This window comes from Fundulus heteroclitus, chromosome 22, assembly GCF_011125445.2.
Source record: "Fundulus heteroclitus isolate FHET01 chromosome 22, MU-UCD_Fhet_4.1, whole genome shotgun sequence".
Classification (NCBI taxonomy): domain Eukaryota; kingdom Metazoa; phylum Chordata; class Actinopteri; order Cyprinodontiformes; family Fundulidae; genus Fundulus; species Fundulus heteroclitus.
The window spans coordinates 565,985-710,163 of NC_046382.1; the positions used below are offsets into that span (position 1 = coordinate 565,985).

Consider the following 144,179-nt stretch of genomic DNA (forward strand, 5'->3'; position numbering starts at 1 on the left):
TGAAGGACCTGGCGGAGGAGCGGCGGGGGAAGCTGGACGAGCGGTTCCGCCTCTTCCAGCTCAACAGGGAGGTGGACGACTTGGAGCAGTGGATCGCAGAGCGGGAGGTGGTGGCCGGCTCCCATGAGCTGGGTCAGGACTACGAGCACGTCACGGTGGGTTCTGGTTGGTCTAGTTCTGCACGCATCATAAAGGAAATATGCTGCCAAAGCAAAAACTAAAGTCTGAAAACAGAGATATGAACAAGCTGAACATGTATAATGTTTAGATTCTATTAATTGAGAAAATGTTTGGAAATGATTAATTTACCACAATAATGAACAAAAACATGAAGAGTTTTCACTCAGAAATCATTTCCTGCCTTTTTAGCTGAACTACGATATCCTGAACAGTTAAACATGTTTTAACACGTCTTGGTGCAGTTTTTCATCTGTTGGATGTTTTGGGGGATTTCATGCAGGCAGAACCTGTTTTCCTCACAATGTTTAGGATTTTTTACATTTTATTTATTTAAGGTTAAGAAAGTTTCTAATTATTTGTGTTTGGAAACTGAACCAGAACCAAAACCCTCCACCAGATTTTTACCATTTCAGAGACTAGTTTCCCCAAAGCTCCAAACCACCGTGCCTTAAAGCTGGTTTTAGTTTTATTTTACTCCATAGTTCCAGCTTTCTTTGTTGTAGTTTATCTTTTAAACTCCAGTCTTTTCCTGGTGGGGTTTTAGAGACATAGAAAAAACTATTTACTGTTATAACTACTTTTATAATTTCGAGGCTCTTCCACAGTCAGTCTACTTAAATCCTCCCATCAGGTTGGTCCAGAGTTTCTCTCTAAGCAAACTCAGCAGCTTTCATGCAGACATTGTAGCATTACAATGCTGTTCAAATCAGACTCGGAGAAAGAGAGGGACTGCACGAGCGGAAAAAACATGAACAGGGAAAGAAGCGCCATTTGGCTAAAATGTAATACCGTAAATGAAATCGGGCTGTATGGTTTGTAAAAAGCCGGTTAAATTCAGTGTTAACATAACAAATTTATATAAGCACGGGAAAAACCGTGAGCAAGAAAACGTTGAGCAACGAACGGAGAGAGGAGACGAATCTTCTCTCATTGCCCCGACAGTCCCACAGACTGACGTCACTGACTGAGGCGTTTCAGTCCTCCAGAGAACATCCAGGTAGATCAGAGTGGTCATCTTCAGCAGCAGTTCATGTTAACTTTCAAAGTAGATATTATCTATCATATGTTACTGGAGCCCACACAGAAAATGTAATTAAGACCTTGAAAGAACCCAGTACATATATCCCATTAAAAAGTGTTATTTAAGATAAAATAACATTTACTAATCCTTTATTTATCCCAGCACTTGGAAATTTATGGGATTAAAGCAACAGGCAGGTGCACACAACACAGACAAAATTGAATAAGGTTGAAAGATATAAGAGGAAGATTATTATTATTATTATTTAATTGTAATAGTAAAATAAAAATCACAAAACCCGGAAGGTCAACAGTTTCATGATACATCAAGCTTAGGGACTGGCTGATATACAGCAGGTCAAAAAAGGCCATATTTTGGCTGCAGTGCTTGCTGTTCTCTGATGAAGAAAAGATCAACTAGTGCACTAAATTCAATAGATGGGTTGAAAATATCCAATATAAAATACAAAGATTTCCAGGACATGAAGTACACAGTTAAGTTGACTTTGTGTGTGTGTGTGTGTGTGTGTGTGTGTGTGTGTGTGTGTGTGTGTGTGTGTGGTGGCGGCGGCAGGTGTAGAGTGGGGGGCCCAAAAAGACTGCGTTGTCCCGGGCCCTAGCAAAGCTGTCAGCTGGCCTGATCCCTCATACCGAGTATGCATTAAATAAATCCAGTTGTTTCCTCTTCAGTTTTCTGGAGGTCCTGTGAGGAAGTTTTATGACCATTAAAGACTTCTTTAGACCCCTGATGGTCTCCTGATGTCCTGATTGGCTGAATCACGGTCCTCATAACTTCACAGCATGTTTTTATGTCTTACTGGACGTAGCCAGGACCGGCTCTTCCTCCACGTGACCTTTAACCTTCTCCTCCTCCTACCAGATGCTGCAGGAGCGTTTCCGGGAATTCGCCCGCGACACCGGCACCATCGGGCAGGAGCGCGTGGACGGCGTGAACAAGCTGGCGGACGAGCTGATCAACGCGGGCCACACGGACGCCGCCACCATCGCCGAGTGGAAGGACGGGCTGAACGAGGCCTGGGCCGACCTGATGGAGCTCATCGACACGCGCACGCAGATCCTCGCCGCCTCCTACGAGCTGCACAAGTTCTACCACGACGCCAAGGAGATCCTCAACCGCATCCTGGACAAGCACAAGAAGCTGCCCGAGGAGCTGGGCCGGGACCAGAACACCGTGGAGACCCTGCAGAGGATGCACACCACCTTCGAGCACGACATCCAGGCCCTGGGCACGCAGGTACGGCCCGGCAGGAAGCTGACAGGAAGCTGACAGCGGGACACTTTCGCTGAGAAAAGGATGAATTTAAAGGAATATTCTCAGCTTCTGTGAACCCAGAGCTGCTTCTGGCTCAGTGTAGACCAACCTGAACCGTTCTCCCCCCCCCCCCCCCCCTGCAGGTCCGGCAGCTCCAGGAGGACGCCGTCCGTCTGCAGTCGGCGTACGCCGGAGACAAAGCTGACGACATCCAGAAGAGGGAAGGAGAGGTGAGGAATGATCAGAGCTTCCTCCGTGTTGTACTGAGCTGAAGCGGCGCCGCTGCTGCTGATGTTGCTCAGCGTGACGCATGCTGCACGGCTGCTGCACCCACATACTGACGTCTGAGCAGCGGGACAAACGGGCGGGACCAGGTTACATCTGAGCCCAGGTCAGTTTCACATGCTGACGTCATACAGGGCATGGTCAAAATACCAGAGGAGGCTCGCTGTCAGGGCTCTGACTGCAGGTCAAAGGTCATCCACCTGCTCCTCACTGGAGGTCAAAGGTCATCCAGCTGCTCCTCACTGCAGGTCAAAGGTCCATGTCTTTTATTTAAACACATAAACCTAAAGCTGGGTCTTTATATCAGCTAAAGTCATGGAGATGAACTAGAAACGGCACATTTCTTCAATCATCAGGCCAAAAATAATCTCAGATGGTTTTAAGTTAAATTTGACTTAAAATAAGCATAAAAATGGCATCAATTGGGCGCGTTGGTGACGCAGCGGGTAGCATGACCCATGAGCAGAGGCCTTGGTCCTCAGCGAGGTCCGACCCGAGGTCCGTGTCTCTCTTCCTCTTCCTGTCAGCCTACTGTGGTAAAAAGCCTCTAGAGCCGCAAAAAAATCTCCCAAAAAAATTAAAAAAAATGGCATCAGGTATCATCTGAGACTCTGCATGAACACACGGCGCCCTGGCAGAGCCGACCCACCGGTGGGTTCTGGTTCTGCTCAGTTACTGAGGGATGAAGTCCTATTAATCTGATTATTGGTCCATTAAACCTAGATTTGATTCTAAACTGCTTTAAAGTCACAGGAGATAAAGATCCATCCAGAGTTAAGGTCCACCATGAGGGATCAGAACCTGGTACCGGCTGCAGACCCGTCACTCAGGCGGCTTCATTCACACCTGCTGCTGTTAAATCACTCAGATCTTCAGTTAAAGCTCAGAGACCAGAGAGGTGAAGGAACACTAAACACCTTCAGGGGTTCACACATCAATGCTCCAATTGAATTTCAGTTCAACAACCAAATGTAACAAACATTCACCACTGAAGGGAAAATGCACCAGCATAAAGGGACTAGTTCAGAATCAGAATCAAATTTAGAAATACTTTAATATCCCAGAGGAATTATTTTCCTTACACGCTCCAGATATACAAACATGTGCAAACGAGGGAAAAAGAATGAATAAATAGATAAATAGTTCATCCCAGTTGATCCATCAGAGCCTCCAGACCCAGGAGCGGCTCTTCCACCTCCCGGTAGATTCTCACTCTGAAGAATCCAGCCTTTAATTAGAGAACAACCACATCTATACACTGTCTCTCTATGCTCCAGAGTCCTGGTTCTGTCTGGTGCTCTCAGTTCTTCAGCCAAAGGTTTTTCTGTGAAGGTTTTTCATTGAAGGTTCTGTGTTGACTGGTCCAGATGTTTCTGATCATTATTCTGCTCAAAGACCCGATAATGACCCATTTCCAGAAGAAACCACTAGAGTTTTATTCCATATGTCCTGATGTCTCAGGGTTTATGATGCCATGAACAGTAGTAAGGTACCAGAACCAGGCCCACAGCATCACAGATCCTCCACCTTACCCAACAGGAGGGTTCTACCACACATTCCTTCCTGGTTCCACCGCTGACCAGCAGCCTAAGCCTATCACAGCACAACTATAGAGATAGCTCAGGGTAACATGAGCCACTCTGACTAGAAGCTTTGTCACAAAGGAAAGTTTTAAGATTAGTCTTAAAAGTAGACGGGGTGTCTGCCTCACGGACCAAAACTGGGAGTTGGTTCCACAGGAGAGGAGCCTGATAGCTAAAGGATCTGCCTCCCATTCTACTTTTAGAGACTCTAGGAACCACCAGCAGACCTGCAGTCTGAGAGTGAAGTGCTCTGTTAGGAACATACGGGGTAATCAGAGCTCTGATTTATGATGGAGCTTGATTATTAAGGGCTTTATACGTTAGAAGGAGAATTTTAAATTCTATTCTTGATTTAACAGGAAGCCAATGAAGGGAAGCTAAAACAGGAGAAATATGATCCCTCTTGTTGATTTTCATCAGAACTCTTGCTGCAGCATTTTGGATCAGCTGAAGACTTTGAACTGCATTTTGTGGAATTCCTGATAGTAAAGAATTACAATAGTCCAGCCTTGAAGTAACAAATGCATGGACCAGTTTTTCAGCATCACTCCTGGACAGAATGTTTCTAATTTTGGCGATATTCCGGAGGTGAAAAAAAGGAAACTCTGGAAACCTGTTTAATATGGGATTTAAATGACATGTCTTGGTCAAAAATAACACCAAGATTTTTTACTTTATTACCAGGGGCCAGGTTAATGCCATCCAGATTAAGTGATTGATTAAGAACTTTATTTTTTTGAAGACTCTGGTCCAAAGATTACAATTTCTGTCTTGTCAGAATTTAAATGCAGGAAATTTAAAGTCCTCCAGCTTTTGATGTCATCAAGACATGACTGCAGTCGAAGTAACTGATTGGATTCATCAGGATTTATGGATAAATATAGCTGAGTGTCATCAGCATAACAGTGGAAATTAATCCCGTGCTGTCTGATAATTTTGCCAATCATGTTTTACCTGTTCAGTGCAAACCTCAACTTCCTCCAGCAGAGGCGCCATTGGCTGACAGTGGAAGGCCTCAGTGTCACATTAAATACATCCCCCAGGAAACGTGACAGTATAGATCCAGTTCTTCAAAAATGTTCAATAGAAAACAATTGTATTTGTTTTAAAGTGATTTTCCTGGTTCTGAATGAGGTCATTTGCTTTTAAACCAATAGATGCTTAATTTTTGTTCTCAAATTAAAGGTTGGATTTTCTAAATCTCTGGAGAGATCAAGCTTTAACCTGATTTCCAGGAGTCTAACACACATTGACCAGAGGTCGTTATATTCACCTCCCTCTGTATATCAGGATGCTGGTGATTCCTCAGATCTCTGGTTGGTCCGGTAAAGCCCACATGTCAGGAAGTGTTGCAGCGTGTTGTTGATGCTGTTGTGTTTTGACCATCCCTGTATGTTTCCCTGCATCTCCTCCCTGTGAGCCAGAAGAGAAAGGGAGAGGTGAGACTCCGCTTCGCTCCAGCGTCAGCTTTGCATCAGCGTTCGTTTTGGCTGCTCCTCCAGGCTTTCTGTTTCTGTGGCGACTAAAATGATCTCCAGCAGCATTTTAGTCCTCTTTCATGCAGCTCTCACCGAGCCTTAGCCTCCGGCCTGCTGGAACGTTTGTCTTAACCTTCTCACAGCCGGGCGGAGCTGGTAGCAGCCGCTCAGCTCCGCCCGGCTGGGCTGCTGAGAACGTTAAAACAAACATTCCAGGCGGTCAGCCCCGGTTCTGCTCCATGCAGACGTAGTTACTGACCCAAAGCTTCCTCAGCCTCCTGTGCTTCATGCTTTCATCAGTACGGGTCAGGAATAGAACCGGCTGTTCTGGTTCTGCTCCTGAGCGGAACCACTGGGTTCTGCTTCAGCAGAACCTTTAAAGGTGGTGCTGCTGACAGGACAGACTGATGAGAACGTTTGTAGACAGAACCTGGTACCGTCAGGTCCACATGTGCTCAGCTGAAGCTCAGCGGGCTCAGGACCATCTGCCGGTTCTGTTAGGAGCTGGATCCTCTGGACATGGAGACGGATCTTTGTTAGTGGCGATAAAACAGCATCATGTAGCAACAGTTAAAAACCCGAGGCTTTGTTTCTGCTGCTGCTGCTGGCGGAGCTTCTGCAACCTTCTGCACGATGAAATGTTCTGATTGTTTGCCTGGACCTCTTTGGTTTAGTTCCCTGAGCTGATAGAGCAGCAGCTTCATGACAGACGGACCTTAAAGAACCTCCCTCTGCTGCTGACAGGGGACGTGTTCCTCCTCAGAGACCGTCCTGCTGTCTGTCCACAGCTGGATGCCTGATGATTCCCTCATGTTCCCTGCAGGTCCTGGAGGCCTGGAAGAACCTGCTGGAGGCGGCGGAGGGCCGGCGGGCCAAGCTGGTCGACACGGCCGACAAGTTCCGCTTCTTCAGCCTGGTGCGGGACCTGATGCTGTGGATGGAGGACGTGATCCGGCTGATCGAGGCGCAGGAGAAGCCCAGGTAGGAGGCTCACCTTCGTTCCCCTGGAGGAGTCTGAGCAGATCCTCTGGGTTCCTGATGACCTGCCACCATCTAAGGAGTTCTTTTAAAACCATGGCTCCTTCTCGGCTGGTTGGAGGTTTTATCATAGACATCATCTACGTAGATAAACTTCTATGGGTTTTATCCCCAGCAAACCCAAACCTAGGGTGTGTGGTGTGTTCTCTAGCAGGATTAGCTTTAGCAGGATTAGCTTTAGCATCATAGACCACGTTTTCTGTTTTTCTTCAGCAGGTGAAGCTGAAATGTTTAGTTTGATTCACTAAAACCACTTTAGAGTCCATTTCCTCCAGTTAACCTAGAAACTGAAGGATTCATCCTGTCTCTCTTGCTGATGCTCTCCTCTCTGTTCATGAAGGTGTTTTCTGTTGTCTGTGGGTGTGTGGGTCCCTGTCTCTGTGGGTCTGTCTCTGTGGGTCTCTGTCTCTGTGGGTCTGTGGGTCTCTGTCTCTGTGGGTCTCTGTGGGGTCTCTGTGGGTGTGTGGGTCTCTGTGGGTGTGTGACGTGTGTCTCTGTGTCTTTGTGGGTCTGTGGGTGTGTGACGTGGGTCTCTGTGGGTCTTTGGGTCTGTCTCTGTGGGTCTCTGTCTCTGTGGGTCTCTGTGGGTCTCTGTCTCTGTGTCTCTGTGTGTCTCTGTGGGTGTGTGACGTGGGTCTCTGTGGGTCTGTGGGTCTCTGTGGGTGTGTGGGTCTCTGTGTCTCTGTGGGTCTGTGTCTCTGTGGGTCTGTGGGTCTCTGTGGGTGTGTGGGTCTCTGTCTATGTGGGTCTCTGTGTCTCTGTGGGTGTGTGGGTATGTGGGTCTGTGGGTCTCTGTGGGTATGTGGGTCTGTGGGTCTGTGGGTCTGTGGGTCTCTGTCTCTGTGGGTCTCTGTCTCTGTGGGTCTCTGTCTCTGTGGGTCTCTGTCTCTGTGGGTCTGTGTCTCTGTGGGTCTCTGTCTCTGTGGGTCTGTGTCTCTGTGGGTCTCTGTGGGTGTGTGACGTGTGTCTCTGTGTCTCTGTGGGTCTCTGTGGGTCTCTCTGTGTCTCTGTGGGTCTCTGTGGGTGTGTGACGTGTGTCTCTGTGTGTCTCTGTGTCTCTGTGGGTGTGTGACGTGGGTCTCTGTGTCTTTCAGGGACGTGTCGTCGGTGGAGCTGCTGATGAACAACCATCAGGGCATCAAGGCGGAGATCGACGCTCGTAACGACAGCTTCACCGCCTGCATCGAGCTGGGCAAGGCGCTGCTGGCCCGCAAACACTACGCTTCAGAGGAGGTGGGGACAGCGCCGCCTGCTGGCCGCCATGTGTCGCTGCTCAGGAGGACTTTACTGACAGAATAAAAATATATTTTATATCCCCACAGTTACCGGCAGCTAACAGCTAATTTACTGCAGGGGAAAAACTGCTGTTATAGTAAAACCTGTAGTCAGGAACTGAGAGGGATGAGTTTTAAAGAATCTGCTAAATGGATCAAAGTTCTTAAAAGCTGCTCTTTTAAACCAGCTGCTCATCTTCAGACACTGATTTAAACTGAAACAATATTCTATCTGCTTTCATTTCAGAGGAATCAATAAGAGGGAAATAATGTTTTCTGAGCTTTAAAGCTGGACTTTAATGGACAGAAAATAAAGTCAGTTCTTTGAACAGATAAGCTTCTGTTTATCTGTTGAATCCCACATACACTAGATTGAATTCCAGAAAGTTATTTAATTTAGATCCAGATTCTGTTTACTGTAGAAAAGCGATTTAAGAAGTTTAATTCAGTTTAGTTCAGTTTAATTCAGCAGAAGTGAAGCAAAGAATGCAGCCAGTGGGAGAGGAAATACAAACTGATGTTAAGTAGCGTTCTGGTTGACGTGCTTCTGCTCTGCTGTCCATTAATACTTTATTAATACTTCACATTAATACTTTATTAATACTTGAGTATTTACTGCAGCTGGCCTCAGAGTGCTCTGATCAACAGGCTCCACTGAGAAGGATTCAGCTGTCAGGGCAGGAGATAGAAGCACTTTGTCCTCCGTATAACTCCATGTCAACATCTTCATTTTTAATGTGGAACCTGTTTTCTGCGCCAGATTAAAGAGAAGTTGCTGCAGCTGACGGACAAGAGGAAAGAGATGATTGATAAGTGGGAGGACCGATGGGAGTGGCTCAGACTGGGTGAGAGGATTGTCCTGGTTCATCTGGTCCAGAGGCCACTGAGTCCCGTCTGACCTGTGAATGTGTCTCCAGTGCTGGAGGTGCACCAGTTCTCCAGGGACGCGGGCGTGGCCGAGGCCTGGCTGCTGGGCCAGGAGCCCTACCTGTCCAGCAGGGAGATGGGCCAGAGCGTGGACGAGGTGGAGAAGCTCATCAAACGCCACGAGGCCTTCGAGAAGTCCGCCGCCACCTGGGAGGAGCGCTTTTCTGCGCTGGAGAGGCTGACCACGGTGAGGAGAGCAGGGACAGACCGGTCCGGACCGGTCCAGACCTCCCAGCATCAGAACTAGACTCTCACTGTGATTCTGTGTCCAGATGGAGTTACTGGAAGTGAGAAGAAGGCAGGAGGAAGAGGAGAAGAAGAGGCAACCAGCCGAGGCCCAAGCTGCTGAAGCTGCAGCTCAGAGCAGGTGAGGACAGATATACTGGGTGAAATGGGAGGGTTAAATGGGAGTTTTAATGGGAAGGTTAAATGGGAGGGTTAACTGGAACGTTTAAGTGGGAGGGTGAAATGGGAGGGTTAACTGGGAGGGTCAAATGAGATGATAACTGGGAGGGTTAACTGGAACGTTTAACTGGGAGGGTTTAATGGGAGGGTGAAATGGGAGGTTTAAATGGGAGTTTTAACTGGGAATTTAACTATGAGGTTTAAGGGGGAGTGTTGAATGGGAGGTTTAACTTTCCAGTTAAACCTCCCATTCAACAAAGTTATACTTGCAGCATTTTACTCTTGTGTGAAATCACAGAAAAAAAGTTACTCATTATGTTTTAATTTTGTCATTAAATGAAATCAGGGATAAGCTGTTGATTTAGATTGAAGAAAACAGGAGTTAACATTTTTCTTAAGGTGTATTAAGTTAAGTCCATCTCAAAAATCTTAGATTTTTATTAAACGTATCTGAAACATTGCATAAAAAGCATTTTCCAGGTTTCTAGAGCTTTTTATTTCACTTGTGTGAAGAAAACATTTTCAGTTATTGTTCACAAATGAGTATTTGGTCCTTATTGTCTGTTTTGTTGCTTTTGTGTTTAATATATTGTTTAAGGTTTTCTCTTCAGTTTGAAAATAGCCTAATAGCTCATATTAATTGGTTTAGCTTCAGTTTGTTTTAGCAGATGTTGTTCTGACCTCTGTATAGAAAGGATCCCAGAGTCAGTGGGACAGGGATCCTTTTGGCAGCAGAGCGCTGATGTCTGGACGTATTTGTGTGTTTCTGCAGAGAGGGCGAGCCGGCGTCCCAGAACGGGCTGCCGTCCGAGCAGGAGTCCCCCAGGGTTAGTTACCACCCACCTGCCTACCAGACATACAGCAGCACCCTGCAGAGCCGCAGGGCCATCGCTGCAGCCGCCGCCGCTGCAGCAGTGGGCCGAGGTCTCCCAAAGACATGATGTCCAAACATCCACAACACACTGCCTGTAGAAAACCCTCCGTTCTCCCCACCAAGTCACAACATTCCCCTCCATTACTTTGTTCCCAAGATGTTTTATTTTAATCAGATTTTAATTTACACGGTTATAGATCATAGATGCTGGTAAAATCAGCTGGATCCATCTTCTAAGAGCTCATTGTAGGACAGACTTTATCATCTTACCCTCAGACTATAAAACAACTCAGCTGTAGCTCTGACTGGAGCTCATCAGGACCAGCTTTAGTTTTATTTAGTGAACGAACGATGAATGAAGTGCAACCGCAGCTAAAAGCACGTTTTACCTCTCCAGGATCATTCCTTCATCCACATTTACTTTAATTAAATGGTTCCTTCATGGATCCAGTCAGGAAGTAGTTGCTCCTCTGAATTAATCGAGGGAGGAGGTTCAGGTGGAAGTTCAGGTTTGTTTTTAATGACTTAAAGCTGCAGGAGAATTTCTAGGCTGAAACTGTCTGTACTGAAAGGATTGCTGCATTTTTTTCCTCCAAACACAACATTCCTGTTTTTACCTGTTCAAATTAAGGCTACACCAGAGAACACATGTTATAGGTGCTATAGACTACAGGTAACATGACCCATGTGATCAGGAAGTGATGTGTGGTGTGAGTGTGGCTGTAAATGTTGGGACCAGAAATATTAGACAAACTGGTTTATTCCCAGAAAAGCAGTTTTCATCCCTCCTCCGTTCTCTCCTCTGTCTCCTTCAGCTGGACGCGCCCGTCCTCCTCTCCCCGCAGCTGCTAATCTTTCTGCTCATTTACGTCATCATTTACAAACTCACCCTGTGGAACATGAACACCTGAACGCCACATAAAGCCACACAGGCAGAGCTCAGTTAAAGCCGTTTGTTAGATTTATCCTCTGATGTAAATCATCGCATCATCAGCATATCAAGAAAAACAGCATAAAAAAACAGCAAAACATAGAAAATCAACTAATCGTTGTGTTTATTTTAAGATAAATGTCTTAAACTTGCTGTCTTAAATAAAATATATTAAATGATGTTTTATTATTTACGTTATAAATGGTCAATATAATTACAAGTATTTTTATGGTTTTAAGTTGTTAACTTTTGAAATAATCATAGTTTGAAGCTGTTTGTCACAGATGGACATTTAAAAGCTACAATAATTATATATATTACACTTTATGCCTTTATTCTGAAAGTAAGTTTTAGTTTGAAAAAGCAGAACACGTTTCCTCCTGAAGCTCTCATCTTCATCGCGTGTTAACCAGCGTGTTCACATCTTCATTTCCTCTCATTGAGTCACGCATTGAGTCAGTAACACGCTGCACTGTAACATTACAGCTGCTGAAACATAGATCACTGTTTCTAAAACACGTTAGAGAGAACAGAGACGTTTTTTTCTTAACACTCTTTAAAGTTTCATAGCTGCACTTTGACAGAATCTGTTCTGGCTGGATTAGCAGCCAAAGACCGAACAGGTTCTGGTTCTGGTTCTGGTTCTGGTTCTGGTTCTGTTTCAGACGGTTTCACTGCTGCTAAAGACTTCCTGTTCACCTAGCAGCCACATTATCTGATTAAAAAAACATAGAAAAGGACCATAAATCTGTTTAATATGATCTAATCTTAAATGTGGGAGTATTTAACAGAACCAGCTCCTCTTAACGCAGTTTTAATTGGACATGAGGAGCGTCTAGTGTTCAATTAGTAATGATGAGCAGAAACAGCTCAACTAATTGTTCTCTGCAGTGTTTCTACTCAACGCTGCTGAACTCGCTTTCTGCCTCCGTCTAATAGTTTTTATTATTATTATTATTATTATTGTTATTATTTTAAATGCTGAACAGTTTCATTTTGTCAGATTTAGACGTTTTAATGTTTAACCAAAATCGAAAACATTTCATCACACGTCCATCATTATACTGATCATTTAAAGGACTCATCTTTCATTTCACACCACTCAGTGTCCCCCCACTAGTGTCCCCTGGTGTCCCCTGGTGTCCCCCGGTGTGAGTGGATGAGTGCTTGTTCCTCCTCCCGGGTTTTTTGGTTGTTTTCATCGTTGACTGTAATCATTTCTCTTTTTGTTGTCCTCATGTTTTCTGTTGCATGTCCATCCTTCCCTCAGTTGTTCCCAGACTAACACACATTCCCAATAAACCCGTCAGAACCAGTGTCCCCTCTGAGCCGTCCTGGTGTGTCTCCTGATGTCTCGTCCATGTTTCTGTGTCTCCCGCTGGGCGCCGCCTCCATCAGCAGCGTTTCCTCCTCCTGGTGTTCAGTTAGTTTCTCTGCTTGGATCTAAAGCAGCATTAACTCTCAGCCTGGGGGAGGAAAATGGAGGAAATGATGGGAATCAGACCATCAGCTGTAGCTTTCAGGTCAATTTTAAACTAATTTAGTCCTAAATGAAAGAAAATGATCAACAGATTAAACTCTGGACGGATGCTTTTTAGACATCCTGCTAAAAGCATTTATTTAACGTTGGAACCACAGAGTTTTATGTTATTTTGACTTTGTTCTAAACAGCAAGCTGCAATATTTAAAATAAAGAGAAATAAGACACTTAAAAGTTCAAAACTAGATAATCTCAGTGATCTGTTCATCCTGCTGATCGATCCTAAATAAAACTTTTTTTTTCTTTAAAAAAATTTGATTAAAAATATGTGCAAATATATACAATAAGCAACAAAAAAGAATATCAACACAAAACATCCTTGCAACGCAGAAGAAAAAAAAACATACTATAAGACTTAGTTTCAAAAATGTAAATTTCCAATTGTATAAAACAAAAGAAAAAAAATCCACTAATTATTTATAAACTCAGTCTATCTAGTAAATAGCATTTATATTGTCCAGCTTTATATTAAATATTATGTTTACATTGAACAAATAATTGCTGTAACTTTTTAGTAGTGGGCCCGGTACCACGCTGGAATGGGTTCTTATTCCCGGTAACATCGTTTAATTTCACTGTGGTTCCAGCTGAAAATGACTGCATTCAGCAGATGTTAGCTCAGTTATTCTGCAGTTATAGAGAAGCTTAAATAGCCACAAAAAGAAAAAAATGCTGCTGGAAAACGTTAGTAAAAATACCTGATAATTTTAATGCATAATTAGATATTGGGCCTTTTTGTTTTCCTCAGAATTATGACGTCAGACAAAAGTAGAGGAACCTTGTTCTTAAATTAAACATATTCTCAGATATGAGCAGATATATATCAGATGTATCATATCTGGACATTACTCTGAGCTGCATCCGTCCAGCTTCACCAATATTATTAATAAATTATTAATAAAAATGAAGTAAAAACCAAAAACATCATGATTCTCATTGGCTGTTAAACTCTCTAAATGATAAAAAATGACTGTTAATGTTTTTTGGTGAGCTGCATTGATATAATTGATTAATATGTTCTATTAATGATAAATAATATAAGATAATAGAAAATAAAGATATTTTGTTCATTAAACTTGTAGCTTTTGAACCCAGAAAGTTGAATTTGTGTGAAGAGTCTGCAGAACCTGGTTCTGCAGAACCTTGGTGGTTCTGCAGAACCTGGGTCAGGTAGGCTGGTCGCCTGTTCAGAGGAACCTTCTCGTCGTTTTTAATCCCTTCGTCGTGAGCAGAAGCCAAAGCTTCAGGCCTCCTGCGCTGGGAGTCCCAGGTTCTGTCCGGTTCTGTCCGGTTCTACGGGTCACAGATAGGAACCGGCCTCCTGTTGGGGAAACAGAACCAGGCTCAGGGTTTGTTGAGGGTCAGAGACGCCATCGGTTCTCCAGGTCCAGGCTGCCAGGATGGGTCCAGACCTTCGCTCAGGATCTCTCCTCTGATTGGTCAGCCAGCGTCCAGCCGCCCTGAGGAGCTGTGACAGGGTAACAGCGTGGCTGTGGAGTGGCGTGGAAAACAAATCACTTTCCCCCCTCACCGTTAACTCAGACTGATTCTTCCAAGCAATCTGCTGGATAATTGTTTGATTGTGTGGCGTCTGCTTCCTCTGCTTGGCTCTAACTGTGTGATCTGCGGTGGTGGTGTGACTGCATGAAGCCAGAGATCAGTGCATGATGAGTGACCGGCAGAACCAGAGCTCAGGACGAGCTGCCGGACCTGCTGGGGTTCTGGACAAGTCCAGAACCAGAACCGCTCCGGGTTTCACGGTGACGATGAAGAGTTATGGCTCCGGCTCAGGATGATGCCAGATGATCTCAGTCTGTTCTCACAGCAAACCATAGAACCTGAAATGTTCTGTTTGGGTCAGAACTTTAACCTCAGTGGGCCAAAGCTGGGTGGAAACAGTCTAGATTAGTTCTAACAGCTGAATTTGTCTGTTTTATTCTTTAAAAAGTGGAATTATTAGAGCGCCTCCTGGTGGTGGAAATGCATTAAGACCCAGAGTTCTGCTACCAGCAGAAAGTCCATTAAACCTGGATAAAAAGTTTAGATTTAGTCAGACTAAATGTTTGGAGAATTTATTTCCCTGTTAGGAAGCGCTTCCTTTGTCTCTAGAAACAAGTTTGTCTTTTGGATCCTTTTTTTTTTTTTTACTTTTCATTGTTTTGTTTTTTTCTGGTTCTCCAGTGAAACCTCCCTCTGGTTGCATTTAGGTTTTGATTTTCCTGATTTGAAAAACATGTTTTTCATAATAGCTTTTAGCAAGTAACACACAGACTTTTCTCTTGTTTAAAGTAAAAAAGTAAAAGAAACATAATTTTTAGCATATTTTATAGTGGCTCACAGACTAAAGTTTGAAGCTAAGACGATGATTTCATAAATGTTACCAGGGGTCTGTGGCAGACACCATCTTTAGTGGGTTTGGTGCCGGCTGAGACCCTCAGGTCCACAGCTACCCATCAGGAACGTCCCTTCAGACGAGCCGCAGCGTCTTCCCAGCATCTGATTGTTTTCTGCTCTGCATGTCGCAGCTCTGACTGATTTACCGCTTCTGAAACATCTGCCCCGCCTCCATCTCCAGCCGTCTGACTCTGCCTCCCTCTGATCGCAGGAGAACGTGGACGGGGGCGAGGTGGTGAACGGCGTCCAGGAGCCCAGCCCCTCGGCCTCCCCCGGGGGTTCCCGTAAAGGCAAAGCCAGCCAGGCGGCGACGCTGCCGGCTAAAAGCCAGCAGGACGCGCCCGCGCCGCAGATGGAGGGCTTCCTGCATCGCAAACACGAGTGGGAGGGCCACAACAAGAAGGCCTCCAACAGGTAGGACTCCTCCACAGGCTGCAGAAAATCTGTTTAACAAACTTCCAACAGATTAAAAGATGAATTATTAAAAAAAACCAAACACTGACTGAACCATGAAAGCTGTTTGTGATATAGCTCTACTGGTTTAGGCAGATAGATCAGAATATCATCAGCTAAATGATGGACAGGACGGGTTGAGACCTGGAAAAGTTCCTGATTAAACTGAAAACACTAAGATGTTGAGAGCTTGGCTGCTTCCAGGAGCAGAAATGGGTCTCCTACCACTGCAGCTAAACGTTTAACCGTACACCAGCTCGGCCTACAGAGGGAAACTAAAGGTTTTCTGCTGCTGATTGTCTCTGTGAGGCCAGAGGAAGGCCGGCCACTGATGTCCATGTGGGACTCCTGCTGCGTCTCTGCAGGTCGTGGCACAACGTCTACTGCGTGATCAACCAGCAGGAGATGGGCTTCTACAAGGACCAGAAGAGCGCCAGTCAGGGCATCCCCTACCACAGCGAGATCCCCGTCAGCCTGAAGGAGGCGCTGTGTGAGGTGGCCGTGGACTACAAGAAGAAGAAGCACGTCTTCAAGCTCAAGTGAGTGTGAGGAGGAAGGAGCCGTCAGCTTACCTGCAGGATGTTCCTCTGATGGACCCGCTCCCTCAGCTTTATTACTTTATTACTCAGAATTAAAGTTTTAGTTTAAGGATAGTTTATTTCTCTGTAGCAGCCTATAAATGGTTAAAATCTGCATCACAAATAGCTTTTTGTTTCAGCAGCACATCATATAAACATTCTAATATCTTTGGTTTAAAACCAAAACAGGCCAGAAAATGTGGCCTAAAATCAATATACCGTATTTTTCAGATTATAAGGTGCATTAAATATTATGAGTGTTTAATATCTCTCCTCCACATCCACAGCAAAATAAACTTTTATATTGAATTAACTTACTAGGTTTATTGTTGCTAGCACGTACTCCAGGCTGCCTTACATGACTGCACTTCTAGTTTAGACATTACAGTCAGGCAGTCTGGTAGACAGCTCAGGGGTCCTCAGGTAGGGACACAGTGTACCGTAATGCTCCTAATATCTACTGAGTGGAGCGGCTTCATTGCTAACCAGAGTCGTATTTACACATTTTAACAGATTTATGAGCTCATTGTACCACATAAAATCAGTCAGTCAGCACAACTTTAATCATATATAAGGCGCACCATCAATTTTTGATCAACATAAATGATTAACGTCTAAAAATGCTCCCAAACAAACCCAGACGGCGACCATCAGCTGGAGGATCAGGTTGATCTGACTGGATCCCAGCAGCTGAAATAAACCTCAGATAGCAGCTGAGCGTCGCTCAGAGCAGCTCATCAACACAATGATTGCTGCAGAAAGCAGGACTGTGTAGCTTTAAATGGATACTGTACATGTGAGAGGAAACTGTAATAAATGATCTATATTAAAGTAACATGAGTCACATTAAGGCAGCAGTGAGAGATCAGAATAAAACAGCTGGACAGAGGATTTCTGACCAGTTTACTCACCTTTAGATGAAGCCAGTGATTATAAAGCTCCTCAGTTGATCAGCTTCCCTTAAATCCAGAAAGCTTTAGTGATGATCCAGAGCAGATTTCCTTCTCTAACGTCTTCACTCCATTGATCCAACATCTCTGAAACTGCTGATGTTCTCTTTATATTTCTTTATTTTTCTAACACCTGGTATCAAGCTGCACTGGGTTTTCCTGGAGGAGCCTCTGCTGTCATTTTAGACCTGCTGTGTGGCATAAAGCAGGAATATATTAATAACATCACTGATAAACCTGATTAATGACATGTATGAACTTCCACAGGATCACTGATGGGAACGAGTATCTCTTCCAAGCCAAAGATGACGTAAGTAACAACAACTACACTCCATCTGATATGACTCCAGACAAAGTTGTTGATAATTCTGATGTTTTGGCTCTGAACGGTTCCAGCTGATTTGACTCAGTAGATGAGAAACTGTCGGTTCCGTTAAATCAGGATCAGTCTGACAGACTCAGACGTCGCTGTTGGGTAAAACGTTTATTTTTATGAGATGGACCCTGACTGCATTCCTCCTTCTGCCCTCTAGGAGGAGATGAACTCCTGGATGGTGAAGATCTCTGAGGCGGTGGTGGGCGGCAGGTCAGAGGTCACGCCCAGCAGCCACAGCACGCCGGCCCCCGCCGCACGCGCTCAGACGCTGCCGGCCACCGTGGCGGCCACCACCGCCGAGTCGAGTCCGGGCAAACGAGAGAAAGACAAGGAGAAACGCTTCAGTCTGTTCAGCAAGAAGAAATAGACGCTCCTCTTTCTTTCTTCCCTCTCTTCCCTCCCTCCTCCTCTCCTCTCCTCTGGTGCTGTCTGGGATCCTCCTCATCGCTCCACCTGTGGTCACAGCTCCTCATCTGTCGGCCAAGTCATCCATTCAGGTTCTGCTGATGGCGGCGGTGATGACGGCCTCCGCTCTGGTTTAACCCGTCCTGACGGCGTCACATTAAAGAATAACTAACCTTAGCCTGCTCCTCCAGCTTCCTGCTCCGTCACCTGATCCCAGACAGCCCCTCTTCCTCCTCCTCTTCCTCTCAAAGCGTGACTCCAGCATGCCAGCTCCGAGCCAAAACTCTCCACTCTGTGCCTCTCAACCGTCCGGTGGGCTCAGAGCTCCAGTTTAGCCGTAAAGGCCCCGCCGGCGTCCCGGAGCCGGGACACAACCACCGCTGGACGCTTCAGGCAGCTGCTGTCCCACAGATACAATCACCGCGTGGAGGAACCCCCGCTCTGCTCTCCTTACCGCTGTTTCTCGTCGCTCCAGCTTGGTTCCGTTGAGTTCTGCCTGTCGTGGGTCGTGTTGCGCTCCCCGGTCGTTCCCTGGAAGTGTCCGCGCCTGTCTGGGTCCATCCTCAGCCTTTTTGCGAGGCCTTGTCTTTGCAAGATGCCGTGTATCCCTGTGTAGAGGGGAAACTGAGAGCAGGGCCGGGTCTCCCTCTGGATTCCCTCTCTGACCCGGTCTGGGTGCTGCTGCTGCTCGGGTGCAGTCTAATTCCTGCAGCAGCCCAGAGTCTGTGGGATCCGGAGCGCTGCCCTGCCCTGCTTCCAACTGTATGTATAACTTGTGTATAACAAACTGTTTAAGATAAACCTGTGTTTAATGCTTCACTTATTAGTACTAATAATATGACCAAGCGTGATAAGCTTCAGTGATCTAAACTTTTGTTATGTGGAAACATAAACCCTGAATGAAGGAGCCGTGGATTCAGCTCCATGGAGGAATCTATGAGACCCCAAGGAGTGTTTGATCCTTTTCCAACAACCAATCAGGTTTCTTTTCTCTTTTAACTATGTTTCTAAAACATTAACCTCTGGCCTTTATTTCCTGATGTTTAGTTTAGTGTTCCCCGGTTAAGATGTCTCTGAGGTTTATTTAGTCTGAAGTAAGAAGGCGTAGATGTTACCTTTAAGCATTGCTGTTAAGTGGATTGATAAAAAGTACATTTCTGGAAGTGAATATCGGTCGCTTGCTTGTTGGCTTCAGCTCTGTTGTTAAAAGATTTCAGACTTTTTGCCGCTGATGAGCTTTGCAGTGAAATCTGTTTGAGCTATATGTGTGGACGCTCTGTATGGAAGGTCCTTCATGACAAAATTCACTGAAATAAACCTGAGCTGTAACGTTTCTCCTCAATCAAACGGTAAAAAGTCTCAGATGATTGAGGATGATGAGAAAACTGCATCACTTAAACCTGTTAAATGTTTAATGACCCAGTTAACACGTTTTTTTTTGTTTGGCAAATGACTTATTATCCACATTTTGTGCCTTCACTATGATGCAGTGTAGAAGAAAACTGTTTATTTACTACAAATCATAAAATATTTGCAGTTCACTAAATAGAAATCACCAGAGCTTTTAATGATTGTCAATGATCTAACTTTTTTTCCCCAAAAAATAAGCAGAGTAATCTTGCACCTTTTCATATAAAAACACATTTCTGCATTTAAAACTATTTTTCTGGGCAGATGGTGGAAATATATTTTTTCTGTGAAAAAAAGACGGATTTGAAGATTGTGATAACGAAGCAGCTCTGGATTCTGTGTTTTAGGCTAAATTTAACACCAGGACCAAATAACGATTTGTTTCTGGAATTTTGTCATTAATGGCCTTCCATAGAGCAGCAGGAATGAGCCCAAACATGTGAAAGCTGAATCATAAAATGTTGGAGTTTTTTTCTCTCTCCCCGCAGCTGATGGAGGAAATCCGACTCTTTCATCTCAGATAACTGACTCTTCACTGGGGGGTGGTCCCTGCGGCGGCCTTGTGGCCCTGCGGCGGCCCTGCGGCGGCCTTGTGGCCCTGCGGCGGCCCTGGGGCCCCGCTTCATTTCTTTTCTTAATATAATTTTGTGCTAAAATCTCTGGCAGTTTGATAAGTATAGTGTGCATTCCTCTGTCACTGTAAGCATAGTAACAAGATATTTCTTCATTCTGCACAATCAGTAACGCCACGGTGGGGGTAGGTGGGGTGGGCGTCAGGCCTGGGGGGGGTTCTAGGTTAGGTGGTCGGTGTGATGCGGACCGGGGGTCACTGCTAGTTGGATCTGCACCCGTAGACTTCTCCCCATCTCTGTTACATATGTGCAAAAAGCCATTAAAAAGCTTTTAAGACAAAACGACTCGACTCTGTTTGCTTCGTGTTAAACGCAGGGAACGCACCCAGGAAAGTAAGCACACCTTCTGAGGTTTCCTGTCAGGTTAGACCGCCCGGTGCTCACAGAACCAAAGAATAAGACTGGACCTTTCAGGCTGACAACGCTGGAGTTGAATGAAGCTCAAGATCCCAGGAGCTCTGGACGTAACAAAGAGAACGTGTTCACAGGAAGCCAAACAGCAAATATTTCAATCAAGTTTTCTCTCGATTCATTTGCATTCAGATAATTAAAGGAAAAAATGAGCAGCACTAAGTATGAAAAACTACAATTACCAAAAAAGGAATTAAATCAGAGTTTGGTTTGAAAACAATTGGGCAGAAGAAAACTTTTGGATTCCTGTTCCTGTCACTTTGTCCATATTCAGGGTCTAATCATTTGTTATTTAACAACATAATCTACAGCTATTTAAACATTAGATGAGATTTAAGACAAATTTAACTACACCACAAACGTTGAGTTTATGCATCCTAAATGTCGCATTCTTTATTATTCTTTATTTTGCAGTAAGCAAAAGGACTGGAAGCTGCTTTTGTAGGCTTTAACCCTCAGTAACTAATCTCAAATGCATCATACCAGCTGTCAGGCACAGAGAGGAACGTCTGATGGTTTTCTCTTCACCTGCAGTCGCTGAGTGGACCATACATGAGGTTCTCTGTAGATCAAGCTGAGTCTGAGTCCAGCTGGTCGGCAGCTAAAGCTTGGACCAAATCAGCAGAACCATGATCCCAAACACAGCAGAATGAAAAAGGAAAAGAAAGAACATGTTGCAATGGCCTAGTCAAAGTCCAAACCTCATGCTGATTGAAATGCTTGTTGGTACCTTCAGAGTGATGAGCAGAGCTGAGCAGAACCTCTGACTGAACCGAAGCAGTGCTGGAAGGTAGAGTGGACCAGACATCCTCCTTTCAGAGTCACTTACCACATTCATTTTTTACTTTTTTTCATTGTTCTAAACTTTAAGCCAGCGGTGTTCAGCTGCAGACCTCGAGGTCCGGTGCTACCTGTGTGGCCCAGGTCCAACACACCTGAGCCAATAATCAGGTCATCAGCAGGACTCTGGAGAACCTGACTGCCCTGGTTTAAACCAACCCATGTAAACTGGTTAATCTGTGGTCAAGTCTGTAGATGTTTCAATTAAACACTTTCTCCTTTGACTGTATACGTTTCACTGTGTACAAAGTGTGGCTCAGGGACCATTTGCAGCTTAAAATCGTCTTGCAATTAAAATGTTAGGTACAAGTATTAGTCTTTGAATAATAAGTTTTTAGCCGCTCTTTAATTTATGCGTAAACGGGACAACATCTGTTCCAGGACTAAGATGCAGACTTTCAATCATCTGTTCTGAATTCGTTAGAATCAGGTTCAGCACCGAGGACAGCTCCTCTTAATGAACCAATGGGATTTGTAGTTCTTACAGCTTCTCTGATCGAAAATGTTCTGGAAGGAACACAGACTCCCATGGTGCTTTGCGCCTGCGTGTCCTGCTGGGGTGTTTTCTCTGCGTGCGCAGGTGTTGCATTCAGAGTCTGAGCTGTCAGCAGAGTCCTCCTCTGAGCCTTCAAAATAAAAGCTTGCAGCATTCACACCCCATTTAATGCAAAGCAGCATTCAGTCAGAACCGAGGAAGGTTCGGTCAGTTCGGATCTGTTTCACTCAGCCATCATGTAAACTTGAGTTAGGTTGGTTTTAATGGGTTTAATTCTAAATAAATACTAAAATTATACGGAATCGGCCATCAAGAACAACAATCTGGCTGAAACAGAGGCAGAAAAACTCAGGATGAAAATAACAGCTACCCTATCTAGTGCCAAACCACCTCCTTCCAATCTCACACCACAGGAAAGGAAAGCCATAACATCGCTTAGCCAGGACCAAAGCATCACCATATTACCAGCAGACAAAGGAAGATGCACCGTGGTCCTAAACACTTCAGACTACCAGGACAAAATTCACACTCTACTGAGTGACACCAACACATATGAGTCTTTGAAAAGGGATCCTACCAACTCCTACAAAAAGAAAATCACTGACTACCTACAACAACTAGAAAAAGACAAGGTAATCAATCGCTCATGTTATTATAGATTATATCCAGGGGAAGACATTCCATGCTTATATGGACTCCCAAAAATTCACAAAGAAGGAACACCACTCAGACCCATTGTCAGCAGCATTAACTCAGTAACATATAACATTGCTAAACAGCTTGCTAGTATTTTAGCCCCCCTGGTGGGGAACACACCACACCACATAGAAAACTCCAAGGACTTTGCTAACAAAGTCAAACATTTAAAGATGGCACCAGGGGAAACTCTGGTGTCTTTCGATGTCACTTCACTTTTCACTTGCATACCTACATCAGAGGCAGTAGAAACAGTCAGGAAACGTCTTCAACAAGATAGTGACCTTAATAACAGAACTAATTTCACTCCGGACCAGATCTGTACCCTACTGGACCTTTGTCTTTCTACTACTTATTTCAAGTTCAGCGATCAATTTTACAGACAGAAGCATGGCTGTGCCATGGGATCTCCAGTGTCACCTATTGTAGCCAATCTTTACATGGAAGAAATGGAAAAGAGAGCTTTGGGAACTTTCAGAGGAACACCACCAAGCCACTGGTTTAGATATGTGGATGACACCTTTGTCAAAATCCAGTTAAAAGAGGTGGAAGCTTTCACAAGACACATCAACTCGGTGGACAACAACATCAAGTTTACTCGAGAGGATGCCAACGACAACAAGCTACCTTTTCTCGACTGTTTGGTGAATTTGGAAGGAGATGGAAACCTCAACATTGAAGTGTATAGGAAACCCACCCACACAGACCAATATCTTCTTTTTGACTCACACCACCCACTGGAGCACAAACTTTCCGTCATCAGAACCTTACAGCACCGGGCCGAGCATGTCCCGACTAAAACAGAAGGGAAGCACAAGGAACATAAACACATCAGAGATACCCTCCAAACCTGTGGGTACCCTAACTGGGCTTTTGTCAAATCAGCAAGAAAATCCAAAAGACCCGCTGCAGAACATAATGGTGAGAAGAATAAACGAAAAAACATCGTCATCCCATATGTTGCTGGAGTCTCTGAAAAACTCAAGAGGATTTTCTCCAAACATAAAATCCCAGTACATTTCAAACCAAACAGGACCCTCGGACAGAAGCTGGTGCATCCCAAGGACAAAACCCCCAAACCTAAGATGAGTGGAGTGGTGTCTGCAGTTCAGTCAGTGAGGAATGTTCTGATCTTTATATTGGAGAAACCAAACAACCTCTCCACAGACGCATGGCTCAACACAGGAGAGCTACCTCCTCAGATTCTGCTGTCCACTTACACCTAAAGGACAAAGGACACTCTTTTGAGGACCAAAATGTTCACATTTTGGACAAAGAAGACAGATGGTTTGAAAGGGGTGTGAAGGAAGCCATCTACGTTAAGAGAGAAATAACAACTTTAAACAGAGGAGGAGGCCTTAGGTTCCAACTCTCAAAAACTTACAACACAGCTATAGGATTAATTCCAGCCAATCGTCAATTTAACTCTCACCCTCATTCAGGTGATTAAAACATTGTTCCTTTAAGCCAAGCCAATAACAACTCTAACGACTCCTCGTTACAGAGGAGTGGACCAGTTTCGGTCCATTCCGCTGGCTTAATGGTTTTTACGACCGCCCATTACTAAGGGGTGGACCTGTTTCTGCTGAATCTGCATGTTATCTAAGCCGTTACAGGCCTTTGTTTGGAATGGTATAAAGCTTGTTACTCATCATTACTCCAGACTTTTTGAATTGAGAAAGCTTCCGGGAGAGGAAGCGAAACGTCTTCAACTACGGAAAACAAGTCCAGTTGTTTTGTTTTTTACCTTTTTTTTTTTTTGGAATGACCATGACCTGGATGACTGAGAATCTTCACCAGCATTCTGGATAATGGTTCTGCCTGTCGTTCAACATCCTTGAAACTCTTCCCAGGTTGATGCACATGCGTTTTACACCAGTTCTTGAATTTATTTAAAATGGGAGTAGATGTTCTGCTTTCTGAACCTCCTTCATGTTACCAGACAGGTTCGAATTGATGTTTTCATTTTCCTTAGGCAGAAATCATCCTTACATAGAACTAAGTTTGATTTGACAGCTTTTTATCTAAATAAATTAAATCATTTGAAAATATTTCTCTCCTGTTTCATATTAAAATGATCTTGATCACATAAAACATAGATGTAACACAAAGGGGCTGAATATTTTTTTTTTTATCGCAATGCTCAAATAACCCTTGAAGGTAAAAACAATCTGATCAGATGAAAGACTTTAAAATCACAAAATTAGTTATTTTTCTTGTCTTGCTCAATTATATTGTGTTCTTCTTTTTTCTGTTCTTTTTAGAAGGTAAATACTATATATATATATATATATATATATATATATATATATATATATATATACATATATATATATATATATATATATATATATATATATATATATATATATATATATATATATATATATATATATATATATGGGTGGAAAAAACTATTTAAATGTATAAAAGTACATTTAAATAGCTTATTTTTGAATTTCTAAAACCTTTTTTATTATTAAAGTCTTTATTGACTCAGGCTCCTCCTCGTCGGCATTTTCAAAGCTTTTATTTTTAATAACCGGATGTGCGCGCGGGCGTGCCTCTGGATGCGCGCGCCCGTCCGCTGAGCCATCGGGTCTTCAGCAGTCTGCTCCCAGGGAGGCTCTCCTCACACCAGAACCTCCGGTCCGGATCCCGGAGCTCCAGCTCCGGTTCTCTCTGCCCGTCTGAGGGGCGCGGCTGCAGCCGGACGATGCTCTCCTCCTGCGGGGAACCCGCGCTCTCCTCCGGCGTCCTGCGCCCAGGATGCTGCTCCGTGGAGCCGGGGCTGCTCCCCTCCTCTGCCCGCTGAACTTGGACCATCTGCGGGGATTAAACATTTGTCGGTGCCGCTCCCTGCCGCCCCGGCTCCTCGGCTCCTCGGCTCCTCGGCTCTCTCCGGAGCGGCCCGACCCTCCCCGGTGGGAACCAGCCGCCTCCGTTATTCGGTGGATAATTGCTCTCCCCGCTGCGGCTCCTTCTCCAGCTCCTGCGCTCTGGTGGAGATGATGTGAGGAGGGACCACCGCCGGGGGAGAGGATGGGAGGATTATCCTGCAGTGGGATTATATTTCCAGGATCAGGGATGGAGCCGTGCCCCGCTGGCTGAGCCCGGCTGAGTGGGTTTGGACCGGCCAGGAACTTTCCACTCCAGATTTACCCACGTCTGCCTCCAGAATTCATCCGGGAAGGGGAAACGCCCCTCCTCAGGTCCAGACCGGAGCCCTCCTGGTTCAGAACCAGAGAAAAGTTGATGAAACAGGAGGATCCGACAGGGTGGTGGCCGGTTCTGGTTCTGGTTCTGGTTCTGAGCCTGCAGAGATTCAGCCCTGACCAATAAGAAAAGCCACCAGCTGTCAGAACCTTCTCTGTGTTCTCCACAGGTTTAAAGATCTTAGAGGTTTCATCGTGGAGGAGTCAGAACCGGGCCTCTGTTCTGGTTCTGAAGAGGTCCAGTCCAGCCTCGCCTCTTCTTCTCTGAACCTTTGTCTGATTTAAATAAAAACATTATCCAGTAAAAAATAAGAATCAGAGGAAATCTGTTGCCTTGAACCGGAATGACCGGATTTTTGTAGTGACAGAACCAGAACCAGAACCACCCACACTGTTAAAGAGCTCCATCCTTCTGTTCTGGAGGATCCTGAACAATATCCAGAACCAGAGCACCAGAAGGAGGAAGAGGAGGAGGAGGAGGAGGAGGACAGCGGGTCCCGTCAGATGAGGGAGCATGTCGGACCGGACCGCCCCGGGCTGCCGCCTCAGACTGGACTGGGTCTACGGGTACCGGGGCCACCAGTGCCGCAACAACCTCTTCTACACCGCCGGCAAGGAGCTGGTGTACTTCGTGGCCGGGGTGGGCGTGGTCTACAACACCAGGGAGCACAGCCAGAGGTTCTACCTGGGTCACAACGATGACATCATCAGGTAAGACACCTGGAACCGGACGACCCGGCGCACCAGAACCAGGACAGGACCTGCGCTGTTAATGGTCGCTAAGTTCATTTAGTTTTACTCCCACTGACCACTTCCTCGTTGGCAAACATTAAAGCAGCCAATCACAGGGCAGCTAGATGACCTGGTGCAGGTGGAGGTGAGAACCCGGGTGGAGAAGAGGTCCAATTGGTGCCGAGCGGCCAGAAGAAGAGCAGAAACACCCGTTAAGGCAGATTAATTATGAACAAAGCTCTGATGAAGATGATTAAAATGTTCTTCTATGAAGCAGACAGGGACCTTCTCCCTTAAACTGGTCCTGGTTCTGACGGTTCTGGTTCTGATTTTGGATAGAAAACAGAACCGAGGCACGAAGCAGACGGTGAAGATGGTTGTTCTTAGTCGTGGAGGTGATGGAGACGAGTTAATGTCCCTCAGCTCAGCCTCAGTAGAGCAGCGGCGGGTCGTCCTGGCTCTTTGGACCTGGATGGACCTTCTGCCAGATTCCTGGTTGGAGGTCTCAGGGACTCCTGGTATGATGGAAGTGTTTCTGGTGCTGCTGATGAAACCTGAAACAGCTTCCATCCCTTTCTCCCTGGATGAAAACTCTGCCAACGACGTTTAGAACAAGTCACCCAGGGCAGGGAGACTCTGTTGGGGGGGGGGGGGGGGTCCTTCTGGGTCCTTCAGGGTCTGTTAGATCAGGAGTCACCAACCTTTTATAAACTGAGAGCTACTTTATTATAGGAAGGGCTACCTGTGCTGACCATTTAACTAGAAGAGTCAGAGTTCATCTTAACTTTATGTAAAATAAACACATTATTCATGCTTTGTTGTAGATATTGTCATTTTTAAATCTGTCTAAATGCAGGTGTGAATAAACAGGAAGAGTAACAGGATAAAGTTAAGTAGCTTTAGATGCAGCTCAGTGGCGGTTGTACCACTGTGGTACAACCGCCACATGTGGCCCCTGAGGACCACATGTGGCGGCCAGGGGTCCTGGCCGCCACATGTGGTCCTCAGGGGCTGCCTGGAGCCCGCGGGCCCCATGTTGGTGACCCCTGCTGTGGGCTTTCTGCTGGATGTTAGCTGCTGCTGCCGCTGCTGCTGCTGCTGCTGGTGCTGGGGCAGAGATCTCTGAGGGGGGAGATCCTGCACTGATGGGAGTTTGAAGAAAAGCCACATTAGATCCATGCAGCTCAACACTTCAGGTGTGGTTGTAGCCTGATGTCTGTGTGTGTGTGTGTGTGTGTGTGTGGGGGGGGGGGCATTTAAACTGCTGTTTCTTTTGTTATAGAGCAGACTACAAATACCTTTATTGTCCCTCACACTGCAAACAGGGAACTAAAAGTATGTAAAGTGTTCTTGAAATCGTTGTATTTGTCCTTGATTTGAGCAGCTAAATAAGACAATCTGCCAATGGAATAAGATAAGATAAGAATAAGAACAGCTCATCTCCATCACCTTATATATGGTGCAGAGTATCTAATTATTTTATTTTAGGGTTAAAATACTCATACTATCATTGGTAAATAGTCATATTTAGCTGCTCAAATCAAGGGAAAATATACCAATTTCAAAACGATGCCTACCTATAGTTCTCTTTTTGCAGGTCAGCTGGGAAATTCATGTCTGACAGATAAAAACAGGTAGATAGGAGAGTTTAGACTGACACACATTATTTATTAATGAGTTAAAAGCTACATTTAAAGTTAGGAGAGAGAAATCCTGTTTAATTATGAACAGATAATAGTAATGACAGCTTGGTGATGGGCCGCTGTGGTCCGGCTGCTGCTGTGATGAAGCTGCAGATCCTCCAGAGCGTCCATAAAGCTGCAGATCCTCCAGAGTGTCCTTAAAGCTGCAGATCCTCCAGAGCGTCCATAAAGCTGCAGATCCTCCAGAGCGTCCTTAAAGCTGCAGATCCTCCAGAGCGTCCATAAAGCTGCAGATCCTCCAGAGCGTCCTTAAAGCTGCAGATCCTCCAGAGCGTCCTTAAAGCTGCAGATCCTCCAGAGCGTCCATAAAGCTGCAGATCCTCCAGAGCGTCCTTAAAGCTGCAGATCCTCCAGAGCGTCCATAAAGCTGCAGATCCTCCAGAGCGTCCATAAAGCTGCAGATCCACCAGAGCGTCCTTAAAGCTGCAGATCCTCCAGAGCGTCCATAAAGCTGCAGATCCTCCAGAGCGTCCATAAAGCTGCAGATCCTCCAGAGCGTCCATAAAGCTGCAGATCCTCCAGAGCGTCCATAAAGCTGCAGATCCTCCAGAGGGTCCATAAAGCTGCAGATCCTCCAGAGGGTCCATAAAGCTGCAGATCCTCCAGAGCGTCCATAAAGCTGCAGATCCTCCAGAGCGTCCATAAAGCTGCAGATCCTCCAGAGCGTCCTTAAAGCTGCAGATCCTCCAGAGCGTCCATAAAGCTGCAGATCCTCCAGAGCGTCCATAAAGCTGCAGATCCTCCAGAGCGTCCATAAAGCTGCAGATCCTCCAGAGGGTCCATAAAGCTGCAGATCCTCCAGAGGGTCCATAAAGCTGCAGATCCTCCAGAGCGTCCATAAAGCTGCAGATCCTCCAGAGCGTCCATAAAGCTGCAGATCCTCCAGAGCGTCCTTAAAGCTGCAGATCCTCCAGAGCGTCCATAAAGCTGCAGATCCTCCAGAGCGTCCATAAAGCTGCAGATCCTCCAGAGCGTCCATAAAGCTGCAGATCCTCCAGAGCGTCCTTAAAGCTGCAGATCCTCCAGAGCGTCCATAAAGCTGCAGATCCTCCAGAGCGTCCATAAAGCTGCAGATCCTCTAGAGCGTCCATAAAGCTGCAGATCCTCCAGAGCGTCCTTAAAGCTGCAGATCCTCCAGAGCGTCCATAAAGCTGCAGATCCTCCAGAGCGTCCTTAAAGCTGCAGATCCTCCAGAGCGTCCATAAAGCTGCAGATCCTCCAGAGCGTCCATAAAGCTGCAGATCCTCCAGAGCGTCCTTAAAGCTGCAGATCCTCCAGAGCGTCCTTAAAGCTGCAGATCCTCCAGAGCGTCCATAAAGCTGCTGATCCTCCAGAGCGTCCATAACGCTGCAGATCCTCCAGAGCGTCCTTAAAGCTGCAGATCCTCCAGAGCGTCCATAAAGCTGCAGATCCTCCAGAGCGTCCTTAAAGCTGCAGATCCTCCAGAGCGTCCTTAAAGCTGCAGATCCTCCAGAGCGTCCATAAAGCTGCAGATCCTCCAGAGGGTCCATAAAGCTGCAGATCCTCCAGAGCGTCCATAAAGCTGCAGATCCTCCAGAGCGTCCATAAAGCTGCAGATCCACCAGAGCGTCCATAAAGCTGCAGATCCTCCAGAGCGTCCATAAAGCTGCAGATCCTCCAGAGCGTCCTTAAAGCTGCAGATCCTCCAGAGCGTCCATAAAGCTGCAGATCCTCCAGAGCGTCCTTAAAGCTGCAGATCCTCCAGAGCGTCCATAAAGCTGCAGATCCTCCAGAGCGTCCATAAAGCTGCAGATCCACCAGAGCGTCCATAAAGCTGCAGATCCACCAGAGCGTCCATAAAGCTGCAGATCCTCCAGAGCGTCCATAAAGCTGCAGATCCTCCAGAGGGTCCATAAAGCTGCAGATCCTCCAGAGGGTCCATAAAGCTGCAGATCCTCCAGAGCGTCCTTAAAGCTGCAGATCCTCCAGAGCGTCCATAAAGCTGCAGATCCTCCAGAGCGTCCATAAAGCTGCAGATCCTCCAGAGCGTCCATGAAGCTGCAGATCCTCCAGATCGTCCATAAAGCTGCAGATCCTCCAGAGCGTCCTTAAAGCTGCAGATCCTCCAGAGCGTCCTTCCTCCTTCAGACTGTGACGGAACATCTCTCCTGCAGAGAAAACCCAGAGAGCCTGAGCAGAGGAACCAGCTGGAGGCTCAGAAACATTCAGCTAGGATTAAACCTCAGCGTCAGGAACAGCTCTGTGGGTTTTCTCTGAATCTTCTCTGCAGCGTCCAGCTGCTGCATGCAGACGCTGATAATCTGCCTGATGGAAGCAGATCTGTGAACTCACGGCGACACAGAGCGACGCACACAATAACTAAACCTTTGTTCAGAGCATCAATCACCCAGGAAGCTCTGATCTGGGATTATTTTCTACTGAAACCAGCAGAAACGCAGCAGAAAGATTTACATCTTTAAATAATGAATTTATTCTGTGTTTGTCTCAGATTGATTTAGTTTAGTCAGAAATAACAGGCGACCACTGAGAGGACGGTTTATAACTAAGAACCCAGATTTTCTGCTAGATCCGAGCAGGAGCCTCCAGTCTTCTGCTGATGCTCCTGATGGTTCATCAGGACCATCAGGACCATCAGAGTCCATCCAGAACCATTAAAAAACCCAGTCTGCAGGCTTAGGTGTGTCCTGGTCCTGGTTCTGGTCCTGGTCCTGGTCCTGGTTCTGTTTCTGTTCCTGTTCCTGGTCCTGGTCCTGGTCCTGGTTCTGGTCCTGGTCCTGGTCCTTGTCCTGGTCCTGGTCCTGGTCCTGGTCCTGGTTCTGGTTCTGGTCCTGTTCCTGGTTCTGGTCCTGGTTCTGAAGCCGACCCCCCCGGCCTTAGAGCAGACTCATCCTATCAGCTGATGGGTCCAGTTCTGGTCACTCAGGTTTATTGCAGCGTCTCCAGGATGAACTCCTGTTCTCCTGATTTATTGGGCTGTTACAGATTTTCAGTCTTTTTTACACCATATTTGCTTATTTTCTGTGTTTTAGTCTCTGTAGTTATTTTAAACCTTCCTGTCAGTCGTTGTTGGATCCCTCCTGGTTCCTCTGATGCTCCTGTTCATCCTGGTGCTCAGGAAGAGTCACTATAACTGGACTGGATGCTGGTTCCACACCAGAGAGCTTAGCTCACGCTGTCCAGACTCCTGTCCAGAGTTTCTGCTGATGGCTCAGATCCAGAGCTGCAGCCGGTCTGACCAGGGATCCAGAGACCCCCCCCCCCCACTAGTAATCAGATCTTCATTTCCATCCACCAGAGCCATTTGGAGAGAAAGTAGCAGGAGGACTCCAGGATGGTTTCAGATCTGAGGGAAGCTGCTCAGCCTGATCAGTTTCTACATCATGTGACATTCAGCCACAGCTTCCCTTTGAGTCCTCACAGGCTCTAAATTCTCCACTTTATTTAAGTCTAAAAACTTTTTATGTCACAATAGTGTTCTCTTTTGGAGACGTTGCGATGTCTTCATCCAGTTTGTCTCATGAATCCGACCAATCAGATCTGAGAAAGGCTTTCAGGAGAATTTAGCTTCATGTCAGACGTTCACTCAGCTCAGATGAAACTCTGATTCCTGAGAAACGAGGCAGCAGAGGGGAGGCTGGTGATTCAGGGAGGTCGCTCATTCATGGAAACACACACACACACACACACACACACACAGTAACACACACACACACACACACACACACACACACACACACACACACACACACACACACACCTGGTATTCAGCCTATGAGTCATCCCAGCAGCTCGGACAGCTTTTACAGCTGCAGCCTGGGGTGTTTTCTGTGTGTGTGTGTGTGTGTGTGTGTGTGTGTGTGTGTGTGTGTGTGTGTGTGTGTGTGTGTGTGTGTGTGTGTGTGTGTGTGTGACTAATTGTGAAGCTGAATGCTGCCTCTTCCACATCAGCGCCTCTGATGAGCGTCAGGTTTGTGTCTGGGTCCAGGTCTCCCTCCCTGCTGCCTGCAGGTGGACCAGTGGTTAGCATGCTAGCCCAGTGGTTAGCATGCTAGCCCAGTGGTTAGCATGCTAGTCCAGTGGTTAGCATGCTAGCCCAGTGGTTAGCATGCTAGCCCAGTGGTTAGCATGCTAGCCCAGTGGTTAGCATGCTAGCCCAGTGGTTAGCATGCTAGCCTCACAGCTAGAAGGTCTGTCAGAGTCCTGGTTCTCCTGCCACTGAAGACATGCCGGTCCGGTCGGCCATCAGTGGCAGCAGCTCAGGCTGACCCTCTATCTGAGTTTATAATGACAGATAATCAGAATGTTTGGCTGATCTGTTGTTTTATCAGCACCGACCCACAAACACTGCAGGTCTCCTGCTGCTTTACACGCACTGCAGCTTTCTGGATCTTTCTGGAGCTTTCTGGAGCTTTTCTGGATCTTTTCTGGATCTTTTCTGGGTCTTTTCTGGACCTTTCTGGAGCTTTTCTGGAGCTTTTCTGGTCCTCTGAGCATCTCAGCACTGCTGGACCTGCAGGCTGCTGCTCAGAACATGGTCTCCTCCCCAACCTCTCTGCTCTTTAGCTGCTGTTCATCGTTCATGATCCGGTTCTGGATCATTTTCCTGGGCAGAACCGGATCTGCAGTTTCATTTCCCTCCTTGGAGGTTAAAGTTGACGTTCCTCTGATGCCTTTTCTTTCTTCTCTGCTGTTTTCAGGTGGAAGCTGTGACTGCTGCCCAGGTTATTGTGTCTCAGCTATGAAAGTTATATATTATATATTATTATAGATCATATCTGTGATGGTGTGTGCCTCTCCTCTGACATTTGGGCCAATTAGAGCCCGCCCAGCTGCCGGGTCAGTGCGCTCTGGTTCTCCCTTCCTTTCTCTTCTGTCCCACTTCCTGCCGGTGGCCTGCAGGCAGAAGTTCCCGACCAGCCGAGCTCACAGAGCGCAGCATCATTATGTTTGTGTTTCTGCTTGAATGAGTAAAGTGGAGCGGCTGTCTGGAGGCAGAACCAGAGTCCACAGCTCCTCTGAGCCGCCTGCAGGCCTTCTGCTAACACATTCATTCATTACAGGAACTCTGCTCCACTTTTCACATTTAAACCCACCAGCATGTCTCTGCTCATCCGCCTGGCTGTTAAATGCGGTTCTGTTTGGACCCGTTGTTCTGTTGGCGACCCGGTTTGGACCGAGCAGCAGCTGCAGATGGCCTGACTGCTTTGCCCTCATCATCATGCCTCCTCCACCGTGCCCTGTAGCTCTAAGGTGTTGGTGCTGGAATGCTGGGTTTTCCTAAGCATGGTTCTGTGCTTCTAGAACCTTCTTCTAGTCGTTCTCCATGAAGCTCTGATTTAAGGTGTTCAGAACTTAGTCGTCCCGTTGATGGACCCACCTGAGCTGTGGGTCTCTGCAGCTCCTCCAGAGCCACCATGGTCCTCCTGCTTCTCTGATCAATGCTCTCCTGGTCCAGCCTGTCAGTCCAGGTGGACGTCCATGTCCTGGTAGGTCTGCAGGTGGTCCATCCTCTCTCCAGGTCCACATGTTGTTGAATGTGGATGTTCTCTGGAGAACCTCTGAGGCCAGAACCAGAACATCTGGATCTATATAACCCATCTGGGTTAGGGGGCAGCAGAGGTTTATATCTGAGAACATGTTAAAGCTGCAGAACATTGTTGTTCCTCTTCACAATCATTAGGACACGATGTGGAGGGTTAGAGCGTATAATCCTGCCTGACTGATCAGATGGATCAGGTCTGAGTTCTGACAGCGGGTCCACCAGGTCCAGCAGGTCCACCAGGTCCAGCGGGTCCAGCGGGTCCAGCTGGTCCAGCAGGTCCAGCTGGTCCACCAGGTCCAGCTGGTCCACCAGGTCCACCAGGTCCAGCAGGTCCAGCGGGTCCACCAGGTCCAGCCGGTGCTCAGGAGACCTCCTGTGTCCGGCGTCAGGTCCTGCTGCTGTTTGCGTTTGCAGGCGGAGAGCGTCTGGTCTCCCTGTTGACACAGCGGGTCACGTGGGAGGAGCAGAGCGATGGAGCCCAGATTACAGGTCTGCTCAGACACAGAGGCAGGACTGCTGTTTGACAAACAGACGCTGTCGCTCTGAGGATCTGACAGAAGAACCAACACTGCCTCATTCCAGCTCTCCTCCATGACATAAAGACCACCAGTTCTTCAGCTTCTAGTCTGGTTTTATTTTAAGGCTCTGGTGGCTCCCAGACAGGATACTGGTGCAAAGCTCTTTGGGTCAGGACTGAGGACGGAGACCTCCTTATGGGACATGTCACCTGTGAAGATCTCCTGAAGGTCTGCAGATCTTCTCTGGACACAGAGCTGATATCACCAGTGGGTGGAGGCAGATGAGCGTTCACACTGAGCCTGGTTCTGGTTCTGCTGGAGGTTCTCCTCCCTGTTAAAGGGGAGTTTTCCTCTCCACTGTCGCTTCATGCATGCTCAGTATGAGGGATTGCTGCAAAGCCATCAACAATGCAGACGACTGTCCACTGTGGCTCTACGCTCTTTCAGGAGGAGTGAATGCTGCTTGGAGAGACTTGATGCAACCTGCTGGGTTTCCTTAGAGAGGAAACTTTCTCACCAACCTGGAGGATCTGATGGAGTCTGACTTTGGAAAGAGCCTTGAGTTGATTTGTTGTGAAGTGGAGCTATTTAAATAAAACTGAATTGAATCATGTTGATTCTTTCCGCGCGTCCTACAACATGAAACATCTCCTCCTCAGTGGGTTCTGCAGAGTTCAGGCGTCAGATGGATCTGGTCTCACTGCTGTTTGGAGACATCAGTAGAATCCATCTTATTATTGATTTGCTCTCCAAACCTCTTGTACTGAACCGGTTTCTGGGTTCCTCCATCAGTCCCGTTTATCAACGCTGTTTTGTGGGTTTAAATCATCTGTAATTTAATTTAAAACATTTCTATAAATAAATCTAACAGGAGTTAAAGTTCAGCAGCTCGTCTTCCTTCATGACGCTGCTGGTTGAAGGACTTCCTGGGTCCATTAACACGGATCTCCAGGCTCTTCCTCTAGACTGACCCGTTCAGGCAGAACCAGAACCCCTGCTGGGAGTCGGCCCAGCAGGTTCTGGTTCTGGTTCTGCCTCCTTCATGCTGTGAACCAGCGGCTCGTTGTTCCTCCTGACAGGCTGATGGCTCAGCGATGCGTTCACTGACAGTAGGAAATGCTGCGGGCTGGTATCTGGGCTGCAGGACGGGTTCTGAACTGGAAGCAGATCATTTACGCTCATGTTCTTCTTCTTTTGTTCCCAGGCGCTTCTTTTATTTCTCCACATGTTTGTTTCTGTTCCTTTTGGTCCGTTTTTCTCCAGTTTTTGGTTCTGAACCATTTTTCTTTTGCTTCATCAGTTTCCTGTCATCAATAGTTTAGCTGTTTGGCTCATATTTGATTTTCATCCCCTCTTTTTCATTGTTTTCAGTTTATTATCATTTTTTTTGCTTCTTCTGTTTTTCAAAGTCAGACTTTTAGGTTTTTCACATTCATGATTTTTAACGCTGACCTTTTTCCACATCTTTATATTTAAATTGATCTTATTTTTTGTTCTTCTCTCTTGTTTATCTGAACTTGTTCTCTCTTATTTCATGTGATAAAACGTTGTTTTATGGTTTCTCCTGTTGTTTTTAATCTTTGGTCGTCTTTTTATTCTGTTTTTATGTTTATTTCTTTGCTTTGGCCTGTTTTGTGGCTGGTTTGCCTCGTTTGTTTCCTTACAGTGGAGCATGCTTCTGTCTTCATCATGTCCATCTTTAGATCTTCATTAAAGACAACTCCAGGTTTTATTGCTGACTCGGTGAACGCTGGTCTCCGTGTTTCTGCTGGTCATGTGAAGAGAAGCGGCCGTCTTGCTGGTGACAGATCTGATGGCAGCAGCCAGAGCAGCAAGCTGCTGCCCGGCGGCTCGGAGCCTTCGCAGCTCAGTGGTCTTCATTAAGATGATGAGTAAGAAATGATCTGTGCAGCATCCCACCGCCAATCTGCCCCGCAGCCCTCAATGTTCTGCCGATCCGCTGGCACTCCGTCCTGCACGCACAGATTTATCCAGTAAAGCTCTGCTCAGCTTCACAAACTGCATCCAATCAGCTCACTGCGAGGAGGCAGGGGTCAAAGGTCAGCTTCCTGCAGGCAGCACCCTGTGGTTTCACTCAGGAAATGATTTATGCAAAGATTTCCTACAAAACCCAAAGATTTCAAACCGCATTTGGTGAAATAAGAATCTGTGATCGTATTTAATGCTGCAGCTGCAGCTGAGGAGGCATTCAGACAGAGTCAGGAAGCCAGACGGGTTTATAATCTGGGTCCAGATCTGGACTCACTTGGCTGAGTTCTGACAGAACAGACCCGGCTCAGATGAGGAGATGTTTGTCCTCGGAGCAGAAGGAGTTTTATTTACAGCCTTCTTATTGTCTCTGTTAGAAATGCCTGGAAGCTGAAAGGTACCAGCTGTCTGGGTCTCAGACGTCCAGAGAAGAAGAAGTCCAGATCTTCACGGCTGATAACCAGCAGAGTGAAGCTGAAACTAGTTCTCTCTAAGCTCTGTTCATTCATCCAGACGTTGTTTGGACATTAAGTCCAGCTTAAAATGTGAAACCAGGTTTATGAGCCTTTGATCTTTGACCCGTTTAATGTCTTTTTATGCCATAAATTAAACTGATGAACACGAGAGCTGTTGATCCAGGCTGAACTCGTTCTAAAATCATTTTTATGAATAAAAACAAACACGATGTTCATCATCAGTTGGTGGGAACAGAGGCTGAACATTGAAAGGCAACACGGTCACTGAAACTGGTTCATAATAACTTCCATCCTACAGAGGATGTAGAATCTAATATTGTTATTATTATTATTATTATTATTATAGATTTAAACAGTCAAGGAGGCAGATGGTCTGGTCCTGACGCCTCCTGAGCGCCACCATGTGGAGGTTTCCCCGTCACCCTCCAGTAAGCAGACTTGGGGGCAGAGCCGACCCTCTGGAGGACCGACCTGACCAAACCTGGGTCTACCACCCTGCAGGAAAACCTTCTTCCTGGGCAGGTGTCCAATGTGTGGCGCGGGGGCCGTATGGGGCCCTTGGAATGATTTTATAAGGCCCCCAAACCCGATTCAAGATTGTTAGAAACTTGTCAGAACAGGCAGTTGATGGGATTGGATGTATTTTTGTTTAGGTGTCGTTATTTTCACTGACAAATAAAAAAAAATCATCTCAAAGTGTAAAATGTTCAGCATGACAGGAACTATGAGTCTCTAATTCACCGTTTTGCTGTGAGTAAAAGGTTCTTTTAGATGTTTAGATGTAGAATATTTTGTCATTCAGACTTTGTTTTTAGACCTGTTCTTGTAGTTTTGCTGTTTATCATTTTGGATAATTTCTGCCTTATAGTTGTCTAATTATGCAAAGAGTCTAAAGAGTCCTGACTCATTATAGTTTTCTAACGTTTCCATGGTTTAGTCGTTGTTTAGTGGCTCTGACTCTGAGGTTCTCGGATGAATCTGGGCTCCAATAAACCATATTGAGGATAAATCAGCGAGTGTTCAGCTGATACGCCTCAGGTTGATGGATGCTGCTGATCTCTGTCCTCAGACACAGAAAGACATTTCTGTCCTGACCCAACCCTCACATCATCTCAGGAATATTTAGAAAGTGGAAGCTGGCAGCGATTGTGTTTCACCAGCATTCATTGAAGCTTTCCTCCCTCTCCAGCTTTCAGTCAGATCTCGTTTATCTCACACAACTTTGATCTGCAGGAAGCTGAGTTTTACTTTAAGAATATTTCACATTTCTCGCCAACCTGTTTACATAGAAACCAGGTTTTAACGAGGGAAAAACCTAACGAGATTTTAAGCTCCACTTAAAGTGTCGTACCTTTTTGCCGTACAAATATTTCCTAGTTTTGGATCCTAAAACCAAACTGATTTTGGAAAGTATGTGACAGGAAAGGAAATCAGACGTTAACGTGACCTGAGTCATCGATTTTCAACCTGCTGATGAATCTTCAGGATGGATAATCAGTTAGAAACGTTCCTGGGATTAAACAGATTCTCATTCTTCCTCTAAAGAAACAGTCGGGTTCTTCGGTTTAGAACCGTGATCCAGTTCAGCTTTTCCAGAACCTGAAAATAAAACCATTTGCTGCCGTCCTTTATTAACCCATGTTAACCAGCTTTGAGTTTCTGTCGTGTTTCTGGCGTTTCAGTCAGACGTAAGGTGACGTCTGTCTAAAACAACAGAGGTCAGGGGTCAAAGGTCAGACAGGTCAGAGGGTCGCCATGTGGAGGCTCACCTCTTGGTGGCGTCCATACATTCTTCCAGCTTCATGTTTGAAACTCACCTGCAGGTCCGGACTGGATGTGGGCCCCGGGGACCCAGATAGATTTGGTTCTCTGCCCACAGGTAGTTAGAAATGGATCAACTTCAAGGTTGTAGACCTGGTCCAATTAAAAAAATAGTTTGTCTGAAACATTCCCAATAAAAAAAATGGGCCAAACAGTACAGCAGCAAACCGGGCCTGAGGGACAGTGTAACACAATCACAGCGGGACCCCAAGGCATCAGAATCTAAAGCTGCTCATGCGTCTGACGTGGGTCGGTTTCTGGGTTCTGGGTTCTGGGTTCGGTCGGTCGGGGCTATAACATCATGGCTCTGATAAAATCCAAACTGCTCACAGTGTTCTGGGCTTGAAGTTCTGTTAATCCTGTAAAACAGCATCTTTACAGAACCAACGTTTACCAAAACAAAAATCCAAAACTGTAACGGCCCTCACAACGTCTCCCCCCCCCCTCCCTTGTTCCCTCTGTGTTTATGGACCCGGCTCAGTTTAATCTGTCTTTAGGGTCTGTAAGCACAGGAAGCGTGCTGAACCGGACCCCCGGGTCGTTCTGGGTCCGGATCAGGTTTGGTCTCTGCAGCTCTGAGAGTAAAACCGTGTTTTATAACGAGGGGAACGTCTGCAGAGGGAGAGCCACTGAGGAAATGTTGTAATTTAGTTCATTAGTTCCCAAAATAAAAGCCCAGATGTGCTGAATGTGAGTCCAACAGAACCGACGCCTGTTTCTGGCTTTTAATGATGGAAACATAAATCAGAACAGAAGGAATCAGAACAAGATGGCGGCAGCAGGTATGATCCGCCGCAGCGTGTCGTGTTTGACCTTGACTTCACAGCTCCGGCGCCCTTGGTGATTTAGTTGTCATGACAACGTGCCAGCCTACTGATTGGCTGGAAGGCTAAGGCGAGAGTCGGCGAGCAGACGCGTGTTTGATCAATGAAGCTCTGAGGCCGACACACCTGTTCTGTTCTTAACACACAGGGAACCAGTGAACTGGTCTGATTCATTAAGATTGTCTCAGCGATGGTTCTGATGGGGGGGGGGCAGATAAGGACACGAGGCATCAGGATTCATCAGGGTTTTAATCAGGAAGGAACCAAGATCATCTGTAGACCGATTTCTGGAGTCCAGGTTGACTTCTATCTCTGCAGAAGCTCGTCATACCCAAAACAAAAACTACACGCTGGGAAAAAACAAATCAAAGAAAGAAGGAGTGAGTTCAGTAAACTTTACCTTCTACATTTCTAAATCATCTTATAAACATCTCTGCAGGACAGAGGATGGGTCAGAACTGCAGCTGGACCCTCCTCATCCTCATCTAGGCCTCAGGAACCAGCATCTCTGTGGAGAAGATGTGAACCTGGAAGCAGCAGCTCTAAAATCTCTGCATCAATGCTGCCATCAGAGAGGAGCAGATGATCCAAGTCCAGACAACGATCCAGCTGGATGCTCCTTTTCCACCAACCATCCCGAGAACTGGTCCATGATGGTCCATCCCAGAAGCCTCTGAGTCCTCCTCTGAGGAGAGCATCAGTCTTTTCTCAACGCAGTGAAGGCCATGAACTCTGGATTGTAGAGCTGGAGGAATGTTCTCCAGGAGAACCCCTCTTCCATGAGGTTCTACCAGCTGCTGATGGGTGATGGTTCTGGATGCAGGTACAGATGTCCAGCAGAAGCTGCTTCCTTGGATAGTTTCATGTTCTCCTGCTCTGTTTTTGTCTAATCGGAGATCCTCAGAACCGCTTTGGTCCTCAGAGACTCTGGGTTTCCTGCTTTGGACCGTATAACTATCACATTTACTCGCTTGAAATCTAAACTTCAGATTTTAGAACGCCTTTATCAGATCCAGAGGGGTTAGGTTTAAAGACAATAATCCTGTTTTCATGTCTTTCACTACAGTAAAGAAACATCTAAGGCTCACATTGAGCATTTCCTTGACATTAAACCTAATTAACTTAATTTAATGTTATTTTATTTAAAACTGATATTTAAAAACATATTTTTGCGTAATCTGTTAGGAATCATGTGCTAGTTGAAACCTTTTTGTCTTCTTTGTCTCTGCTCTCCTCCCCTCAGCCTGGCGTTGCACCCAGAGCGCTCCCTGGTGGCCACTGGGCAGGTGGGGAAGGAGCCCTACGTGTGCGTCTGGGACTCCTTCACCGTGCAGACCGTCTCACTGCTGAGGGACGGACACACGCACGGCGTCGCCTGCCTGGCCTTCAGCGCCGACGGACAGGTGACACACACACACACACGTTGGTCTTTACGTCACTGTGTGGACCGTCCATTGACTTCCATTCATTTTCTATTGCTTTTTATGCCCTAACCCTGAATTTAAACCCAATTCACACCTTAACTCTAAACCTGAGCATTAGCCCAATTTGCACTTTAAGGACCCTTAAAAATGTCCTCACGGCGTTGGTCTACTGTCATGTTTTGGTCCTCAAAACAATAGTTATACAAGTACGCACACACACACACAGACATTAAATTTTTTTTTCTTTAGAGGGACTTTGCATTTACCTCCATTCATTTTACATTAACTTCTATGGTCTAACCCTAAACCCTAACCCAAAAGCAGCAGTGAGTCCTCACAATGTGGTATAAGTTGGAATATCGGGCCTTACACTGTCTCACACACAAACACACAGACACACTGCAGTTCAAGTTAATAATAAATCAGCCACAGATGCAACCTGCACCCTTTGATTTATTATTAACTGGATTTATTTCATTGATCCCAGCGTTGTTCTGGTTTGGTTCCTGCTGTTTGGGTCTGATCCAGAGGAAACCAGATGATGCAGCGCCGTGAAATGGTTCTGTTGGGTTGTTTTGCTTCACAGGATCAGAAAAGGTTTTATTTAAAAATGATGAAAGTCTGTCATGGAGCGACTCGTCTGCAGGCGGGCCGACGTGTTGATCAGAACCTCAGGGAAGGATATTCATCAACCCGACCCGGTTCTGCTCGCACTCACAGATGTTTCCTTCCTGACGTAACGCAGGAGAATCAGAACTTTCTGGGTTTCCTTCGCTGTTCTACATTTTGAGACGACGAAGCAAAGAAAAAAGGGATTTCAACCCAAAACCTCCAGCTGCAGAGAAGATCTGTAGTGATGTGACGAATCAGTGGCTGATCTGAGCAGCACCAGTAAAAGGTTCTGTTTAATGGTTCATCAGCTCATGGCTTATGGGCAGCACCGGGAAGAACTGGACCAGAACTTTGTGTTTTGCTTCATCAGTGATGTGAGAAAGAAAAAACGGATAAAACCCGATTCACACCAGAACCGGTTCTTCATATGGGTCTAAAACAGAGGAGCAGCTATTGAAGGAACTCACTACAAGAAACAGAACCACCAACTGGACCCGGACAAGCTGAGGACAAAGAGACGGCTGGAGATTCTGAGAACCAGTCTGGTGTCCAAACCGGACCTCCAACCTCTGAAATATAAGGAACATACGTCTGATTTTAATTTAGAAAGTATGAAAACGGTCCTGTGGTCGGACCAATCAGAACCAGAGCGACGGACGCTGATGGAGAATCAGAGAACCAGGGAGGAACACAGCGAAGAATCCAACAGAACCCAGTATGAAATGGTTACAGAAGGAACCAAACAGAACCCACCAACTAAAGACAGAACAGGAAAGATCAAAAGGAGAGCAAACCAAAGCTGGCAGGAACCAGACACTAACAGAACCAGTCCAAAAAAACTCTGATCTGGACTTTTAGAGCTTTAATCCAACAGGATGGAGGTCGTAAAACAGGAACCGACCCATAAAAAGGTCCAATTTAAAGTTCTGTTGCTGCAGACGAACAAAAACTTGTTCTGCTTCATCCTCGTCAAGGTCAAAGGTCATTTCACTCCTCATCTTCATCATCATCATCAGTTATTTGTGATGTTTTCAGCATAGATCTGGTAGTGGGACAGTTTTCTCTGTAGTTAAGTGTTCAGGAAGCAGCTTTACCGTCCCGCCATGAGAACAAACGTCTTTTAAGCTGAAAAGGTTCCTTTGTGACAGAATTATTCCACTTCCTCTGGTTCTGTTTTATATTATTACTTAAAACTAAGATTATAAACCTCCTCTCCTGCTTAGGGACAAAGTTCTGGTTCTGAACCTGTAGACAGAACCTAACGCCGGTTGTTCTGACTAACTCGTGTGTCTCCGTAGAGGCTGTCGTCCGTTGGGTTGGATGCTAAGAACACCGTCTGCATCTGGGAATGGAAGAAGGGGAAGATCCTGGCCACAGCCAGCGGACACTCAGACAGGGTAGGAGGCCGCTCCTCTCTCTGGGGGAGGTCCAGACTCCGGTCCTACAGACTAACCGCCTCTCCTCCTCCGCAGATCTTTGACATCTGCTGGGACCCGTTCCAGCAGAACCGTCTGGTGAGCTGCGGAGTCAAACACATCAAGGTGAAACCTGCTGATTTCTGCTCATCTCATGCTTTTATTGTCTGTCCAACCTGCTGGTTCTGGTGAGTCGTTTGTGTCGGTTTGTAATTCAAACGGTGAAACATGAAGCGGTTCCTCTCCAGGAAACCCGTCAGCAGCTCTGACCTCATCAGACAAACTCAGGAGTTTCATGTTAGAAATCAACACCGTCTCCATGTGAATCCCCTTAATTTCAGCTCCTAGCTCCTAGCTCCTAGCTCCTTGGGACATCGTGAGGTTCCTAGGCTAAACTAGCAAAGGAAGGAAGCATTCAGGCTCCTTTTCCTACTTCCTTCCTCACTGGCTGCACCATTCAGAGAACTGCTGATGCACTGCTGCTATGGCTAGAAGCCTGACTCTGTAAGGGTATTTGGATGGAGCCACTGATCCATCAAAATGAGATGTATGGTGGCTCAGAAAGGCCAGAAATGACCAAAAGCCCTGTGCCCACTTACCTGAATCAGGAACACCTGTCCTCACTGGACTGGACAGTAAAACCTGCTGCTTTAAAGACGCGCGACTAAAGAATCAGTCTGTGAAGGAAGGAGGTGATGAAGAGGTGTTACTGACAGGAGCAACAAGACAGGAAGGATTAATAAAAGCTGCAATGTTTGAATTAGTTAATATCTCTGTTGATGGGATGATCTAAAACAATCTAAATAACATTATATGTATATTATATGTATTAACCGTGCTCTCTCTAACGGTTCCTGAACTGATCCAGTTGTTGGATGTTAGGATCCTGATGATTCTGTTACCTCTTGGTGATTCTGCAGTTCTGGTCCCTCTGTGGGAACGCGCTCAGCCCAAAGAGAGGCATTTTTGGGAAGACGGGCGACCTGCAGACCATCCTGTGTGTGGCGTCAGCTAAAGAAGACATCACGTACTCTGGAGCGCTCAACGGAGACATCTACGTGTGGAAAGGACTCAATCTGATGCGGACGGTTCAGTCCGCCCACGGGGTGAGTTAGTCCAAGCATCACCGGGGCAGTTTTCTGACAGAGGAACCGAGTTTAGGTGTTGTTTCCTGCAAACTGCAGATGTTCTCTGGCTCTGTGGGATGAATTTGTCCGTTAGCTCTGTGACTTGTTATTTCCTGCAAACTGCAGATGTTTTCTGGCTCTGTGGGATGAATTTGTCCGTTGGCTCTGTGACTTGTTGCGCTGCTGAAGGTGTCCGGTCCTCCTGTGCAGGCTGGGATCTTCAGCATGTATTCCTGCGAGGAGGGCTTCGCCACTGGAGGCAGAGACGGATGCGTCCGGCTGTGGGACGTCGACTTCAAACCCATCACCAAGATCGACCTGCGGGAGGCGGAGCAGGGATACAAAGGTACGCTCAGGGACCCAACTACACTACAGCTTTTAAAGAGTTTCCTTCTGGTTCCCCACGTTATAATGCAGCCTCTACCGTGCTGTAACTTCAGGATGTTTCCATAGATTCCTCTGCGTCACGGCTGAACTGCATATGTTACGTTTTAGAGTTAAAGTCCTTCAGGTCTGGGTTCAGTTAGTGTTCTGGTTTTGTACCTAGACTAAACCAGCCGGAGACCTTTAAGGGTCCTAATGAGAAATGTGACATTTCTCTGTCCATGTCCTCCATCCTGGCTTTGTGTCGCCGTCTCTCTGAAAGGTTTCCAGGACAAAGAGCCAAGCAGGAGAGAAGGTCATTTATACAGGAAGTCTTTGTCTGCGGATGCTGCTGATGTCTCTGCATCTTTTCTAAGAGTTAAGACGTCTGAAATGTCTCAGCATCACCTCCCGTGTTTAAACAGAGATCAATGATAATTCTGTCCTTTCAGTAATGAGCACAAACGTTTCTCTTCCTGTTGAAGTCCATGTTTGGATCCTTTCTTTCTGCAGCAGAGAAAGACGAGTGACTGCACCAGAACCTCCGGGGGAATCTGTGAACATTTCTGGAAACTTAAACCAATAATAATAAAGTTTCTGTATTTTCCAGACCTGAAAATAATCTCATTTTAGATTAACCTGAGACAGCAGAGCGTTTCTTTTCTGAGAACAGGTTAATTTTTACATGGTGAAGACTTTTATTTGACTTTTTTATTTAATTCCATCTTATTTTTTGTAGAAGAACAGACATACAGCATAGAAACATAGTTATATGTGGAAAATAAGATGCTAGATGTGAAAATCTATTCTTATGGTCTCTACAGAGTTACATTTTTAAGATATCAAGAACCCAGGAAGAAATGACGTGTAGTGATCAGAGATGGTTTTATTTCTATTTCTCAGTTTTTACCGTTTGACAAAATATTGACAGAAACAGTTTTAAGTAGCTTGTAAGAACCAGATACAGATACAGACGTAATCAAACTGCAAATAAGAAAAGTTTTAACAAGGTGAAGAGGAGAAAACATCAGGTAACCTGGAATAAACCAGGATAAACTGGTTTATCAGAGCTCTGCTGCAGAAAAGTGTTTCCACCTCAACCGAAGACTTCTGCTTTTGTTAGACTTTAATGCTTCAGATGATCAAAAGTATTTAATATCAGACAAACACAAGCGTAGTAAACATGAAGTAAAAACCGTCTAAACCAACCTGGTTCTGGGTGAAAAGCTTATTACTGTTAAAATGTGTTTTATCTGAGATTAATTTGAGGGTAAATTTGACCCGCAGAGTCAAGAAACCATTAAACAGAACCTGTTAATGATTTAATGATAAATTATATCTAAAGGCGACGCATTGAGACTCAAATTAAAGAGATTTACGATTGTGAATTCTTGTTTTTGAACAGGAAATATTCCCCTGATATTTCTGACTCCCTCCTAAAGTCCTGAGCTGTGAGCTCGTTTTGCTGTGAAGCTCCAGGGAGACGTTTCCAGCAGAGGAGCAGAAACCTCCCAGACATTATTATGTTCATGCTGAGATCTGGAGTTAACAGGAACTAAAGCAGGTCCTCCATTATCATCATCCTCTGAAGATAAAAATGCCTCTAATGATGAGGAGGACAATTAAACCGTCAGTTTATTATTTTACAGGATAACATGAATAAAACTGTGCTGACATCTTTTCTACTATGGGTTCATGATATTCATTTCCCCAGAACCTTTTTGCCTTCCTCGTCTGATTTAGGAGAATTTTTCTGTTTGCTGTTGCTGAACGTATTTCTGCTTTGGCTAAAGAGTCCTGACCCAATGGAGGTGTCCAATCCGCTTTCAGCTGTCTCTATAGCTCCACCCTCTTTTCTAAATAAGGTCACTTCTGGTATCAGAAAGGTGTTGAACCCTGAAACAACCAAGAAATGAGCTAAAAAATTGCCACGCCCACTTTTTAAACACATTAATAAAAATTTAAATGAAAACATTTTTCATTTAAATTGCTGAAAAAAATTATGAAACTGTTTATTTTGTGAATTGTTACTATTTTGTGAATTTTTATTTTGTTAATTGTTGCTATAATAGTGATTAATTTGCTTCTTATTTGACAGTTTCTTCCTGTGAATATTTTCTGATAAAGAAAACAATTTTTTCCTCCCTGCTGACTGAATGTGTCAATTTTAAAGCTTTGATCCATGTTGACATTTTCTGCTTATTAACTGAAATAACTTAGCTGCACGTTTTACATTGCAATAATTAAGTACTGTTATGTTTGCTTTTCTTTTCTATTTTACTGCTGGTTTTACCCCTTCATATGTATCTTGACAAAGTTTTATCTTATTCAGTGTTTTTGTCATTTCTTTTATATATTTTACCTTCTCGGGCTTTTCTGTCCTTGTATAAAATAAAATCCAGGTGCATCTCAACACATTAGAAAATGACTAAAACATGAATGTATAGTTCTGAATGTTTCTAAAAAGTCAACATTAATTATTATCCAGTTAATTTCAACCAGACTGATATATTTCAAGTATTTCTTCTCTCTGTAACTCTGCATACTACATTAGAGGAATAAAAGGTACTTTAATCCATCGAGGTGGGCCCACTGTCAGTACCTCAGTCAGTTCTGGTTCTGGGCTCATGGTGAATTAATGAGGTAAAGCTCTAAAATGTCCCGCAGACGGCTGATCTGTCTGTAGACCTGATAAAACTCAGTGGACCGCAGCAGCAGATGAAAGTTTTTTATTGACTGAGTCAAAGTTAATTTTTGTTTCCTCCTCTTCTTCCTCGTTGTCCTCCAGGTCTGTCCATACGAAGCGTCTGCTGGCGAGCCGACCGCATTCTGGCAGGAACTCAGGACAGCGAGATCTTTGAGGTGAGGAAGAAACAGAACCGGCTCCATGCAGAGCTGCTTCTGCAGAAATGTTCTAAGAAGTTTATTCTGGTTGATCAAAGCTGCTGCAGCTCAACGTCTCTCTCTACTGAACAAACCCCCGTCAGTAATTAAAGGTTTATATTTAGAGAATGTTGATGGAACTCATTTAGATTTTCTAATTTTAGCTCCGACAATAATCTCTGTAAGCTTTAGAAATCTTCAGAGCCTAAAGCTGATTGAATCTGTTCAGAAACATCAAATGTTTTCCTGTTTTACTTGAATAAAATTTAAACTCTGCTGGTACTAACATTTTTCCTGAAAAGTCACATGTCTGGTGGCACCGCTGCTAATAAAAGGTCCTTGGTTCCAATCCCAGCCTGGGGTCCTTCTGCTTTGCATTGTCGTGTTCTCCCTGTGTGTTTGTGGGTTCTCTCTGGGTACTCTGACGTCCTCCCACAGTCCAAAGTCATAAAAACATGACTGTCGGGTTCCTTAGCCTCCATAAATGCTGTTATGTGAGTGTTTCCATGGTTGTTTGTGTCTCTGTGCTGCTCTGTGATGGACTGGTCACCTCCAGGGTGCCCCCCCCCACTCCCTCCCCCCATAACAGCTGGAGATTAAGTTGATTAAGTTGTTATAGACAATAAAGAAGTTTACCTGATCAGCCTGCAGTTCATGGTGAATTAACGTGTCCTATGTTTCCTCTACCACTTCCTGTTATTAAACCAGCAGACTGATATTTGCCATATAACCTAAAGGCTTTTAATATTGTCCATAGTTTCATCACTCAGACTTTCTATGGCAGATGTGTCTACGCTGTATTTTCCCCCATGTCTGAGTCGCTCTGTGTCCAGGTGATGGTGCGGGAGCGCGACAAGCCGCTGCTCATCATGCAGGGACACAGCGAGGGTGAACTCTGGGCCCTGGACGTCCATCCCAAAAAGCCTCTGGCTGTAACCGGCAGCGACGACCGCTCCGTCAGGTGGGTCAGAGAAACATGCTTTCAGACTGGGAGCTACCTGCTAACACCACGACTGCACTGGGTGGCAGGTCACTGTGGTCACTGTGGCTTCTCTGGGTTTTAATATTAAAGAATAGAAATAGAAAGATCCTTTATTGTGGCTCAGTGGGGAAATTCAGGTTAACCAGCAGCAAAGCAAAAAGCAGATAAAAGCGTGTAGACACACCAAGGTGAAAGAGTATAAAACAATAAGAGATTTTATAGTAAGAGCAAATATACAGCATAAGGAAAATACTGTGCAGTTATCAAGAATAGCATTATCTGACTCAAAGAAATGTGCAACTAGATAGAATTATTTAAAGATGTCCAACATGTATATTTATGCACAGAATAAATACCGACAGACTATTTACAAGAATATAAAATCAGCAGGGATGTAAACCACTTGTTTGTTGGGTTTAGTGATGGATATAAAGTCTAGTAGAACTGAAATAATTATTTTAGAGCCAAAGTGTGTTTTAAACAAACAGGAATTCACATTTAAAAACTAAATTTAAAATTGAATGCCACAATTTGTGGTATTTTGAGTGCCTAGGTTTGCATTTCTGTTTGAGCTCCTACTATACCATTTTACCTTTTATGTTTTCTAATTAATTTATTACCGTCCTCGGTGTCTGTGACCTTGTTCTGTCTACCAATACATAGAAATGTTGACAACATAAAGAGTTTTAAATGAGATGGAGTTTTACGTGTTCCAGTGCGGTTTGATCTTCAGCACCATGGACAGCTACTCCATCGGACGAGAAAGAACCGTTTTATCTGAAGACGGCTGGAATCCGTCCATGAAAACTTCTGTAGATTAACGACGTGAAGCTGTCTTTGGGTTCAAACCTCTGTGTCGTTGGCAGGTTGTGGAGTCTGGCCGACCACGCCCTCATCGCCCGCTGCAACATGGAGGAGGCGGTCCGCAGTGTGGCGTTCAGCCTGGACGGATCCCAGCTGGCTCTGGGAATGAAGGACGGATCCTTCACCGTCCTGAGAGTCAGGTGACACACAGACACTGATGTCTGGGACTCAACCTGGGCCACGGTGGGGCTTCTGGGGCATTAACTGGATGTACTTTCTCCTCAGAGACATGACGGAGGTTGTCCATATCAAGGACAGGAAGGAGGTGATCCATGAGATGAAGTTCTCTCCAGATGGAACGTATCTTGCTGTCGGCTCCAATGATGGACTGGTGGACATCTACGCTGTTGCCCAGAGATACAAGAAGGTTAGGAAGCAGCAGGAAGAGCTGACGCTGGAGAGGTTTACATGTTTCAAACACATTTACAACAAATGTCATTTCAGGCACATTCCCAAAACTGATCTGTCAATTAAATCAGCACAACAATACACACACATTAAAAGTCCATACATTCCAGTTCAGTCGCAGTTCTAGAAGAAAATGCAGAAAAACTCTGTTTATTTTGTCAAATTGTAAAAGTTTTTCTACGTAAGGAAGCCCGGCAGGTTGCCAGGTTGGCTTTGCAGCAATCATCCCTCTGACTGGGTGCAGGTGGGAGAATGCAGTAAATCCAGCAGCTTCATCACACACCTGGACTGGTCTGTGGACGGGAAAATCCTGCAGAGCAACGACGGCGCAGGAGAACGCCTCTTCTACCGGATGCCCAGTGAGTCCCAACTACACTAAGGTTACAGGTCTTTAAAGGCTGTGTGCCATCCATCCTTCTCCTGACATCACTGCTACGTCAGCGTCCGACCAGACGAGGCCGTCTTCTCAGCCTCATTTAGGATCTAGGATTGGGTCTCTGGTTTATACAGGGTGGTTACTGATGGAGACCTTGTTCTCCTGACTTCATCATAAACATAATAATGTCTGCTGTTATGGAGAGCTGCATCTGCAGAAATTACCCATTCTTTCTCCTGCAGTGGGGAAACCAATCATCAACAAAGAGGAGGTGAAAGGTCAGCACTGGGCGTCCTGGAGCAGCGTGCTGGGGTCAGAGGTCAGCGGTATCTGGCCCAAATACTCCGACTCAACGGCGATCAACGCCGTGGACGCCAACCTGGCAGCTGCTGTGCTTGTCACCGGAGACGACCTTGGTCTGGTTAAACTCTACCGCTTTCCCTGCATCAGGAAAGGTCTCAGCTCTCTTTCCTGCAGCTCCTCCTGGATTTATATATATATATTTTATTTTATTAAGTCTCTGTCTTTTTTTGCCCTCAAGGAGCCAAATTCAGGAAGTACATTGGTCACTCGGCCCATGTGACCAACGTGCGCTGGTCCAGTGACCAACAGTGTGTCCTCACCACAGGCGGAGCCGACCACGCCCTCTTCCAGTGGAGGTTCCTCCCTGAGGAGGTGATGAATGGAGGAGTGGAGGTCAACACACAAGGTAAGAAAGAGAGCTTTGATAGACCAGTTCCTTTAAAGTTAAAGGTGCGTGATTTGGGTTCCTCTTTTGATCATTCTTCACTTTCTTCAAGGATCCAGGAGCTTTTTCCACAAACCGGATCATAAACCAGAGGTAGCCTAGGGCAACCTGAACGTACTGTTCAAACAACATAAGTTAATATATGTGTTTGTGGGGGAGAAGTAAAAGTTAGTAGCTGATCTGAGTCCTTTGCTGCCAAGAGTTTGGAAACATTTGAAACCAAGTAGAGTTTTAAACATGCTGGAACATTTTCAGAGATTCCTGTTTTAATTTTGTGTGTCCCGTCTGGCAATGTAGCCTTAGGAGTTGTCTGAATACCAAAGAAGTTTTATTAGATTTTATGCTGGGAGTTTTCATCTTCAATGGACACTGATCAATTGATTATCAGAGTTTCCACACTTCCATTACTCAGACAAGATGTGAATGTAATCCTATAGAGCACAAAGCAAAACTCAAGGCCCGTGGGCTGAATCCGGCCTTTTAAAGCAATTTATCCAGTTCTCAAGAACCAAAAAAGGAATATCATGTCAGCGTCCTGACACTAGATATCCGTTTTCCCCACAACACATTAAAACAACCAAAAGAAAAAAGTGATGCAGAATGATGAGTTTAAAGTTTAACTCACTCCAATACTAATACTGTTGCAGAAAACCTGTATAAATTGGGCCAAAAGTGGCCCAATATAGAAATGAGTCTGACACCCCCGCTATAGAGTATGGGAGGGATGGTGGTGGTCTTCAGAAGTTTAATCAAACCATAACTGAGGTGACCCATTTAAAGCATGTAGATCATAAAAAGAAATGTTCCTGGGACACAACCTGCAGGGACTCCTTAAATTCTTGTAGGTCAAAAAAGCAGCAGATTGTTCATCTTTGGTCAAAATGAAACCAGCCAAGGTCTAAAATCTATATCTGTCAGGAAATTTTGAGTTTTCACAGACATTTTGTAGTTAGGTAGTTTAGGACAAAGATTTTATCTATAATGCAGCATTTTTCTATCAGCGCTGTCAGCCATATTTAATCTTTAGTCCATCCATGTAGCTCCAGATCACAGTACAGCAGCGTTTCAGGGCGTTCCATGAAATAAAGGTCTAACTCGGTTTGAAAACGATGAAGACATCCTAACATCATATCATGATTCTTCCTGTGTTTGTTGGTTTCTGATTGGTTTAAGGGAATATTACATACTAATTTCTAACCGTAGCTAAATGCATGTAGCAGTCTGTGTTGGTGGTGAAGACCTCTGATGCATTAAAACATTTAAATTCACACAAAGGCTGCCAGCACAGCTCAGCACTGAGGCAACCAGTGGAGTCAGCAAACCTCCTTCAGCTACGAGGAGAGGAAGAGTCTGGAGAAAATGACGGATTAAGCTGCTTTCTTTCTCTCTGCGTTTCATCCTCAGAGACTCACGGCGACTCCAACAGCGAGGAGTCTGACAGCGACGTCTCTGACGTCCCGGAGCTGGACTCTGACATCGAGCAGGAGACGCAGATAAACTACGAGCGACAGGTAACAACAGGAAGCAGCCTGCCAGCAGGTTTACTGGATGGAGTCTCCTGCTTTTATTCCCATCAGCCTGCAGGGCTCATTAAAACACACCTTATCTGCACAAAGCAGCCGCTGCCTGCCCCCCCCCCCCCCCCCCCATCCCTGCTGCAGCCAGAGCTGCATCAATGTGCTGAAGGTTGCTCTTTCTGTCGACTCAGATGTTTGAGCAGAAACAGCCAGAAATAACGGGCGTTATGGACGTATTCCAGTTTTCTCCTGGTTCTTGTGCTTTACTGCACACAGGGAACTAAAAGTAGGTCAAATCTTCTTCAAATTAGAGTATTTGTCCTTGATTTGAGCAGCAAATTTAAATGATCTGCCAGTTTTTTCACTTAAAATAGCAACAACTCATCTCCATCATGTTATTTCAAGACAAGATCTAATTATCTTATTTTAGGGTAAAATACTCATTCCATAGGTAAATAATTTTATCTACCTGCTCAAATCAAGGCCAAATACACTCATTTCAAGAAAATGTTACGTATTTTTGTTCCCTTTTTGCAGTCTTGTGTTTAATCCCGTTCTTTGTAACATCTGTCATTTATGCTTCCCTTCATTTCACTTTGTTTGCCTCTTTTCATTAAATACCTCCTGCAAAGATTTATCTAAAAAAAACAGGACAATTATGGTCCCCCAAAAACCCATTACCTGTAATTACCAGTTTATTTCTCATTTTATTCATGGTTTATATGAAAATAGAACAAAGAAATTGAAGGTTTCTGCTCTATTAGAAGGAAAAGATCTTCACATTTGAAGCTGATCCCTCTGCGTCGCTGCAGAGTGAGGAGAAAACCCGAGGAGGCGGCGCCGCGGTCACAGTTAAATGTTCTGTAACTCCCAGCGCTGACCCGGCACAGCGCTCCAGAAACGAAGCAGAGAGGAAGGGGAGCGCTGCCGGGTCCTCCAGGGAGGAGAGAGACGCTCTGTGGCGGCTCCAGACCAGCACGCTGCTGGGAGACGGAGATCTGCAGAGACCTTCAGCGTCTGATGGAGCAGGAACCAGAGGGCTGGATGTCAGCAGACATTTCCTTATTTAAATGGAAATAAATGATCATTTTTAGATGGATTTCAGTGATTGTCTCTGTGAGCTCCTGAATTTAACCTGCCTGGTCTGGTTTTACTCATCAGATGACAGCAGCGCCCCCTGCTGGGCTAACTCCACCTGTTGATCAACAGCCGTTGGTGCTCTGTGGTTTGTGGTCCTGCAGGTTTACAAGGAGGACCTGCATCAGCTGCAGCAGCAGAGCAGAGAGAAGAAGCAGCAGGTCGGCTCTCTGAAGAGGCAGAGAGCTCCGGACCAGGGCCTCCGGCTGCAGTTCGTTCACGGGTAACTCGTCCCGTCTCACCTCGTCTCTGAGCGTCTCTGAGCGTCTCTGAGCGTCTCTGGGCGTCTCTGGGCGTCTCTGGGCGTCTCTGGGCGTCTCTGAGCGTCTCTGAGCGTCTCTGGGCGTCTCTGGGCGTCCCTGAGCGTTCTGGGTCAATGTCATGACACACACACCCAGAACACATCATCACCACAACGAAACACGGTGGTGGCAGCATCATGCTGCGGGGAGCAGGTCAGAGTCGATGGGAAGACTGCAGGCTGAGGCTGGGGAGCAGGAGAACCAGCCTGAACATGCAGCCAGAGCTATTATGGGATGGTTTAGATCAGCACATATTAATGTGTTAGAATGGCCTAGTCAAAGTTCTGGCCTAAAAACAACCTAGAATCAGTCATCAGACAGAAAACACAGATATTCACAGAACCGCCCAGGCTCTGTGGGCCAGAAACCCCCTCCTGCACCGCCGTGCTGTACGGCTGGTCAGAGGTTGGTTCTGATCTGCTGGCTTTGGTTCTCCACACATGGTTCTGATCTGCTGGGTTGGGTTCTCCACACGTGGTTCTGATCTGCTGGGTTGGGTTCTCCACATGTGGTTCTGATCTGCTGGGTTGGGTTCTCCACACCTGGTTCTGATCTGCTGTGTTGGGTTCTCCACATGTGGTTCTGATCTGCTGGGTTGGGTTCTCCACACCTGGTTCTGATCTGCTGTGTTGGGTTCTCCACACATGGTTCTGATCTTCTGGGTTGGGTTCTCCACATGTGGTTCTGATCTGCTGGGTTGGGTTCTCCACACCTGGTTCTGATCTGCTGGGTTGGGTTCTCCACATGTGGTTCTGATCTGCTGGGTTGGGTTCTCCACACATGGTTCTGATCTGCTGGGTTGGGTTCTCCACATGTGGTTCTGATCTGCTGGGTTGGGTTCTCCACACCTGGTTCTGATCTGCTGGGTTGGGTTCTCCACATGTGGTTCTGATCTGCTGGGTTGGGTTCTCCACACATGGTTCTGATCTTCTGGGTTGGGTTCTCCACACACGGTTCTGATCTGCTGGGTTTGGTTCTCCACACCTGGTTCTGATCTGCTGGGTTGGGTTCTCCACACATGATTCTGATCTGCTGGGTTGGGTTCTCCACACATGGTTCTGATCTGCTGGGTTGGGTTCTCCACACCTGGTTCTGTGGACCAGCGTCTCTACACGGACTCTTGTGTGTCGTGTGTGTCTGCAGCTACCGAGGCTACGACTGCAGGAACAACCTGTTCTACGCCCAGAGCGGGGAGGTGGTGTTCCACGTAGCAGCGGTGGCCGTGGTCTACAACCGGCAGCTGCACAGCCAGCGGTTCTACCTGGGCCACGACGACGACATCCTGAGCCTGAGCGTCCATCCGCTGAAGGACTACGCCGCCACAGGACAGGTGGTCCACACAGACAGAGACGCGCCGCCGGCCGCTCTGAGCGTTCCAGCAGCGTTCTCGGTTCTAATCAGGGTTATTTCATAGTTTAGGTGATATTTCTCTGAAACTGTCCACGTCAGATAAAACCATCCGTGCTTCAGGTCTGGCATTTTGTAAGGTCTTTCTAGAGAAGATGGCGGCGCGTCCCGTCAGCTCGCAGCATGAGGTCAGAGTTTTTTCTGGAGGTCTGGTTCCACCACGGTTCTGGTTCTGTTTGCAGGTGGGCAGAGACCCGGCCGTCCACGTGTGGGACGTCCAGACTCTGAAGTGTCTGTCTCTGCTCAGGGGTCACCACCAGAGGGGTGTGTGTGCGCTGGACTTCTCAGGTCAGTTTTCCAGGTTCTCCTCCTTTAACCTGAGAACTGATCAGAACTCTGGTTCTAAGCTAAACGTTCTCCTGCAGCGTTATGAGCTGCGGTCCTGCTGTCACAGCCAGACGTCTCTTCCTGTGCTGTGACCCATGTCCGGTTCTGATCCAGTCGTCCTAAACGGCTCAATAAACTCTGATCGGCCTGATTTGAAGCAGTGTGACTCGGTTCTGTTCATGTTCTCACTGTAAAGTTCTCCAGACTGGAACCGCAGGCCGCCTGCTGACCCGCTGTCCTCTCTGTCCTCTCAGCTGATGGGAAGACTCTGGTTTCGGTCGGCGTGGACGACGGACACTCCATGGTGGTCTGGGACTGGAAGCGAGGAGAGAAACTGGCCACGACCCGGTACTGAGAACCCGACTGCTGCTGTCAGAGAACCAGTTAACGGTTAAACATTGGCCTTTGGTCCTGCTGCTGTCAGAGAACCCGTTAACGGTTAATCATGGGCCTTTGGTTCTGCTGCTGTCAGAGAACCCGTTAACGGTTAATCATGGACCTTTGGTTCTGCTGCTGCTGTCAGAGAACCCGTTAACGGTTAATCATGGGCCTGTGGTTCTGCTGCTGTCAGAGAACCCGTTAACGGTTAAATATGGGCCTTTGGTTCTGCTGCTGCTGTCAGAGAACCCGTTAACGGTTAAATATGGGCCTTTGGTTCTGCTGCTGTCAGAGAACCCGTTAACGGTTAAATATGGGCCTGTGGTTCTGCTGCTGTCAGAGAACCCGTTAACGGTTAAATATGGGCCTTTGGTTCTGCTGCTGCTGTCAGAGAACCCGTTAACGGTTAAATATGGGCCTTTGGTTCTGCTGCTGCTGTCAGAGAACCCGTTAACGGTTAAATATGGGCCTTTGGTTCTGCTGCTGCTGTCAGAGAACCCGTTAACGGTTAAATATGGGCCTGTGGTTCTGCTGCTGTCAGAGAACCCGTTAACGGTTAAATATGGGCCTTTGGTTCTGCTGCTGTCAGAGAACCCGTTAACGGTTAAATATGGGCCATTGGTTCTGCTGCTGTCAGAGAACCCGTTAACGGTTAATCATGGGCCTGTGGTTCTGCTGCTGCTGTCAGAGAACCCGTTAACGGTTAATCATGGGCCTTTGGTTCTGCTGATGTCAGAGAACCCGTTAACGGTTAAATATGGGCCTTTGGTTCTGCTGCTGTCAGAGAACCCGTTAACGGTTAAATATGGGCCTTTGGTTCTGCTGCTGGTGTCAGAGAACCCGTTAACGGTTAATCATGGGCCTGTGGTTCTGCTGCTGTTGTCAGAGAACCCGTTAACGGTTAATCATGGGCCTTTGGTTCTGCTGCTGCTGTCAGAGAACCCGTTAACGGTTAATCATGGGCCTGTGGTTCTGCTGCTGCTGTCAGAGAACCCGTTAACGGTTAAATATGGGCCTTTGGTTCTGCTGCTGCTGTCAGAGAACCCGTTAACGGTTAATCATGGGCCTTTGGTTCTGCTGCTGTCAGAGAACCCGTTAACGGTTAATCATGGGCCTGTGGTTCTGCTGCTGTCAGAGAACCCGTTAACGGTTAATCATGGGCCTTTGGTTCTGCTGCTGTCATAGAACCCGTTAACGGTTAAACATGGGCCTTTGGTTCTGCTGCTGTCAGAGAACCCGTTAACGGTTAAACATTGGCCTTTGGTCCTGCTGCTGTCAGAGAACCCGTTAACGGTTAATCATGGGCCTTTGGTTCTGCTGCTGTCAGAGAACCAGTTAACGGTTAAACATGGGCCTTTGGTTCTGCTGCTGTCAGAGAACCCGTTAACGGTTAATCATGGGCCTGTGGTTCTGCTGCTGTCAGAGAACCCGTTAACGGTTAAATATGGGCCTTTGGTTCTGCTGCTGCTGTCAGAGAACCCGTTAACGGTTAAACATGGGCCTTTGGTTCTGCTGCTGTCAGAGAACCTGTTAACGGTTAATCATGGGCCTTTGGTTCTGCTGCTGTCAGAGAACCAGTTAACGGTTAAACATGGGCCTTTGGTTCTGCTGCTGCTGTCAGAGAACCCGTTAACGGTTAAACATTGGCCTTTGGTCCTGCTGCTGTCAGAGAACCCGTTAACGGTTAAACATGGGCCTTTGGTTCTGCTGCTGTCAGAGAACCTGTTAACGGTTAATCATGGGCCTTTGGTTCTGCTGCTGTCAGAGAACCCGTTAACGGTTAATCATGGACCTTTGGTTCTGCTGCTGCTGTCAGAGAACCTGTTAACGGTTAATCATGGGCCTTTGGTTCTGCTGCTGTCAGAGAACCCGTTAACGGTTAATCATGGGCCTGTGGTTCTGCTGCTGTCAGAGAACCCGTTAACGGTTAAATATGGGCCTTTGGTTCTGCTGCTGTCAGAGAACCTGTTAACGGTTAATCATGGGCCTTTGGTTCTGCTGCTGTCAGAGAACCCGTTAACGGTTAATCATGGGCCTTTGGTTCTGCTGCTGCTGTCAGAGAACCCGTTAACGGTTAATCATGGGCCTTTGGTTCTGCTGCTGTCAGAGAACCCGTTAACGGTTAAATATGGGCCTTTGGTTCTGCTGCTGTCAGAGAACCCGTTAACGGTTAATCATGGGCCTGTGGTTCTGCTGCTGTCATAGAACCCGTTAACGGTTAAACATGGGCCTTTGGTTCTGCTGCTGTCAGAGAACCCGTTAACGGTTAAACATTGGTCTTTGGTCCTGCTGCTGTCAGAGAACCCGTTAACGGTTAATCATGGGCCTTTGGTTCTGCTGCTGTCATAGAACCCGTTAACGGTTAAACATGGGCCTTTGGTTCTGCTGCTGTCAGAGAACCAGTTAACGGTTAAACATGGGCCTTTGGTTCTGCTGCTGCTGTCAGAGAACCCGTTAACGGTTAAACATTGGCCTTTGGTCCTGCTGCTGTCAGAGAACCCGTTAACGGTTAATCATGGGCCTGTGGTTCTGCTGCTGTCAGAGAACCCGTTAACGGTTAATCATGGGCCTTTGGTTCTGCTGCTGCTGTCAGAGAACCTGTTAACGGTTAATCATGGACCTTTGGTTTTGCTGCTGCTGTCAGAGAACCCGTTAACGGTTAATCATGGGCCTTTGGTTCTGCTGCTGTCAGAGAACCCGTTAACGGTTAATCATGGGCCTTTGGTTCTGCTGCTGTCAGAGAACCCGTTAACGGTTAATCATGGACCTTTGGTTCTGCTGCTGCTGTCAGAGAACCTGTTAACGGTTAATCATGGGCCTTTGGTTCTGCTGCTGTCAGAGAACCCGTTAACGGTTAATCATGAGCCTGTGGTTCTGCTGCTGCTGTCAGAGAACCCGTTAACGGTTAATCATGGGCCTTTGGTTCTGCTGCTGTCAGAGAACCCGTTAACGGTTAATCATGGGCCTTTGGTTCTGCTGCTGCTGTCAGAGAACCCGTTAACGGTTAAACATGGGCCTGTGGTTCTGCTGCTGTCAGAGAACCAGTTAACGGTTAAACATGGGCCTTTGGTTCTGCTGCTGCTGTCAGAGAACCTGTTAACAGTTAAACATGGGCCTTTGGTTCTGCTGCTGCTGTCAGAGAACCCGTTAACGGTTAATCATGGGCCTTTGGTTCTGCTGCTGTCAGAGAACCCGTTAACGGTTAATCATGGGCCTGTGGTTCTGCTGCTGTCAGAGAACCCGTTAACGGTTAAATATGGGCCTTTGGTTCTGCTGCTGTCAGAGAACCTGTTAACAGTTAATCATGGGCCTTTGGTTCTGCTGCTGTCAGAGAACCCGTTAACGGTTAATCATGGGCCTTTGGTTCTGCTGCTGCTGTCAGAGAACCCGTTAACGGTTAATCATGGGCCTTTGGTTCTGCTGCTGTCAGAGAACCCGTTAACGGTTAATCATGGGCCTGTGGTTCTGCTGCTGTCAGAGAACCCGTTAACGGTTAAATATGGGCCTTTGGTTCTGCTGCTGCTGTCAGAGAACCCGTTAACGGTTAAATATGGGCCTTTGGTTCTGCTGCTGTCAGAGAACCCGTTAACGGTTAATCATGGGCCTGTGGTTCTGCTGCTGCTGTCAGAGAACCCGTTAACGGTTAATCATGGGCCTGTGGTTCTGCTGCTGCTGTCAGAGAACCCGTTAACGGTTAAATATGGGCCTTTGGTTCTGCTGCTGCTGTCAGAGAACCCGTTAACGGTTAAATATGGGCCTTTGGTTCTGCTGCTGCTGTCAGAGAACCCGTTAACGGTTAATCATGGGCCTTTGGTTCTGCTGCTGTCAGAGAACCCGTTAACGGTTAATCATGGGCCTGTGGTTCTGCTGCTGTCAGAGAACCCGTTAACGGTTAAATATGGGCCTTTGGTTCTGCTGCTGCTGTCAGAGAACCCGTTAACGGTTAAATATGGGCCTTTGGTTCTGCTGCTGTCAGAGAACCCGTTAACGGTTAATCATGGGCCTGTGGTTCTGCTGCTGCTGTCAGAGAACCCGTTAACGGTTAATCATGGGCCTGTGGTTCTGCTGCTGCTGTCAGAGAACCCGTTAACGGTTAAATATGGGCCTTTGGTTCTGCTGCTGCTGTCAGAGAACCCGTTAACGGTTAATCATGGGCCTGTGGTTCTGCTGCTGGTGTCAGAGAACCTTTAACTGCCAACTGTTCATAAAGGCTTAAAATCGTCCTGCTGATGTTATAACCACCTCTGAAATAAATAGGAGGCAGAAATATTTACAGCATAAAGTGACTTTTTGTTCTTTAAACGCATTTATTTTTTGAAACTTTCCGCTGAAAGGACTATTTATAAATGTGGACGTTTATTTTTAGAGCCAGGCTGGTTTATTTTAGGCAGCATTTAGCTTCTAATGGACGTTTATCTGCTGTTCTTCCTGTTTGTGTCTCTGGAATCAAAGAGCAGCTTTATCGGCTCTGCAGTCTGACCCAACCCGCCTGGTTCTGTTCTGCCTCAGAACGATAACAGAACCTCTGATTTAAAGAAATAAAAAGACGAGTGAGACGTCCTGACGCGTCCTGTCCTCTTTCAGGGGACACAAGGAGAAGATCTTTGTGGTGAGGACTAACCCCATGGTGATGGACAGGCTGGTGACCGTGGGAATCAAACACATCAGGTTCTGGCAACATGCAGGTAACGGTCCACCGGTACCACTAAATATATTCATAATTAACTGTATTTATATATAAACTGTGTCTCTGTGGAGGTTTCCTGGTTTCAGTTCTGGTTTTATGAATCTGTCTCTGCTGTTTGTCTTGAATTAAAACCTGAACTGGAGCTTTAAACACATCCCAGATCGTTTTCTAAATGTTCATCATTGTTGTTCTGTTATAACGCTTTTAACCTTTCTGAAATTTAAATTACTAGAACCAACTGCCAAATATGATGCTTTATTAACTTTATTAAACTAAAACTGTAAACGTTCTTGTCAGAGAGAGGATCCTCCAAGCAGCAGAAGGTCTCTGCATCAGTTCAGGCTTTCCAAGCAGAATCAGATGATCTGACTTCTTTAAATCATCAGATTTTAATTTTAGAGCTTTAATCTCCACAGTGTTTCTGATCCATGGACTCTTTTACCTGACTTCTGCAGCCTGTCAGTGAATAAAACCTCCTTGGTCAGTCTGAACGTGTTCTGCTGCAGGTAGAACCTGCTCTCTCTCTCTGTCTAACATTGATGTGATGCACGGTGGGGGGGGGGGGGGGGCCGACACAGCCTCTGTCTCCCTGCCTCTGCAGACGGTCAGCTGCTGAATGAAGGCTCAGCTGCTCTGATTAAAGCTGGAGGAGCCGCTCTGGGCTGTTAGTGAGGAGCTGCTCAGCGTTCACTGACTTTATGAGGACTATAAGGTTACAGCAGCATCCTCTGGGTTTGTCCTCTGATCTGATCAGAACCAGTGATGCTCTTGCTCTTCTGTCCTCCAGGGGGCGGTCTGACCTTCAGGCGTGGTGCGTTCAGGAGCGTCGGCCGTCCGGAGACCATGATGTCGGTGTGTTACGGCCGCAGCGAGGCGCTGGTGTTCTCTGGAGCCGCCACCGGAGACGTCTACATCTGGAAGGAGCCGGTGCTGCTGAAGACGGTGAAGGCTCATGATGGGCCGGTGTTCGCCATGTTCTCCCTGGACAAGGTGAGGAGAACCAGGCTGGTCACGCCTCCATGAGCCCAGCAGGAGCTGAGCCCTCATGGCTTCAATCATTTAACACTGAATCATCACCGTTTCAACAGTTAATTTACAGTTTTTCTACAAAATCAGTTCAACTGAGTTTATCTATAAATCTGTTCAGTGAAGCTCCTACAGACTCAGGTTCTTCATGCATTTGGAGATTTTCTTAAACCACTAAAATCAAATGGATGTGAGCGTCCCACAGGGAGAGCAGAGTTTATAAAATCCTGGTTTATCCGCCTGCAGTGCTGCTGTCCACACGTCTGCAGATAAAGTCTGCTGGTCTCAGTCTGAATTTCGATTTCAGGGTTTTGTGACGGGTGGGAAAGACGGAGTGGTGGAGCTGTGGGACGACATGTTTGAGCGCTGCCTGAAGACCTACGCCATCAAGAGGACAGCCCTGTCCCCAGGGTCCAAAGGTGATGGACGGATGGATGAGAGGACGGATGGATGGATGGATGGATGGATGGATGGATGGATGGATGATGGATGGATGGATGATGGATGGATGGATGGATGGATGGATGGATGATGGATGGATGAGAGGATGGATGGATGAGAGGATGGATGGATGAGTGGATGGATGAGAGGATGGATGATGGATGGATGGATGGATGGATGAGTGGATGGATGGATGATGGATGGATGAGAGGATGGATGGATGAGTGGATGGATGGATGGATGGATGGATAAATGAATGGATGGATGAATGATGGATGAATGAATGGATGGACGGATGGATGGATGAGTGGATGGATGAATGATGGATGAATGAATGGATGGATGGATGGATGAGTGGATGGATGGATGATGGATGGATGATGGATGGATGGAGGATGGATGGATGAATGGATGGATGGATGGATGAGTGGATGGATGGATGATGGATGGATGATGGATGGATGGAGGATGGATGGATGATGGATGGATGGATGATGGATGGATGGATGATGGATGGATGGATGGATGGAACTGAGCAGCTCTGATGAATCTTGTTGTTAAATCTTAACATTTATCATCCATACAAATAAAAATATTTTTTTTTACATCACTGATATCAATCTGAGCTGCAGAAAAGCAGAATTTTGTGTTTTTAGTGAAAAGTGTGTTTCTAAAGTCCTGAAGAGAGAAGTAGGATTAAATAGAAAATCCGTATTTAACTTAAACGTTAGCTTCATGTTTTACTTCATTCTGCTTTCTACTAAATAGATCTTTGGGTCATATTTTTTACTTTTTACTGCACAGAAAATCTTTAGTTTGGTTAGTGGAGGATTTCTCTGGCAGCAGGCAGACGCTGCCCCCATGTGGACAGATGGGGACATGTCTCTCTGTGTGAGCACAACCTGCCTGGGTTTCTGCTGTAGATCCACAACAGTTAGATCCGTTGATAATGGCTGCTGAAAATAAAATGTTTCCAGGATGATAAAATGTTCTGGTCCAGTGAAGGAGGCTGTAGAACCGGTCCCTGGTTCTCCAGCCTCCTCTCAAACATCCTGAAACCAGCGTTTGGTCTCCTAACAGCATCTGTCTGTCTGTCTGTCTGTGTGTCTGTGTGTCTGTCTGTGTGTCTGTCTGTCTGTGTGTCTGTCTGTGTGTCTGCCTGTCTGTCTGTCTGCCTGTCTGTCTGTCTGTGTGTCTGTGTGGACAGGCCTTCTGCTGGAGGACAACCCGTCCATCAGAGCCATCAGTCTGGGTCACGGTCACATCCTGGTGGGCACCAAAAACGGAGAGGTTCTGGAGATCGACAAGACCGGGCCCATGACCCTGCTGGTGCAGGTGGGAGTACTGGAGGGGGGGGGGGGGGCTCATGATGTTTGACTCTCTGCTGGTGCAGGTGGGAGTACTGGGGGGGGGGGGACTCATGATGTTTGACTCTGCTGGTCCGGAGCTGTGAGAGCGAGCAGAACCAGAACCACATACCCGCTGTGAGCAGGTTTAATGAAAAGTCTGGGAGATGTTCCTGCAGACAGAGCTTCATGATGACTCCTCTGAACTATAAATATAATCTGGTAACAGTACGAGAAAACATAGATTTATGTTAATATTCCTTATTTTGAATCTCACATGTCATAAATATGTAAATATTGTTCAAATAAGTCAAACAGAAGTATTTTTTTTAGGAATACACAACTCCATAGGAATATTTCACCATGACCTCTGGAGATGGACATAGGGCCGCTGTGACCCAGGAAGGATTTAAACCGTCACTGAATGTTAGAAATCTGTCTGATGAACATCTAGATGAAAATCAGCATGTCTGCAGGGAAATAAACTCACCTGATACTGAAACTGGTCCATATTCCTGAGGACCAACACAGCTTTTACCGCTGCTGGAGCTAAATAAGATTTATTTATTGTCATTATCATTATAGCTCAGAGTTCACATTAAACATAAAACAAGACATCATTTTTAAATCTAACACAACAAGACCTGAGAAGCTAAAACGTGCAGATAGTCGTCAGCTTCTGATAGATTTAAATGTTCGAGTCAGAAAAGGCATAAAATGACAGGTTTGGAAACTAGAAGCACATTAATAATTAAATGTTTTAGGTTCCTGCTGTGAGACTTCAGGTGTCCTTCAGCCTTTAATGTTACAGTCAAACCCAAACTATGTGAGGAACCAGGAAACTGGGTCCACCGTGACAGGAAGTGACTGAGTCTGTCTGCTCCTCCCCTCTAATGCCATGAATTCAATTCAATTTTATTTAGATAGCGCCAATTCATGAAACATGTCATCTCGAGGCACTTTACAAAGTCAAAATAAATCAGATTATACAGATTGGTCAAAAATTTCCTATATAAGGAAACCAGTTGATTGCTTCAAAGTCCAGAGCCACAGTGGACAGTCGTCTGCATTGTTGATGGCTTTGCAGCAATCCCTCATACTGAGCATGCATGAAGCGACAGTGGAGAGGAAAACTCCCCTTTATCAGGGAGGAGAACCTCCAGCAGAACCAGAACCAGGCTCAGTGTGAACGCTCATCTGCCTCCACCCACTGGGGCTTAGAGAAGACAGAGCAGAGACACAGAAAGCTCAGAAGCTCACATTGACCCAGGAGTACTTTCTATGTTAGAGAAGACAGAGCAGAGACACAGAAAGCACAGAAGCTCACATTGACCCAGGAGTACTTTCTATGTTAGAGAAGACAGAGCAGAGACACAGGAAGCACAGAAGCTCACATTGACCCAGGAGTACTTTCTATGTTAGAGAAGACAGAGCAGAGACACAGAAAGCACAGAAGCTCACATTGACCCAGGAGTACTTTCTATGTTAGAGAAGACAGAGCAGAGACACAGAAAGCACAGAAGCTCACATTGACCCAGGAGTACTTTCTATGTTAGAGAAGACAGAGCAGAGACACAGAAAGCTCAGAAGCTCACATTGACCCAGGAGTACTTTCTATGTTAGAGAAGACAGAGCAGAGACACAGAAAGCACAGAAGCTCACATTGACCCAGGAGTACTTTCTATGTTAGAGAAGACAGAGCAGAGACACAGAAAGCACAGAAGCTCACATTGACCCAGGAGTACTTTCTATGTTAGAGAAGACAGAGCAGAGACACAGAAAGCACAGAAGCTCACATTGACCCAGGAGTACTTTCTATGTTAGAGAAGACAGAGCAGAGACACAGAAAGCACAGAAGCTCACATTGACCCAGGAGTACTTTCTATGTTAGATGGTAATAGTGGATGATCTGCCTCCCCATCATGAATGTTGTTGCTGTGATAAATTAGGTGATTAATTAGAGTTTTGTTGGTGAACCGTGCTTCAGATGAATGCTTTCTGGTGTTCAGGGCCACATGGAGGGAGAGGTCTGGGGTCTGGCTGCTCACCCCCTCCTTCCTGTCTGCGTCACCGTCAGCGATGATAAAACCCTTCGCCTGTGGGAGACGTCAGCCAATCACCGCATGGTGGCCGTCCGCAAGCTGAAGAGAGGTCCGAACAGTAACCACGCCCCTTTCTACTTTTATTACATCATGTTAAACACAGAAAGGTTCTCCTCTGGTCCACAGATTCTTCCCGTCCTTCAGCTCCAGTGTTGCTTCTGTTGGCTTTAGCTCGTTTTAGTGGTCAAATCATCTGTGGACTCAGCCGAGTCAGAACCTCACTGAGCCACATCCAGATCATTTATAGTTAGGACGCTGATGAACCAGTGTGTCTGGATCAGAACCTAGAACCTGGTCCAACTGCTCTCTGACGTCTTCCAGGCGGCCGCTGCTGTTCCTTCTCCCCTGATGGCAAAGCGCTGGCGGTGGGACTGAGCGACGGCGGCGTTCTGGTGGTCAACGCTGACACGCTGGAGGATCTGCTGAGCTTCCACCATCGCAGAGACGCTATTTCTGACATCCGCTTCAGCCCAGGTACGAGTCCAGCGCTCCTAAATAACTTCTGTAGAAGGAAATGGTTCTGAAACAGAAACTAGACACTTTTAATCTAAAGAACCCAGAGAAATGGTTTTAATCAGCACTGAGGCTCTAAACAGGTTTGACACTGGAACAAGGCATGAGGAGGAGAGCCCAGAATAGAGGTTATATCAGTAGAAACTGGTCAGTACTGGGTCATTATCTGCCAAAGTTTATCAATGTGTAGTATCGCCCAGAGACTTTCCTTTATCAGTCCCTTTTGTCCATATCTATGTATGTCACATCTCTGATGTCCACAGTGCTTTAGCCAGTCACAGCTTTCAGCAGCTCCACCATCAGTAAAGGTGTTGGAGCTGTGAGTTAATATCAAACAGCTGTCAGCAGTCATACCTCCTAAATAATCCCATCAGTTTTATTGCATTTGTTCACATCCTTCCATCCCTGAGTGTCAAGCTGTGACAGATTTTCCAAACAGCCGTTCCCACTTTGTTACGTTCCTACTTTCTGACGTTCCCACTTTGTGACGTTCCTGTTCCTCCTCTCAAAGCTTCAGGAGGACTTTCAGCGATTATCTAGTTATCAGAAGGTCAGATTGAAGATCTCTGCTGTTCGGCTTCAGTTAAGATAAGATAAGATAAGATAAGATAGTCTTTAGTGATCTCACAATGGAGAAATTCACTCGTCACATCGGCTCATACAAGAAGGTGCAGAGTAGGGAAGGTGCATTCAGTTATTTACAGTGAATCTTCATATATACAATGGATCAAAAAGAATACCAAAAAAATACAAAAAAGGAAATAGGAATGGGCATATGATGTCTTATTTACATTCTTAGTGGTTTATATATTAGGGCTGGGCAAGTTAACGTGTTAATTCCGCGTTAATTCATTAGACTATTAACGGCGATATTTATTTTATTGCGCATTAACGCATGTTGCTCACATGCTTTAAGTCAGTGTCAGTCAGCACGCGCGCTGACTGCAGCGCTCTGTGTCACGGCAGCACTCCCTCGCTCCCCCTCCCCTCTCGTACATGGCTCAGTGGCGCCAGCCAATCAGCACGCAGGCTCAGCCTGGCCCGCCCACTCAGCTCTCACACAAACTTAACACACAAACAGCTGAGAGAGACCGCAGCAGCGAAAAAACATGAACAGGGGAAGTAGCACCGTTTGGGTTTATTTTAATACCGTAAATGAAATCAAGCTGTATGTTTTGTAAAAAGCCGGTTCATTTCAGTGGAAACACAACAAATTTATCTAAGCACGTGAAAAAACATGAAAACGTCGAGCCACAGAAACGTAGAGAGGAGACAAAACTTCTGTCATTGCCCCGACAGACCCACAGACGTCTCTGACTGAGGCGTTTCAGTCCTCCATGGAACATCCAGGTAGAACAGAGTGGTCATCTTCAGCAGCAGTTCATGTTAACTTTCAAAGTAGATATTATCTATCATATGTTACTGGAGCCCACACAGAAAATGTAATTAAGACCTTGAAAGAACCCAGTACATATATAAAAAGTGTTATTTAAGATAAGATAACATTAGCTAATCCTTTTTTTATCCCACGACGGGGAAATTTATAGGATTAAAGCAACAGGCAGGTGCACACAATACAGACAAAATTACATAAGGATTGAAATATATAAGAGGTGGATTAGCGAAAAAACACTGGACATAACATTATTGTTATTATTATTATTATTATGATTTAATTGTAATAATAAAATAAAAACCACAAAACCCAAAAGGTCAACAGTTTCATGATACATCAAGCTTAGGGACTGGCTAATATACAGCAGGTCAAAAAAGGCCATATTTTGGCTGCAGTGCTTGCTGTTCTCTTATGAAGAAAAGATCAACTAGTGCACTAAATTCAATAGATGGGTTGAAAATATCCAGTCCATCCATCCATCCATCCATCCATCCATCCATCCATTTTCCAAACCGCTTTATCCCTCATGGGGTCGCGGGGGTTGCTGGTACCTATCTCCAGCGTTCACTGGGCGAGAGGCGGGGTACACCCTGGACAGGTCGCCAGTCTGTCGCAGGGCAACACAGAGACAAACAGGACAAACAACCATTCACGCACACCTAAGGACAATTTGGAGAAGCCAATTAACCTAACAGTCATGTTTTTGGTCTGTGGGAGGAAGCCGGAGTACCCAGAGAGAACCCACGCATGCACAGGGAGAACATGCAAACTCCATGCAGAAAGACCCAGGGGTGTACTCGAACCCAGGACCTTCTTGCTGCAAGGCAACAGCGCTACCCACTGCGCCACTGTGCAGAAAATATCCAGTATAAAATAAAATAAGTGCTACAAATGTTACAACACTTTTGTTCATATGGCAGCAGAACATTAAAATAAAAGTGCTCTTTACACTACTTTCGAATTCATTCTTGGAGTTTGCGCATACAATGCGATTAATCATGATTAATCGGGCAAATTATGCGATTAATCGCGATTTAAAATTTTAATCGTTGCCCAGCCCTATTATATATATATATATATATATATATATATATATATATATATATATATATATATATATATATATGCGCCTAGACCAGTTACTCCCTGAAATTGTTCTGCTGAGAAAAGTCTGCCCGTCTGTTCTATGTTCCTATGAGGAAAAACACAATGCTCTTGGTTGATGCTACTTTCTACCCAATCCTGATTGCCTCACTGTTAGTTAAGCCATCTGCTTATTGGAGGATTTTCCAGAATAATCTGTAAACTTTTTTTAAAAACTATCCTTTTCTTTACATTTCTTCCATATGGAAATATTTTTGAGGGGTTTTGGCATTAAATTAATCTTTGTTTCTATAGCGCCGATTCAGAACACTCGTCACCTCAAGGCTCTTTACAAAGTCAAATTCAATCAAAACCTCCAGACAGATTGGGCATCAAAGCTAGATTTGTTAAAACTATTGAATACAAACTTATGTTTTCAAAAAGAAGACCAGAAATATCCACAGAACATAACCAGTCCAAACTGCAGTGACCGCGTGTTTGGTACCAGGTCCACACAATGCTTATTTACACCAATACAAGAAAAAAAACATTTATACGATTTTTTGTTTTGTCACATTAAAAGGAAAACTAAAGACAATTTAACGAGCTGCAGTTTGAAACATTTCCATAAGCAGAGGATTGATCAGACATCAGATGATTGTTTGGACCTCTGGACGCCATCTTGTTACTGGTGTCCACTAATCTTCCTGTTTCCGCTCTCAGATCCTGGTAAATACCTGGCCGTGGCGTCACATGACAGCTTTGTGGACATCTACAACGTGTTGAGCACCAAGAGAGTCGGGATCTGCAAAGGAGCCTCCAGCTACATCACACACATCGACTGGGACACCCGAGGTAAAGCAGCGCTCTGCTGAAGGAGGAACGTTGCTCAGATCCAGAACCACTGCAGGAACCAGTGAGAACCTTTAGGCCTTAGGCTGCGTCTCCTGTCAGATGCACCAAGCAGATCTTAATTAAGTTTGAATTGATTCATTTTGACTCAGAATCACCTGCAGGGTTGTGTTTCTGAACTACCGGTCAGTTTCTGTAAAAACAACAAAATCCAACCAATCAAGAACCAATCAGCTGTGACCTGCTCCCAGTGTTTGGCTTAAAGTTGCTGATGTTTCACAGCAACCTTTGTCCACATGTTGCAGGCAAACTGCTGCAGGTCAACACCGGAGCCAAGGAGCAGCTTTTCTTTGAAGCCCCCAGAGGAAGACGACAAAGCATCCAGAACTCTGAGGTCTGTGTCTCAGGGAGCCGGCCGGACCGCTGCAGCAGGAATGTGGGGGTCATCTGGGGTCATCTGGGGTCATCCGGGGTCATCTGGAGTCATCTGGAGTCATCTGGGGTCATGTGGGGTAATTTGCTGTAGTCAGCGTGTAACCAGCAGGGTAGACGGATACAATCATGTCTCAGCTTCCTGTTCTCAGTGGGGTCCAGTGCTGAGAAACGAATCATAGCAGCTGATTTAATATTTAAAAATTATGCAATCTGACAGACAAAAATATGTGTGTTCTGTGCAAATTCTAATATTTTAAAGACAAAAATGAAAAAAACAAATGAAGAATAGCATAATTGTAAAACAAATTTTGGTAGAATTGAAACTTAAAACTTGAAAGCAGTACTTAGAGCAGTTAATGTATACACATTATGTCAGCACAGTGCAAAGTACTTCCAATGTACCTCCAAATACATACAAAGCTCAGCAGATTACTTTAAAATAATTTTAAAATTACAAAGACTGTGAACAAATACGAAGTCTCACTTTAACATAAACTCCTGTTTTTTTTTTCTCTGGTGCATTTTTGATTAAAACAAATCAGTTTTTTTATTCATGAAGTTACTGACAGCAGGTAGAGTAGCCAGAAACTTTACTTAAAGATATACTATGCAACCGGGGTTGATTTTCCAGTGAGGCTCCCCCCAGAGGGTGAAAGTAAAAGTGCACTGTCATAAAGATGCTCAGCTGTTCTGGTTTCTCCATCAAGCCAGGCGCGGTTGTTTTGAGCTTAGCAGACAGGCGAACGCAACGAAAAGTGGAAAAAACGGCAGTACAAACAATGACTAACACAGTGAAGGTATGAACATCAAGCTTCCCGCAGCGCTATCTTGGCGTGGCGGCCGCCTCGCCAAGCCGCGGCCGCCTCGCCAGTTTTTTTATTATTATTATTATTATTATTATTATTATTATATATTTTTTTTTTATGTTGGCAAGACGCTACCGCCGCCGCCTCGCTGCAGCCGCCGCGGTAGCGTCTCGCCAACATAAAAAAAAAAAAAAATAAAAATAAAACTCAATATGCTTGCATGTTTATTTGACGTTAACACGCGGTTCTTTGTTGTTGCTTTCGCGCGTGCATATAGTGAATGGCAGGGCAAAAACACATGGAGTTCTCGCCGTAAAGCAAGACTTCTGTGTGTGCGGGCCGTGAGCTCTTGCAATTGCAAGTGCGGTATTTCCCCCACAGACCACCAGGGCGGCCGAGAAAACCTTTGTTCGACCTGAAATGACTCATTTAATCATCCAAAATGGTATGGAACATATTAATTAACTGAAAAATGTTGCATAGTATGCCTTTAAGTAAGAGCAACAATACTTGAATAATAATAATAATATGACTCCAGTAAAAGTAAAAAAGTACAGTGCAGTAAAACTACTCCTAAAAGTACATCTAGTTGAAAAAGTTACTCCAGTAAATATAAATTGAGTAAATGTAACTAGTTACTACCCACCTCTGTCCCTAAGGAGTGTGTTGAATGTAGAGGACATGTTTTAGATATGAATATGTGTTGCAATGACAGATAACGATAATAAAGATGATTATTTCGTTATTGTGAAAACTGTGGCTGCCCTTTATAACAAGGTTCTTGGACAGAACAGTTTGATATATTTAACTTGAAATCCTCTGTCTGGGTTTTCTACAGAAGAGCGTCCACCTCAGCTGTGAGGAATATATAGATCTTAAATATTAGAATGTGATCCCTTCCTCTGATCTTAGGTCAGAGAAACTCAGTCTAAGATGAAAACCAGTGAACCCAATCAGAGTAAAGCCACCATGTTTTCTTCATCTCGTCTTTGATGGAGAGCAGAAATGAATGACATCTGTTCTAGTTAACATCAGTTAAGGAGCTCTCTGTGTTATCCCCCCGTGTGTCTGCAGCTGGAGCGGACCGAGTGGTCCAGTTGGACCTGTGTTCTGGGTTCCAGCTGTGAGGGAATCTGGCCGACTCACAGCGACATCACCGACGTCAACGCAGCGTCTCTGACCAGAGACCGGACGCTGCTCGCCACCGGAGACGACTTTGGCTTCCTCAAAGTGTTCAGCTACCCCGTCAGAGTATGATGGAGGGAGGGAGGGAGGGGGGAGGGAGGGATGGAGGGGGGGAGTGGAGGGGGGGAGGGAGGGATGGAGGGATAGATGAATGGATTGATGGAGGGATGATGGATGGATAAATGATGGATGGATGGATAAATGGTGAATGGATGGATGGATGGATGGATGGATGGATGGATGGATGGATGGATGGATGGATGGATGGAGGGATGGATGATGGATGGAGGGAGGGAGGGAGGGATGGAGGGATGGAGGGAGGGATGGGTGAATGAATGAATGGATGAATAGATGGATAACTGATGAATGAATGGATGAATGAATGAATGGATGATGAATGGATGAATGAAAAAATGGATGGATGAATGAATGGATGGATGGATGGATGATTGGATGATAGAAGAATGGATGAATGACTGATGAATGGATGATGGATGATAGATGAGTGGATAGATGATGGATGGATGAATGGATGATAGATAAATGGATGGATGATTGATGAATGGATGAATGAATGGATGGATGATGGATGGATGGCTAAATGAATAGATGGATGGATGGATGGATGGATGGATGGATGGATGGATGGCTGAATGGATGGATGGATGGGTGGATGGATGAATGAATGAATGAATGGATGGATGGGTGAATGAATGAATGAATGGATGGATGATGGATGGATGGCTAAATGAATAGATGGATGGATGGATGGCTGGATGAATGGATGGATGGATGGGTGGATGGATGAATGAATGGATGAATGGATGGATGGATGAATGGATGGTTGATGAATGGATGAATGAATGGATGAATGAATCAAGGAATTAATAAATGAATGAATGGATGGATGGGTGAATGAATGAATGGATGAATACATGGATAACTGATGAATGAATGAATGGATGAATGAATGGATGATGAATGGATGAATGAAAGAATGAATGGATGATAAATGGATGAATGAAAGAATGAATGGATGATAGAAGAATGGATGGATGACTGATGAATGGATGATGGATGATAGATGAGTGGATAGATGATGAATGGATGATGGATAAATGGATGGATGATTGATGAATGAATGGATGGATGATGGATGGATGGCTAAATGAATAGATGGATGGATGGATGGATGGGTAGATAAATGGATGATGGATGGATGATGGATGGATGGCTGAATGAATGGATGGATGGGTGGGTGGATGGATGAATGAATGGATGAATGAATGGATGGATGGGTGAATGAATGAATGAATAGATGGATAACTGATGAATGAATGAATGGATGAATGAATGAATGGATGAATGAATGGATGAATGAATGGATGAATGAATGGATGAATGAAAGAATTAATGGATGATAAATGGATGAATGAAAGAATGAATGGATGAATGAATGGATGGATGGATGGATGATTGGATGATAGAAGAATGGATGAATGACTGATGAATGGATGATGGATGATAGATGGGTGGATAGATGATGGATGGATGAATGGATGATGGATGACTGGATGGATGATTGATGAATGGATGAATGAATGGATGGATGATGGATGGATGGCTAAATGAATAGATGGATTGATGGATGGATGGATGGATAATGGATGGATGGCTGGATGAATGGATGGATGGGTGGATTGATGAATGAATGGATGAATGAATGAATGAATGAATGAATGAATGGATGAATTAATGGATGAATGAATGAATGGATGAAGGAATGAATGGATGAATGAATGAATGGATGAATGGTCCTCAGGTGCTGTCTCCTCCTCCATCAGGGTCAGTACGCCCGGTTTAAGCGGTACGTGGGACACAGCGCTCAGGTGACCAACGCCCGCTGGGCTCAGGATGACTCCGCCCTGCTGACGGTGGGCGGAGCCGACACGGCTCTGATGATCTGGGCCAGGGAGCGAGGAGGATGGATCCACAGGGAGCTGGATCCTCCTCCAGCTGTGGACAGCGAGGAGTCTGAGGACGACGTGGAGGAGGATGGAGGTCTGCAGCTGTTCTCTGGAACATCTCAGCATCGTCTCATTAACATCTAAAGTCTGAGTGTGTTGTTGTTGTTTTTAAGGTTATGACAGTGATGTTGCCAGAGAGAAGACGGTGGATTACGTCAGTAAAATGTACGCCGTCAGCATCAGAGAGATGAGAGGAAGCAAACCTCACCAGCAGCAGAGGGAGCTGTCTGCTGAGGAGAGGTAGGAGCCCAGAGAGTCAGGCTGCTCCACACAGCACGGTCCTGACTCAGTGTGAGGACGCTGCAGACGACCTGACTGCGCAGCAGGAGAGCAGATTCAGCAGATTTAGCTTCTGACAGGCAAACAGATCAGAAAGTTAGAATCCAGCTGGAGTCCAGACGCACAACCTGGATGAAGCTCCTGAAAAATGAGTTCTCATGTGAACTCTTCACGTGAAATTAATGGACTGTTTCTACCTGAGTCTAAAAGGCTCCAGGCGCAGTGGTAGCCGTGTTGCTTCACAGCAAGAAGGTCCCGGGTTCAAATCCTATGCACTGGAACTAAACTAGAGGGGGAACCAGCTTTTAATAACCCCCCCCCCCCCCCACACTCCTTGCTGTGTTGGGTCAGTGGTTCCAGCTGATGTGCATCCATGTGTTCTTCTGTTTGCATTCTCTGCATGGTTCCTGCATGGTTCCTGCATGGTTCCTGCATGGTTCCTGCATGTCTGTGACTTTGACTGATACAGAAACCTGTCTGCTGTTTTTACTCCGTTAACATGCTAACAGAACGCTGCTTTACCCCAACGCTCATCAAAGGTTCCTTAAAGTTCCTTAAAATCCATCCTGATGGTCGACTCTGTCAGAGTCTCAGTGATGTTAGAACCTCAGGAAACCATGAAGTGCTGAAACCTTTGGAACTGGATCCTTTAAAGCAGCTCAGCAGAACTCTGTGATGGTTATCTGAACATCCACTTCTAAACACGTCTGATTGATAAAGTCAAGTCTACCTTTTATAAATTTGACTACAACGTTTTTCTTTCTTTACTGTATTTGTGTTCCCAACAAGCAACCTGGTCTTTTACACATCAACCATTTTCTTACACCTTTCTGCTGCTATCTGAGAACATCTGTGACTAAAATATTTATTCACCATTCCTCCATTTTCCATCCAGCTCATATTTGGACCCCAGATTCTGGACGGGATCTAAATTTAGCATTCTGGTCCACTTTAGTCATTTTGGGATGTTTTCCTGTGGTGCAAATGTCTCAAACGTTCCTCTCCTTCTGCTCTCCCACCACAGCAACCAAAGTCATATTCTTGAAAAAATTAATTTTTAGGTTCCTGCACTGAAAAAGACTTCCCGTACTTCTCGCTGCTCTCTTATTGTCTGTGTTGAGTTTTAATGTGCTCTGGAGGCAGGATGCTGTCAGATGACTATAACCTGATACTTCCTGTTCAAATGCTTTTCAGACAGAGAAGTCCAATAAGATTCAACTTAAATCTCTTTGTCACTGTTTTAAATTGTATTTTTAATCCATAAAATCGATTTTCTTCCAGTTCTCTTGATTGGCAAATATTAGCTTTAGCTTTTCAAAGATATTTTAACATGACACAGTTTTGTAGCATGTGTTTTAGCTCCAAATCAACATTAGTTCTAAATGAAAAGTGACTGAGCCACAACTTACACATAAAAAAGTTAATGTTAAAAATGTTAAAGTTATTTAACATTTTATTTACCCAAATTAGGCAACCAGCTGAATGTCTAATCATAATGGTCATAATGTTATGCCTGGCAGATGTGAGAGTAAATCATCATGTGATCAGAGCTTAATGAGCAGAATGGGGGGGGGGGGGGGGGGTAGCATGGTAGCTTTTTGTTAGCATGTAGCTGTAGCCACAGCCAGACACATGGTTGTTTCTCAAAGGCATGGAGCCCGTGTGTGTGTGTGTGTGTGTGTGTGTGTGTGTGTGTGTGTGTGTGTGTGTGTGTGAGTGTGTGATATTAAAGTTGTTACTGCAGCTGCAAGAGTGACTTGTACCTCACCTCTGTCCCTCTGCTGTCCAGGGGATCCAGGTAATACCTGTCCACCTGTCCACCTGTCCATCCATCTGTCTCTGTCTGCCTGGGGAATGAACGTGATCATCATGTGTTCATCACTGAGGGACATTCAGGTCCCTGATAGTGATCCAGCAAGAGATCTAAAGAGTAAAATCTGTAATGCTGTCAGACCAGAATACTTAATGAGTCTTGTCAGGTCTGGGCTCCTTGGTCTTAGTCCCTAACCCTGAAACAACAGCAGGACCCTCCCTCCACCAGGGGGAGTAACGTCCAGCTGCTGTGGGAGTCAGGAGGCACAGGTAGGCAGGGGTTGGAGCGAGCCGAGTCCTCGTTTCAGGACGTCTCCATGGGACACAGAATATCAGCTGCCTAGTGAAGGTTGCACCTACCAACTAGACATGGTTGGACTAACCTTCACACACAGGTGTCTGATAAGGTCCTCCTGGATTCCTGCCTGCTGAGTATGTTCCTCAAGAAGGAGACCATGGCAAAGATTCAGAACTTGTTTGGAGAACCTTGATCTCCCTTCTGGTCTGGAAATGTCTCAGGATGAGCTGAGTGTTGCCATGGGACGCTGATGCCTGGGTTCCCCCCCTGGTGGGGACACTCTCGGGACCCACTCTGATAAAATGAGGATGGGTGGATATAACCAGCAATCAGAGCTTCTGTGCAGTTCAAGTAACAAGTTTCTTGTGTTTAGTAGCTCAGTAGTAATTTAAAGGTATACTATGCAACCGGGGTTGATTTTCCAGCGAGGCTCCCCCCAGAGGGAGAAAGTAAAAGTGCACTGTCATAAAGATGCTCAGCTGTTCTGGTTTCTCCATCAAGCCAGGCGCGGTTATTTTGAGCTTAGCAGACAGGCGAACGCAACGAAAAGTGGAAAAAACGGCAGTACAAACAATGACTAACACAGTGAAGGTATGAACATCAAGCTTCCCGCAGCGCTATCTTGGCGAGCAAGTACGGTATTTTCCCCACAGACCACCAGGGCGGCCGAGAAAACCTTTGTTCGACCTGAAATGACTCATTTAATCATCCAAAACGGTATGGAACACATTAATTAACAGAAAAATGTTGCATAGTATGCCTTTAATAACCGTAGAACAGGTTTAATCCCATCGTCACTGTCACAGACGGATGTCTCGTCTGCTTCTGTAAACATTTCTCTGAACTGAACCCACAGCAGGTTTGTCTCCATCGTCTTACATCTGTCATACGGTCTCACGCTGGCATAGTTAAGATTAATCTCATCTGTCGCTGACATGCATTTACTGCCTTTGGACCGGTCCTATATTAAGTGTTTCTGCAGCTTATTGTTTTACTGTTTCTGTGATAAACCATCTGATTGATGCGTTAGGCCTCCGGTGAGTCGAGCAGCACCGCAGCCAGAGAAACTCCAGAAGAACAACGTGTCCAAGAAAAAGAGACTGGTCGAGGTCTGTCTCTCTGGGCTTCAGGTTGGACCTCTCACGCTGTTTACCCTCATCTTCATCTTCATCATTCTCCGCCCTGTTGTCTGTCTGCAGGACCTGGTGTTGGACCACGTCTTTGGTTTCAGGGGCTTTGACTGTCGGAATAACCTGCACTACCTCAACGACGGCTCTGACATCGTCTATCACACTGCTGCCACTGCCATCGTCCACAGTCTCAGCAACGGTACCCACAATTCTCCGTTCTCAGATTCTGTGGGGGGTCAGCTCAGATATTTCAGTTCTTCTATAATCATAAGTTCAGATTTTGCATGAAAACAAACCTATTTTTACTGATTTTATTATTTAAACGTCCCTGCATTCATTAAAGTTTTGACGAAATAAGTTACACCTGTGCAGAAAGGTGTTCTCCATTAAGTTCCTCTTTCTGCTCTGCAGGAACTCAGAGTTTCTACCTGGAACACACCGATGACATCCTGTGTCTGACCGTCAACCAGCATCCAAAATACAAAAACGTCATTGCGACCGGACAGATCGGTACGCTCCGCCCTAATCTACATGTGTGAGAAATGTACGGGTCTCTGCATGGCTATGTGTTACTCTACTAACTCATCCTAACTGAACTAGCCCTGCTTCTATCTCCTCTGCTTATTGGTGATTTTATTTCTACTGACAGGATAGAGCAACAGAAAACAAGCTTTAAACTTTGAGCTCTACTCAAACTAGGAAGCAGGAAAGTAGTTTGTTGTTCAAATAGTTGTTTTTAATGATTGGCAGAAATTCATGGTTCAGATGAACCTGATGCTCTATTTTCCACTCAGATGTCTGTTGGAGACACCTTTACATTGTTGCTGAGATCACAATGTTATTTCACACAATCAACAGGTAGAGTTGAGTATCATCTGCATATATGTTAACCCATGCCTGGTTTATGTTGGGAGAAAAACAATGGGAGATGTGTTAAACCACCTTTTTATCAGCGGTGAGCTGATGGGCCTTCTGTTTCCTGGTGATGCCTGATGATACCCAACACCTTCAGACCACCACCACTACACACACAGGATGCATTTGTAACTGCACACCTTTTCAGCTCTACAAAAGTGACATTTCTGACTTAACTTAGTTAAATTATATTTTCAGCTTGGATTAATTTGTGGTAAACTGACAGCTGATGTTTCTATAGTGGCAGCTAGCAGTAAAAATTCACCATAACAAACCCCCACAGACTGTCTGCAGTTCAAACAAAAGTCTCAGCAGCATAATTTATTTGGTCATCCCTGCAGAGGAAAAAAGAAAAGCTGTGACTTGAAGAGGCAGCATGGAGACCACACCCAGCACCAGCCTCGGGAAGGGAAGCTCAGTTCAATGAGACAAACCACACAACCCAGTAAACCTGCTTTAGAATAAACAACAGAGCATAAATTTTTAATCAGCATCGCTGCTGGAACTGAATCATTTGGATGAATCGGATAATGTGGTGTCTATTTTCCCTTCCTAAAAGTACCATAATGATGCCAAAAATGCCTTAATAAATACCATCGACTGAGATGATGGGCACAGAGAGACACCCAGGTGACTTTAGAGTGAGCGCTGATGGGTAAGAATCAGAAATACTTTAATAATCCCAGAGGGAAATTACTGAAGGAGGCCTGAGGGAGAAATGAAGGCCACTGTCAGGCATCCAGAGCAGAAGCTTTCAGACGGAGCACATCTGGTTAATATGAGGTTCACAGTAGATGAAAAGCAAGCCTTGTTTAGCTGCTTGTGGTCAGGAGGAATGGACTGAGTCCGCTCACATTTCCAGCTTCATGAAGCAACTCATGGCAGGTTTTTATTTGTTTATGTGTGTTTTGGCTGGCCTTTGTTGCCTCATCGCGCTCACAACACGGCAGGTGACATCAGTGAAATCCCAGGTAAAATAATCAGCAATCCGCCGCCTTTCCCATCTCAGCAAACACCCAGAAACCCAGAGACCACCCGCTGGTGGATTACAGTCAGAACACTTTAAGAACATTTCCTTATTTTAATTCAAACCTAATCTTATAATAAAGGTTGATATTTTCAGAGGATGAGCCTCCTTTAGGTTTGGTATAATGTGTTCTGCTCAGCTGGTGCTGGTTCTGGCCTGGTTCTCAGGGTGTTTGCCAGCTGCTCTCATCCTCTAACTGTTCGGTTTGTTCTGAGACTTTGCTCATAGTTTCCTGTTGTTAAAGGTGACCTCGTTTAAAGCTGACATCACATCCTGTGTGCTCTTCCACATGCAGGCACCAATCCGTCTATCCACGTCTGGGATGCGATGAGCAAGCAGACTCTGTCCATCCTCCGCTCGCCGCACACCAAAGGAGTCGGCTACGTCAACTTCAGCGCCACGGGGAAGCTGCTGCTGTCGGTCGGAGTCGAACCTGAACACACCATCACCGTGTGGCGCTGGCAGGAAGGTCTGATTGATTTTACCGCCGACCGTTAAGGAAAATCAAAGTCATACTGACACAGAATCTATTGTCACTGTACCTGGCTGGCCTCTCCAGTGTAACATCCATCCATCTACCGTATGTACCCACTGTTCTGTGTATGAATGGGGGGCGGGGGGGGGGGGGTACGTATTTGCACCAGTCTGTGGGTGAGAGGCAGGGATATCCTGCACAGTTACAGGTACACTCAGCCTTTTAAGCAGTACGTTAACATAGTGATCAACAAGTTTAATGGTGACAATCAAAACTGGTTGCTCACATGTAAAAGAGGACCATCAGCCTACCAACCGATCGTTACCGCTCTGATGGCCACTTACTGAGAAGCACCAGGACAGAAAAGCACTAAACCTTCTATTGCATAGTAACAGTGGAGATGGCCAGACATTGGTCCTGTTTCAGATTAGCGTAAAACCTCCACACAAGTCCTACAAATAAAATGGGCTGAATGTCAGGAGCATCTCTGTCATCTTATTTCAAGTTCAGTATATCTAATTATGTTACTTTAGTGGTCAAAATACTGATTCCCATTGGCAGATAATATTATTTACCTGTTCAAATAAAGGACAAATGCACTCATTCCAAGAAAGTCTGACTTGAATTCCCTTTTTGCAGTGGAGGCTGGGAAACTGGTTTATTTACCCACTTCTATAGCCTGGCTAGTCTGTCTGTCCTCCATCCTCAGTTTGTCCTCGTTGAGACGGTTCGCTTGTTATGAACACTGGGATGTTTTATGAACTGGGACACATCCAACAGGAAACTCTAATCTTTAACACATTGTGTTGACTGTGGGTGATGTTAGCTTGACAAAAAGTAGGGCATACATGAAACAATAATAATAAAATAAATCGTTATTGTTATAGCCTAACCAGCCTGGAGAAAAGTAATATAGAAATGGAGAAATATTTTAAATTATTCATAGAGAAGTAATGCAACCTGTCCAGGGTGGTTTGGTAGGTATGCCGCCTCTCTACCAGATGGGCACCAGCCCCCTGTAATGCTTCTTATATGAGTAAACTTTTAAAAACAAGATAGAAGAAAAAGGAGGAGGACATATAGATGTAGAAATATTGTAAAATATATGCATATAAAGTGAAATTGCATAAAATATTTTATTTAAAAATGCTGTCATTTATCTTACATAATTTGATCAATTTCCTTTTTGTAATATCCATCCATCTTCTGACCCACTAATAATCCCTCATGGGGTGGCGGGGGTGCTGGTGTCTATCTCCAGTGTTCACTGGGCGAGAGGCGGGGTTCACCCTGGACAGGTCCTTTCTGTAATACTTTTAGATTTTTCTTTTCTCATTAGTTTATTGTTAATATGCAGTTTTCTTATCTTTCACTAGTAAAATATATTGTTATTTATTTTATTTGATGATTCTATAAAAATATAATCATGCACAAATAGGAAAGTTATCAATATATTTGCTCACACAGGGTTAATAAACATTTAATAAAAACCAGGATTGCAAAAATGCTACTGAAATTGAACATTAAACTTTGGTTATTTAACCATTGAATATGAACTTTTCCTAGATTCTCTCTACCTTTTTTATGTTTACATCATATACATAGTTATTAATTCACCAAATCAATGGTTAAAAACTAAAATAAGAGAAGCGGTAAATGTGTTTGCTTACAAAATTTAATTAAAGATATCTAATCAAGTGTAACAAAAGCAGATTTAAGAAAATCTATATTTTTCTGTGAGTATTTCACCATTTATTAATATTTATCACCATTTCTTAATCTTTATCACCATTTATTAATATTTATCACCATATATTAATGTTTATCACCATTTACTAATGTTTATAACCATTTACTAATGTTTATAACCATTTATTAATGTTTATCACCATTTCTTAATCTTTATCACCATTTCTTAATCTTTATCACCACTTCTTAATCTTTATCACCATTTATTAATGTTTATCACCATTTCTTAATCTTTATCACCATTTATTAATATTTATCACCATATATTAATGTTTATCACCATTTACTAATGTTTATAACCATTTACTAATGTTTATAACCATTTATTAATGTTTATCACCATTTATTATTGTTTATCACCATTTATTATTGTTTATCACCATTTCTTAATCTTTATCACCATTTATTAATATTTATCACCATATATTAATGTTTATCACCATTTATTAATATTTATCACCATATATTAATGTTTATCACCATTTACTAATCTTTATCACCATTTCTTAATGTTTATTCCTGTATTTTGTGCCGTGCCTCCTCACTGCTCCTCTGAGTTAAGCGGTCGGGTCTCTTTCAGGCTCCAGGCTCTGCAGTAAGGCTGGACACCCTGACCGGATCTTCGTGGTGGAGTTCAGGCCGGACTCAGACTCCCAGTTTGTTTCTGTGGGAATCAAGCATGTGAAGTTCTGGACTCTGGCTGGAGGGGCTCTGATGTACAGGAAAGGGGTGGTGGGGACGGTGGAGGACGGCCGCATGCAGACCATGCTGTCCGTGGCCTTTGGTGCTGTGAGTTCTCCGCTGTTTCATTTTAAAACACATCTTTTCTCTCTGGAGGAGCTTTCCGCCTGATTTCACTGTGAATTTACAGAATAACCTGACGTTTACCGGCGCCATCAACGGGGACGTGTACGTGTGGCGAGATCACTTCCTGCTGAGGGTGGTGGCCAAGGCTCACACAGGGCCGGTGTTCGCCATGTACACCACGCTGAGAGACGGACTCATCGTCACTGGAGGGAAGGAGCGGCCGTGAGTGAAGCGCCGAACGACCTGCTTTAGCTTTTAACTCAGAGAGAAGCCAGCAATGCTTTACTTTGGTTTTAAAGCTAAACCTGAATGATGTGGGCCTGGAACGGTTCTCCTGAGGAACTCCAGAGCTCCTTCTCTGTGATTAAAGAACCAGTTAGTCCTTCAGCACCAGATCTTTCCAGGTTCTTGGTGAATAAACAGAAATCTGTCAACTTCCTGTCACACCAAAACCTGCTGTTTAAATTCAGATGGAGCTTGCAGCTGCTGTCAGAATGTGAAATGTTTTTTTCTGGATCTGTCCATCAGGACGAAGGAGGGTGGAGCGGTGAAGCTCTGGGATCAGGAGATGAAGCGCTGTCGGGCCTTCCAGCTGGAGACGGGTCAGCAGGTGGAGTGTGTCCGATCCGTCTGCAGAGGAAAGGTTAGAACCCTCCGTTCTCATCCCCGTCCTTCTCCTCATCCTGTTGGTCCTTCCTCACGCCCTCTCCTCTTCCTCGCCCTCAGGGAAAGATCCTGGTGGGCACCAAGGATGGGGAGATCCTGGAGGTTGGGGAGAAGAACGCAGCATCCAACCTGCTGCTGGACAGCCACGCCCGGGGGGGGATCTGGGGTCTGGCTGCTCATCCGGTCAAAGAGCTCTGCATCACCGCCAGCGACGACGCCACCATCAGGCTGTGGGACCTCAGCGACAAGGTGAGACGGGGTGAAGACGTGTGTCCCCCCCCCCCCCCCCCCCCACCCCCATAATGTTGGAGCGCAGCAGATCTGCTCATTTCTCTGGCTTTTTAGGAACCGGTGGAGCTTTTTGTTCAGATTCAATGATGATAAAGCCAAAATTAATCCATCATCCTACAGGGGAGCAGCAGATTTTTATTTATTAATTTACCAAATCCAAGGAAAAACTTCTGTTTTCATGACTGTCATTGTTTTGCATGTCCATTTATTAGTGTAGTTGTAATGTTGGTTCAAAATTTTTCTGTGAATTTGGACAGAAATTCCTTTAAAAACAGCAGATTTGTTTCTCTCAGAAACAATTTCTTTAAAACTAAAACGGTATTTTGTTAATTATCAGATGGATTTTTGTACAACGGATGAACTGCTTCATGCTGTGATCTCGATGACGTCTAAGCGTTCCTCTCTGTGCTCAGAAACTGCTGAACAAAGTGTGCGTCAGCCACGCCGCCCGCTGCGTCAGCTACAGCTCAGACGGGGAGATGCTGGGGGTGGGGATGAAGAACGGAGAGTTCCTCCTCCTCCTCTCTAACTCCCTGAAGATGTGGGCCAAGAAACGAGACCGCTGCGCCAGCCTCCAGGACCTCCGGTAGGAGATTAAAGCAGGTTTAGAACTGAATGAAGGTTCTGCTGGAGGCAAATCTAAGGGCCTAAAACAGACCAAGCTGTGTTCACCTCTCTGTTTCTGGCTTCTTGGGTTTTGGGTGCAGCTTCAGTCCTGACCGGCGGCTGCTGGCCGTCGGCTCGGTGGAGAACACGGTGGACGTGTACGACATGAGCGGTGGACCGAGTCTGAACCGGCTGGTTTACTGCAGCGACGTTCCTGCTTTCATCCTGCAGCTGGACTTCTCTGCAGACAGCTGCTACATTCAGGTACGGACACGGCCAGGGTCCTCAGCAGAGCGTTCGCTGCCAAAATTACATGGTGGTGATCAGGCTGACGTTTAGTTTAATGGCTCATTGCTGACATCTGGGACCCTTTACCGCAGGGTTCCCATCACTGTATTATCCATAAACTGGCTGGACACCTGACCCAAATAATGAGCTGCTGCTTGACGTGTTAAAGTCTGCTAACATGTGGAGAAAAACATGCAACCCTCTTTATTCACACGATAAAGATAAAGATGAATAAGATGAACAAAAGCCTTGTTCAGAGGAACTTCCCCAGGCAGACAAGAAAAAGGAATTGTTAAATGTCCTGTAGTTGTAGAACGCTTTAACCTGAAAGTGCTACATTGAGTCATTCACACCCTGATGGTGGTGAGCTACATCATAGCCACAGCTGCCCTGGGGCAGACTGACAGAAGCAGCAGGAAGGTCAGGTAGAGTCAACGACTGAGACGGTCAGAGTGGGTTTTGAACCGGCAACCCACTGGTTACAGGCTGAAGATATAAAAACTGAAGCAATGAGACAACAACCCAGTAAACCTGTCAATATAACGCAGTCCAGAAGTGCAGGTGAGAACCCTGAGGAGTCTGCCTCAGCTGCTGCTGCTTCATGCTTTAGACGTCTGCAAAGATCCAAGCTTCTATCAGACGGCCAGGCGATAAGAAACTCTGCCGTCACAGAGGCTTGTCTGTACCTGTTCACTGGAAACTGTTCAGCAGGAACAATCCAGCAGTTTGCATACGAAACATTCACTCAGGAGGAGCTGCAAGTCATTAAGTCCATGCAACCTGCTGGCTTCAGTTAGACAGGAAACCTTTAACCAAACTGTCTGTATGATTTGATTTAATTACCTTTAAGAGCCTTCAGATGACATGTTGTGAATTGGTGTTATATTAACAATATAACATAAAAGAATTGAAACCTGCTGTCTGTGATGCCTTCAGGTGTCAACCGGAGCCTACCAGCGGCTGGTATTTGAGGTTCCTTCAGGGAAGCTGCTGAGTGATCAGAACACCATCGACAGAATCACCTGGGCCACATGGACCAGGTAACCCACCGCTCACCTGAGCGGACCTGTTGTTAACGTCTACAGCCGCTCCCCCGCTGCTTCTCTGAGGCTGCTCTCCATCTGTCTCTCCCTCAGCATTCTGGGAGATGAAGTTCTGGGAATCTGGCCCCGAAACGCCGACAAAGCTGACGTGATCTGTGCGTGTGTGTCTCACGCCGGCCTGAATGTGGTCAGCGGGGATGACTTTGGATTGGTCAAACTGTTTGACTTCCCCTGCATGGAGAAATTTGTGAGTTTCTGTTTCGAGTAAAGCTTACCAATAAAAGGAATCAAGCATCATCACAGTATAGATTTTAAAATCATTAAAGTCTTTATGGATATTTAGTAGCATTTCCTTTTCCATGAGGCGTTCATTTAAACTGTCCGACAGTAATATGTTTGGTTTATTAAATGGGCTACAGAGTGATGTACGTTACTGGCTGAGAGGGAAGGATGGACAATCTGGAATGGAGCGCGCTGCTCCCACAGTCAGAGCTCGACCAGCAGGTCTGCTCATTTTCCCTTTCTTTGTGTCTGGATGAAAACAGACAGCTGCTGCACCTCCATCCAGGATCCCAGACAACATCTGGATCAGGGAAAACCTGAGAGAAACTGCCCTGAGAAGAACTAATGAGCCTAACTCACAATGGTTCCTCCAGATGATTATAGAACAATCTCTAACTTTCTTAATAATCACTTCATGACTGAAGTTGGCCTCATGCGGAACCGTCTGGGTCGGTCTCAAACCTTTCATCATCTTTATAAAGGGTTCACATTCAGGGTCTGACATCATCAATAATTCATGTGACGGCCAATTAAAACCTATTTCACAGGGTTCTGGAGTTCTAAATATAAAATAACGTTTGCTAAATATAATCAGAACCGTTAGATGTAAAAACTGGAGCTCAGACACTTTTTGATCGTAACAACCCAATCAGAGCCTCCTCCCGTCTCTAAAAGCTCAGAACACCTCTGGTGAGGCTGTTTGGGTTGTTCTGGAGATCAGAACCTTAATGTGGGTCCTAGCTGACGTTGGAGGTCCGTTGGTCTCACGGCGCCACGCTGAACCCGGTTCTTCTTGTTTCTGACTTCAGGCCAAACACAAGCGCTACCTCGGCCACTCGCCTCACGTGACCCAGATCCGCTTCTCCCACAACGACGAATACGTGATCAGCACCGGGGGAGACGACTGCAGGTAAGCTGATCTCTGATCAGAACCACCTGGTACAAAACCCCACTGATCAGAACCAACCAGAACCACTGCTGCTCTGAACTGTTTAACATGTTACACAGATTTAAGAGTGAGATATATATGTTTGGGTCAAAGTTCTCCAGGGTTTTAGCATCAAAGCTTCTTCATGTAAACTGTCTTCAGAGTTGTGTAAGTTTTTTAGCATTTAGCCGAAGTACAGGTGAGTTAAAGTTCATCCTGCATAATTGTTGCATTTTGTATGTCAAAGTGTTAGTAAAGTTCAACCGGACGACCAAAGTTGCCCCCCCCCCCCCCCCATGTATGCTTTGTTTCTCCACTCAGTTCTTAGAAAAGGACAGAATGGTTTTTACTGTCAGCTCTCCATTTCTACTGTCCATCTGAACTGTCTAGAAAAAGATCAGACATCTTCCTGCTCACAGGACTCATTGAGATGTTTCAGTGACCTGTGTCTTCAAACGCTGTTTGCCTTCAGATAAACCTACACAGACCTGAACGATCTTCTCTGAGTTTACTGAAACTTACCTTTTTGATGATTAAGCTTCTAGGACCGTCGTTTTTCTCCTGCTGTGGGGGACTTTCTTGGTAAAGGGTGTAATAAATGCCCTCAGACATCCTCAGTTTTCAGCTCTTCCTCCTAACTAACAAACTGTTATTTAAATGGTTCATATTAACCAGAAAACTGTAGTTTCATTGTGATCGTCTCTCTTTATTGGAAATGGCAAATAGCCGGAGTGGGAGAGAAATGAAAATGGAAACACATTCACATTTCCATTCAGAAAATTCCCAACAACATGAGCCTCACAATGCCCTTCTATATGTTTCATTAACATGGATGTGCATGTGGGCTGTTCTAGTCACAAATCACAACAGATGTTTATTATTGCTGGAAAGAATGCTAATATAACTATTATGCTGTGATAAACAGGAAAAAGCTAAACATTAATCACCCTTGATATCATTAAGAGGACCTCCAGTATTAGTGATAAACAGGGTTTAAACTTTGCAATAACAAAAGTTGTCCTCTTTAAACCCTCACTAGGTCTGGAACTTTCCAGTCTCCCATAGCGGCTCATGTATAACTTTTTATAAAGTCCTGAGGACACACACACACCGAAACAGAAATTTATATGTATATATTTCATACACATTATTATTTTCTTTTAGTGTCTTGGTTAAACATTTTATTCTCTGCTGTGTTCCAGTGTCTTTGTGTGGAAATGTCTGTAAACGTTGGGATCTAAAACACCTCAACAGAACCACAAGTCTGTCCAGAGTGGGTCAAGGTTTCTCTTTCCACAAAGCTCCAAAGAGACGCTGCTCTGCTGATGTTCACAGATGTTCAGGTATCTCCACGTGGGATCAGGGTGGACTCTGCAGCGCCTACTAGAGGAGGAGAGAAGTGTGAACCGGTGGAGATCAGAATTTCTGATGTGAGCTTAAAGCAGCAGGTTGTCTCTAACTGGACTCTGTAGATCTGGTTTATTTATCACTCTCACCTTAAAATCAACCCTGCAGGCCTCTGAAGAGAACCAGATTGATGCTGCAGTCCGTTTGCCTCAGAACTTTAATCTAGGAATATTATCACCCTGAACAGAACTGTGATCCAGAGACTGATGAGAAAACCAGTTTGGTTTCCTGGTCCTTGAGCTCGGTCAGCAGGCTAACTACTGTTAGCAATGCAAGCTAATAAACAAGGTGCTTCCTTGTATTTGATGCTTTCCAACCTGAAGGAACATTTTCACTAACATGTTGATTTTCAATGTGACTGACTTAATGAGGTTTAAGACATCTGGAGCTCAAATGATCAGCTTGTTGCTGCAACTTTCACCGTGTTTAATGCAGACAGCAGCCATGTTGGATCAGATAATGGGATGGAAGCTCAGATCTACGTCTGGGTCCAAAAGGACCGCATCAGAACTGTTAAACAAACCACAAGGAGGTGGGAAGATTTAAATGACTCACTGATATCATCCAGAGAAGAAGAAGAGACTGTGAGGTTCAACCGGGCCTTCTGCCTCTGAAGCATCAAGCTGATCTCCAGCTGGTCTGTAAATCATCTGGAAATGATCAGAACCTCGGCTCTGGTGGCCTGTTGCTCCGGTTTCACACATCCTGGTAAAAAAATGCTGTTTTCCATGAGTCCTTCCATCCTGGCAGGTCAGACTGAAGCAGAAAACTGTCAGAGAATGGAAAAAAAAAATGTTTACAGGTTGATTTATAAACATCTGATGATGTTAAAATATTAATTAAACATCCATAAACAGGAACTTCCAGATGTTATATTTTAAAGCTAAATAATGAAACTACCAGAGGAGGCATGAAAATAGGAAACCGTTTTATTTCAATAAAAAACAGAAATATCTGGACCAACAATCAAAGAATCCTGATTATGATGAAGCTTCATGTTCAGGATTCGATTCTGTTTCAGGTCCAGTTTCTGTTGGTTCTGATCCAATCAGCATGTTTAGAAGGTTCTGAAGTTTCAGTGAACTTTGACGGCTTCTTGGATCAGAGACACTGAGAAGACTTTCATGACTTTTATGTCTCCAGAAACTTCTGTCTTTTCCTGAGAAAACAAACAGATAATCAGTCTTCTTGTCTGAGAGTCTTCGCTGCATCTGGACATCATCTCCCTGAAGTGCCTTTCTGGATCTTTCTACCTGTATTTGTCTCATTTATTGTGGACCGGGTCAGGATTTCATACGTTGTGTCTCTTTATTTCTGTAAATCAATCCTTGGATGTGTGTTTTTGTCCTCTGTCTGGTGCTACTCTCTGAATGTTCCTCCTGATTGGACAGAAAAGGCTTTTAGCTTTGCTGCAGCTTTTAGTCTGAAACACATCCAAAGCATCGTGTCCATCCCCAGAGAGAAGATGATGAACTGGAAGATCTCCATGTTGTTTCTGCCTGATGTGAACATGTGGATGAATATTATCTGTTGTTGTGAAACAAGGACTCTGTTTGTGTAGAAATGAGCAGAAGAAAAAGATCCAACAGGTTTTCTTAGTCTTTCTTTATTTTCCTCCCTGCAAACACACTGACACACACGCTGCTGCAGACTGACGCCTGATGAAGTGACCCTGAGCTTCAGGCTGAAAATGCATCAATTCTTCTGGACCAGAACCACAAAGGAGGGAGTTTCCTGTTATTAGTGTTGATCAATCTAATAAATCAGAGTCAAATCAATGTTAGACTCACTGCAGTTGTTGCAGAGCTTGTTGGAGGAAACTTTTCATGAAGTCCAAATGGATCTTCTCCTGTAATCACTGATCAAACACCTACTGACTCCTTCATTTTACTGAACATCAGGTCCGTCCTGCAGGAGGTTCTGTTGGTTCTGGGCTTTTAGAAAATCATTGAATCTCAACAACAGTTTCTGGAGGAACCCTCGACCTGAAAGAAGACCGGTTCCTGCGTCTCAGGTTCCAGCAGGTTCCAGAATTAAATAATTCAATTTCAATTAAATTTTATTTATATAGCGCCAATTCATAAAACATGTCATCTCAAGGCACTTTACAAAGTCAAAATCAGTCAGATTATACAGATTGGTCAAAAATTTCCTATATAAGGAAACCAGTTGATTGCATCAAAGTCCCGACAAGCAGCATTCACTCCTGGAGAACCGTAGAGCCACAGGAAGAGTCATCTGCATTGTACATGGCTTTGCAGCAATCCCTCATACTGAGCATGCATGAAGCGACAGTGGAAAGAAAAACTCCCCATTAACGCAAAGGAAAAACCTCTAGCAGAACCAGAACCAGGCTCAGTGTGAACGCTCATCTGCCTCGACCCACTGGGGCTTAGAGAAGACAGAACAGAGACACAGAAAGCTCAGAAGCTCACATTGACCCAGGAGTACTTTCTATGTTAGAGAAGACAGAGCAGAGACACAGAAAGCACAGAAGCTCACATTGACCCAGGAGTACTTTCTATGGTAGATGGTAATAGAGGATGATCTGCCTCCCCTGATGATGTCACAGCTAACAGAACGCTAGACCAGGTGTACCTTCTATGAGGAAAAAAAAAGAGAGAGAACAAAAAGTTAAAAGCTGAAATGACAACAGTCATGCAAAACTGGAGAACAGTAGAACTCAGCAGAGTGAGAAATATAGGCCCTGATGTCCTCCAGCAGGTTAACATGAGCCACACTTACTATAAGCTTTGTCAAAAAGGATTTTTTTATCAGTCTTTTTATTGAGTTTTTTTTCTTCCTTTTGTACATACAATTTGTAAATAAAAAGAAATATTTATCCAACACAGACAGACATAAAATAATAAACAGAAAACTAATCCCTACAAAGTAATCCCATTTAGCCCACCCAGGTCACTACCAAGCAGGTCTGCGCACTATGTTCCCATCTCTGTCAGAGATGGAGCACATATTATTAAAATTAAATAACTTTTTTAATCTGGAGCATGATTGCAAGTTTTGGAATGAGTCAAGGAAGGGCCCCCATGTTTCAAGGCTGGTAGAGGCGACCCCTCACCACTGAAACCTAACAAAGCCAAGAGAGGGCCAGGTGTTACCACCACTCCGGCCAAACCAGACATCGTACAGAAAACATCCGTCCAGAACTGACCAAGAGCGGGACAGGACCGGTACATATGGACCAGTGTGGCTACGGCAGTTTTATCGCAGTATGAAGTGACCTCTGGATAGAAACGGGATAGTTTGCTTTTGGAGAGATGGGCTCTGTGTAGTATTTTAAACTGGATGAGACAGTGGCGCGCGCACAGAGATGTATTCACCAGTTTGAGTATAGAGTCCCATGTCTCATCCAGCATGGTCATATTCAGATCTTCTTCCAATGACGCTTTAAGTTTAAGTGAGGAGATCTCTTTCATAGTCAACATTTTATTATAAAGCCACAAAACCCTTTTTTACGAGTTGGGTTCAATAATAGGATGATTTCCAACAGTGTGTGCTCTGGCAGATAGACTGAGCCTGACAAGTGAGACTGAATAAAGTTTCTGATATGTAAGTATCTAAAAAAATGGGATTTAGGTGAACCATATTTATCGCTGAGTTCCTCAAAGGATGCTAAATTCTTCTCTATGAAAAGGTCCTCAAAGTAAGTAAGTCCCCTCCGGTGCCACTCTAGGAACACCCCACCCTGAACAGATGGTTTAAAAAAATGGTTACGTGCAATTGGACTTAAGAAGGAAAAATTGTGGAGTTTAAAGTATTTCCTAAACTGGCCCCATATTTTCAGCAAGTGTTTCACTACTGGGTTTAAAATAGAGTTAGATGAGGAAAGTGAGAGTGGAGAACAGAGCATGGCCGGGATGGACATGTTACCACTGCGTAGCTCCATAGCCACCCAGTCAGGGCAGCCACCCTGGTTATGATAGAAATACCAAAACACTAGGCATCTAAGATTGTAATAGATCAGTAATAGAACCGGAAATTGGGGAAGGCAAACCCCGCTTGCCGTTTGGGTTTTTGGAGTTGTATTTTATTAAGCCTGGGGCGTTTACCCTGCCAGATGAAAGACAAAAAAGTTGAATATAGCTCATTAAACAAAGTATTAGGAATAAAAATAGATAATGCCTTAAAAAGGTATAGAAATTTGGGTAGTATATTCATTTTAACTGAGTTGATACGTCCCACAAGGGACATGGAAAGGGGTGTGTACTTTGTGAGGGAGCCCTTCACTTGGTTCAACAGCTGAATCAAATTCTCATTGAACAGATTTTTATGTTTTTTTGTCACTGTTATACCAAGGTGTGTAAATATTTGTCTTTCAATTCTGAACGGCAGATTAGGTTGCTGGCATAATAGTTTTCTCACTCTAGAGAGTTCTACTGTTTAATTATGCATTGCTTGTCATCCTTTCTGCTTATAACTTTTTGTTCTCTCTCTTTCTTTTTCATAGTAGGTACACCTGGTCTGACGTTCTGTTAATTGTGACATTATCCAGGGAAGACAGATCACCCGCTACTACCATCTAACGTAGAACAGATTACTAGATCAATGTGTGCTTCTGTGCTTTTTGTCTCTCTTGTTGTGACTCTGCTCTGTAACCCCCAGTGGGTGGAGGCAGATGACCGTTCATACTGAGCCTGGTTCTGGTTCTGCCGGAGGTTTTCCTTCCCGTTAATGGGTTTTTTTTCTTCCCACTGTCGCTTCATGCATGCTCAGTATGAGGGATTGCTGCAAAGCCATGTACAATGCAGACGACTCTCCCTGTGGCTCTACACTTCTCCAGGAGTGAATGCTGCTTGTCAGGACTTTGATGCAATCAACTGGTTTCCTTATATAGGACATTTTTGACCAATCTGTATAATCTGACCCAAACTGTATAATATGATTGAACTTGATTTTGTAAAGTGCCTTGAGATGACATGTTTCATGAATTGGCGCTATATAAATAAATTGAATTGAATTGAATTGAATTGAATTGAATGTTTGTCTTGGGGCTTCCCTGCTACAGAAATCACACTAAAATGGAAAATATATTTTCCCTCTCATCTTTTTCGATTTTCATACATTTTTAAAAAAGCTCCAGGGAGCCATAAGGGCGGCGCTAAAGAGCCGCATGCGGCTCTAGAGCCGCGGGTTGCCGACCCCCGGTTTAGATAAAGCTAAAATTTGACATAGCTTAGAAAGCTCTACTGCTTCTAAACAGTTCAAACACTGCGCAGGTTCTAAAGATTCCTCCAACTCTGCATCACTTACTGAGAATGAGGTAATCATGTTTGGGAGGATGCCAATTATTTTATTTTTAATGGAATCAATTTTATTTATGAAGAATCCCATAAAATCATTACAGCTAAGAGCTAAGGGAATGGATGGAACAACAGAGCTGTGACTCTGTGTAAGTTTGGCAACTGTACTGAAGAGAAATCTAGGATTATTTTTATTCTCTTCAATCAATGATGAAAAATATGCTGCTCTAACTCTGTGAAGGGTCTCTTTATACAACAATAGACTGTCTTTCCAGATTAGGTAGGATCCCTCTTGGTGTGTAGAGTGCCGTTTTCTCTCCAGTTTCTTTCAAAGTCACACTGTTAACAAAGACATCTATTTGTGAATTAGAAAAAACAACATTGCTGCTATTACCAGGGCATTTCTGCAATTTTGAAGATATTAAGAGGGGGACAGACTCTTTAAAGTTTGACACAGCATTTTCCAATAAAAATCTACTATAATGGAACCCTCTTTTGGGGGTGGAGAACACAGTTAAATTAAACTCAAATGTTATTAAAAATGATCAGATATGACAGGGTTGTGAGGAAATACTGTTAATTCTTCACAATTAATGCCATATGTCAGCACAAGGTCTAAAGTATGGAGCCAAGAGTGCATTGGTTTATGCACATTTTGAGCAAAACCAATTGAATCTAGGACAGTTTTAAATGCTACACTAAGGTTATCACATTCTATGTCAACATGGATGTTGAAATCCCCCACTATAATAACCTTGTCAGTATTTAACACCAAATCAGATAAGAAGTCTGACAACTGATCCAAAAACTGGCTACTTAGGAGGACATCAGGGCCAATATTTCTCACTCTACTGAGTTCTACTGTTCTCCAGTTTTGCATGACTGTTGTCATTTCAGCTTTTAACTTTTTGTTCTCTATATTTTTTCTTCATAGTAGGTACACCTGCTCTGACGTTCTGTTAGTTGTGACATCATCCAGAGAAGACAGATCACCCGCTATTACCATCTAATGTAGAACAGTTTACTGGATCAATGTGTGCTCCTGTGCTTTTTTGTCTGTCTTGTTGTGTCTCTGCTCTGTCTTCTGTAACCCCAAGTCGGTTGAGGCAGATGACCGTTCATACTGAGCCTGGTTCTGCTGGAGGTTTTTCCTTCCCGTTAATGGGGAGTTTTTCTTTCTGCTGTCGCTCCATGCTTGCTCAGTATGAGGGATTGCTGCAAAGCCATGGACAATGCAGACTACTCTCCCTGTAGCTCTACGCTTCTCCAGGAGTGAAAGCAATCAACTGGTTCCCTTTATATAGGAAATTTTTGACCAATCTGTATAATACGATTGAATTTGACTTTGTAAAGTGCCTCGAGATGACATGTTTCATGAATTTGCGCTATATAAATAAAATTGAATTAAATTGAATCAATTTTTCTCTTCCCCCCACGACCAGGGAAGTTCTTGACAGTTCGATGCCTGGAAAACTTCTTAATAACATGACACACCGTTGAAACAGGGATACCAAGGTCTTTGGAGATTGCTTTATACCCTTTGGAGCTCTTGTGCCTACAAATAATAGCATTTCTGGTGTCCTCAGACACCTTTTTCTTTACCATTGTTACATGTGAAGATGGACTAACAGGTGCCTTTTAAAGCACCAACATGATCATTCATTGGTTAATTCATGTCACATGTGTGGAGGCAGTTCATCACAAGTGATCGTTATGTGATTTGCAATAGGTGAGCCGAATCGGGTTTTGATACTGATTTGCAGCAAAGGGTGCCAATACCATTGACATGGTAAACATTATGTTTTTATTGTTTTCTTCATAATGATTATCTTTTTAAACGTTTTTTTCTATCATTTGCTGTTTTGCATCAAGCACAAGCTATCAGCAGTAAAATGTTGTTTCACTTGATGAATTTCCTTCAGGAAATATTCCATTATGTGTACTTAAACTTCAGGGGTGCCAATAATGGTGAGCAGGACTGTATTAGCAGATTTACTCATCAACATATTGTTTTCTTCTTTCAGAAAGCATTAAACTAAACCATTAACTGCTAGAATGCATCTCAAAGCTTTTACGTTATCACTTTTTTCTAACCAACACTCTTAAGTGCTTCAGGGAAAAAGCTTGATTTGATGTCAGATCGGTCATTTCCATTTCAGCCGATCAGTTAGATAGATGTCAGCGCTACAGAAAGGATCTCTGGCTGCAGGAACCTGAACAAACTTGGACAAAAAAGGTAAACTATACACTTCTGTGATTACTTATAAAGGCGATGTTGTTTATTTTTTGTTGGTCTGCTGTTGAGGTGATGGGAAGTATGCTTGGGAGATGAATTCAGGAAGCAGATGGTTCTGGTTTTTGTAGATGTAATCAGACGATATTTTGGGGGATGAACAACTGCTGAAACATTTTCAGTGTTTTTCTCAGGTTGGAAAGTGATTTCTAGATTGGACAAAGTTCAGGAAAACTTTTTGTGAGAAGAACAATATCTAAGATCTGATGATGGAGAAAATCTTCCACTTTGACCTAAACATCATTTTATAATTTAGATTTTCTAGTTTTGTTATGATATATTTTTCTGGGATGAACCCGGACACAGCACGCACACACAGAGTCAGTTCTTATGAGTGAGTTTTTATTGAATAGTGTGGAAGACGGATGATGAGACCAGAGTCTTTCAACGGACGGAGATGAAGGGTGTAGAAGCTGATCGGCAGGAGGAGTGTGGAGAGACTGACCGGGAGGAACTCTGGAGCCGAGCACTGGAGAGCAGGACATCTGAGCAGAGCCGTGGAGCGCAGAGCATCAGAGCCGAGCAGAGCATCAGAGCCGAGCAGTGGCGAGCAGAACGTCAGAGCCGAGCAGAGCCTCAGAGCCGAGCAGAGCATCAGAGCCGAGCAGAGCATCAGAGCCGAGCAGTGGCGAGCAGAACGTCAGAGCCGAGCAGAGGCGAGCAGAGCATCAGAGCCGAGCAGAGGCGAACAGAACGTCAGAGCCGAGCAGTGGCGAGCAGAGCTTCAGAGCCGAGCAGTGGCGAGCAGAGCATCAGAGCCGAGCAGAGGCGAGCAGAACGTCAGAGGCGAGCAGAGCATCAGAGCCGAGCAGAGGCGAACAGAACGTCAGAGCCGAGCAGTGGCGAGCAGAGCTTCAGAGCCGAGCAGTGGCGAGCAGAGCATCAGAGCCGAGCAGAGGCGAGCAGAGCATCAGAGCCGAGCAGAGGCGAACAGAACGTCAGAGCCGAGCAGAGGCGAGCAGAGCATCAGAGCCGAGCAGAGCATCAGAGCCGAGCAGTGGCGAGCAGAGCATCAGAGCCGAGCAGTGGCGAGCAGAACGTCAGAGCCGAGCAGAGGCGAGCAGAGCATCAGAGCCGAGCAGAGGCGAGCAGAACCTCAGAGCCGAGCAGTGGAGCACAGGACGTCCGAGCCGTGCAGTGGAGGGCTGAACGTCCGAGCCGAGCGGTAGAGGTCTGAACGTCTGAGCCGAGCGGTGGAGGTCTGAACGTCTGAGCCGAGAGGTGGAGGTCTGAACGTCTGAGCTGAATACTGGAGAAAACAAAACTGTCGGAAAGTCTTTGGGCTGACTGTAACAAGACCAGGTGAAAGGAGTCTTCAGGCTGACGGGTACAAACGGAGCTGACAAGAAAAACTGGCAGGGACTGAGCGGGAGTGAACGCTATGGACCGGCGACGGGAACAGAAAGAGGTGAGTCTGATAAAGCGGTGGGAACAGGTGGAAGCAGTTGTGGGTTAATTGCAGCCTGCCAGGTGAAACTGATCAGGCTGCGCAGGAACAAGAGAGAGGGAGAGAGGCTCAGCCTGCAGCCAATAAGCTGCATCCTGACAAGTTTAACATCTGGATTTACATGCTACACATAAAGAACCATCAGACATGTTTTCTCTTAAGATTTACACAACCATCATCACTTCTGTTTACAGACACCACTGTCTTCAAAGTTCTGGTTCAACACTAAAGGACAGAAGAGATGAACTTCAACTGGACATCAGAGGAAAACAGCTTTGATAACAGCTTCAACATCAGCGAGAGCTTGAACACCACTCATAGAAACCATAGTGATGATAACAGTGACTCTGATATAGTTGAACAAATCGACACATGGCTGGATTGGATCACTATGGGCATTGGACTTCCTTATACTCTAATAGTGATAGTTGCAGTTTTTCTACAGGTGAGACAAAATAACTTAAACCTGTTCAGCAACAATGAATGAGCTGTTTGACTTTGTGTCTGCTCTTTAAATAATGGTTCTCTCTCATTTCAGGTGTAAGTTTACCTTTTCTTACCTCTAGAAATGACTGAAATGTTTGAAACAGGAAACATTTTACATGTTAATAATATTCTGGTGTCATTAGTTACTTTTTTCTCTGTTGTCTTTGTTGCAGGTGAAAAAGGATCAGGGTGTCCCAGTCTACGTCATCAACCTTCTCTTTTCTGATCTCATTCAGTTCTGTGGCAGAATTACATATTATGTACATAGCCAAGGTATCGGCATTGGCATCATGGATTTTGGTTTAATAGCCAGTGTTGGATTCATGGTCTGTATCTCCTTGGAAAGGTAACTATGTGTTTCCCTTTAAGCTTCTTCATTGTCTCGTATAATCCTGTTATTCAGCACCTGATAGTCTCCATGGACTAAACAGCTCCATCTGTTATTACAGGTATTTGGTCATCGCCAAGCCACTGTGGTACAGATTCAGGAGAAACATCAAGACCTATGTGGTGGTATGTGCTGTGGTCTGGACTCTTCCTCTTCCAGTTCTGATATCTCCTTGGCTGAATAAAGATCCTACTGCTGATTATATTATTTGTCGAATCATCATACCCAGTGTGCTCCTCCTGCCCTTTCCCTTCTTCATCTTCTTCTTGGTTGGGACTATTAAAGCTCTGTCTGGAGCCCTCAGTGTCCCAGCAGAAGAAAAAAGACGAATCGTAGCCATTCAGGTTGTGGTGCTGCTAATTTACTCTCTGCTTTTCCTGCCCACGATTAGTTACTTCATGTCAAAGGAATACAAAGTCATTCTTTATCTTCTGTTTGTAGTTTGTCTTTATCTCAGTCCCATTGCAGACACAACTCTGTATTTGTTAACTCGTAAAAGCTTCCTGGATAAGTTTCTGGCTTCACTCTGTTCTTGTAAAGCATCAGACAATCAGGAGATGAGCAGCAAGGATACTGAAAGCACGACTGCTCCACACACTGAGACTGTTTAGGCTTTAATATCTGGAGCCTCCACAACAATCTACTGTAGCTGCTTTTTGGGTTGATTAGCAACTGTTGTAGCCAAAAGCATTTTCTTTTCTTATCTCCTGTTATTCTGTTTAGTTGTAAACAGAATAATGGAATAAATTGTTTTGTTTTACGAGAGCTGAGGGCGGTTTCCCATAACTAAGATAATGGATTAAGTTAGGATTTTCCAGATATCCTGGCTGAATTTTGTCTTGACTCAGTTTCACAAAAGCAGTAGCACATCAGTTACCATGGCAAATATTAACTTTATTATTAACTTTATAATCAATTGTGTTTTAAAGACTGCTGTTGTTATAAGTTTGACAGAAAGCCTTTAATAGACTGTTGCATGTTGTGAGGGCATCAGAGACATGGCTGATAACGAAGCGATGGTGTTGTCACTAGAGTCCAGAGTAACATATTTTCTGATGACCATCAGAATCCGTGACTCCCCCCGTGAATCCCTAACCCCCCCCCCCCCCGCCCCCAGAACAAACTCACAAACTCCAGAACAAAGAAATGATTGGACCTCTAGGTTGAAAGTCTAACACTAGGACTGAAAAAAAATCCTGAAAACCGTTGAATAACTTCCAGAACAAGGTAGACTTTGAATATTCATGTATCAAAAGTGTTCAAATTAAGTTTAAATATGAAATATTACGCATTTTTTACACTGATTTTGGTATTCCACGTTTGAGTTCTGCACTCGTTTACGATAGGCCATTTCCGACGTGTGACGTCAGTTCAAGAACACCGAGAATGCGCGCAGCGAACTTGCATAAAAACACACAGGCGTTTACGTTGTACAACCGGTACGGCGAACAAGGATATATGCATGTTTTCCAGTATCTTCTTTCACACACCAAATCTGCTGATCCACGTCTACTTTGAGCAAGCACTTTTAAAAAAAATCGCCGAACTAAGTCCACAATAAAATGCCTTCTAGTGTCTCTTATAGACCAGTTCACTGCTATTGTTTTCATCCGGGTTTTTCGCGCATGCGCGCCGGACTGGAAGGAAAACTGACGAGTTCTCGACGTATTTTTCTTCTTTGGATAACGTATCACAAGTTCGTTTCAAGAGTAAGTTGATGGTTGATGGTATCATATTGCCAGATTTATACAGCAAAAGCCTGAAGGGACGGAGCAAGTCTGGGAAATGCTGGCCAACATATACAGCTGCCTTATAAACACGCAGGCCTGCCCTACGAGAGAGCATGGAAGCATGAAACCACTGGACGGCTACACTTATTTTCATACCTCTCAACTTTTGACGACAGTTGAGAGTGAGATTGTGGTTCAACGGGGGGGTGCTGTTAGTCGATTCAAGACGGTTAGACGGGGGGGGGGGTGCTGTTGGTCGATTCAAGACGGTTAGACGGGGGGGTGCTGTTGGTCGATTCAAGACGGTCACTATTTTAAACGGACTTTGCTTTCATGTTACAGTTTGTAATAAAACATGATGACTTACCATTTAATTCACACGCAACACGGACCGTAGAAGTGTTTCACTTTGGATGAGGGAAACTTGTTTGCGCGGCGGCGGTCCTTGCAGCTGTGTTCCCTCTACTACTGGACGTGCGGAAACCATTGTACCGCAAATTGGTTCCGCCATGACGCGAAGCGTCCAGACGCGTGCGTTTCAAGAGTGAGATTTTGATTGTAAGATTGAGATTTTCAAAGTAATGCATGTGAGCGTGTGCAATTGATGAAATGCGTGTGTCACACGGTCAATGCGTGAGAGTTGAGAGCTATGCTTATTTTATATCGGGACATAGACACCAGCAACTCCCGCGACCCCATGAGGGATTAAGCGGGTCAGAAATTGGATGGATGGAAGTTCAGACATGTTTGTGTAACATTAAAAAGCGGAGTGGGGACACAGCGCTTCAGCAGAGAGGACGAGCCGCCCGGTAGGTTAAAACAAACATTGTTCACTAAGGATTATTTCGGTGTTTTTGTCCTATTAATCCTTTTCACAGACTCATGCCAGAGGGTTTGCATACATTGTACATGTACGTATATTTTTAAAAAAGCCTTCTAGGTGCGTAGTTGGTGGCAGTAGTGTCGCTAGTCTTAGTGCAGACCGCGGTGAAGTTGGTTTGACATTGGACATTCAAGCTCCGTGGAGTCAGCGGGATCTAGCTCACGGTTGATCCGGTTGAAGGACTCCGATTTCGGCCAGCGTCTCTCAGCTGCTCCCTTCTCCCATACGCGGTGGGACCGTCAATAAATCTGATTTGATTTTTGTTTCTCAAGAGTGCTCCGCTGACTCTGCGGAGCTTGAATGTCCATGTCAAACCAACTTCACCGCGGTCTAGTGCAAGCCAGAAAGTAGCGCTACATACTTCGCCGAAGGATTAAAAGGTCCGAAAGAAATGGGATAAATTCGTAAAAGAAACGCAAAAGGACTGGATTGCCGGCAGTGACAAAAGTGTTTTATGCAATTCACACTTCACGAGCGAGGATTTTGAGGGGTACTTACAATGGAGCATGGCTCTATGTCTTGGGCAGCGTTAGATATAGTCTCCTCAGGTTCACCTTGTTCAAACTCCATTTCTTCGTATATATATTTGGTTCGGAGTCGCCGATGCTTGAGGTGGAGTTTGTAGATGTATCAGACATTTTTTTTATTATCTTTTTGTACGTAGAGTAAGAGTTATTAATTAAATTTAATAAATCGGTAGTGAAAGTCGTAGTGTTAGCAGCTGGATGCACGGTACTAGTTCTGTTTGTGACGTCACATTCCGAAACAGCCCGAATGTAGAATGTTCGGGCACTTTCGCTTAAACAGCAAGTTTTATCGAAATTACTTCCAAACGGCGCACATAATTCACATATAATATACATTTCTTTACTCTGGTGACTATTTGAATGCATCTGGCAAAAAATATATTCAGTCCAAGAGTTAGAGTTTAAGATTGTTAGACACTTTTGGGTCTGATTATGCTCCCATGTGGTGGAGGCTGTTTTGGTTGTAAAATTTGTAAGTAAAGGAATTATAACAGTTCGCCGTTGGTGGCGTTCTTGCTGTGCACAAGAGAGGTGTCGACTGCTGTAAAGAAGAAGTGAAGCGGGGTTTGAAAAAAAACGTTGCCATGTGATACTTCCAGTTATCTGGTTGAGCATTATTTTATTTGACCTAATCATTGTGTATCATACACAACACCCCTAAAGGAAAAACTATACAAATCAGAAAGAACGTTGACATGACTGTTAAGGTAAATAATTTTATGTTATTTGATATCTTTTATCATGAACATGTAATTTTGTTTCATATCAGGTATCCTACATTAAATTATTTCAATTGTATTTATGATTGTATTTGGTGCTATATAAATAAAATGTAATTAAATCTAATGTTTGTAGAGATCACCCTCTCCAGTAGGGGGTCCTCCAACTTCTTCACCCAAGAGAAGCGTTCTTCTTTTATTGTTCACATCTTTAGTAGGAAATGACTCTTGAGACAGAAATTATTCTTGAACATATTTAATCCAAACAAGTCGGAGAAATGGTACAGCTCAGTACTGGACTCTTATACTGATCACCAGGCGATGCAGGAAAATGTAAAATCAGGAAGCGAGTGCCCTGGACTGTCAGTCACATCAGCTTAAATATAGATCAGCAACAACTCCCTGCAGGAGCAGAACACATTTTCTTCCTTTCCTGAAACCACTTTAGTATTTAGCTATATATCCTTTCTTTTCCTTATAGTATGTTAACCTTTCATTGATCATTTTCTCCATTATTATTTTGCATATGTTAGATGTTAAAGTGATTGGTCTATAATTCCCTGGATTTGTACAATCTTTTCCTGGTCTGCGTGTTAGCACCACCAGGCCAGCTGACAGCTTTGCCAGGGCCAGGGACAACACAGTCTTTTTGGGCCCCCCCTCTACACCTGCTGCCACCACACATACACACACACCCACACACACACACACACACACACACACACACACACACACACACACACACACACACACACACACAAAAAAAAGTCAACTTGACTGTATACTTCATGCCCTGGAAATCTCTGTATTTTATATTGGATATTTTTAACCCATCTATTGAATTTAGGTTTGTGATTTTTTATTTTACTATTACAATTAAATAATAATAATAATGTTCAGTGTTTTTTTCCTAATCCACCTCTTATATCTTTCAATCCTTATGTAATTCTGTCTGTGTTGTGTGCACCTGCCTGTTGCTTTAATCCCATAAATTTCCCCGTCGTGGGATAAATAAAGGATTAGCTAATGTTATCTTATCTTAAATAACACTTTTTAATAGGATATATGTACTGGGTTCTTTCAAGGTCTTAATTACATTTTCTCTGTGGGCTCCAGTAACATATTCAATTCAATTAAATTTTATTTATATAGCGCCAAATCATGAAACATGTCATCTCAAGGCACTTTACAAAGTCAAGTTCAATCATATTATACAGATTGGGTCAGATTATACAGATTGGTCAAAAATGTCCTATATAAGGAAACCAGTTGATTGCATCAAAATCCCGACAAGCAGCATTCACTCCTGGAGAAGGGTAGAGCCACAGGGAGAGTCGTCTGCATTGTACATGGCTTTGCTGCAATCCCTTATACTGAGCAAGCATGAAGCGACAGTAGGAAGAAAAACTCCCCATTAACGGGAAGGAAAACCTCCGGCAGAACCGGGCTCAGTATGAACGGTCATCTGCCTCGACCGACTGGGGTTACAGAAGACAGAGCAGAGACACAACAAGAGAGACAAAAAAGCACAGAAGCACACATTGATCCAGTAATCTGTTCTAAATTAGATGGTAATAGTGGGTGATCTGTCTTCTCTGGATGATGTCACAGTTAACAGAACGCCAGACCAGGTGTACCTACTATGAAGATAAAAGAGAGAACAGAAAGTTAAGCAGAAATGACAACAAGTAATGCATAATTGAAGAACAGTAGAACTCAGTAGAGTGAGAAAATTAGATCCCGATATCCTCCAGTAGCCTAAGCCTATAGCAGTAAAACTATAAAGGTAGCTCAGAGTAACATGAGCCACTCTAGTTATACGTTTTGTCAAAAAGAAAAGTTTTAAGCCTAGTCTTAAAAGTAGACAGGGTGTCTGCCTCACGGACCAAAACTGGGAGTTGGTTCCACAGGAGAGGAGCCTGATAGCTAAAGGATCTGCCTCCCATTCTACTTTTAGAGACTCTAGGAACCACCAGCAGACCTGCAGTCTGAGAGCGAAGTGCTCTGTTAGGAACATACGGGGTAATCAGAGCTTTGATATATGATGGAGTTTGATTATTAAGGGCTTTATACGTTAGAAGAAGAATTTTAAATTCTATTCTTGATTTAACAGGAAGCCAATGAAGGGAAGCTAAAATTGGAGAAATATGATCCCTCTTGTTGATTTTCATCAGAACTCTTGCTGCAGCATTTTGGATCAGCTGAAGGCTTTGAACTGCATTTTGTGGACTTCCTGATAGTAAAGAATTACAATAGTCCAGCCTTGAAGTAACAAATGCATGGACCAGTTTTTCAGCATCACTCCTGGACAGAATGTTTCTAATTTTGGCGATATTCCGGAGGTGAAAAAAGGAAACTCTGGAAACCTGTTTAATATGGGATTTAAATGACATGTCTTGGTCAAAAATAACACCAAGATTTTTTACTTTATTACCAGAGGCCAAGTTAATGCCATCCAGATTAAGTGATTGAATAAGAACTTTATTTTTGAGGACTCTGGTCCAAAGATTATAACTTCTTTCTTGGCAGAATTTAAATGCAGGAAATTTAGTCATTCAGCTTTTGATGTCATCAAGACATGACTGCAGTCGAAGTAATTGATTGGATTCATCAGGATTTATGGATAAATATAGCTGAGTGTCATCAGCATAACAGTGGAAATTAATCCCATGCTGTCTGATAATTTTGCCGATCGGAAGCATATATATAGTAAATAGAATTGGTCCAAGGACTGAACCCTGTGGTACTCCACAAGTGACCCTAGAGTTTGAGGAGGATTTATTATTAACATGAACAAACTGGAATCTGTCCGACAGATAAGATTTAAACCAGCCTAATGCTTTCCCCTTAATCCCTACAGTATGTTCAAGTCTTTGTAGGAGAATATTGTGATCAACTGTATCAAATGCAGCACTGAGATCTAACAGGACAAGTATAGACACAAGTCCATTATCTGAGGCCATGAAAATATCATTAGTGACCTTCACAAGAGCTGTTTCAGTGCTATGATGAGCTCTGTAGCCTGACTGAAACTCCTCAAGTAGGTCATTACTTTGTAAATGTTCACATAGTTGATCAGCAACTACTTTCTCAAGAATTTTAGATAAGAAAAGAAGATTAGATATAGGTCTGTAGTTTACTAACTCATCTTGATCAAGAGAAGGTTTCTTAAGTAAATGTTTAATAACAGCTACTTTAAAAGCCTGTGGTACATATCCATAAGGATAGATTAATCATGTCTAAAATAGGACCACTGATCAGAGGGAATACCTCCATAAACAACTTGGTTGGGATTGGGTCTAACATGCAGGTAGAAGGTTTAGATGAAGTTAAATTTTAGATAGCTCAGAAAGCTCTACTGCTTCTAAACAGTTCAAACACCGCGCAGGTTCAAAAGGTTCCTCCAACGCTGCCTCACTTACTGAGGACGAGGTAATCATGTTTGGGAGGATGCCAATTATTTTTTTAATGGCATCAATTTTATTTATGCAGAATCCCATAAAGTCATTACTGCTAAGAGCTAAGGGAATGGATGGATCAACAGAGCTGTGGCTCTGGGTAAGTTTAGCAACCGTACTAAAGAGAAATATAGGATTATTTTTATTCTCTTCATTTAATGATGAAAAATATGCTGCTCTAAGTCTGCGAAGGGTCTTTTTTTTACAACAATAGACTGTCTTTCCAGATTAGGTAGGATTCCTCTTGGTGTGTAGAGCGCCATTTTCTGAGCTGGGAAGAGTAAGCACCGAGGGAACTAGTGTCTACTCTGATATGAGGATGGTGACTGGAGGGCGGCTGGTGGAAACTGGCGAGAGACCCGAGGCAACCTCCACAGGCAGGAGTGACAGACGGATTAACCAGAGTACAGAAAGCTGAGGGTGCCAGTGGAATCCGGGAGAGGAGACCTCACCTCGACTAGGTACGTCCTAGGAAGTTTGAGGGGGAACGCCAGAGCAAATCTGAGCACAGGGCTTCCACTGAACAACTCCTCATCAAAACTCCAGGCCAGGTAAGTGCATCCAAGCACACAAAACTGTGACAAAAATATTAGAGCCAAAATTAGTCCATTGTAAAAGAACAAAAACTCACGATACGAAAATCCGGGACTGGTCAGAGGCCACGTCGTACCACGACTGGTTTAAGGCTCTGGCATCTTCCGTCTGTCTCTGCACTGCTTAAGAAGCCAGCGGAATCTGCTCCTGATGAGCCGCAGGTGTGGGGCATGCCCCCACAGACACCAACACCACCTGTCGGAAAAGACCCAGAACCAGAGCAAACAGACAGCACCCTGACAAAACTGAGGGTTAAATGTTCAAAAGAACTGTAGTTATTAATTGGGTATGTCTCAAAGATAGTTGCTATTCCTCCCCCTCTTCCCCTAGATCTGTGTATGTGGAAAATTAAATAACTGGAGGGAGTTGACTCATTTATACTAACATAGTCCTCTTGTAGCCAGGTTTCTGTGAGACAAAATAAATCAATGTGATTATCAGAAATCAATTCATTAACTAACAAAGTCTTTGGGGGGAGAGACCTAATATTTAATAGACCACATTTAATTCTTTTATTTTTTGGTTCAAAGTGATCCGTATTGATGTTTATTAGATTTTTATGATTTGTTCCTTTTAGATAAGTTTTTGATCTGTTAAGTTTTGGCCGTGGGAAAGACACCGTCTCAATAGGATAATGGGTGGGTAACAGTACAGAAGCTGCAGATGTAATGGATTGAAATGTGGTCATCATAAATCAGAGGTATTTGCTGTTTCTGATTGTATCTGCGCATTTTACGCATTGCATACTTAAAATGTTGTTATTTATATGTACAATGTTTCTTGCCGGCAGTTTGGTTTGAATATATTCATGTTTATTTGGTCGAGGGAATGTAGTACCCATATATGACCAGATGGGGGAGCATAGCGCGAGTATGCCGTAGTGAAGAGCAGCGGAACCTCCTCTTCAGTAAATATATGCTGAGCGGAGGAAAAACGTGTCTGCGGCTTATTTACTCAGTTATACCCCCTTTTCAGGTATAAGTTACATACAAACAAACCTGTACCATTAGTAGTGGGTTTGCTGGCTACTGGATAACTCATCAATATGTTTCATGGCATACTATATGTATATATTTTGCTGTAAAGAATGTTTCTTCACAGTTAGCTAATAGCTCATAGCCGTCAATGCAGCTCTGTGTCAGTGTATAGCGTTGTACTGTGTGAACTATTGTTTTCATGTTTGTGTGCCACGATGATTCGTGGGGAAACCATGCAGTTGTTTTGGGTTTGAGGTGGTTCTGTATGTATGCAAGTTGTGATAGTTGAGTAAATATATGCTGAGCGGAGGAAAAACGTGTCTGCGGCTTATTTACTCAGTTATACCCCCTTTTCAGGGCTTTTACATCTGGAGGCACCGCTGGGATGGTGATTGTGCGGCTGGGACTCTACACCAGAGGAGAACACCCCACATCAACCATACCATTATCATAACCCAGTTAGTGGAGAGTGCAGCTGCAACAAGGTGATGCCTAACCAAGAGGACTGTGTATACTGAGGTACAGAAAAGCTACTAGGGAACATCAGTTCTACGGTAACTGGCAAAACACTTTTTGTTTGCACACGTAACCACTTAAAAAAAAAAAAAAAAAAAAAAGTGAGAAAATGGATTCCGAAGTGGACAATCTACAGTTTGAGATTAAAGGAGCCCTCTTCCAACTGACCAGCGACCATCTGATCAAAATAAGCGATTACCTTGGAATTTCAGGAACAAAGAAAGAAAATATTACAGACAAAACTCGTAATGCTCTTGTTTCACTGATCAGCAAGTATATTGACAGTGATGAACTAAGACAACTAGAAGATGAAGGGATGTCAGTATTACTGGGTTTAATGGACATGATACAATCAGTGCAGGGAGTTGTCAAAAACAGCATTCCAGAAAAGGAAGATGAGGAACACGAGAAGCTAGGCAGAGAACTGGAACAACTGAAACTTATGGTTCAACAAAAAGAAACTGAAATTGAAACCCTGGCTAACAAACCTGCAAAGAACATTGAAAATGTAGTAGTCCAGGCTGCCCCAGCCCATGCAAACAGCCCCTCATGGAGGAAGGATTTTAAAATCGCAGGTCAAATTGGTGACCCCGGGCAAAAAGATAGGCTAACATTTTCCAGTTTGGCCCGCCAAATTGAAAACGGTCTCAGTAAAGGCTACCCTGAATCAGAGATTGTGGACGCTGTTATTAGAGCAATAGTTCCTGGCCTACAGCTGCGTAGCTATTTAGAAGGAAAATGTGATCTGTTCCTTCCCACTCTTAGGAGAATACTTCGTTCACACTATCAAGAGAGAAGCGCAACTGAGTTATATAAACAGCTCACCACAGAAGTGCAGAGCAGCAGAGAGACGCCACAGAATTTTGTGATCAGAGCAATGGATTTGCGCCAGAAAATATTGTTTGCTTCACAAGAGGCTGAGTCTGGTCTTAAGTATGATCCTGCATTAGTGCAAAGCATGTTTATGCACACAGTCCTCACAGGCCTTCAAAGTGACAACATAAAGGCGGATCTCCAACCCCACTTATTAAAACCAAGTACCTCAGATGAACTACTCCTAGAAGTTTTGAATATTGCCTGCGCTAATGATAAAGAAAGACAGGATAAGAAAAGGAACACAACACAGAGGACCACTGGCATGCATGCAATTCAGTCCAATGACACAAGTAATGAAAGGAGGTATGGAGGACACCAAAATGTTGCTGCACTTCCCTCAGATGTGCTGGCAGACCTGAAAGAAATTAAAGCAGATATGGTTTTGCTCAAAGATCTCAAAACAGAGGTCGCACAAATCAGAGAATCCATTCATAACAAGGAGGATAAGACTAAACAACAACCTACAATGTGTCAAGAGGCAGAATACGGTTTCCCCCACCACATGACTTATGCTCATCCACATCTTGCTACATGGAACAAAGAGGGAGCAGCCATGTATCATTATCAGGGAGGGCCTCTGCAGGAATATCAAGGTACCAGTGATCCAAGATTAATGCGAGGAACTACTCAATTTCAGCAGAGATTTGCACCACAAAGATACCCAGTGCCACGCCCCCGACCGAGGTGCCTTGCATGTCAGCAACAGGGAGAAAATTTCTGCCAGCACTGCTACAGGTGTGGAAGCAGCGAACATTTTCAAGCTGGCTGTAGAGGATACCGAGGCCGGCCCACTACTACAAGAGAGCAAGCTTTAAACGAGGGAAGGTTGCCCCCACGGGACAGGGAGTAACCACACCTACCAAGATGTCCCAAAAATGTGCCAGTTGTGGAGAGATGGAAGGACACCAACAGCTTGGGCAGTGTTCAGTGTGCAAAAGAGTACTCTATTGTTCTAAGGAGTGCCAGGAGAATCATTGGGCAGAACACAAAAAGACCTGCAGGCACTCAAAAAATCCCGCTGACAACGTACATCTGTGCAACACTATGACAGGTAAAAAGAAAAACACTCTTGCCAAGAAAGACTCTACATTAGTTGACCTGGTCGGAAAAAAATGCCTCATTACCTGCCATTTACAGCGGAAGAAAACACAAGCACTCTGGGACACTGGCTCACAAGTTTCTGCAATTGATGAAGCATGGAAGGCGGAGAACATCCCAGATGTGAGGCTCAGAGACATAACAGAAATTGTCAACCTGGGTGACCCCCTTCAAATTGAGGCTGCTAATGGTACAGAAATGCCATTTATAGGATGGGTGGAAGTAATGTTTAAACTGGGAACTGATCCTGAGGAGTTTTATGTTCCAATGCTTGTCATGAAAGGCAGTCAACTCCCCCGCCCCATAATTGGCTTTAATGTTATTGAGCGCACTATTATAAACAGTCAGAAACAAATGAACAAGGATGAGGAGGGAGAGGGACTTCTAAAAATAGTGAAAACTGCTTTCCCAAGTTTAAAAAAAGGGAATGAAAAGGCTTTCATTAAAGCAGTTAGTGTGGAGCGAACAAGCGAGTATCTAGTAAAAACAGCATGTCAGAGGATGAATGTACCAAGCCATAGTACTGTCCAAGTGAAATGCAGAATAAATGCCAAACCATTCAAAGAGGACACTACCTTAGTGTTTGAACCAGATGAAAACCCACTGTGGCCAGAGGGACTCCAGTTTTATGACACACTGTTTCAGGTACAGAAAGGCGTGCAACCTAATGTTATCCTTAGTGTACAAAACCCCACTGATCACGACATCACACTAACAAAAAAAGTAGTCGTAGGCACAGCACAGTCAGTCACATCTGTGTATCCATTCCACATAGATGAAAATTCACAGTTGTCTGCTTCTATGAATCATATTCAGACTCACAACACCAAGGATGTTTCCACAGAACCCTGGGATCCCCCTATTGATCTCAGTCACTTGAATGAGGCTCAAAGACAGGTTGTAAGAAAGATGTTAAGGGAGGAGTCAGATTCCTTCTCTCGATCAGACAGTGACATCGGATGTATAGAGAAGCTTCAGTTAAAGATTGAACTAAAAGATCCAGAACCCGTTTCCCGTACCTACATGTCTGTTCCTAAACCACTGTATGATGAAATGAAGGACTACCTAACTGACTTGATTGCCAATGGATGGATTGAGAAATCTCATTCATCCTACGCTTCACCTGTTGTTTGTGTTAGGAAAAAGTGTGGTTCATTGCGTCTGTGCATCGACTACAGAGAACTAAATCGGAAAACTTACCCAGATCGACAACCAATCCCGAGAGTCCAGGATATTATGGATGGACTTGGTGGAAACACCATGTTCTCACTGCTTGACCAGGGAAAGGCGTATCATCAGGGGTTTATGGCAAAAGACAGTAAACCGCTGACGGCCTTTGTTACACCCTGGGGATTATATGAATGGGTTAGGATCCCATTTGGACTTATGAATGCTCCAGCAGCCTTCCAACGCTGTATGGAAGAGTGCCTAGACGGGCTTCGTGACAAAATATGTGTACCATATTTGGATGATACACTAGTGTTTAGCAAAACATTTGAAAATCATGTTGATCATGTTCGAAAAGTTTTGCAAAGACTCAGAAAACATGGAATAAAGCTAAAACCTAGCAAATGTGAACTGTTTAGGACTGAAATTCGCTATCTTGGGAGGATTGTATCAGCAGAGGGGAATAAGATAGATCCTTCTGACACTGCAGCTGTCCGGGTTTTGAAAGACAAGGAACCAAAAACAGTTGGTGAGTTAAGGCAAATTTTGGGACTCTTAAGCTATTACCGTCAATATATCAAAGACTTTTCCTGCATTGCTGCCCCTCTGTATGACCTAACCAAGGGGCCAGTCAAAGACCAAAACCAGCCACCCTTTAAAGGTAGAAAGTCACCAAGTCGTATGAATTCAAAAGTAGTGCCATCTCACACCCCAATTGAATGGACAGAAAGTCACCAACAAGTTCTGGAGAAGCTGATAAATTGTCTGATTCAGCCACCCATATTGGCATTTCCAGATTTTTCTCTCCCATTTGTTCTTCATACAGACGCATCCAGTAAGGGTCTGGGAGCCGTTCTGTATCAAAAACAAAATGAAAAGTTGCGTGTTATTGCATACGGTTCCCGAACACTGTCGGTGTCAGAAAGAAACTACAATCTCCATTCAGGGAAATTGGAATTTCTTGCTCTTAAATGGGCCATTACAGAAAAGTTTCGTGACTATTTGTACTATGCTCCTTTCTTCACTGTTTACAGTGACAACAATCCCTTAACCTATGTGCTGTCAACTGCAAAGCTAAACGCTACAGGCAGTAGATGGGTTGCAGAACTTGCCGATTTTAACTTCACAGTTAAATATCGTCCAGGCAAAGAGAACATTGATGCTGATAGTTTGTCTCGAATGCCATTGGATGTGGAGAACTTTATGTCTGAGTGCACAGAAGAAATGTCTTATGATGCTGTAGGAGCAACTGTTCTGGCAGTAGAGATGCAGTCCGAGTCAAATGCCTCTTGGTCAATGCCTATCTCTGTTTGCGGTCTCCTGGATACTCAAAGGAACCCTGCTTTAGTAGCACCAGTCCAAATAGAACAAGATCAAAAAGATGACCCACAGATTAAGGTTCTGTTGCAGTCCAAATTGTCTGGAGTGAAGCCTTCAAGGCATGAATTAAAAAGACTTGATCCACAGAGTCGGAGCTTATTCAGGGAATGGGATAAACTTGAGCTGGATGAAAAAGGGGTGCTTTGGAGAAAGACCGCCCACCGAAAACAGTTGGTTCTTCCAGAACAACACAAAGCAAGGGTGTTAAATGACTTACATGACCAGATGGGTCATCAGGGAACTGACAGGACAGTATCTTTGATCAGGGATCGTTTTTTCTGGCCTTTTATGCAGCGTGAAATCGAACAGTATGTTGTGAAATGTACCTGTCTGAAACAAAAAAAACCTAGCCGAGAGACAAGAGCTCCCCTGTTAAACATAGTGACCACACAACCATTTGAACTTGTGTCGGTGGATTTTCTCCATCTAGAGAGGTGTACTGGTGGCTATGAATACATACTGGTACTCGTGGATCATTTCACACGATTTGCACAGGCCTACCCCACAACATCAAAATCGGGAAAAACAGTAGCTGACAAAATCTTTAATGATTATGCACTGAGATTTGGATTTCCAGCACGTCTACACCATGACCAGGGTGGCGAGTTTGAAAACCAACTCTTCTCTCAGCTGTCCAAATATTGCAACATTGCAGGATCAAAGACCTCCCCATACCACCCACAGGGGAATGGTCAAGTTGAACGCTTTAATCGGACATTGATTCAGATGCTCAAAACTCTCACAGATAAGGACAAGGCAAACTGGAAAGACTCACTGAATAAGCTCGTCTTTGCCTACAACTGCACACGGACAGAGGTGACAGGATTTTCCCCATTCTATCTGTTATATGGTCGCTCCCCAAGACTGCCCATAGACACAATGTTCAGCCTACCCACAGAAGCAGGAAGCCATGATCATCATGCGTATGTTGAACAGTGGAAGAAAGGAATGCAGCAGGCGTATACCATTGCACAAGAAAGCGCACAGAAATCTGCCCAAAGAAACAAAAGAATCTACGATGGAAAAGTAAGGAGCTCATTGTTGTCCCCAGGTGACCGGGTGCTAATAAGAAATTTGACACCTCGTGGTGGTCCTGGTAAGCTCAGAAATTACTGGGAGGACACCATACATACTGTGGTCCGACAGGTGGGAAAAGATGTCCCTGTGTATGAATTGAGACCTGAAAACGGGAAAGGAAGATCCAGGACACTCCACAGAAATCACATCTTGCCTTGTGATCACTTACCCCTGGATATTAGGACAAACACAACTGTTAAGCCTAAAAGAAAAACCACAGCAAAAGAGGAAGTCAGGGAGGAATCAGAGGATGAGGATGATGAAGATGATTATTATCTCATGGACACATCATTGCAGTCATCTACCCAGCCAATAACATCAGCACACGACTCACCTGTCACCACACCTGATACAGCTGAATTGGGACCAATAAAGCATACACTGGAAGTTCACCAGCCCGAACTTAGTAACGAGGAGCAGTCAGGAAACAAGGACATCCAGATTCAAAAACTACCTGATACTGGAACAGACACATCAAAGGCCCCAACTGATCAAACTTTTGAATGTGAAACGGAAATAAGATCACAGCGACCACAGAGACTGCGACGGCCCCCAAAGACATTAAGATATGATAAAATTGGGTCTCCGTCATGTTATAGTCTTGCTACAATGCCCTATTATGCAACGCCTCCAACCTGGATGCACCCTGTACAGCTATGCAACAACCAGCGCTTTTATTTGTATGGACTTTAAATGGCAAAAGGATTGTGGACATTTCCCAAACAACAGGCACCTGAGACGTTAAAAGAACCTGTATTAAGAATGCCTTAGGCACCAGCATTTAGGACATTATAAATGTGAGTGTATGGTCTATACGAAACACTGCGAACAGCTCCCTTATGTCCAAACTTAAATGTTCTGTAGTAGTTTCAGAGAAATTTGTCTAAGTATTTCGAGTGACATAATGTGAATGAGAAGGTTGTATGGTCCACAAGCTTAGCCCCCTAACTGTTGTACTATTGTTGAACTGTTGAACTGTTGTGGGGTCAATGCTTTTGCTTTTTTCCTTGTAAAAGTACTTCATGATGTTGAGGACAACATCTAACTTTGCAGGGGAGTATGTAATGGATTGAAATGTGGTCATCATAAATCAGAGGTATTTGCTGTTTCTGATTGTATCTGCGCATTTTACGCATTGCATACTTAAAATGTTGTTATTTATATGTACAATGTTTCTTGCCGGCAGTTTGGTTTGAATATATTCATGTTTATTTGGTCGAGGGAATGTAGTACCCATATATGACCAGATGGGGGAGCATAGCGCGAGTATGCCGTAGTGAAGAGCAGCGGAACCTCCTCTTCAGTAAATATATGCTGAGCGGAGGAAAAACGTGTCTGCGGCTTATTTACTCAGTTATACCCCCTTTTCAGGTATAAGTTACATACAAACAAACCTGTACCATTAGTAGTGGGTTTGCTGGCTACTGGATAACTCATCAATATGTTTCATGGCATACTATATGTATATATTTTGCTGTAAAGAATGTTTCTTCACAGTTAGCTAATAGCTCATAGCCGTCAATGCAGCTCTGTGTCAGTGTATAGCGTTGTACTGTGTGAACTATTGTTTTCATGTTTGTGTGCCACGATGATTCGTGGGGAAACCATGCAGTTGTTTTGGGTTTGAGGTGGTTCTGTATGTATGCAAGTTGTGATAGTTGAGTAAATATATGCTGAGCGGAGGAAAAACGTGTCTGCGGCTTATTTACTCAGTTATACCCCCTTTTCAGGGCTTTTACACAGAGAGGTGTGTTAAACTACGGCTCTGCTTCCTGGTCTGGACCCTGGGTTGTCAGCATTTAGGAGAACTAATAAATCCGGCCAGATTTCTAGAAAGAAGAGCAGCACCATCCAAAGTAGGATGGATGCCGTCTCTCCGGATCAGACCAGGTTTTCCCCAGAAAGTTCTCCAGTTATCAATGTAGCCCACGTCGTTTTCAGGACACCACCTAGACAACCAGCGGTTGAATGATGACATGCATCACTGGTCAGATCAGGCAGGGACCAGAGAAAATTACGGAGTCTGACATAGTTTTAGCAAACTCACACACCGAAGCAACACCAACTTTGGTGACCTCTGATCGGCGTGACCGGGTGTCATTACTGCCAGCGCGAATAACAATCTTACTGTATTTACGCTTATCCTTAGCCAGCAGTTTTAGGTAAGATTCTATGTCGCCCGTTCTGGCCCCTGGCAGGCATTTAACTATGGTCCCTGGTGTCTCTAGTGCCACGTTTCTGACTATTGAGCTCCCAATAATCAGGGTCGGCTCCTCAGCGGGTGTGTTGCTGAGAGGTGAAAATTTATCAGAAACGCAGACGGGTTGGTGGTGATCTGGGGGCTGGGATCCAGAGCTATGCTTCCTACGAACCATCACCCAGCCGGCCTGCTTACCCGGCTGCTCGGGTGCTGCTGCTTTAGGTTCGCTACGTGAAGTTACTCTATGCGGCTCAGCGCTAGCAAAGGAGCGGCTATCAGCTGGTTTTTCAACAGCACGGAGCCGGGTCTCCAATTCCGACACCCTCGCCTCCAAAGCTACAAAAACACTACATTTATTACATGTACCATTATCACTAAAGGAGGCAGATGAATAACTGAACATTTGACACAGAGAGCAGCAGATAGGAGACTTAGTCAGAGACGGAGAAGCCATTATGAGGCTAAGGCTTGGCTAACGGTAGGCCAAATGCTAGGCTAGCGCCCTATTATTGCGCCATAGAACAAACCGTGTGAAACACGAGGAGTTCCCAAACATGATTAGCAGCCACAGAAAATGTTTTAAAAGTGCTTATGTTTGGAAACAGATGTTACAGCACAATACGCCTTACCGCAAACAGGAAGTCCCGTCTACAAACATAATGATAATGAAAGCTTTATTTCTCTTACACGAAAAACATGTATTAATAATCTACAAGTTGAGTTGTAAACTCCTCACTGTTTATGAATGAATTTATTTGCAAAATAATGATTTTTGAACTTGGCAGACTAATGTTTTCATTAATTCAAGACATTTTATTTCAGACTAAAAATGAGACAGATGTATTATAGCAGGGGTCGGGAACGTATGGCTCGCGAGCCAGTTGTGGCTCTTTTGATAATTTCATCTGGCTCGCAGATAAAACAAAATATCACCGCTATTGTTTTCATCCTGGTTTTTCGCGCATGCGCGCCGGAATGGAAGGCAGAAGGCGGGCGCAAACAAAGGAAACGACGAGTTCTCGACGTATTTTTCTTCTTTAGATAACATATCACAAGATTGACCCCGCCTCTCGCCCGGTGAACGCTGGAGATAGGCACCAGCAACCCCCGCGACCCCATGAGGGATTAAGCGGTTTGGAAAATGGATGGATGGATGGATCACAAGATTGTTTTAAGAGTAAGTTGATGGTTGATATCGCGACATAGGCACCAGAAACCCCCGCGGGTCAGAGAATGGATGGATGGATGAATGTTCACGGACACAGACCGCTCCTCAGCAGAGAGGAAGACCCGCACGGTAGGTTAAAAAATTGTTCACAAAGGATTATTTAGGTGTTTTTTGTCTTATTAAAATGGGTGGAGGTGTCGGCGACGTTGCAGCGTAAACACAGACGTACTAGCGCGCGTGAACGGGGGCGTAATGGAGCCGCCGAGAGAAGCAGAGCCGCAGACTGCAGCAGCAGCAGCTGCTGCAGTCTGCGGCTCTGCTTCTCCCGGTCCCGTCAAGCGATCGCCAACTCCCCTCCATCGCTATTTCAGTAGAACAATGACTAGTGCAAAATTAAGTTGTATTTACCAGAGATGAAGTGTAGACTGCAAATTCTGTCGGGGTATAATGGCTCCCCCAGTCGACTGGGATCGTGTGCCTGGGTCCTTCTTCATTGAAAATATCCATTTCTTTTGTCTTTCTTCGTCCTTCCTCCTTCGGTAAACGAAAGAAACGTACATCCAACGATTTGGAATGCCTTTCTGTGCAACCGGGAGCACAACAAGTCGTAGGCATTGTTTAGATTCCAAAAATAAACTAACTAAAAGCACGCTCTAATTCACCCGTTTTGTAATGATTTAATGCGAGAACAGTCCTGTGTTTGCCTACAAGCGGGAACCGGAAGTAGCGCGGACGTCGTGACACGTGACGTCACACGTGAACTACCCTATTGGCTCTCACTGAAATAAATTTCCAGATATTTTGCTTTCATGGCTCTCTAAGTCAAAAAGGTTCCCGACCCCTGTAGTATAGAAAAAGAAACCATAGTGATGATAACAGTGGCATTAAAATGGTTCAACAAATCCAAACATGGCTGGATTGGATCACCATTGGCATTGGACTTCCTTTGACTCTAATAGTGATAGTTGCAGTTTTTCTACAGGTGAGACAAAATAACTTAAACCTGATCAACAATGAATGAACTGTTTGACTTTGTGTCTGCTCTTTAAATAATGGTTCTCTCTCATTTCAGGTGTAAGTTTACCTTTTCTTACCTTTAGAAATGACTGAAATGTTTAAAACAGGAAACATTTTACATGTTAATAATATTCTGGTGTCATTAGTTACTTTTTTCTCTGTTGTCTTTGTTGCAGGTGAAAAAGGATCAGGGTGTCCCAGTCTACGTCATCAACCTTCTCTTTTCTGATCTCATTCAGTTCTGCGGCAGAATTATAAATTCATTTAATCCTGGACTCGCCGGTGGTATCATGTATTTTGGTTTAATAGCCAGTGTTAGATTCATGGTCTGTATCTCCTTGGAAAGGTAATTATGTGTTTCCCTTTAAGCTTCTTTATTGTCTCATATAATCCCGTTACTCAGCACCTGATAGTCTCCATGGACTAAACAGCTCCATCTGTTATTACAGGTATTTGGTCATCGCCAAGCCACTGTGGTACAGATTCAGGAGAAACATCAAGACCTATGTGGTGGTATGTGCTGTGGTCTGGACTCTTCCTCTTATGATTCCAATAATTCTGCTTCTGGCTACTAATCCTCGGATGTTTCTCATCATCATACCATATTTTCTTCTTCTGCCCTTTCTCTTCTTCATCTTCTGCTTGGTTGGGACCATTAAAGCTCTGTCTGGAGCCCTCAGTGTCCCAGCAGAAGAAAAAAGACGAATTGTAGCCATTCAGGTTGTGGTGCTGCTAATTTACTCTCTGCTTTTCCTGCCCATCATTGTTTTTTTTCTGTTACATGAAAGAAGTTCAATTCTTTATATACTGTTCCCAGTTTGTATTTATCTTAGTCCCCTTGCAGACCCAATTCTTTATTTGTTAAGTCGTAAAAGCTTCCTGGATAAGTTTCTGGCTTCACTCTGTTCTTGTAAAGCATCAGACAATCAGGAGATGAGCAGCAAGGATACTGAAAGCACGACTGCTCCACACACTGAGACTGTTTAGGGTTTAATATCTAGAGCCTCCACAACAATCTATTGTAGCTGATTTTTGGGTTGTTTAGCAACCGTTGTAGCCAGATGCATTTTATTTTTATTTCTCCTGTTATTCTGTTTAGTTGTAAACAGAATAACAATACATAGTCTTTTAAGAGAGCTGAGGGAAGTTTCCCAAAACTAAGATAATGGTAAATGGCTTTTACTTGTATAGCACTTTAACTAGTCTTGATGACCTCCAAAGCGCTTCACATTACAGGTTTTAGTTATGACCCATTCACACCCCGGCGGTGGTGAGCTATGTTAGTAGCTACAGCTGCCCTAGGGCAGACTGACAGAGGCGAGGCTGCTTTGCATCAGCGCCACCGGGGCCTCTGACCACCATCAGCAGGCAATGTGGGTGAAGATTTTCCAGATATCTTGGCTAAATTTGGCCTTGACACAGTTTCACAAAAGCATTAGCGCATCATTTACCATGGTGAATATTAACTTTATTAGTAAATTTATAATCATCAATGTGGGCATTGTTGCTGTTCAATTGTGTTTTGAAGACTGCTGCTGTTCTAAGTTTAACAGAAAGACCTTTAATAGACTGTTACATGTTTTGAGGGCATCAGAGACATGGCTGATAAAGAAGCGATGGTGTTGTCACTAGAGTCCAGAGTAACATATTTTCTGATACCCATCAGAATCTGTGGAATCCGTAAAATTAAGAAGCGAGTGTCCCAGACTGTCGGTCACATCAGCTTAAATATAGATCAGCAACGACGCCCTGCTGGAGCAGAACGTGTCTCCACTGGGAGTAATCTGTCAGGTTGTTAAATAGCATAGACTCTGAGGTTTATCCACATGAACATGCTGCCCCAAGATTACTGTCCATTTGTTTTTGTATGCCACATCTGTGACATCCACTGTCAGTGAGTTATTATTTGCCTGTAACCGCTTTCAGCAGCTTCAGCATCTGTAATCTCATAATGTCTAATGTCATTGTTTTATTAATTAATGATTAATAAAACAATGTTTTATTAATCATTAATGCCACTATTAATGATGAATCCTTTCAGGATTTATGGAGTGGTCAATGAAACAGCGCCCTCTAGAGTCACAGAATGTGATAGGTCAGAGAAAATGGTTGAACACTTTTTTGCTCTATAAGTAGCTCCAAACACGTCTCTTCCTTTATAATAGAGGCAGTGTTTCCTTTCTTGACTATGATGTGCTTCACTTCTTGATCAGCCTGCATAAAAAGATGTTGGTAGTTTGCTCTGAATTTTGTAGCACAGCTTCTCTACCGTAGCATCAGTGAATCTGTGATCAACCTCATGGTTGATCATCAGTTTGTGTTTGATTCTGTCTGTCTGTCACTCCCTGCTTCATGATCATTAAGTTCACTTTCTGCACCTGTGATCCAATGCTAGCAGCTCCTTAAGGAAACAGCCTGCATCTGTTATCCTATTGTTATATAGTGACATTCCACAGCCTCATGCTGCCAGACTATCAAAAACCACCTCTTATTAAATGTCCAGTGTTCCTTTTTGCCAGCTTGTCATCTCCCACCAGATACTTGTTTTTCCTGTTCTTGCCTTTGTCAGATATATTTGGCTTTCAGCTTTCTGAACACAACCCGGACTGTTCTCAAAACCACAAACTTTGTCAAGCCCTCGGTATCCGTCAGCAAACACGCCACAGATCACCTTTCCAGAGTACGTACACCTGCACAGAGCTGTCAAAAGCATCTGCCTGTGTGCCCCTGGCCAGAACCGCCATGTTTGTCTTCTCTAAAGCTTGTTTATTTTATTTTATTTATAAAACTGTCTAAAATGAAACACTGTGCAAGGCTGAATTTTTTTCTGTCTGTTCTGGCGCACTGCAGTTTGACACCAGTGATGTGGAAAAACATTTCCAGAGCAGGATTGCCAAAGCAGCGCATTTCGTTCTAGTGAAAAAAAGATGTGAGAACCTTTTTGTCAAAATTTATTTATGACCCCCTCAGGTTAAACAATGCCCCCCCCCCCACCAACACACTCACACACACATTACTTTTAATTCTTTTATTCTTTTATGCACAATCAATCTTGATGGTGAGGAAATGTGTTTTTTCGCAGGTTATAACCAAATTGTGTAATTTCACCTGTACAAGCATTTGTTACCGTTTTAAATCCTGTTTCACCAATAACGAAGCAATGTCTCTCTTCGGTTCTTTTTTTCCCTCTAAGCAATTGGGAAGGTATAATGGTTTAACAACGTAGATCAGAACAGTTTTGTACATAGACACAGATCCTGTGTCTATGTACAAAACTCGATGCTAAAGTCTTTCGAGACAGATGTACAGTTTCAGACGGGCGTGCGCCGTGGTGAACCCTGCGATAAACAGATTATTCACCTTGTTGGGTGGAGAGATGCACCGCTTGTTGTATTCCAACTCAACCATGCACGTTTCATCGGTCAGAAAGTGAAAGTAGCTGACTGTATTTACCTGAGAACAGAAAGTTGAAAAAGTCATCAGGCTCAGTCACAATGGTAGTTTGAGCCAAATCATTTCTCTGTGCAAATTTCCCCCAAAAACTGTTCAGACACAGTTTAGCCACCTGTCTTTTAGCCGGATTCACCTTGATGTTGTCCACATTCAGCTGGATGCCCTGATTGTCTGTAGTCTTCTACATACTGGAACCTGCTCTCCTCATCCGTCACTTCAGCCGGGAAGCCTGAAGCTTCCTGCTTACCCTTGGGAAAGGTGTGGATATATGGTTTAAAGATTGAACTGCTTTGTTTCCAAAAATGCCGAACCTCTGTGATTTTTGCAACGCGGTAAACATATTCTAAAGCTTTGCAAAACTGTCTCTCTCTTGATCAAAGTGGTTGCAGGGACCTGTCTGGTAGTTAATTTCAGCACAAGCATGGCAGAGATTGAACACCTGTTTACTGGAAGACGTCCTGTACGGCAAAACAGGAAAAAAGTAGGCCCATGGCAGGGTACACCGTTGCTCTGATGAACCCATAGTAGTTGCGGGGGTCATCAAAATCCATGCAAATTATCGTGGAATGACCCAGGGGGTGGGGGAAGTTGGAATTCACGTATGGGTACAGCGATGTACCTCAGGCTCAGAGCACTCGTCCTGCTGCCGTATAACGCTTCTCGCAGAGAGAGAGGCTCCGGTGCATTGAAATGCTCCAGAAACCTTTTGACACCCGAGTGCAACGCTTTCATTTTGGTCCAATCGTGTTCCTACATAACCTGTAATTGCACGCCGTAAACTGACTGCAATAACCTGGCTCTCTCAATGGTAGCTGAGTAGAGCGCTTATAAGCAAATGCCCCTGAGAGGACAGGTGTGGTTGGGTGGAAAGCAGGTGGGACAGCTGTGAAAAAAACACCCATTGAACTCAAACACAATTTTGATGCCATTCACTTGTGCATAATTGTCCACGTATTAAGGGCCAGTTTCCTTTTCCTGTGTTTAGCGCATGCTGAATGTCTATGCCCCTTTCCTGAGCTAAACCATTCTAGCCACTGAATGAACGCGTTGCCAAACATGTCCTTTCAATGTTTTGGTACAGACGGGAAACAGTTTATCACTGAGGTCACGATCGTTGACAGTAGGTTGAATGTAGCATTGATGCTCGACTAACATTACATCAGCACTGTGAGGCACTTTCTCACGACAGACCGTGCATCTTATCGGGCAGTCATGATGCCTGCTCTCTCTGCCTGTTGACAGATGATATACTTTTTTTTACACACAGGACAAAATTTTGCTGTCTCACAATTATTCACAGGCTTCCAGAGTTTAGGTTTCTCATGAGGGTCTCTGTGTTTATCAAAGCACATTGAATTACGACAGACCCGGTTACAATCTGCACAGTGTACAGGGCGGTACTCTTGGATATTACAGCTCAGATCGTGGCATACGTATTAGCGGCCCTTAGATTTATGCGTGGTGATGTTACGAAACCATTAAAGCAGTAACTGCAGATGTGCTTTGCGCCAGTGAAACCTTTCAGGCTTTTTATCACATAATAATGTTTTTTGAACAAAAACAGAAAAAGAGGATTTGAGCGATCAGGAAAGTCGGTCTCGAATTTACAAAACAATGCTTCCCCATCGTTTTTATAGAACATAGCAATTTTCCTGTTCACTATCCTATCGCTGAAAGTCACGGGGGTTTGCTCAGTCAGACCTGCCATAACCTGTCGCTCTCTGGTTTGATGCACGGCTTCCGCATCTGTAAAAGCTGGATCACAGACATGTGCTAAACTGGTTGAAAAACAAAGGTGATTAGAACAGTTGCCAACGATATACAGGTGTTGTTTCTTTTTATGAATCAGCTGGCAGTCTGTTGTTTTTACAATTTTACGTTTTGCCCCGCCTGTAGGGTTTTCACGACCTGAAGAATCAATTCTAAGTTGTGATGTGCTGGAAGCTCAGTGTTGGACTGTATAAGCTCCTCTAAAAATTCCTGAAATGCTGGCAGAATTGAATCACGTTCATCATGTACTTGAATAATGACGAGAGAATCCTTCCCCGCTTAATTCTTACTGGACAATATTGTTACGAGCTGCTAAGTGTCTAGCAGAGTGAGCGAGCTCGATGAGTATATTAAATACCTGTGTATAGAATTCTGCAACATCAGGAATGTTCAGTGCTTTTTACAACCCGCTGATTCATGTGCCCGCCTTGCTGCCGAAATTGACCGCTTGTAGAATTAGGGCTGTGTAACAAATAATTTTCAGGGGAGAGTGGTTGAGAGACAGAAGTGTTTAATTCTCGGATTGGTTGTTCTAGTGAAAGTAAACAATCATGATTCCAACCTGGGTCTAGCTGCCTTTGCTGTCTGACGGAGAAAATGGGTGTAAATTGACAAATTCGGACTCATGCTGAACCGGGATATTCCGAAGGTCTTTAATAGCTTACACAATTTCATTCAAAGCAGCTCATGTTTGTGTTGATTATCCATATTTACAGATGTCACAATTTACTTGTTTAACTGTGTTGTAGCTTTTAACAGTTCATCCAGCAGGATCTGACGGGTTCCCAGAAGCACACCAGATCTTGATCGGTAGGCAGAGGCTTGACGCGGCATAGAGGACGGTATCCATTCTATTGTTGATGAAGTCTCTGTAATACGGCAGAAAAATAATAATTAGATTTTTATCATATAAAAGCAGGAAAAAATAAAACATAAATTTATTATATCACAAACTAATTGTAAAAACAGTCATTTGATATATAAAAAGAAAGACATGACAATACATTGATTTTTTCTATCACAAATTAATTCTTTGAAAACCCAAACAAACAAACACAGACTTTGAAAAACATAGTGAAGATATACCCGTGATAATTCATTGAGGGGTCTCCACCTTCGATGCTATCCTGGTAATAACTCGCTGGAAGGCTCGTACTGTTGACCGTAGCTTATTAAAACTGGGTCTTTTTTCTTCTTTTTTAAAGAGCATCTTGTGTGCTTGGTGGTTTCGAGAGCTGGTACCGATGACGTTTCCCCGGAGTGGAAGACTGTGCGGTGGCTGGGCAGCAGCCGTTACCCAAGGGCAAACTATTATTAATGGCGCATCAGTATGGTTACTGGAGCCCTGCTTCGAATTAGATGTATTTTCAGGAGCAAGCTGAACGTCAGGGAGTAATCTCCTTCTGGTCCGACTTAAAGACAACCTGCCTCTGCAACGCGTCTGGTCTGGATAAACGCAGGGGTTGGTGTGAGAGGGTTTTCTATCTTTAGAATCTATTAACAGTCCACTCTGCTCCTCGTTTGTTGACGTCACTTCCTGTTTGCGGTAAGGCGTATTGTATCACTTCCTGTTTTCACTGCGTGAGCAACGGTTTGTTGCTCCAGATTCTCTCGCTTTTATCTTTAATCTCTTTGCTGTAACATCTGTTTCTAACACATAAGCACTTTTAAAACATTTTCTGTTGCTGCACATCACGCTTGGGAACTCCTCGTGTTTCACGGTTTGCTCTCTTGGCGTGGTAGAAGGGCGCTAGCCTAGCTTTAGCCTAGCCTAGCTTTAGCTCCACAATGGCTTCCTCTCCTACTATTACTTCAGCTTCTCTGTCTCTGACTAAGTCTCCCCTTATCTCCTGCTCTCTGTGTCAGATGTTTAGCTATTCCTCTGCCTCCTTTAGTGATAATGGTACTTGTAATAAATGTAGTGTTTTTGTAGCTTTGGAGGCGAGGGTGTCAGAATTAGAGTCCCGGCTCCGTGCTATGGAAAGACCAGCTGATAGCCGCCCCTCTGCTAGCGCGGAGCCACATAGACCTAGCGTTAGTTCACTTAGTGGTCCTCCAGAAGCACCCGAGCAGCCGGGTAAGCAGGCCGGCTGGGTGACAGTTCGTAGGAAGCATAGCTCTAGATTTCAGCCCCCAGTTCACCACCAACCCCTCTGCGTTTCAAACAAATTTTCCCCACTCAGCGACACACCCGCTGAGAAGCCGATCCTGGTTATTGGGAGCTCAATAGTCAGAAACGTGGCACTAGAGACACCAGGGACCATAGTTAAATTCCTGCCAGGGGCCAGAATGGGCGACATAGAATCTTACCTAAAACTGCTGGCTAAGGATAAGCGTAAATACAGTAAGATTGTTATTCACGCTGGCGGTAATGACACCCGGTCACGCCGATCGGAGGTCACTAAAGTTGGTGTTGCTTCGGTGTGCGAGTTTGCTAAAGCAATGTCGGACTCCGTAATTTTCTCTGGTCCCCTGCCTGATCTGACCAGTGATGACATGTTTAGCCGCATGTCATCATTCAACCGCTGGTTGTCTAGGTGGTGTCCTGAAAACGACGTGGGCTACATTGATAACTGGAGAACTTTCTGGGGAAAACCTGGTCTGATCCGGAGAGACGGCATCCATCCTACTTTGGATGGTGCTGCTCTTCTTTGTAGAAATCTGGCCGGATTTATTAGTTCTCCTAAATGCTGACAACCCAGGGTCCAGACCAGGAAGCAGAGCCATAGTTTAACACACCTCTCTGCAGCTTCTGTACTGTTACCCATCCATTATCCTATTGAGACGGTGTCTTTCCCACGGCCAAAACTTAACAGATCAAAAACTTATCTAAAAGGAACAAATCATAAAAACCTAATAAAAATCAATACGGTTCACCTTGAACCTAAAAATAAAACAATTAAATGTGGTCTATTAAATATAAGGTCTCTCTCTCCAAATACTTTGTTAGTTAACAAATTGATTTCTGATAAACAGATTAATTTGTTTTGTCTCACAGAAACCTGGCTACAAGAGGACTACGTTAGTATAAATGTCAAGTTCTTTTTTAATCTGTGCAGCTTCCCCACTTGAAAAAGGGATGGACAAATTCATGCAGACTTTTATAAACAGGGTTTTTACTCAAAGGACCACGCAGTTTTCCTTCTTTTATCCTCCATTTATTTGGTGAATGACAGGACATGTGCAAATTGGTCCAGAAGCAGGTAAAAACCTTTAAACAAGCCCAAAAAGAAGAAAAATAAACAAACAATTACTAAACCATAAGTTAATTTACTTAAATTAATTTCACTTAAACTACAAAGGAAATGGTAATCTATATAAACAATACAAAGCAAACCACTGTGAATCAAACCCACAAATTAATCAAAGTTAAATGAACAAGTAACTAAACTTAAGTTCTTTAACTTTAAAATACATTTCAAATAAATATTTACATCTACACAATTACATTTATTTAAATATACAAATATCTACTTTTCAATATTAGTCATAAATATTCATTTTATAAATATAAATAGCTTCCAGTTGCAAATCTTTCTCAAATGATGCTAAGTTAATTAATAGGTAATCTTAACATCCAAATCCAGTATTCAACAACACAACAATCAGTTCAATCATAAAATCAATCAATCAATCAATGCCAAACTTCTCTACCACAATCCACCTCTTCAGTTCAGGTGTTGCTGTCAATGGGTGTTAATGAGCTGGCAAATCTGGAGGCCCTGTTGGAGGTACATGGGTAACCTTGCAGTCTGATTTAATAGACATTACAGCTTGTCTTACCGGCTGCCTCTCTGCTCGTCTTACAGATTTGTCCTCCTCTGCACAAAGTGTCCAGGATCTCTGATCCCCCAAACTTCCGTCCTCTTTGAGTGGCTTGCTTTCTTCTCTGCTCTCTCTTCCTTGTTGTCCGTCCCTCTTTTAAGTCCGTGTGAAACACGGTGCATTTTTTTTTCTCCTCTTTTGACTTCACAATAAATGAGTCAACTCCCTCCAATTATTCAAATTTCCACATTCCCAGATCTGTGGGAAGAGGAGGAGGGGTGGCAACCATCTTTCAGTCTGATTTATTAATTAGTCCCAGGCCAATTAATAACTACAGTTTTTTTTGAACATTTAACCCTCAGTTTCCCTCATCCAAACTGCAAAGCAATAAAACCTCTTCTGTTTGTTGTTCTGTATCGTCCACCAGGCCCTTACTCTCAGTTTTTGGATGAGTTGTCAGATTTCTTATCTGATTTGGTGTTAAATACTGATAAGGTTATTATAGTGGGTGATTTTAACATCCATGTTGACACAGAATGTGATAACCTTAGTGTAGCCTTTAAAACTATCCTAGATTCAATTGGTTTTGCTCAAAATGTGCATAAACCAATGCACTCTTGGCTCCATACTTTAGACCTTGTGCTGACATATGGCATTGATTGTGAAGAATTAACAGTATTTCCTCACAACCCTGTCCTATCTGATCATTTTTTAATAACATTTGAGTTTAATCTAACTGAGTTCTCCACCCCCAAAAGAGGGTTCCATTATAGTAGATCTTTATCAGATAATGCTGTATCAAAACCTAAAGAGTCTGTCCCCTTTTTAATATCCTCCGTATTGCAGAAATGCCCTGTAGATGGCAGCAATGTTGTTTCTTCCAATTCACAAATAGATGTCTTTGTAAACGGTATGACTTCGTCATTGCGTTCTGCATTAGACAATGTAGCTCCCTTGAAAAAGAAGGTGATTATTCACAGGAAGCTGGCTCCTTGGTTTAATTCAGAGCTGCGTTCCTTGAAGCACAATGTTAGGAAATTGGAGAGAAAATGGCGCTCTACACACCAAGAGGAATCCTACCTAATCTGGAGGGACAGTCTATTGTTGTATAACAAGACCCTTCGCAGAGTTAGAGCAGCATATTTTTCATCATTAAATGAAGAGAATAAAAATAATCCTAGATTTCTCTTCAGTACAGTTGCCAAACTTACCCAGAGCCACAGCTCTGTTGATCCACCCATTCCCTTAGCTCTTAGCAGTAATGATTTTATGGGATTCTTCATAAATAAAATTGATTCCATTAAAAATAAAATAATTGGCATCCTCCCAAACATGTCCTCAGTAAGTGAGGCAGCACTGGAGGAATCCTTAGAACCTGCGCAGTGTCTGAACTGTTTAAAAGCAGTAGAGCTTTCTGAGCTATCTAAAATTTTAGCTTCATCTAAACCTTCTACCTGTATGTTAGACCCAATCCCAACCTTTAAGGAGGTATTCCCTCTGATCAGTGGTCCTATTTTAGACATGATTAATCTATCCTTGGTAAATGGATATGTACCACAGGCTTTTAAAGTAGCTGTTATTAAACCTTTACTTAAGAAACCATCTCTTGATCAAGATGAGTTAGTGAATTACAGACCTATATCTAATCTTTTTTTCTTATCTAAAATTCTTGAGAAAGTAGTTGCTAATCAACTTTGTGAACATTTACAAAGCAATGGCCTACTTGAGGAGTTTCAGTCAGGCTTTAGAGCTCATCATAGCACTGAAACAGCTCTGGTGAAGGTCACCAATGATATTCTCATTGCCTCAGATAATGGACTTGTGTCTATACTTGTCCTGTTAGATCTCAGTGCTGCATTTGATACAGTTGATCACAATATTCTCCTACAAAGAATTGAGCATACTGTAGGGATTAAGGGAAAAGCATTAGGCTGGTTTAAATCTTATCTGTCGGACAGATTCCAGTTTGTTCATGTTAATAATAAATCTTCCTCAAACTCTAGGGTCACTTGTGGAGTACCACAGGGTTCAGTCCTTGGACCAATTCTATTTACTATATATATGCTTCCGATTGGCAAAATTATCAGACAGCATGGGATTAATTTCCACTGTTATGCTGATGACACTCAGCTATATTTATCCATAAATCCTGATGAATCCAATCAGTTACTTCGACTGCAGTCATGTCTTGATGACATCAAAAGCTGGATGACTTTAAATTTCCTGCATTTAAATTCTGACAAGACAGAAGTTGTAATCTTTGGGCCAGAGTCTTCAAAAAATAAAGTTCTTAATCAATCACTTAATATGGATGGCATTAACTTGGCCTCTGGTAATAAAGTTAAAAATCTTGGTGTTGTTTTCAACCAAGACATGTCATTTAAATCCCATATTAAACAGGTTTCCAGAGTTTCCTTTTTTCACCTCCGGAATATCGCCAAAATTAGAAACATTCTGTCCAGGGGTGATGTTGAAAAACTAGTCCATGCATTTGTTACTTCAAGGCTGGACTATTGTAATTCTTTACTATCAGGAAGTCCACAAAATGCAGTTCAAAACAACATACCCCGTATGTTCCTAACAGAGCACTTCGCTCTCAGACTGCAGGTCTGCTGGTGGTTCCTAGAGTCTCTGAAAGTAGAATGGGAGGAAGATCCCTTAGCTATCAGGCTCCTCTCTTGTGGAACCAACTCCCAGTTTTGGTCCGTGAGGCAGACACCCTGTCTACTTTCAAGACTAGGCTTAAAACTTTTCTTTTTGACAAAAATTATAACTAGTGGCTCATGTTACTCTAAGCTACCTTTATATTTTTACTGCTATAGGCTTAGGCTACTGGAGTATATCAGGATCTAATTTTCTCACTCTATTGAGTTCTACTGTTCTTCAATTATGCATTACGTGTTGTCATTTCTGCTTTAACTTTCTGTTCTCTCTCTTTTCTCTTCATAGTAGGTACACCTGGTCTGGCGTTCTGTTAACTGTGACATCATCCAGAGAAGACGGCTCACCTGCTACTACCATCTAATGTAGAACAGATTACTAGATCAATGTGTGCTTCTGTGCTTTTTTGTCTCTCTTGTTGTGTCTCTGTTCTGTCTTCTGTAACCCCAGTCGGTCGAGGCAGATGACCGTTCATACTGAGCCCGGTTCTGCCGGAGGTTTTTCCTTCCCGTTAATGGGTGGTTTTTCTTCCCACTGTCGCTTCATGCTTGCTCAGTATGAGGGATTGCAGCAAAGCCATGTACAATGCAGATGACTCTTCCTGTGGCTCTACGGTTCCCCAGGAGTGAATGCTGCTTGTCGGGACTTTGATGCAATCAACTGGTTTCCTTATATAGGACATTTTTGACCAATCTGTATAATCTGACCCAATCTGTATAATATGATTGAACTTGACTTTGTAAAGTGCCTTGAGATGACATGTTTCATGATTTGGCGCTATATAAATAAAATTGAATTGAATTGAATTATGTAGAATCATAAATAATTGTAACATCAATAGAAAGAACACATTAGATTAATTTATAAATTACCCACCATGTAGCACAAACCGATGGCCAGTGGGGTGAAGGGAAAACAGACACGCATGTCCACCCAATATACATATTCTTCATCCATCTATTGGTGACTTGATTTACTAGAGAGAAAATCCTGTAATACAAAATATAAACATGTTACTAAAGCATTTTGTTTATTTTTTTATATATCAGTAATGTTAAAATAATATTCAATTATCACAACAGTAGAACTGTTGAAATGAAAGAAGACATCTTTAGGTAAAATCCATAAAAATGTTGCTGTTTGAGTTTTGTTCCACAAAGCTGTTGGGAAACTAGAATTTTCTGTCAAATTTCAATAAATGTTTCTAAGGAAAGAAAAAAAATACGTTTTATAATGTTGTTTATCGTTTAAACTATCAGACATTTTTTATTAGAACATAATTAAGGGTTTCTGTAATGTGTTAAGACAAAACTAAACTTTGAAACATAAACTTCATCATATTTTATATTATTTAATGACTAATTTACTTAAGGTTGTGTTATTCAGGACGTCTCTGCTCAACAGTCCAGCTTCTAAAGTCAGCAGCCTTGCAATAGTAACATAAAGGCAGGTTTAATGAACGCTAGTAGAAATGTTAATAACTAACGACTCAGAGAGTTCCTGCAGTCAAATGATATCCGTACTAAAACTTTCCCTCAGTAATCAACCACAGGTTTATTTCTGCACTGAGGTGGTTTTCTTCACTGCCTTCAGAGCGTCAGTGTGGTGAGCTTCAGTAGCAGGAAGTCTGATAATGATCAAGATGCAGCAGGAGACATTTGAAGAAACTTTAGATCTGTAAATATCAAAGGGTTTAGTTACAGCCTTTATGATACTTTTTATTTATTAACATTAAACTGTATCTGTATGTGTAAAGCCTATAGGACAAGAGCGTTTGGTGTCTTCCTAGTTGAAGTTATCCATCATGCATATAATATTTTTTTGTAATACTTCAAGTAATAGATGGAAAATGTAAAAAAATATACCTTTTTTTGTTTGCAAGTGTTATCAACTGGGGGACAAGATTTCAAGGATGTTAAATAAATTATACTTTAGCTTATCAAGCTGTTTCCAGTCAACTGTAATTTTCCCCAACCCCAAACATCTTTTATATGAATTTAGATGATGAAACTCACTTTAGTCCAAGCCATGATGTAAATAATTATGTGGGAAATTAAATAATAAATAACACAAATACATGTAAAAATAATTATTAGAATAATAATCATTATTATTAAAACATATTTATATTATCATACGTAAAAGGCATAAGACTGAGTTTTAAATAAAGCATTTAATAAAAGATTTAATATTGCAATGATTTATGAATATTAAAGAAATAAACGAGTTTAAGTGCAACTCTACTTCTCTCTGCAGGGAAAGCTGGAAAGTTTTCACTCTGCATTTTTATCGTATAATTGACAACATTCTGTCCTGATGTAAAGGTAGAGAGAAGAACTTTAACAGCACAAAGTTAAAACATAAAGTCTGACTTTGTGATCCTAAATGAATTTTAAATGACAACATATGAATTACTGGTATTTAAGTAGAACTGAAATAACATCTAGACAAGATAAGATAGACTCTATTGATCTCACAGTGGAGAAATTCACGTGTTACATTCGCTCTTTTAATCAGTGAAGGTGCCAAAAGGAAAACATTCATGAGGAGCGTCTACATATATACAGTGGATGGAGAAAAGAGAAAAAGAAATAAGGAAGAGATTTAAGGTGACTCATATACATATGGATTTGAAGTTGTACATTATAGTGGTACTAGGTAAAGAACAACAGTCAGGTAGTGAGATAAATATAACAGCTGAAGTCTCTTATTTAACAGGATTATTGCACAGGGTATTAAATAGAATTGCACAGTAGTTGTTAGTTATAGTGCAGCATTGTAAAATCTAATAGCAGCAGGGACTGACCTGCGGTAACGCTCCTTTTTACAAACAGGTTTAACTTTTAATCTACATTAAAACTTATATCTTACATTTAAAATAAAATATCAAATAGCTAATTTTTTATAATTTATTTCAAAAGTTAAAATTAGAGACAACAGATTTTTTTAGAGACGTTTAATTCTTCTTATAATTTTTAATTTTGTGCAGCAATGAAAAATATATAACACTTTGTTTTTTTCATATACAGAAACAGTCTGGGAAAAATGTATTATTTTGATAAGAAATTCTGTAGTAAAATGGAGCCTAGGCGGAAGGTCAACTGAAGAAACTGAATTGTCTACCTCCATCCAATCAGAGACTCATCTGCCTTCGTCGCAAGCCAATCAGCTTTGAACTGCTCCTCTATGAAGCCCAATCAGCATCCTGGGTTCATCTTAAAAGAACTTTAAATCCACATCTCAGCCTTCTACCCAGCAAGCAAGCAGTGGCTGCGTGTGTCTGATCTGGACTCTGATGACTGGATTCAAGCCACCTCCATCCCTTCTCCACCATCATAGCAGCTCCATCTGTCTTTCCCGTGGTGCTCCTTCAACGTATCAGAGTGTAATTCCTCCTGGACTCTCATGAAATTCCCCGTCACTCCTTAAAACGGTCCGGCAGAGACCGCCATGTTGAGCCTGGGTCTGCCAGAGGTTTCTATGGACTGAACCAACTTCATCTATCTCCACTTCACCACCAGTTCCAAGCCTGGGGGGAACATCCCTATTCTTATGCAACTGCTTATGCATATTAAAGTATAATTCAGCGTTAATGTTTCCTACAAAGGTCTGAGTGCCAAAGTCTTAAAATAATTGAAGCAATAAAATTCTTCAAATTGTCTATTCTTTCCGTGTGAGTTTTTCAGATTGAACTGACAACATAAATAAAATTAATTTTAATTTCAATAGAAGAGTCGATTTCTAAATTACCCATCATGCAACACAAACTGATGGCCAGTAAAGTGAAAAAAGAGACGGATGTCCATCCAAATCATAACAGGGATGCATTTATTGACGACGTGTTTGGATTTAGTTCAGAGAAAATGCTGCTAAAAATTATAAACATTTTACTGAAGAAATGTGATTCTTTACTGCCATGATACCAATGATATTAAAATAAAATTATAATATCAGCGCTGTTGAAATGAATGACACCTTTTTAGGTCTGAACTGCAAAATCATTTGATATATTTTGTTTTGTTACATAAACTGTTTGGAAAACCAAACTTTATATATATATATATATATATATATATATATATATATATATATATTTTTTTTTTTTTTTTTTTTTGTAAAATATTGTTACATGCGTTGAAACAAAAATAATTCCCAAAAATAAATGTTTTGCAATTGAATAAACTTGTATAAGAAGCAGGTTTTATTTAATTGGGTTCCCTCTTTTTTGGTAAGGCAACATACAATACAATTTTTAGGTTTAAATAACATTTTCATGCAGGTATTTAGAAATAATAGTTAATACTTTTAGTCAGCAAACACAGCTGAAACAAAGTACTGCACAGAACTGCAAACAACAAACATGCATTAAATGAACAATACCAATGAAACTAAGACTAATAAAGATAAAAGATTAAAAACAATAAAAGCATTTTAATACAAACAAGGAAAACCCGTCTTGCTGATGTTAAAATCCAAAGAAACCAGTTTAGTTTTAGATTGAGTTTTAAAACATTTGATGTTTAACCATTTCCAGCTAAATACACATCTAAGTTTAATAATATACTTTATATAACAATATAATGAATAACAGTAATGGAATTCTGTATTATAAATATGTTAATATTCCACATCAGTACAATATGCAAAAAATAAAACCCTTATGTTCTGTTTTTCCACATATTCAAGCTGCTCATGATTACAGACATTTCTTCCTTATTATTAAAACCAAATCAGATAAACTCCACCAGTGCAGAAAGATTTACAGTAAAGGTGGTTAAAACAATCAAGCTCTATATGTTGCCCTTTCAGAATAGGAAAAATAAAATTGAAATGTCGTGAAATGTTTCAAATTAAAGCAAATGTTATCCGCACAGAATAAACATTCTTAATTTTTCAGATAAATCCGTCTGGTCCCTGGACCAATCCACCTCTACTTCCTCTTTATCACCATCATTAAAACGATCTGATGTTTTAGAAATAATCAGATCAATGTGACTGGATGACTAATAACTGACTGTATGTTTCTTTATATAAGCCACAGCTGTTTGCTTGTTGAAACACCATCGTCACTGAATTTACTTGTTTTATAATATTCTCTCCTTTTTACCGTCTCTATTTCTTTCCAGCTATTCTGTCTGAGCTGCTGTCAAACTGTTGAGGTCAGACCTGCACTGACTTCCTTCCTGCAGCACAAACACACCAGCAGCTTGGCAATCAGTCCTTTACACATGAAGACAAACAAGACCAAATCCATACATGGACTCAAGAGAAGCAAAGTCAAAAATATGGCTGGAATATCAAAATAATAGCGGATAAAATCTTTTCTGAAGTAAAAAAGACTAATAACTCCAGGAAGGATTGAGACTGCATAATTAACCAGCAAAACAAGCAAGATTCCAATAGTTCCCTGTTTTTCTTCAGCCGACACTGAGATGTTTGCCTTTCTGGATTTGAGGGTCCAAAGTAGACACATTAAGAACACAGGCCCAGGAAGGAGGGCAATAATTGGGAAGAACAAATAATATTCAAATAACACAAACAGAAAGCGACAACCAAGACTGAACACCCAGACACAAACACAGACGATCACAAAACCCCTGGTCTGTGTCACACAGCATGGCAGCTGGCAGGAGATGAGAAAACACCTGCAACACAGAAAGATTGTAAAAATCATGAATAAACTCCTGGCTGTAGGAGTGTTCAACAAGAATCACATCAGTACACATTCAGGTCCTTCAGCTGTACCTTTCTAGAGCGATGTTCATCCTGAAGCAAAGACTGGCCACTGCACAACAGGCAGAAATTTCCACTGGGATATAATGTCTCCAGTGATAAGGATCCACAGTTACAGCAACCAGAAAGATGAGCTGAATCAGATTAAAGAAGAGCAGGTTGATGTAGTAGGCGACAGGACCATGATCCAGTCTCACCTGCAGAAAGATTTAAGGAAAGTTATTCCACATGTTAAACATGCTCACATGATTTTACTACTAATTGATATTTCAGAGCAGAAAAAAGTGTTTTTTACGCACCATGCAGCACAAAGCGATGAGCAGGACAGTAAAGGGGAGGCAGACGCGGACATTGATCCACATCATTACAATAACAGATTCTGACAACACCATTCTGATTCTAAAATCATTAAACTTTATCCTGTAGCTTCCTGAGGGGAAAAGAAAGTTTGAGTTATATGACAATGATGGTAATTATAGTTTAGTTTGTGGATATAAAATTATTACTGGGTAGAACAGGACATTTGAAATCAATGAAGTTGTTTTTTTTGCCCTAAAGTTGCTGATAAAAGAAGATTAGTTTAAAAGAAATAAATCAAATAAATCTTATTGGAAAATGGAGACATTAGAAGTACATTAAAAGCATTTAGCCTAAAACAATAGAAGTTTGCTACCATCTTTTAGTTTTATACATGTCTGCAATTCAACACAAATTTAAATAATGTTTGAGAAGATTTGAATATCTGTATTTCATCAGCTGATGAAAAATCAAATTAACCTAACAAAGAAAGTAATTCATTTAATACAGTGTTTTCCAACTCACTTCATGTTTCTGATGAGAAATTTCAAACATTTCCATAGTTATCAAAGGTTTACCATCGCTGATAACCAGTATAATTTATAGCTAATTTAAAGTTGTAGCAGTAAATACGTTTTACATTTGTTTTGATTTTTCATTTCTTTCTGTTTTGACAGATTTTAACTCCAGAATGAAGTATTGACAGAGAGAAACTCCATAATTATGAACATTTTACTTACAGCTGTGTTGTTTCAGGACGTTTTCTGATGTAGCAAATGTGGTTTTTACCAGAACTGACAGACGCAGGACTTGTTATGAAGTGATCAGTGAGGAGATAGTGATGAACCTCCCTCCCACTAAACGTATGCACTGCACACACACACACACACACACACACACACACACACACACACCCTGAGCCACTGTTGCAGCCTTAGACCCAACCATCCATTGTGAGGACCACCTTTTCTGAATGTTTTACAGCAAAGAGGAACAAACAGGCAGATAAACAACATAAACTTTGATGTTACTTTAAATTATTGATAGACAAATCTGACTAAAACTGACTAAACAAAGTTATAGTCAGGTTTTAAACCTCCGTGCAGACTTGTAAACTATTTAGTGATGAGTGAGATTAATCCACACAATCAGTTCAGTTTATTTTTTTTACCTTCAAAGCCCCCTCTTCCTCCTGCGTCTAGCATTGCTGATTATAGAAACACATTTTTTGCTTTGCTTGTTTATCTGATCCAAGGTCAGATCATATCACATCTTTCATGCTCTGTGTGCTCTCATGTCTCCTGGATCTGCACCACATGTTTGGTAGAAAAAAAGCCTTTCTACAGACCTGCAGCTCCTTTATTGAGCAATTTAATTGGTCAGATTAAAAAGTGTCTGTTACTCTGCCTGCTGGCCAGACTCTACAAGTCAGTGGGAAGACTGAACAAAATGGACTGCTTTATTATACCTACCTGCTCCACCAGAACCTGATAATGAGTCAACAAAGAAGGTTGGAAGCAATAGTCATTTGCACATTAGGTGGAGATTTACTCTAATAAGGATCAGCAGGGTCCTCTGAGGAACAGAGAGCAGACAGCCTTTCACCTGATATACAGGTAGGTAACCTGTTCATCTTCAACATCCTCATTTTTCCTCAGACTGTGGGAGAACATTAAAAACATGTCCACCTCGTGCTGGTGCATGATGATGCATGGTGTCATGTGGGAAGATTATGCAGGCAGTTCCTGGAGGATGAAGAACCTGATACCACTGACAGGCCTCCATGCTCCCCTGATCTAAATCCACCAGAACTTCTCTGGGACATCATGTTTAGGTCCATCTGAGGCCACCAGGCTGCACCTCAGGCTGTCAGTGAGGTTCTGGTCAGGGTCTGGGAGGAGATTCACCAGGACACCGTCCATCATCTCATGAGGAGCCTGAAGGTGTCAGGCAGCCATACAATCACCTGGAGGCCATAAAAAACTACTGAGGGGAGTTTTAAGTTTCTTCATTGACAATTCAACTAAATGGACCAGTCTGCTGATTCTGAACTGAAATCTGATTTGTTTTCAAAGTGTTCCTTTAATTTTCTGAGCAGCATCTTTAATGTATTATTTATAATGTGTCCCCTTCTATTAACTTCTTCATGTCTGTCTCTGAGCTCAGCTGATGATTATTTCTAAACATAAAACTGGAATCAGAAGTCTGTACAGGTAGTAATAATAATAATAATAATAATAATAATAATAATAATAATAATAATAATAATAATAATAATAATAATAATATCTTTAAAAACAATTTAACCATGTTTGATTCATACACACTACAAAACACAAAAAGATGATAAATAAGGTGAGAGGAAATTAAACATATATGTTTATTAATAATATTACATCAAATATTTGGTTTAAAAGATCACTTCTTCTTTCGATGTAATCATTGCTGACTTCAGGGAAATCCCTGTTATTTGGAAATGAAAGTTTGTTTTAAAACCTTGATTATTTCAAGCATCTTCCTGACATATGAGGAATAGTCCTTTAGTGAGAGCTGTTCCAGGGATCAAATGTCCGTCTGCACAGGCCTCACCACGTTGCATTAACACTCAACACTGGCTGAGAGAACTGCACAGCTGGCAATTACTGTAATAATGCAGCTTAATTCAAACTTTTTAGGGTTCATAGATTGTTTTGCTCCGGTTGAGTTTAGCTTTGAATGAAGAAGCTTGGATTTCTTTTTCTTTCCTCGTATTTCAGCACACGATCTCTCAGGTTCTCTTTCCTAATAAGACTCACATTTGTTATGGAATATAAAAAATGTCCCCACTGAGGATAAAATAAAGGTTTTTATATTCTAAACATTATACAACTTTTCACAGAAACCCTGGTGGTAATGATAATCACAAAGTTTTACATCAAAATGCATCTTAACTTGTGTTGCAGTTTCTTTGAGGCGCATGCAGCAGTTTGATCACATTCCCTTCACAATATAGTGCCTTGCTTTAACCTAAGAACAGCTTAATTAATAAGAGTAAATTACTGTGACTCACGACTGTCTCAGAGCAGCGCTCCACTTGATCAAATGATAAGCTCATTTTTTATGTTTTTAGTGTCTGTGGCTGGTTATTTGTACCATTTTGTATGTTATATCTCCCAGCTGCAGACATGCAGCTTATCTTCACCACAGCATGTGTCCTTCCTGTAGCTCTAATATGTCTCTATAACAGCCTGATGGAACTTCTATGCATCTGCTACTAAAACTAAAACTGTTAGATTATTACATGTTGGCTTTAATCTTCAATATCCTCCAAACTTTGCACAAGATTTTAGAAGAAGACACAAATGTGAAAGTTGTCTGATATTTCCACCAACCACAAACATAAGCCTGAAGTCAAACTTTATCAGAGTCAAACCACATTAATTTCTCCTGCAGTGTGAACCAGTTAGCGGTACCGTGGTGAGGTTTGTGACATGAAACTGAGATAAAAATCAAAGTGCAACTAAAACATAAATGTAAAATCTATATAATTCAAAGGATTCCCGTATGTTGCAGGATGGGTTGCTTGTAAATTTCTGTTTTTGCTTAGTTTAGAATTATACAAAAACTAAAATTACATAAAAACAATCCTGAAGTAGTTTAACAAGTTATCATTAGATAACTGTCTGCGTCCAAAGAGGAAAACTAGTCTAATCACAGCTAGAGAGCACAATCTCTCTATTTACCAGAATGTTCTTGGTCCTATTATAGATCTGAGAAGTCTTCTGTAATGCACATATAATCCAGAGATTTATCCAGGATGTAGTCATGAATGAGACAGGATTTATTTGTGATAGACTGTGCATTAAAAAGTGCGATTTTGCTGTTTGATGATGCAACAAATCTTTGCACTGGCCGTAGTAGACTGAAGTCCGCTCCGCGTTTCCCATTTAGCACATTGAGCGATGTTGTCATGGAGACGTCCAATCTACTTCTTCGGTAAGAGACGGCGCTCTGATGACGTATGTGTGGAGCGACAGTTCGCATTTCTGACCAGATAACCGGGATGGTGTACACTGTACACTGTGTCACTACTATGCCCCGTAAGAGAACCAGTGAGTAACAGGACCCCTGAGCTGTCTACCAGACTGCCTGAGTGTAATGTCTATAATACAAGTGTAAGGCAGCCTGCGCCCAGAGTATGTGCTAGCAACAATTTACCTAGTAAGGTAATTCAATATAACATTGAAGTTTATTTTGGTCTCATGATAGAAACAGGGCAGTGCAGTCCAAATACTCTGTCCCCTCGACAGAGACAGAAAGTTCTCTCCCTCTCAGGTAGTAAGTGTGTATATGGAGGGACAGAGTGATATTACACATTTGGGAAGAACATTCAATGCACCTTATAATACGGTGCACCTTATGGTCCAGGAAATATGGTAATATAAGGAATCCAATGTCCAAAAGGTTACTGATTTTTAAAAGGTCAAGTCATGTTTTAAAATATACGTTGATGAAAATAATAGTGTATCTACCTCCTTTGACGGGCACTTTTACATAGTTGTCAGGCTCCTCTCCTGTGGAACCAACTCCCAGTTTTGGTCTGTGAGGCAGACACCCCGTCTACTTTTAAGACTAATCTTAAAACTTTCCTTTGTGACAAAGCTTCTAGTCAGAGTGGCTCATGTTACCCTGAGCTACCTCTATAGTTGTGCTGCTATAGGCTTAGGCTGCTGGAGGACATCAGGGTCTATTTCTCTCTCTCTGCTGAGTTCTCCTACTGCTCTCCAATCTGCATTGTTTGTTGTCATTTCATCTTTTACCTTTTTGTTCTCTGTCATTTTTCTCTTCATAGAAGGTACACCTGGTCTATAATATATATATAAAAGTTTCAAACAGCAGCTGAACAAACAAGGGTTCATGATAATCTGTGATCTACTCTCTGAAATTGACATAAAGAACTGCAGTTTGGGTTAAATTTCCAAAACAAACCAAAACATTTTGAATCAAATAAAAACCCGGTGGCCTCCACAGGAAAACCAATAGCGGGTCGTCACCGGCTCTTTAGCAGAATAATGAGCCAAAACATTCAGCCAAATAAACAGAAACGTCTCACCAGGAACACAATCAAGCTTTCTTCATAGCACAACACATTGTGATGGTAAGATTTATTCTGCAACAATGTACAAAGATACAAAGGTCACTCACACAGAACATAATAGTGAAACACCCTTGAAGAGCATTTGGTCTCAACTGTAGGTAGACATAAAATTACCAGGATTGTACATTCAGTAATTAAAACCTAAATAAGTCACTGACTGCTGCCAATGAATTAATGTCTACAAGTTCCTGATAACTGAAACTAATCTAGTAAATGATCATCATGAATGTGAGCGTTTCTGTAAAAGCAGGATCTGTGGCAGTTTGCTGATCTGGAACAAACAGAGATGTACTAAAACAATGTTAAAGCTAAAAGACATTAGAAATCAAATCAGAGGAACTCTGGTTGCTGCCCATCAGTCTGGGAAGATCTATAAAGCCATTTTAAACCACCTGAAGTCCATAAGTAAAAATATTAAGTAGAAACAGCTGCTAAACTTCATCCAAGAAAGTTTACTCAGTTTACTAAGTTTAAGTAACAGCAGGACAATTAACAGCAAAACTGATTAATAAAGAATAATAAAAACAAAACTCAGGTTTGCTCAATTTAATCTAAATGAACAAGAATAAAACCAAAGAGATTATATTAACAGAGACATCTGATTACATCTTAAACATGGAGGTGGAGCTGATGGTTTGGGCTTCTTTGCAGCCACAGGACGTGGTTATCTTGAAGTCATGCAGCTGAAAATGAACTGAAGTGATCAAGAGTCAGATGTGAGACTTTCTGTCTGACAGCTGCAGCTTGGCCTCAACTTAGCTAAAAATGTTAAACAAAATAGCTGAAAAGAAAAGAATCCAGGGGTTGGAATGGTCTAGTTAAAGTCTAGACCCCAACCTGACTGAAATGCTTTGCTTTACCTAAAGAGCGCCGTGCAGGAACAAACATCTGCATCCCTGGATGAACTGAAACATTATTACCACAAAGAAAAGCTGAAAACTTTCCCCACAGCGACGTTAGACACCAATTAATCTGTTAATCAGTAGGAAGAATTTCTGATCAATGTGGTTCTACAAGCTGTTTATCTACAGGGTGTACTTAGTTTTATCATGGCTGATGATGAGATTAACTCCTACATATAAACCTCAGATCTTACGACATTAAACAGCAAACACAACTCTTCTCTAAATACAGGTTAATGCACAGACTGATTTTTAGCTCTTAATGTGGTTCTTGACTCGTTCTCTGAAACGCTCAGAACTCATGAGATCCCTTTGGCACTAAAAAAAGTCATATCTGATTGTAAATGGATAAATGTTTACTTTCTCCATTTTTCTGCAGGAAGTGACCTGTTATGATACAGGATTAACCCCTCAGTGTCTGATCTGAAAATAAAGTAAAATGGGTTTATATATTTTGTTAGAGACGGATTAGACTGATTAGATGCTTCTGATTAAACTTTGTTCATCTATAATAATATTACATGATATATTATATCTCACACATTGCTCTGTCTCTCCTTTTATCTGCCTATGAACTCATGTGTCTGAGTTTATAATCCATCAGATAATCTGCTGCCATCATCTACTGCAGAGCTTTCCATCCTGCAGCAGCAGCAGAGACACGTCAGCAGCTTGTCAATCGGTCCTTTACGCATGAAAACAAACAGAAACAGATCCAGGAAACGGCAGAGGGGAGACCAGACATATATCTCAAAGAATAGAGAAGGATAAGGATAATAATTAAAAGAACAAATAACTATTCCTCCAATTGTTACAGCATAACTAACCATCATCAGAACCAGAGCTGCCACACCTCTACGTTTTTCCTCAGCAGACACTGAGGAGGCTCCAGGCAGACAGATGCAGGTCACAACTGGACATATGATGAAGACGAGGGAAGGAATGGCAGCAGAAACAATGAGGACTATCATCAACTCAAAAAACCTCAAGACAGGAACCATCAGCAAGCAGAGCAGCCAGACCAAAACACAGATAATCCCAGAAGCTTTATCTTGACTGATGCAGTGCTGCTGTGGCCTGGAGATGAAAAAACACCTGCAACAGAAAACAGAGCGACCCGGTTCATTTCTCTGCCCAGAACTGTCTGACCCTGACTGGCAGGGAACCTCTGGTTATGAATTTAATCTGCATGTATGCTGAGATGTGGCTTCATACCTTTCCAGAGCAATGACCATCCTGATGTAGACACTGACCATTAACACACTGGTAGAGATAATGCTACATATCGTGTCTAAACTACCGCTGTATTCATTTCTGCCTGGTGTTTGAACATAAACCATCAGAGTGATGATCTGCATCAGGTTGGCAGTGAGAAGGTTCAGGTAGTAGACGATGAGGGGGTTAAAACGTACCTGCAGGAAACAGAAATCCATTAATAAATTCATTATGTGTAATTATACATTAGCTGACAAGACTCTGTTTCACTGGAACTGTTGGGATTTTGCAAACAAGTGTAATTTTCCTCCACTCCAAATATGTTTTATATGAATTAAAATTGTTTTTAGAAATAAATTCAGTCAAATTTTTTGTTGGTCAGTTAGATGATGGAATTGAATTTAAAAGAACTTTATGAGTCCAAACGGTAATTTTAATAATAATTTGGGAAATTAAATAATAAACTATAATATATAATAAATATGTAAATAATAAAAATAAGTAATTACAGCTAATTATTTTTATTATTATATGCAAAAGGCATCTAAACGTAGAGAGAAGAACTTGAACAACACAAAGTTCAAACATGAAGTAAGACCAGAATTAAAATTTAATTTTTATGACATGAATTAATTTGAACCATCACTGTGTTTAATATTTCCCAATAGACAGTTTTTACTATGTGTTTTTGACTGAAACAGGCTTTTGAGGCTAAGGATAATGCAATTTTTAATGTAAGAATTTAAATTAAAACTAATAGTTTAGATATATTTACTCCTTAGCAGTCATGAAGAAAATGTAACGTTTGCTTTTCTTCATATTTATGAAACTAACACTCTGCCAAGGTTTTAACGGTTATTATGTAGAATCATAAATAATTATAACATCAATAGAAAGAACACATCAGGTTAATTTATAAATTACCCACCATGTAGCACAAACCGATGGCCAGTAGAGTGAAGGGAAAACAGACACGCATGTCCAACCAAAATACATATTCTTCAGTTAGCATCTCCTGGTGACTTGATTTACTAGAGAGAAAATCCTGTAATATAAAATATAAACATGTTACTGAAGCATTATATTAATAATGTTAAAATAATATTCAATTATCACAACAGTAGAACTGTTGAAATGAAAGAAGACATCTTTAGGTAAAATCCATAAAATTGTTGCTGTTTGAGTTTTGTTCCACAAAGCTGTTGGGAAACTAGAATTTTCTGTCAAATTTCAATAAATGTTTTTAAGGAAAGAGAAAAATACGTTTTATAATGTTGTTTATCGTTTAAAGTATCAGACAGTTTTCATTATAACAGAATTAAAGGTTTTCTGTAATTTGTTAAGACAAAACTAAACTATGAAACATAAACTTCATCATATTTTATATTATTTAATGACTAGTTTACTTACGGTTGTGTTATTCAGGACGTCTCTGCTCAACAGTCCAGCTTCTAAAGTCAGCAGCCTTGCAATAGTAACATAAAGGCAGGTTTTATGAACGCTAGTAGAAATGTTAATAACTAACGACTAAGAGTTCCTGCAGTCAAATGATATCCGTACTAAAACTTTCACTCAGTAATCAACCACAGGTTTATTTCTGCACTGAGGTGGTTTTCTTCACTGCCTTCAGAGCGTCAGTGTGGTGAGCTTCAGTAGCAGGAAGTCTGATAATGATCAAGATGCAGCAGGAGACATTTGAAGAAACTTTAGATCTGTAAATATCAAAGGGTTTAGTTACAGCCTTTATGATACTTTTTATTTATTAACATTAAACTGTCTCTGTGTGTATAAAGCCCATAGGACAAGAGCGTTTGGTGTTAAAATAGTTTTTGGGATTAGCCAGTCATCCTTGTTGAAAAGTTATTTCAATATTTGCAAATATTTTTCTGTAATACTTCAGGTAAAAGCTGGACAATATGAGAAATATATCTGTTTTTCTGCAAGTGTTACCTGGAGGACAACATTTTAAGGACGTTAAATAAATTATACTTTATCTGATAAAGCTCTGTTTCTCTGCATTTCTTAGTATTCTCCAGTCTGTTATGATTGGCGACTTCTTCTCATCAATTGCTCCTCTCTCTTGTGGGGTACCACAGGGTTCCATTCTTGGTTCTGTTCTGTTTTCTTTATATTTGCTGCCTTTAGGGGCGATCATTAGGAAGCATAACCTGTCATTTCATTGCTACGCACATGATTTGCAAATCTATTTGCCTATGAAAGCAAATGACAGTGTTGCACTAAACTCCCTGCTTAGTCGTATTACTGTTAATTTGAGGCTTTCAGACAATTTTCTTAATTTGAATGAAAGTAAAACAGAATGTATTATTGTCAGTACTCCAGGCATGCAGAATGGTCCAGCTTTGATTTTGGGAGCTTTGGCATCTTACACTAGATTTGCTGTCAAAAACTTGGGGGGTACTATTGATTGCAGCATGAAATTTAATCAGTAATGTTGTTAAAATGAGCTTTTTCCAGCTTCGTCTGCTGGCTAGAAAAGGCCATTCATGTGTTTATTAGTTCAAGGTTGGACTACTGTAATGCTCTTTATGTTGGTCTGAATC

General features: G+C 43.4%; 4 protein-coding genes and 1 long non-coding RNA gene across 8 annotated transcripts in view; 4 read left to right on the forward strand and 1 right to left on the reverse strand.

The window, feature by feature from the left end:
• LOC105917595 (spectrin beta chain, non-erythrocytic 1) overlaps positions 1-20,288 on the forward strand; it is a 102,182-nt gene extending 81,894 nt beyond the window's left edge. The window contains exons 32-44 of the mRNA XM_036126326.1: positions 1-155; positions 2,081-2,455; positions 2,617-2,703; positions 6,643-6,800; positions 7,952-8,090; positions 8,892-8,976; positions 9,049-9,245; positions 9,331-9,425; positions 10,236-10,290; positions 15,414-15,616; positions 16,021-16,194; positions 17,451-17,493; positions 17,717-20,288. The exon at positions 1-155 is cut by the window's left edge and continues 50 nt beyond it. Of these exons, the coding sequence (XP_035982219.1) occupies positions 1-155; positions 2,081-2,455; positions 2,617-2,703; positions 6,643-6,800; positions 7,952-8,090; positions 8,892-8,976; positions 9,049-9,245; positions 9,331-9,425; positions 10,236-10,290; positions 15,414-15,616; positions 16,021-16,194; positions 17,451-17,493; positions 17,717-17,926 (1,976 nt within the window). The 3' untranslated portion in view covers positions 17,927-20,288. The remainder of the gene's footprint in view (positions 156-2,080; positions 2,456-2,616; positions 2,704-6,642; positions 6,801-7,951; positions 8,091-8,891; positions 8,977-9,048; positions 9,246-9,330; positions 9,426-10,235; positions 10,291-15,413; positions 15,617-16,020; positions 16,195-17,450; positions 17,494-17,716) is intronic.
• Positions 20,289-24,998: 4,710 nt separating this feature from the next.
• Positions 24,999-89,014, forward strand: LOC105917600 (echinoderm microtubule-associated protein-like 6). 4 transcript variants are annotated; one of them, XM_036126306.1, is made up of 45 exons: positions 24,999-26,375; positions 40,495-40,654; positions 42,586-42,684; positions 42,760-42,828; positions 43,623-43,808; positions 44,040-44,175; positions 46,981-47,054; positions 47,909-48,036; positions 48,924-49,061; positions 49,147-49,288; positions 49,574-49,688; positions 49,948-50,160; positions 50,247-50,414; positions 51,858-51,964; positions 53,212-53,330; positions 54,553-54,739; positions 54,999-55,104; positions 55,398-55,491; positions 60,106-60,206; positions 60,996-61,198; positions 61,542-61,653; positions 62,883-63,010; positions 65,031-65,172; positions 65,445-65,597; positions 68,839-68,970; positions 69,273-69,361; positions 71,283-71,459; positions 73,238-73,454; positions 73,534-73,660; positions 75,489-75,497; positions 76,840-76,918; positions 77,009-77,138; positions 77,351-77,449; positions 78,805-78,825; positions 79,177-79,350; positions 81,686-81,894; positions 81,977-82,134; positions 82,441-82,555; positions 82,639-82,827; positions 83,283-83,455; positions 83,577-83,739; positions 84,700-84,803; positions 84,900-85,053; positions 85,898-85,998; positions 87,219-89,014. In XM_036126306.1, exons 1-45 carry the CDS (start codon positions 26,179-26,181, stop codon positions 87,241-87,243), a joined length of 5,922 nt encoding a protein of 1,973 aa, XP_035982199.1. In that variant the 5' UTR covers positions 24,999-26,178; the 3' UTR covers positions 87,244-89,014. The 4 variants fall into 4 exon arrangements, with proteins under 4 accessions (XP_035982199.1, XP_035982201.1, XP_035982200.1 ...); XM_036126308.1 differs by lacking the exon at positions 78,805-78,825; XM_036126307.1 differs by lacking the exon at positions 75,489-75,497.
• A 3,685-nt stretch (positions 89,015-92,699) lies between these two features.
• On the forward strand, positions 92,700-97,962 carry LOC118557018 (G-protein coupled receptor 4-like). The gene is made up of 4 exons (XM_036125883.1): positions 92,700-92,704; positions 96,656-96,869; positions 97,084-97,256; positions 97,360-97,962. Exons 1-4 carry the CDS (start codon positions 92,700-92,702, stop codon positions 97,907-97,909), a joined length of 942 nt encoding a protein of 313 aa, XP_035981776.1. The 3' UTR covers positions 97,910-97,962.
• An 18,595-nt stretch (positions 97,963-116,557) lies between these two features.
• On the forward strand, positions 116,558-117,678 carry LOC118557019 (G-protein coupled receptor 4-like). The gene is made up of 3 exons (XM_036125884.1): positions 116,558-116,650; positions 116,862-117,031; positions 117,135-117,678. Exons 1-3 carry the CDS (start codon positions 116,558-116,560, stop codon positions 117,670-117,672), a joined length of 801 nt encoding a protein of 266 aa, XP_035981777.1. The 3' UTR covers positions 117,673-117,678.
• Positions 117,679-125,050: 7,372 nt separating this feature from the next.
• Positions 125,051-125,779, reverse strand: LOC118557122. The gene is made up of 2 exons (XR_004927620.1): positions 125,692-125,779; positions 125,051-125,119 (listed from the first exon to the last, which is right to left on the reverse strand). It is a non-coding gene; the product is annotated as an uncharacterized LOC118557122 (long non-coding RNA).
• Positions 125,780-144,179: the final 18,400 nt, after the last annotated feature.

What these genes read in the sequence shown, in the direction of transcription:
- LOC118557019 (XM_036125884.1), top strand. Translation starts at nt 116,558, where the DNA reads ATGGTTCAACAAATCCAAACATGGCTGGATTGGATCACCATTGGCATT. An exon ending in TAGTTGCAGTTTTTCTACAG is followed by an intron (nt 116,651 to 116,861) that starts GTGAGACAAAAT and finishes TCTTTGTTGCAG; the next exon opens with GTGAAAAAGGATCAGGGTGT. An exon ending in GTCTGTATCTCCTTGGAAAG is followed by an intron (nt 117,032 to 117,134) that starts GTAATTATGTGT and finishes CTGTTATTACAG; the next exon opens with GTATTTGGTCATCGCCAAGC.
- LOC118557018 (XM_036125883.1), top strand. An exon ending in TAGTTGCAGTTTTTCTACAG is followed by an intron (nt 96,870 to 97,083) that starts GTGAGACAAAAT and finishes TCTTTGTTGCAG; the next exon opens with GTGAAAAAGGATCAGGGTGT. An exon ending in GTCTGTATCTCCTTGGAAAG is followed by an intron (nt 97,257 to 97,359) that starts GTAACTATGTGT and finishes CTGTTATTACAG; the next exon opens with GTATTTGGTCATCGCCAAGC.
- LOC105917600 (XM_036126306.1), top strand. Translation starts at nt 26,179, where the DNA reads ATGTCGGACCGGACCGCCCCGGGCTGCCGCCTCAGACTGGACTGGGTC. An exon ending in CCTTCAGCGCCGACGGACAG is followed by an intron (nt 40,655 to 42,585) that starts GTGACACACACA and finishes GTGTCTCCGTAG; the next exon opens with AGGCTGTCGTCCGTTGGGTT. An exon ending in TGACATCAGTGAAATCCCAG is followed by an intron (nt 78,826 to 79,176) that starts GTAAAATAATCA and finishes TTCCACATGCAG; the next exon opens with GCACCAATCCGTCTATCCAC.